This window comes from Apodemus sylvaticus, chromosome 17 (genome assembly GCF_947179515.1).
Source record: "Apodemus sylvaticus chromosome 17, mApoSyl1.1, whole genome shotgun sequence".
NCBI classification, from domain to species: Eukaryota; Metazoa; Chordata; class Mammalia; order Rodentia; family Muridae; genus Apodemus; species Apodemus sylvaticus.
In genome coordinates, this window is record NC_067488.1 from 46,823,037 (window position 1) to 46,966,738 (window position 143,702).

Consider the following 143,702-nt stretch of genomic DNA (forward strand, 5'->3'; position numbering starts at 1 on the left):
GGTTTTTTAAAAGTATTATTTTATTATTTTTTTATTTTTAAACTCTCCCTGCAGTTAAAACAAAAACAAAAAAAATGAAAACAAAAACAAAGGCAACATAAAACCCTAATAAATACTCTCTTGCTTTCCTCATTTTTTTGTTATTTTTTGTTATTTTTTTTTTGTTTTTTGTTTTTTTGCTTTACATTATCTTGGTTCCCTTTTATTTTTTCATTTAAATTGGTTTTTATTAAATGTTAAAATAATGGTACATGGGAAATCATGCATTTTCTTTTAGATTTATTTTCTATTTTAATTTTATCCCTCTTGCTTTGTTTAAAGTTTGTCTTCCCTCGGTTATATTTTCCCCCGCATAGCCTGTGGTTTTGATTTTGTTCTTGTAGTTTGTTCTTTTTTTTTTTTAATTTACTTGCTATGTTTTTCTCTTTTTTTTGTTTTTTGTTTTGTTTGTTTGTTGTTTGTTCGTTCGTTTGCTTGTTTGTTTTGTTTTTTTGCGTATGGAAGGTCTCCCCGTGGCTGCTGTGGTCCCTCCCCCGCCCGCGGGCCAAACCTCCCGGGGGTCCCCCGTCCCACGGTCTTCATACGGGCGTGGTCCGGCGGTTGGCTGTGTTGGCGTGGAGAGAGTCCTTGCTGTCCTTCTGGATACAGTTGTGGACCTGGAGAAAGCTGTTATCCCTGTCCGAGTTGTAGGTGGCGGTGGGCGTGGTGGCAGCCTTCAGGGGGTCCCTACTGAGGGTGTACATGGAGATCTCCGTGGACGGCAGGGTGTTGAAGCCCTTCACGCCCACGGGCGAGGCGTCCCTGGAGTGAGAGGGCTCGGTGGAGCGCGAGCTGGAGCGGCTGCGGCGCTGGTAGCGGTAGCGGTAGCTGGGGATGCGGGTGATGGCGGAGGCCTGGAGGTAGTCGGTGGCGCGGGCCGTGGCCCGCAGCTGTTTGTGGCGGTCTATAAACATGTGCACGGCCAGCACCCCGACCATCTCGGCGATGATGAAGGACAGGGCCCCGAAGTAGAAGGACCAGCCGTAGGAGTAGCTGTTCTTTTTGGAGTCACTCTTGGAGGGGTCTCCGGCATTGGCTGATATATACACGATAATCCCGATGATATTACTTAGACCTGGAGAGGAAGAGGGAGTCAGAGAGAGGACCCTGGGATGCTAAGGGGAGGAGAGGCGTGGGGTGGTGCTTGATCTTGGGTTTCCTTGAATAGATGGACCTGGAGCGCGGGGTTGGGGGTGGAGGGTGGGGGTTGGGGGTGGGGGCTGGGGGGTGGGGGTGGGGGATCCTGAAGCCTCCTGTTACTATCTTAAGCCTTAACTTTCTCTCTCTCTCTCTTTCTCTCCCTCTCTCCTTCCTTCTTTCTTTCCCTCCCTCCCTCCCTCCTTCCCTCCTTCCCTTCCTTCCTTCCTTCTTTCCTTCCTTCCTTCCTTTGGGTACAAGTGAGCTATGGATGTGGTTGGTTGGTGCCCGTCGGTGGTAGGCAGGCTTATTAAACAGCTCATGATACAGTTCCTGTCACTCCCTGGGCATCTGCAGCCCTTGTGATAGGTCTTGTAACAGCACAGTTACCGGGCTGTGGGCCTGCCTGTCTGTTCTCCTGGCTAGGGCAATCATGCCAGCCTTCCATGGCTTCCAGGGTGCAGCTGGGTACCACGTGGGGCAGACTGGGGAAGACTGGGTCTCTTGGACTCTCTCTCTCTCTCTCTCTCTCTCTCTCTCTCTCTCTCTCTCTCTCTTTCTCCCTCTTCCTCTCAGTTTGCTTGTTCTGGGAGAGCAGAGGCCAAGTGGGGTGTGTGAGGTATGTGGGCTCTGCGCCCTGAAAATTGCAGGGGTACCAGCCCTTTCCTCAGAGGTAGGAGGAAGACAGGGCATTGGGCATGGGAGCAGGGGTCTATGCACTGGGTCCTCAGTTCAGCCTCTCCCCTGGGCACAGTCTGCAGCTGGAACAGGAGAGGCCCCACCCCATCCTCTCATTGCGCGCCCCTGCCTCACCTGCAGACACGAAGAAGATGCCCGCGCTCAGGATGATGTTGTGGCGTGTCTTGTAAAACTCGCTTGCCGCGATGCAGAGGCCACCCATGAAGAGCAAGATCACACTCAGGATTGGGAAGATACTCGAGGCCCTCACGGCCCCTGTGGGACACAGAGCACACACAGAGGCTCAGTGAGACGCAGAAGGGCTGCACGGTAGAAAGTTACAGGGAAGCCGTGTGGGTGCGGCGGACAGTGCACAGGGGCCAGAGCCTCACGGATACAGCCCTGGCGTCCCCGTGGTTTAGCAGTGTAAGGGGAGGAAGGATATGGAAAGGGACATGGGGCAGAGGGATGGCTCTGCCCCCACCCCTTCTCCAAGGAAATGGCTCTCCCTGCCCACAGCATGCCTGTGTTCATCAGAGGAGACTGGCCTGACGCAAGGGGTTTCAGGATAGCCCGGGCTAGGCAACCAGCTCTGCTGCTTCTGCTGTGAGGATTCCTGCGTGTGCCTTTTAGGGCCTCTTGAAAGCTCATGCTGCCCCCGGAAGCCAAGGCCTTGGTGGGCGGATTTTGCTTGCTGCTTGTACCTGGGCCCTTCTGGTAGGCAGGACACGTTGCACTGAGACAGGGATGTTTGTCTGAGACAGAGGAGTCTTTGCTGGAGTGCCTGGTTGGAAACCCACCCCTATACGAGTTCTGGGGTGTATGAAAACAAGTTTTGCTCCATCTTTACCAAATTGTGTTCTGATGAAGGAGATACACGGCATCAAATGGTAACAGAGCCCCTGTCTAAAAGAACTGCAGGGACAAATATGGAGAAGAGCCCGAGGGAATGGAGGTCCATTGACAGGCCCAACTTGGGACCCAGCTCAAGGGGAGGCTCCAAGGCCTGACACTATTACTGATGCTATGGTGTGCTTGCAGACCGGAGCCTAGCATGGCTGTCCTCTGAGAGATCCAACAAGTAGCTGAAAGAGTCAGATGCAGATACTTACACTCAACCAATGGACAGAAACCAGGGACCCCTGTGGTCAAATTAGGGAAAGGCTGGAAGAAATTGAGGAGGAGGGTGACCCCATAGGAAGACCAGCAGTCTCAGCTAACCTGGACCCCTGAGATCTCTCAGACACTGAGCCACCAACCAGACAGCATACACCAGCTGATATGACCCCCCCCACCATATACAGCAGAGACTACCCTCTCTGACCTCAGTGAGAGAAGATGCACCTAACCCTCAAGAGACTTAAGGCCCCAGGGAGGGGGGAATTCTGGTGGGGTAGGGGGGCAATGGGGACATCCTCTTGGAGACAGTGGAGGAGGAATGGGATGAGGAACTGTCAGAGGGTGGATGGGGGGATAGCGAGACTGGACTGTGAAAAATGATTAGAGAATTAATAATTAATAATAATAATAATAATAATGAAAAATGGTAACAGAGCCACTATGAAGTATTCCAGTAGAAACACACCAATGAGGCACCATGGTGTGTGTGCATGAATGAGTCATGCCCTGAAGACTGAGTGTGTGGCAGACACAGCTTTAGGCCTTCTCTGTCTCCTCAGCCAATGGAGAACACTTTACCTCTATTATACAGAGACTGAAACTGAGGCCTAGAGAAGTTTGGTCATCTGTCCAAGTGTTGTGATCTCAGGCCTGTCCCTCTGACCATGGCGTTCCCTAGGCTCAGCTCTGTGAATTTTCTGAGCTGGATCAGGGTGGGCTCCCCTGAGAGAGTGATATGGGGGTCAGTCGGAGCAGCTCTCAAGCAGAGTGGAGGCAGCTGCTAGGAGTGTTTGTGGGACAGAGACAGCACCAAGTGGTACGTGGACAAGCGGCTTATTTAGTGACTGACAGGGCCAGGCTTGCAGGCACTCACGGAGGGACTTGAGGACCCATGAGAGAGGAAGCTGAGAAGGCCAAGGCCTGGTCCAGAGCCAGGTGGAGCCTCCTGGGTGACTAGGGGCCTTGTGGGTCAAGGTTAAGAGTGTGCCTCTGTCTTCAGAGCAGAGGAATTCGCTGGGCCCTTAGACCTGGGAGGGCTGAAGAGGGTCTGATTTGCATCCCAAGAAGCAAAGTCAAGAATGACTGCAGGCCTAGGGGAAGCTGCTGACCACAGCAGTGGGGCCCGCTCCAGTGTGGATGTGCTCTGGAGCTCGGGCAGAGGGGAGTTAGTCTGAGAGACTCTTGGGTGTCTCAAGTGGCTAAGTGGGGGAGAGAAGATAACTTTTTTTCCCCTGTGGTTTTAGCCTTACAGGATGGCTGAAAAAACTGCATGAAGACAAGGAGAGTACAAATTTAGGAGGTTGAGGCCAGACCAGGCCAGAAGGATGAGGAGAGGAGGAGGGGAGGACCAGAGGAGGGGGAAGGAGGGGGAAAGGAGGAGGGGGAGGAGAATCTCCACGTTTAGACATTCCTAGTTCGAAGTCTTCCTGGGTTATATCCGTGTATTGTGGAGCAGGCAGCTGGGGCTCAGAAAGGTCACGTGTGTTTGGCCTTTATGTGGATTCTGTAGACAGAGGTGAGGAGTTCCTGTCCTTAGCCCTAATACCTGAGGCTTGGGGATTCCCAGTGTGTGGCTGCTGCCCACAGATGTAAATCCTAATGAGTTCTCTCATAAGCTGCAGTGCGCAGCAGACGTGAGGGTGCTTGTGTAAGCTAAGTGTTTGTGTCTTCCGGCCCTTTCTGGTTCTCTTTCTTTACCTCCTCCCTTCCCCTTTTGACAGGGTCTTTGTAGCTCAGAGTGGCTAGAACTAGTTGTGTAGCCTCAAACTGGCCAACTCGCCTCAGCCTTCTGAGTGCTGAGATTTACAGGCATGCCAGAGGTAACTTCATGTTTTCTGTGTTGGTGGCAGAAGTGACTAATGTCCTGCCGGATGGGGGAGGACCATGCTTAGGAAGTAGGGGTACGTGGGTGACTGGGATTAGGGACTCTGGGTCAGCATTCTGTTAGTCCTCTTTGCCTGGTCCTCTTGGCAAATTATGGTTATGATCCTGGGCCTCAAGAGAACCAACTCTTAGGACCATCCCACTGTGGTGCTCACGGGGGTTGGCACAGCTGGTGGATAGTGGCTCTCAGAGGCCACACTGTTCTTTTTCTCCATCTGGCAGAGTGGGTGGGTGACACTCAGTACATAGGGGTGTAGGAAATCTGGCCTGCTGCTGGTTCTTCTGTTTTTTCCTCTTTTATGGCACTGCACTAGGGGACACCTGAGGACCCCAGCATTGCGATCATCCTTGGGATCCTTCCTCCAGGTCACATCGTCATCTTCTCCTGCCTTGTATGCCAATAGTCACAGTGGTTAGCATGCTGAGGGTAACTCCTTAGTTTCTGCAGTGTTGAAATCTATGAGTGTTGGCCTACTGGGACTTTACCCATTTTAATGGGCTCATATGGCAGCTATGCTAGGGTGGGAGGAACGTTCTAGTCTCTTGTATCCTGTCTTTACCTTCTTCTTGTTCCAATTGGTAGGTGTGGCCAATGACCATGAAAGTGGATAGGTAATGGAAGGTGTGTATGTATGTATGTATATGTGTGTATGTGTGTATATGTGTGTATGTGTGTATATGTGTATATGTGTGTATATGTGTGTATGTGTGTATATGTGTGTATGTGTGTATATGTGTGTATGTGTGTATATGTGTGTATGTGTGTATATGTGTGTATGTGTGTATGCATGTATGTGTATGTATGTGGTGTGTGTGTGTGAGTGTTCATGTGTATATGTTATGTGTGTGTAAGTGTGTCCTGGAAAGGAAAAGAGGTAGAGAGACTGGTAGAGAGAGAGAAAGGAGAGCGAGAGCGAGCAAGAGAGAGAGAGAGAGAGAGAGAGAGAGAGAGCAGGCTGCCTCATTGGCTGTGTGGTGTGTGCCTGGCTTTCAATCTGTGCGAAAGGGAAAGAACCAGAGCAGCCTCAGGGTGACCGTGAAGGTGAATCAGGCTGCTGTCAGGCTGGGGACATAGTCAAGTGTTCAGCACCCATTTGTGCTCTGTGATGCCTCATGGAAGACATGTTGGGGACACAGAAGGCTACTTGGGGAGCACTGACAGTGTTGGGGAGCACTGTGCCAGGCACTTTCCCATATTCTGCTGTGTGTGGAGACCGAGCCCATCACTCAGGTTCAGAAGACAGCTGTCTGAGCATCGCTGGTCACCATGCTGCCTGGGACTCTGCCTCAGTTTCCCCAGCTCTCTATGTAGAGATCAGGAAGGAGTACAGCCAGCTTCTCAGCTGCTGTGGGAGGAGCCTGGGCAACAAGTGCAGTTCATGTTCCCAAGGGGTCGGGAGATGCTGCTGGTATCACACCAGAGTAGGTGTGGCTGTTTCTCCTCTCTCTTCTCTCTCTCTCTCTCTCTCTCTCTCTCTCTCACACACACACACATCTACGTATTCATTTGCTTTTTACAGTATGTGTGGTGGTGGTGAGGAAGGGGGAGAGCCTGTTTGTGCTGCTGTGATTTATAAGCAGAGGTCAAAGAACAACCCGTGGGAAACTCCTTCTACCCTGTGAGTCCCAGGCATTGAACTCAGGCTGTCAGGCTGCTAGCCCTCTCTTGGGATGTAGGGGTCCTGAGGTGGGTGCTTGCTAGTGAAGTCTGCAACTCAGCGGCCACAAAACCAAGGAGCACTGAAATAAGAGGCAGGATGGAGTGGACCCTGCCTGCGTCAGGGCAGCAAGGGTGGCTGCTAGCTGGGCCTGGAAGCACAAATTGACTGCTCGCTGGGGCTGGGAGACACTTCCTTGCTGTGTGATAAGACAAGTAGATTCCCTGGTTGCTGTGACTTTAGACCCTGTTGAAGGGTTGTGTGGCTGGGGAATGTGCCTGGGCCCTATTCCCAGAACATGCCCTGCACAGAGCAAGGCATTACATTTTCTGGACCCCAGTCTCCCCCTTGTCTGTAAAGTGGAGATACAGGGCCGAGTGGTTCTCCTGGTGTCTACAAGGCCTGTGTTCAAGTGGTTTGGTGTTCTGTTTTGTTTCGAGACAGGGTTTCTCGATATAGCCCTGGCTGTCCTGGAACTCACTCTGTAGACCAGGCTGGCCTCGAACTCAGAAATCTGCCTGCCTCTGCCTCCCAGAGTGCTGGGATTACAGGCATGCACCACCACTGCCTGGCTGGAAGTCACTCCTTGAACTCAGAAATCCACCTGCCTCTGCCTCCCAAGTGCTGGGATTAAAGGCATGTGCCGCCATGTGTTCAAGAGTTTTGATGATGTTCTTTTACTTCCAAAACCACATTGGGCAAACTTCGCCTCAGGGACTTCCCTCATGATGTTCCTACCTCACGGAGGCTGGGCAGGGCTAACAAAGCCCGATCCATGGAGGCTCAGAGAGATTGAGTGACTTGCCCAAGACCACTGAGCACAGCCTTTGGAACGTAAGTGCTTTTGTTCCAAGCCCACAACTTAGGCCTTGACTGCTCATCTCTCTGTGTCTCTCCAAGCCCAGCACTGTGGGGACAGAAGGAAAAGTAGGGAGGGGACGTCCTCCAAGGTGGGAGAGTGGCCTTGTATCAGCTGAAAACCTAGTTCCAGCTCTTTTCTCATGGCAGGAAGAAGTACTGTGAGCCTGCTAGGCAGACTTAGGAAACAAAGTATCTCATTCACAAGGCAAACAGTCCCTGAGATGCACGGGGTACCTGAGGACACCGTGCAGCTCCCTGTCTTGGGGTCCTTGAGCTTTGCACGTTCCAGTGAGGAAAAGAAAGAAAAAAAATTTTTTTTGAGATAGTGTTTCTTTGTGTATTTCTGGATCTCCTCAAATTCTGAACTTATAAAGATCCAGATGTTTCTGCCTTCCCAGTGCTGGGATTCAAGATGTGTGCCCCCCACCACCCCTCAAGGAGACGCATCTTAACAGATACCAAGAGACCAGGGTTGAGGCTGTGACTCACAGGTGGAGGGCTTGCCAAGCACCCACAAGGCCCTGGGTTTGATTCCCAGCATCACAGAACAAAACAGAAAACAGAAAAAGAAGCAGACCCAACCGGAAGTGGCCTGATCCGGCTGTAGAGAAGGCTAGGGAAATTTGCCTCTCATCCCATTTGGGATGTCACATCCTTCTCTACCCTCCAGGCCACACCCCCTCCTTACCATGACCCTTCCCACCCACCCACTGCTGCACCTCCTGGCCCTTAAGGCCCGAGGCCTCTCCTTTCCTGACTGAGGCCAGCACACGGAAGAGCCAGGCTTTGAGTCCAAGCATCTGACCATCTTCTCCGTTCTTATCCCTCCGCACATGAGGTGGGCAGGGTACCACCTCAGGGCTAAGCTGATGTCTCTGTCTGCAGGAGTCAGAGATGCCAGATGTGCCTTGGTTGCTCTTGGCCAGAGGCAACCCCTGCCCCTCCTGGGGGTGGGGAGGGAAAATGTCTGCAGTGTTTACAGCTTCCTATAGCTCCTGCTTCCCAGTCTCTGTCCAAAGGCTACTTTTGGCTCGGGGAGCCACCTGGTAAGGGAAGCTCTCTCATCAGCTCCATTCCCATCCCAGCTTCCTCGTCTTTGCTTTCTGCCTCACAGTTATCACACACAACGCCACACTAAGCAACCACAATGGCTAATGTCATCTGAGTGCTTACTGCGCTCCCGGCTGCTCAGAAGCGATATCCTAAGCCAGCTCCCTTCACCCTCATTCCAACCTCAGGAGGCAGCATTGAAAACAAAGCCAGGGAGGCAGCCTAGAGCAGGCTGCTGGCGCTGAAATCTCTGCATTGAAACCCGTGTGGCTCTTCTGTTCTCCTGCCTCTTGGTGGTCTATCTCAGGGTATTCATCCCCAGGTTAACCCCTCATGGCTGCCTGGTGCTTACTTTTTCCTTCCTGTCAGGACGATGTCCTTCCTTAAAGGTGGTATGACTGTTTTTGAGGAGGGGCTGTTGCTCCAGTCTCTGGCGAGTGGCTCTCTCTCCCTCAGCTGTGACTTTGTATGCTGAGGGGGGATGGTAGGTGGTTGTGTCTGGAGTCCCCAGTTCCTTCTCTCTCAGTTCTTTTTAGTGCCATGTGTGTAATGAGCACACTGAACCTGGTACCCAGCTCTTCTGAGTATGTGGGTAGTGTGCATGTATGCATGTGTGTGTGTGTGTGTGCATGCATGTGTGTGTATCTAAGATCCAATGGTATTAGTTCTTTACCCCCCAAGTTCTAACTCCAGAGTTAGAGTAGGAGACCTGAGCCCACCCTTTTGTCTTTCAAAATGAAAGTCTGTATAATGTAGATTTGTGTGCCTGGCATACAGCAGGTGCTTACTATGTGACTGTGGTATTGAACCAATCGCCCTAATTCTTTTTCCCTCACTCCAAGCCACACAAGGAAATCTAAGAAACACAAATTTCCATCTTGTAGACATAGCAGGGATACCCCTAGTACCCAAAGACCTGCTTCTAACACAGAAAGGGACATGTGTGGATACATACATATGAACATACATGTACACATACACTTACATGCATGGGCACACAGGTACCAGCCACAGAACACAGCACAGATGCAGACCCTAGCACAGAGATTATGTTGGCATTCGAAACATGACGATGGTCACCAGATTTTACCTCTTTCTCCTCACTTAGACTGAGGAAGAGGCAGAGGCCACCATGACAGGCACATCCTATGGCCTACAGTGCTCAGTGGGACCATGCTAGTGGGGACAGTGGTAAGTGAGCCAAGGCCCACAGCATCACACCTAGCAAAAGGGGATGGGAGCCAGGAGGAGGGTGAGGGGACCCAAAGCTATTCTCCCATTACTAGGAGACCTGGGCTGTGACGCAGGGTAGACGCTGGGTCAGGGAGGAAGACCGTGCAGGCATGCATGCACCATGCAGGCATCCATGTGTCCCCTCAGGGACACCCTCCCTTGTACCAGGCCCTCAGAAAGCCTGGCGAGCTTGTGAGCAGGCACACCCTGTTTCCTTCGCTAACCAGGAGCTGAGCTCTAGACTCCTGTCTAGTCGCAGCCTTCTAGAACTCTCTGTACTCCTCTCCTGTCCCACGTCACCCTGAGTGAACAAGGAGGTCAGAGGTGGCACACTGGCCCCTTTGGCTTTGCTCACTCTGTTGCATCCTTCAGATTATTGCTCAAACTCCCCTGTGAGGGCTGAGAGACCCTCCTCGACTCTGACAGTAGGACCCCCCTTCTTTCCTGGCAGTAAGACCCCCCTTCTTTCTTGGCAGTAGAGCCCCATTCTTTCCTGCTTGACTTTCTCAGTATCGCAGCACAGCAGAGTCTCCCGTGCTGTGCTTTATGATGAACTTGCTAATTTTGTTGATTGCAAATCTCAAGTGCCTGAGGCCAGGCCTCCTCTGCAGTCAGTTTCCACATCCTCAGCACCTGGAGGAGGGTCTGGTGTACAGGAAGGAGGCTGCGCCTCCAGGAGGGCTGGGAACCTGTGAGTCTGTCGTTCACACTTGAAAGGGTAGGAGGAAGATACTCTTGTCTCTAGGGTGGCAGCATCAGGAAGCTTCAGGCCCCCGGGGAAGCACAGGTTTGGCAGGGCTCAGCTCCCCCTAGCTGCTCTGTGTGGTTCATTTGACAGTGGTCTTGGGTTGGGAAGAGCCTAAAAACCAGTGACAAAAGGTACAGACATAACCACCCCCATCCCTACCTCTGCTCACAGCTCTGCTTTTCTTGGAGCAAGTTTTGAAGAACAAGAAGAATGGGCTCATCCGTCAGCAGTTCCCTCTGTAGACAGGATAGAACTGCTGGGGGCGGGGTTGGGGGTTGAGGGGGGACGCGACACCGGGTGGGGGCTGCTTTGCTGGCTCTGTCCCTTTCCTTGCACCTCTATCCATTTAGTTAAACTTGAACAGCCTGTGCATGCAACCTGGTGTCTGTTGGAGGCAAAGGGTGTCACACCACCCTGAATGCCAGCTTCTCTGAAGTGGCCTTCCCAGGTCACACTGTATGAAAACAGCCATCAGCCTCAGCCTCTGGCTCCAGCTCCATGGCACTGGAGTCCCATGGGCGTGGGGAGTTGGGGTTGGCACAGATCTGATCTTGCCCTGAGTGGAGCAGGGTCAGGTGGCATCATGCTTAGTGTTAATTGTCAGCCTGAGGGAGATGAGCCTTTAGATGGTGCCTGTCTGCTCATCCTGATTTCACTGAGGTCTGAAGAGCTGCCCACTGTGGGTGGCGCTATTCCCTGGCTTGGATCCCGGAGAAAAGATGCTGAACGCAGCATTTGTTTAGCGACCTCTGTCTCCTGGCTGTGGATGGGACCTGCTGCTTCCAGCTCCTCTTGCCTTGACACTCCTGCATGTTGGGCTGTATCCTTGAACTATGAGCCGGCATAAATCCTTTCTTCTTTGAGGTACTCTTGCTAGAGTATTTTATCATAGCAACAGGAAGAGTAAGTAAGGCAAGCTTGTGATTCTGTAACCACTGGGGTACACACTACCTTCCTGGAGCCCACCCTGCATAGCTACTGTCCTTTTAAATCTAGAGGTCCAAAGGCAGAGCTGCCTTAAAGGGGCAGGCTCTGGTGTCTCTTTCGGCTGAGCCCTTCCCACTACCTTGAGTATCTGTCTTCCCTCCCTGCCTTATACCCTGTCCTGTTCAGAGTTCTCTACTTTGGACTCGATGTTGAGCCTTCTACCAGCTGTCCTGCCTTCAGCTAGGACAGTCTCTGGCTGTCCCAACTCTGTCAGGTTCCTCTTGCTTTACCTCCCTGTGGCCTGCACTGTGTCTGTCCCTTAAAGCCAGAACTGGCCTCCGTGTGTCCATTACTCCCTTTAGTCTCCTGCCTGTGATAGCTAGCTGCCATTTCCAGATCAGATTCCACCTCACTCAGAAGTGAATCTCTCCAGACCTCACTCTGCCCAGACGCGCCAGGCTGGGACCCTTCTATGTCTCTTCTCTCTTGGTTGCAGGCTGGACTCCGGCTAGGCTGGCCTTGTTTGTGTTGCCTGAAGATGGGGTACTGTTCTTGTTTCAAAGCCTTTGCCTGGTGGTTCCCTCTGCTAGGTCATCTCTTCCTAAGAAATCTTCTAACTGTCTCCCCCTGACCTCATCCAGAAAGGCTGTCTTGGTCCCTTGTCTAGGTGACAGCCCTTCCTCTGCCTTTCCCCACTCCATTCTCTGAGGCCATCTCAGGCAGGAGCATGGGCTCTTGCTCATTGCATCTTGTTTCCATTAGGACACTGCTTTCCAAAGGGCCTAGCTGTCTCTGGTTCACCAGAGATCCCTAGTACTAACAAGAGGACCTAGCGAAGGCTACCATGGAGTGGTATAGCTATTACTTAGTGAGTGTGTCACTGTGAATGAATGAATGAATGAATGATCTTTTTAGAACCAAAGTTTACACTTTGGTAACTCTTTAGGAAATGCCTCTATGGGAAGTGTGACAGGGGAAGCAGGCTCCCTGAGTACCCCAGGCTGCCTTCTAATTCTGCAGCAACATAAGGACCTATAGTAGTTTGCATAGGTTTGACCTATTGGGAAATGGTAATATTGGCAGGGGCGACCTTGTTGGAATAGGTGTGGCCTTCTTAGAGGAAGTGTGTCACTGTAGGGGTGGGCTTTGAGGCGCCTGTGCTCAGGCTCCACCCAGTGTGGAATGAGAACCTCCTTCTGTCTGCTCCCTGGATCAAGACATAGAACTCTTTGCTCTTCCAGCACCATGTCTGCCTGCAAGTTGCCATGTTTCTCATTTTGATGATATTGGACTGAATCTCTGAAACTGTAAGCCAGCCCCAATGAGATGTTTTTCTATATAAGAGTTGCCTTGATCATGGTGTCTCTTCATAGCAATGAAACCCTAACTAAGACAGGTCCCTAGTCTTTCCCCAGATAGGTAGCCCTCTGGCAAATTCTGTCCCTCTCCCAGCCTATCAAGTACCAGGTGAGCTAAGGTGGTGGGTTTGACTGTCCTGGGCTCTGGGCTGATTCAGGCTCCACCCACCGCCAGGTGAGACCCACCCACCTTGCTGGTTCTCATCCACTCAAGGTTTTGCTGCTTGCTTTGTCTCTGGTAATATTTCACCATGACCTACTCCACACTCATTTTCCTGTCCAGTAACTTCCTTGGTCTGTCAGTGAAGCACATTACTGAATCCTGTCTCCCCATCAGGCCCTGAGCTGGATGCTGGGGTGAAAAAATGCATGGGTCAGAGGCTAAGACTCACATCTAGCCAGGATGCTGGGTGGGGTGGGTGATTGCAGTGTGTGGTGATAAGGCAGGCATGGGATGGAGATACAGACGGGGTGAGAGGAGCCTATCAGGGGCTTTTGAACCAGAAAGAAATGTAGAAGGTCAGGGATTGTTCTAGAGAAATTAGCCCTGCCTCCGAGCTCCCTGGCTGCATAGATTGACAGGAGCGATGGCTTTGACTTTTCCAGAGCTACGCTGTCTGGCTCAGACGACCACACTATGTAGCTCAGGGCCAGCACACCCACACCATCCTAGGCTGCTGCATGGTTTTGTGAATGAATTCTCATGGGAAGTAAGACTAGAAGTCCAATTTCTATTTTTCCTTAACAAGTGACATCTAATAAAATCTAGGCATAGCCACTCATGCCTGTAATACCAGCACTGGGGAAGCAGAGGCAGCTAGATCTCTGTAAGTTTGAGGCTAGCTGGTCTACAGAATGAGTTCCAGGACAGCCAGGGCTACGAAATAAAAACAAACAGAGGGAATTGGAATTTTAAGGTTGTGGTGGTGTGAATATGCTTGGCCCCTGGGAAGGGCACTATTAGCAGGTGTGGCATTATTGGAAGAGGCGTGCCTTGTTAGAGGAAGTGTGTTACTGAGGGGGTGGATTTTAAGGTCTCTATGCTCAGAGCCTCTTCCTGGCTGTCTTCGGAACACGATGTAGAACTTTGACTCTTCCAGCACCATGTCTGCCTGCAAGCTGCCATCCTGTTAACGATGATAATGGACTGAACCTCTGAGCCAGCCCCAATTAAATGTTTGCCTTTGTAAGAGTTGTCTTGATCATGGTGTCTCTTCACAGCAATGACACCCTAACTAAGACAGAAGCTGGTTGAGTCTATAGTAACTTAAAGGCCAGCCCGGGCTGTATGAGAAAGGGGTATTTATTCAATGGCTTTCACTGTCTGGCTGGGCTGAAGTCAGTGAGGCTTAAACAGCTGAAAACATTTCTTGTCTCCACTGGCCGTGGAGGCGCATGCCTTTAATCCCATCACTCGGGATGCAGAAGCAGATGGATCTCTGTGAGTTTGAGGCCAGCCTAGTCTACAGAGGGAGTTCCAGGACAGCCTCAACTGTTTCACAGAGTCCATGTCTCAAAACAAAACAAAACAAACAACAACATAAAACCCCAAACCAATAAATAATTAATTAAGTTAATAAACAATCTATAAATGGCATCCTGCTCTCTTTCTGCACCTTTCTGGCTGCCTCGCCAGCTCCACTTTCCACAGACTTTTCAGGGAAACCGGATCCCAGGCTGACCTGCAGGCGCCACCTCCAGTGTGAGTAGTTATTATTGAAAGAGATGGGAGAAATTCTGGTAAGAAAATGCCTCCTACGTTTTTTTTTTTTTTCATTAGCAGGATCGGGGTGATGCTAATTGGGATGCTGTTGTCAGGGGGAAGAGGAGAGGAACCCAGGTACAGAGGCGGGGGCAGCCATTCCTGGAACTCTGTAAGCAAACCCCTCCGTGGAAGAAAGCCACCTGACAGCCTTCAGTGTGGTTGTCCCAGGCCTCAAGGATCCTCAGCTCCTCTCTGGGAAATCCCTTCTGATGACTAACAAGGTCTGTGTTGGTTTCTGGAGATGCTTGAGAAATTTCCTTGGAGCTTCAAAAATACTTTCTCTTGATAATATATCTCAGGGGGACTTAAAGATCACCGTGGTTACACCAGGATTTGACTTTGATTTGACTTGTGGGGGAAGGAAAAATTCTCCCCCCTCTCTCTGTCTCTTTAGTACAAGCTAGTTTCATTATTATTTGAGAGCAATATTTTCTGAGTTCTCATCCTGGGCCATGCCCTGTGCTGGAAGAGAGCGTCCCTTATCTGCAGAACTGGGGGATGCTACCCAGCAGACAAGAACACGTTCCCCCACCCCCATCCTCAGCATGATGAAGGGCTGTGCCTGGGAACCCCTGAGAGAGAAGCGGCATCCTGGAGGAGGTGAGGTTTCAGGAGAGTCTTGGGGGATGAGTAGGAGTTGTCCAGTTAAGAGGGAGCAGCAGTTTTCTGCCCTCTGCTGTGACCAGGGTGCCGAGTAGACCTGACCTTTGATCCTCAGAAGGAACAAACTGAGGGACCCTTCAGCTGAAGGGAGATTAAAAGACCGTGTGTGACTCACGGAGGAAATACTCTGCGGTGTCAGCTTCGTAGTCTGCGTCTTCCGGAAAGTGGTCGATTTGCTTGCACAGACCTTTGAAGTTCCCTGCAAGATAATGCAGAAGGGGTGGAGTGAATGCTTGGGTTGCATGGCTCAGGACCCACCTGCCCTTTCACGACTCCATGATCTTCCCAGGCACGTTTGCCCTGGATCACAGCACACCCTAAGGTCCTGAGCACAGAGCCAAGGCGGAAGCAGAATCAGCCCCTGCCTTCTGTCCCCACCTCCCTCCCTCGCTGCCTTCTGAGGAGTCCAGGTTTGATTCTGAGTTGGGGACTATGCTGAGGGGGGTGGGGATGGGCTCAGCAGGTAAGGTATTGCAACTTGGCAGGGAGTCATCCAAATCTTTGGAAGCTACAGATTCTGTCCCAAGAAGGCAGACCCCAGACAGACATGACAGACAACCCCTTAGAAGGAGATGTACCCCTCTGCACTGGTAGGGAATTCACCTCCCAGACACACTACCCCAGCAGTTCTGAGCTGGGAGCTGGCCCTCTACCATGTTCCTCTTTGGATTCTACACTTCTTGTGTAGTCCAGGCTAGCCACACCTTCATCACAATCCTCCTGTCTTAACCTTCCAAGTTTAGGGTCACAGGCCCGAGCCACCATGCTAGTTTTTAGTTTGTGAACTACAGCTCACCACAGCAATGAGACCCCCATGTGGGAAGTGTTATCAGCCCATTTTGCAGATGAAAGAACTGAATTTCAAGCACCTGGGGACTAGGGACAGATTAGCAGGATGGACAGGAGCACAACAAGGACTCAAATGTTGGCTTTTGTCTCTAGGGTTTTGCTTGTTGAGAACTGATCCTCGGTAAGTGCCAGGACAGGGCCTGGAAGCCTGTCAGCAGCATTCACACAGAGAGGCAAGGAGCGTGGGGGAGGGGGCCTGCGGGGAAGCTGACAGCTGAGAGTTAGCGTTGGCTCTGGTCTGCTCTGTCATTACCCAGCACTGCCCCCAGCAGCAGTAGAGCAAGGCGGCTTCCAGTGCAGTTCCAGTTCCAGCAGGAAGGGACTGCCCAGAACGCCTTGTCCAGCTCAGCTTTCTTCACTTGACTCAGTTTCTCTACTGGAATGTGTGTGCACGAGCACACACAAACACGTACACACACACACTCACACAAAACACGCACACACACACACAAACACGTACACACACTCACACACACACACTCACACATACTCACACACACACACACACTCACACACTCACACACACACACACACACACACACACACACACACACATGAACACACGCACGCTCTAAACAGCTGGTGGAGTATTTAGTGTGGTGGCTGATGGGGGAGCAACAAGCTACCAGCCACTGTGTTTTTCTTTGTCAGTTGCTAAAATCATCTGATAAACACAGTCCCCAGTAACTCAGCAATTTAAAAAACTTAAAATTATTATTTTTTTTTTCAGTTTTTTGAGTCAGGGTTTCTCTGTGTAGCCCTGGCTGTCCTGGAACTCACTCTGTAGACCAGGCTGGCCTCAAACTCAGAAATCCACCTGCCTCTGCCTCCCAAGTGCTGGGATTACAGGCGTGCGCCACCACTGACTGGCTTAAATTTATTTTCTATGTTTTATTTATTTACTTTTAAGACAAGGCCTCACTCTGAAGCCCAGGGTGGCTTGGAAGTCACTATTTAGTCTAGGTTAACCTCTAACTCATGACAATTCTCCTCCCTCTGTCTCTCTGCTGCTGAGCTAACAGACATGAACCACCATGCCCAACTTAGCAAATTTTTTTCTTATAGAGTCTGAAGTTCACACACACATAGGCACATATAACACATGCACACATGCATATGCATACATGTATATGCATACATGTACAGACATGTATACAAATGTGCACAGGCATATGCACACATTCTTATGTACACATATGCATACTCATACAGACATGTTTACACAGACATTTGAACACACATATGCACACATATGTATAGACATGGGTATACACACGTACATACATACATACCTGTGCACACATACACATATACCTGTGTATACATACATACATACACACATATGCACACACATGAAGAACACACTGGGCTTTATGGTTACTTAACCTAGCTCTGAAAGGCCAAAATCAATCCATAATCGCTAATCTATGGAACTCTAGAAATGATCCCTGAAAGTATTTTCTTTGGATCAGTAATTTCTCTAAGGATTTTGGTCTTCCTTTCTCCATCCTCGTTCTGTTTCTCCTCTCCACTCTCCTGCACTTAAGGGTGCTGACAGGAGGCCTGTACCATCTTGGTATTTTATTCCCAGCATCCAGGCTTGTGCCCCCTCTCTCTTCTCCACTAGGGAGGCCCGTGCAACAGCTGCTTAACCTCTCCCTCCTAGTCAGTTCCTAACCCGAGTCCTTCTGAAGCACTTTTCAAAGCACTTTCATTTTCTTTTCATTTGATCTGACAAATGTTTCATCAGTACAACTCCGTGACAGCCGACCGTATGAGGAATATGCACAGGAGACGCAGAGAGCTTCTGAGACCAAGGTCCTAAGAGCACGGGGACCGTTTAGTGTGGAGCCCAGGGCTGGAGGCAGGACCTCCTGGTGTCCGACTCCAGGGTCCACACTTCCTCCTGAGCCTTATCCATGCATACTTCCTGCTGGGTGCTTCTTCCTGTGCCTCACCTCTGCTTGACCTGGTGGCTCCTAGCATAGGGTCAGGCATGAGAGAAATGTCCAAAGGACAAGAGTGGGAGGCCGTGAAGTGTGGCGCGCCTGCCTTCCCTTTCAAGGCCCATGTCTGCATGGCCGACTCCCGCCCATGTCCTGGCACTGTTACACAGAGCTGTGAGCTCAGTGCTGTGCACACACTCACTCCTGTCATCCTGGAGCTCTAGAAGCAGCAGTGAGAATACTGAAAGTCTCTCCTTGGCTCCCTCTTCCCCAGGAAAACATGGTCATCGTCCCGAGTGGTCCTTGCCACCCATGTTGGTGCCTTAGTGCCTTTCACCCCTGTCTACAAACTCAGAGCGCCAGGCAAGCCTGCACAGGACACCCCAGTCACCCACTTTTACATTTTGTGCCTTCTCCTTCCCAAGGTTTGAAAATGCAAGTGACGTCCTACCCCTCCAATCTGTGCACCTTCCCAGACTCACAAGGAAAAGCCCGCATCTTTAATAGGCCATCCTCTGCCCTTTATCTCTGGCCTCGCCTCCCACCTACCTTCCCCTTCTCAGTGCATCTCTGTGGTGTTTCCTTCTATCTGCTTGCTTGTCTTGCTGCCTGAGCCCTCACCAGACCCTCCCAACATTCTCCTGCAGTGTGCTAGCAGTGGTTCTCAATCGGTGGGTCGGGACCCCATCATGTACCCTGACTATTAGATATTTACATTATGATTCATAACAGTAGCAATGTTACAGTTATGAAGTAGCCAAGAAATAACTTTATGGTTGGTGATCACGAGGAACTGTATTAAAGGGTCACAGTATTAGGAAGGTTGAGAGGCACTGTGCTAGAGGGACTGCTTCTGGCTGGTTACACTGCTCTGTGTGTTTGTGTGTGTATGTGTGTGTGTGTGTGTATTAAGCCTTGTGTGGGTTATCTGGAATACTTCAGGAGTGAAAGAAGACATGAAGGAGCACTGGAATAGGGAAAGGACACAAACGTAAGGTGGTGTGTGTGTGTGTGTGTGTGTTGATGTGCATGTGTGTTGATGGTACACTGGGACGGACAGCAGCACTGATGGTGTTGGAATTCCCCTCTTTTGGTTGCATCTAATTTCCTTATGTGGTGGAAAGCAGGATCCACTGGAGAGGAGGAGGGAAAAAGCTTGGTAATTCTTTTGTTTAGTGTACTGACTGACACAGGCTGGCGTTATCCCAGAGAAAGGAGCTTCAGTTGGGGAAGGGCCTCTATGAGATCCAGCTGTGGGGCATTTTCTCAATTAGGGAATCAAGTGGGGAGGGCCCCTTGTGGGTGGTGCCATCCCTGGGCTGGTGGTCTTAGGGGAAGCAAGCCAGTAAGAAACACCCCTCCATGGCCTCTGCATCAGCTCCTGCTTCCTGACCTGCTTGAGTTGCAGTCCTGACTTCCTTTAGTGATGAACAGCAATGTGGAAGTGTAAGCTCAATAAACCCTTTCCTCCCCAACTTGCTCCTTGGTCGTGATGTTTGTGCAGGAATAGAAACCCTGACTAAGACACCTAGGAGCTGAGAGAGGGATGGACCAGGCTGCCAGGAATGTGTGCGACCTGGCCTATGATCTCTGGGTGAAGGTTGCTTTTGAGGTTCTTTGATCTTCTCTGGCACCATCAAGGGTGCAGATAGGATACAGCTAGGAGAGCTGCTTTGACTAGGGGTGGTTTGTGGTTTTTTTTTTTTTTTTAACATACTTTGTGTGTGTGTGTGTATGTGTGTGTGTGTGTGCAGATGAAGCTGAGGATACTGGGTAGCTGAAGCCTTGGGTAGAAGGGAGTTGGGTAAGGTGCTTTTCGGGGTGAGGGGACATGCTAGTCAGAGGGTGGGATGTGACCGGTGGAATGTTGAGGACTGGGGTGACTATTCATGCCAAGGCCAAGGTGTCTCAGGGGGAGAAGGGGGTGCCATTGAAAGTCCATGGTAACAGGGAAGATTGTACAAATGAGTCCTTGAGACAAGACAAATGCCTCCTCTTTAGTTTCCCCATACGCCAAGTGTGTTAGGAAACTGTCTACCCAGCGAAAAGGCGATGCACAGATGATACATCAAATTATGCTAATGGGCCCCAAATCATCGGGTGGTTTTTAGAAATTATTGGTGTGATCTTTAGTTGATGAGGCTTCTGCGGACTCAATGATGGCCCTGTCTGGTCACGCTTTGACACAGGGAGCCTCAGCAGATGCTTCCCAGCCTCCTGGCTGGAAGAAGAGTGCTTGGCCACAGTCAGTGTGGTTTTCTTCTGTGCCTGCGGCTCTGTGGCACTGGCCCCCAGGGGCCACACAGCACCAGGAGGTCTGGCTTCAGAATGGATGATGGCATCAGGGCCAAGGGGAGCAGGTGTGTGTGTGTGTGTGTGTGTGTGTGTGTGTGTGTTGGACAGCTTGGAAGAAACATCCTCACCAGTGGAAGGGAACACAGCCAGGAGCTACGTACCACGCCCACTACCTCTTGGGGTCACAGGGACTGGAGGGGCTTCAGAGCCTGCAGAACTGAAGGCTTGTGAATAGTGTGTCGTCCTTGGCCTGTCTTTAGGAGGAGGAGTGGAAAGATGGTGTCACCCAGCCCTTCCTTCCTTCCTCTCTGACTGTACTATGTTGGAGGCCCCTCTGCCAGCCACCTCCTTTCAGTTGTTGGGAATGATTAGTACAGAAACCCAGCAGGATATTCAGCCACTAGGAAAACAAATACCCTTATACACCGGGTTCAGGTTCTTGGAAGTGAGGGAGCAGCCAATGGATTTAGACTCTTCTAGAACAATTTTAAGATTCCTCCAGGAGTAGGAGGAAGCAGGCTAGAGCTGTGTTCTTAAGAGGGTGAGGGAGAGAAGGGAGCTAGAGAGAGGAGGGGAGTCGAATGAGCAAATGAGTGAGTCTCAGAGGCTGGGGAGTTTGGGAGGAGGCTGAGGCTCAGCCTGCAGATGGTGAGCATTGGCCTTAGGGACACAGAGACAGGATGAGAGTCTGGGGACTTTTGTCCTCACTGGGACACACATTGCAGAGGGCACCAGGGCAAGGACTGTGGCAGCTGGGGAGTTGGGGCTGGGTCAGTCTAGGGTATGGAGGGATGCAGGGGACAGGCAAGTGAGGGGTGAGCAGACACACGGAGGTGGCACACCTGGTGGTCCTGAGTCAGATGAGGAGGCTGTGAGGGCCAAGGAACAGAGCCTGGGGCGTCCGGGAGTCCTAGCTTCTGATCCAATGCTGGCACAGAGGCTCATCAGGAGTGGGAACTAGAAACACTCTGTCTATGTGGATGTCTCTCACACAGGAAATTCAAATGGACTCACATTGTGATGGGGAGTAGTGTGGCCTGGATTTCCTGAGGCTAGCCTCTGGCGCACCACATCTCCTCCTGTTTGATAGTCATCAGGCTCGTGGGTGGAACGGATCAGGTACTCAGAGAACCTATTGTCTTACCCCATCTTTGACCTCTAAGTTGGTTTCATCCTGGGGAGCCATGGTGGAGACCTGGGGCTGGCCTACTACTTGGTGCTGGGGTGACTGAGGTAGACTTCACCTGATCTCCGTGAGGTCCCAGTGCACAGACAAGAAAGCCCCAAAGCAGAAGATACAGAGTGTAGAGGGTAGTGCCTCATGTATTCCGTTAGAGGGGGGATGCAAGGCCTGTTGGGAACATAACTCTTCCTTCCGCTAACATTTATGCAGCACCAACTGTGTACTATACTTTGTAACTTGCCAGGGAAAAAAGAAAGGTACTTTTGTTCTCAGGAACTTGAAGGCTATGGTGTGAGACAGAAAGCTTGTGGTGGAAGAGCACTGCTGGGCTGTTGTAGGGGGAGGGGCGGGGGCAGCAGTACCGGAGAAGAGCCCGAAGGTAGAAGTGTGTCACAATCCATTTGCTCAGGCTCAAGGGGCCACTTGCTAGTTTGTATCTCTGCCTAGGTCTCAAGAGTTTAGTGCCCATCTTGATGAAGGAGTTTATACCAAGAATCTCCAAATGCTACTGTCTCATTCCCCCTCTGAGCTACCCATCCCCCAGGACCTAAAGTTAAGCCTTTTGCAAACACAGGACAAATGGGTGTGATAGTGAAAAGCTGTACAAAGATGGGTGACTGTTACAGGACTGGCAGAGTGTAATGAGGACAGGAGGTGACTGGACAGGGGACGGAGGCCAGCTCCCACCCAGACCAGTCTGACCCAGGAAGGAGATGCCTCACCTCTGTTCCCCACCGCACCCATGGCTTTGCACGGAGGTGGGGGTGGGGGGTGGGGGTGGGAAGGTGTGGGGAGGGACTCCCACTCGAAACTGTGAAGGCTTATTCAGCCACAGGCTCAGCAGCCAAGAATCTCCACAGGGAAAACCTCCCTGACCCTAAAGCTGTGCTTTCAGGACAAGCGGAGGCTGGAGCCAGGGACTGCCAGGAACTTGGTGGGTCCCCTGGAATTCAGGCTTGCTGGTATTAAGTGGTTTAAATGGTGGTTTTAGCAGCCTCGTAAAAACACCATCGGCTGCCTTTTTTCTGGAGGTACAATGAGCTTCTGGTAAACCTGGTCATTAGGGGCGGCGGGTGCTGGTTTATTTTCACACATGCATGAGTTGTCTAAAAAAGCAGAGCGGGGAGGGGCGGGAAGCCCAGGAGGAGCCAGGGGGAGGCTGTCCAAGTAATTTTTTAAGTGAAGTAAATGAAGGGTTTGGTGGGAGCTGCTTGCTCTCTGATTTCAACCTCTTCTGCTCCTGGCTGTTTGCTTTTTGTTTTTCGTTTTTTTTTTAAAGTGCCCTCCCTGGAAGTGGGATTTTGAGAGACCTCAGGAAAGGGCGGCCATGCAGGACTGGCACTTCTTTAGCTCTCAGGATAGCCTGGGTACCAGCTGGTGTGGGATGATTTTCATCTCAGGTGGTAGTATGTGAGTTTGCTCATTTGGTTGTTCATTCATTCATTCATTCATTCATTCACCCATTCGCTCAGGGGGTAGCTCTCAATTCTGGCAGCCGCCAAGTACTGCGCAGTTTCTTTCTCATTTCCTCGTTTGCTCTTTTCTGTCTGTCTGTCTGTCTGTCCGTCCTGCTCTCTACAGCTCGCAGCACTGACCACATCAGGGGACACTGGCTCACACACTGCCCTGTTGCATCTGGTCCTGATATTTTTATGGCCATAAAGAACTTCTTCAGTTCTTTACATGGAATGCATGTGGCGAGGCTGGAGCCCTGGACTCAGAATGATCCGGCCTCTAACGCCTGGTGCTGCCAGTGATTGGCTGTGTGAGCCTGAACAGGTGGTGTGACCACTCTCTGCCTCGGTTTCCTCTGTGTAAGCAAGGGGCATTAATCCTTGTGGAGATCTTGAGGTCATCTCTTAGGACTTGGTGAGGTAACAGAAGTGAGGGGCCCTAGTTCCCAAGCACCCAATAAATGCTGCACTCTCTCCTCCTCTTCTTCCTCCTCTTTTCTCTCTCCTCCTCTTCATTCTTTTCTCCTTATCTTTCTTGAGGCACAGTCAATATGTAGCCCAGGCTAGTCCTGAGCTCAGAAAACTTCCCCAGCCTTCTGAGTGCTGACAGGATAGGTGTGTGTCTCCATGCCTGGGTCTATGCTTTCTCTGAATGACCATTTTTATTGTCCTTAGATGAAGAGATCATTTTCTTCTCTGTGCTCCTGTGCAGTTCTCAGTGGGCTTAGGAATTTCCCAGAGTCATCTAAGATGGACAAGGAGGGGCCAGAGCACAGTGGTTCTTATAAGTCCCCAGGGGATACCCACACTGCAGGGATCCCAGTGGACAGACTTGGGCCTGGGGGAGGAGGAATGTTTTGCACATACTTTAATCCTGTTCTGTCTTGGTATTATATGAACACGGCACCAGAGCTGTGATTTCAAGGGCAGACTGTCTCGGAGATTTCTCTGAGGATACCCTCTATTCCTTGACTCTAGGATACTCATATGTACATTTCACTACTGTTGGGTTCATTTAATGCAGCACACGACTCTCAGCTTTTCTCCTGACTACGTTGTCTCTGTGGCTGGATGACTGCCGACGAGTTGTGGCTGCTCTCGTAGAGAACCTGGGTTTAGTTCCCAGCACCCACATGGTGACTCACAACCATCTGTAACTCTAGTACCAGGCTATCTGACACGCTCTTCTGACCTCTGAGGGCAACAGGCATCCACAGGGTGCACATACATACATGCAGACAAAACACACATAGCAAATACAAATAAATAAATCTAATTTTTTTCTCCTGGGAAAAGTTTGGCAGACACACAAAGAAATCCATGAGTGTGCATACATGACTAAGTGGGAAAGCAGTACAGGACACGAGGACACGTTTCTATTCTTCTAAACAAATGAGAGTCATGTCAGACATTAGATCTCTGGGGGGTGAGGAGCTCATGTACTTCCATTATTAAAATTATATTCGGCATAACTGAAATGTGTGTGCAAGTCAGACCCAGCAATTCCTTCAGAAGCGAGGCTTGAGGACCCTGTGTGAAGGGACAGGAAGACCCCGGAAGGGTGACTCTAACAGCCCTGTTTGTTGCTGAAGCAACCAGCAACCAAGCACCTTTTCCATCACCTCGTAGTTCAGGAAATGGGATGCTAGGCAGCAATGAAAGTGGATGGGCTCTGGGGGGTCCCACAAGCAGCAGAATTGACACCCACAAACCAGGCTGTGTGCACACCCCACACTTCTCTATCTGTATCTGAGCCACTCATAATAACCAAGCTGTGGATTCAGCCCAGATGTCCGTCCATCGGCGGATGACGGACAAGCGTGGTGTGAAATGCGTGGTGTAATGCATGTGCACGAGGGACTCTAAACTTGGGCATAAAATAGAAGGAACCAATGTGGCTTTCAGGGAGATGGGTGGGCCTGGAGAGCATCAGGTTGACTGAAATAAGACGGATGCAGAGCGGCTGATATTGTGTATTTTATCTCATGTGTGGAATCTAACTTAAAAAACAAAGGCATGAGATAGGTGGCCCTGGATGGGAAGAGGGAGGAGACAAGAGAAGAGACTGGGACGTAGATGTGAGCACAGTCCCTGGTGTGTGTGCAAACACCATAACCAACACTTTGCTTTGGTACCATTGGTACATACCAGTAACAAACAAGCAATCAGACCAACAAACTAAAACTAACCCATCGGGGGCTCCGTTGGTAAAGCGCCTGTCGTGTAAGTGTGAGGTTTGAGCTTGGATCCCTGGGATGGATCCATATAAAATCCAGGTATAGGGATAGACACAGGCGCTTCCCTGGAGTTTTCTAGTTGCTAGTTGAACCAGTTGGTGACCTCTGAGCTCGGAAGACCATCTCAAAAGCTAAGGTGGGAGAATGAGGCATGGTGGGGCACACCTTTAATCCCAGCATTGGGAGGCAGAGGCATGCAGATCTCTGTGAGTTAGAGGCTAGCCTGGTCTACAGAACCAGTTCCAGAACAGCTAGGGCTACAAGTGAGACATGGTATTAAAAAAAATAAACAATACAAAACAAACTGCTGACTACTACACAACACAAATATTTAAAAAAAAACTTAAATAGAATTTAATCATAAAATCAAACTATAAAACAATCTATAATGGTTGCATTTTATTTTTTATTTTTTCTCTTTTTTCTTCCTTCCTTCCTTCCTTCCTTCCTTCCTTCCTTCCTTCCTTCCTTCCTTCCTTCCTTCCTCTCTTTCTTCCTTCCTTCCTTCCTCTCTTTCTTTCTTTCTTTCTTTCTTTCTTTCTTTCTTTCTTTCTTTCTTTCTTTCTTTCTTTCTTTCTTTCTTTCTTTCTTTCTTTCTTTTTTTTGAGACAGGGTTTCTCTGTGTAGCCCTGGCTGTCCTGGAACTCACTCTGTAAACCAGGCTGGCCTCGAACTAAGAAATCCGCCTGCCTCTGCCTTCCAAGTGCTGGGATTAAAGATGTGCGCCACCACCACCTGAATGGTTGCATTTTCTAAAAACAAAAACATGTATGACTTTATATACTGTCTAGAAGTATAGGTTGTCCCTGGGTTCACACAGGTGCCCGGTTCCAGGACCTCCCATGAGTAACCAACTCCGGAGAGTGCCAAGTCCCTTCTAATGCTGAATCTAGAGAGAGAGAGGCAGGGGAATGGTAGCCACTGAACTCAAGATGTGCTTGTGCGAGTCGGGGGGACGGTTCTCAGCAACTTCAGGGGGTCATGGCTGCTCCATCGTTTGACCCGTGACTAGCATGTCAGCCTCTTTGTCTCTATCCTTGCCGCGGCAGACATGGATGGCTATTTGTCAACACCTTGTTATCTCCATCTTTCTAAGACTTGCCTTGACATGTGGCTTCCCCAAGGGGTGGCCAAGTGACTTGATTCTGTCCAGTGAGATCATAAGTGGAGATAACTTCAGGGTAAGGATGGGCCCTTGTCAGCCCTTTTCTCTGGGCCTGTGAACTATAGTGCCCTGGCTGCCATCTTGGACCTCCTCAAGCTGACTTGAGAATGGATTGTGGTGTCATGGTAGGATGAGATAGTTTATCTGGGCCTCACTATCATGAGGTATCCACCTAGCTCTGGAAAGCTAGCATTCAGAATTGTTCAGTGGGAGAGAAATAAGCTCTCTTCCAGTTAAAAGAAACACTTTATAGCCAAACATGATCTTAGAGATTATGCAAGAGGCTCCTAGAGATGGTGGTGGTCAGAGCACATGCTGCAGGCGAGGCAGGGGTAGGGCTTGTGTGTGTACACAGGGAGAGAGGTTGCAAGACTGAGATCTTGGAGGGTTCAGGATTCTGTATCTCAGATACAGCCTAGGGGTGGAGTTGACTCTGAACTTGCCCCCAAGGAACAGGAATGAGTTCACATTGTGGGTAGCTGAACCCCAGACAACCTCAGACCCCACTCTGAGGAGGTGAAGGGGATTCACACAGTGTAGGAGACAGATGAAAACACATCATCGAGGCCACCCACTAAAGCTAAACCTGGCATTGTTACAGGCATGAAGGAGCATCGGGCCACTTCTCTCCACAGGAGGTTCCATTCAGGTCAGCGTCTACCACTGGAGGGCAGCGATCCCTGCTGTTTACTGTTCAGGCTGCTGCCCCAGTCTGTGCTCCAGCTATAATGTGGTACTTCGCTGGGCCTCAGTCTCCTAGACCTTGAGACTGGCAGACCTACCTGATGGGATTGTATGAACTGCATGGAACCTTACATTGCAAGGGCTCCGCACAGAGCCTGTCACCTAGCAGATGCTCCGCAGTGGTGGGATGGGCACCTGGAGTTCCCCCACCAGCTCACGGTGGGCAGGTGGAGGCTAGTAATCACACTACACACTGACATCCTATGAACAGGCCTGTTCAGATGACTCTGTCAGTTGCAGAGTCCCGAGACTAGGCCATTCATAGAATAATGCTGTCCTGTATCAACGGCCTGAGATCCATCATGGGAGGCTGTGGGTTTGGCAGCTGTGGCCTTGCAAGAGAGATAGAGTCTGCCAGCCCCCGTCCTTCTTCCCTTTCCCCCCATTTTTAACAAATTTTCCTCCTCTGAGCATGAAGCTATATCTCAGAGCACTTCAGTGACAAGTGATTTGGTCTACTAAGGAAGCCAGGCCAGACAGCTAAACACTTCAGATCCCAGAGTTAACAACAGGCTACATTATGTCTTAAGAAAAATGTTCTACCAACTTGTTGAAACACCTCCTGTCTTTTTAGAACTAAAAATACTCTTGGACAGGCCATCCATCTTTCAATTCAATATTTCAGCTAGTCCTCAAAAAGAAATTATTTTTTGAGACCGAGTATTACTATATAGCTCAGGTTGGCCTTAAACTCACCAGCTACCTGCCTCAGGCTGATGAGTGCTGGGGTTCCAGGTGGGTGCCACCATGCCTGACTAAGTCTCTCTCCCTCTCCCTCTCTCCCCCCCTCTCTCCCTCTCCCTCTCTCTCCTCTCTCTCCCTCTCTCTCCCTCTCTCTCCCCTCCCCTGTGTGTGTGCATGTGCACATGTGTGTACTAACTATGAGGGAACAGCAGAGGTAGGATCATTTAGGACCTAATGAGTTACTCAGTATAAACTTTGGCCTGATGAATGACCCTCTGAGTTAATGTGTTCTGAGCTGAGACTCAGGATGGTAGCCTGATGCTTGAATGGGTAACAAGACTTGGAACCACAAGCTGGATTTCTCCACAGATAGAGAAGATGCTAGAGGCTTCCCCTGCTTAATCCTTCCTAAACTTTAGACCACAGACTCTCTTCTTCATTTCCATAGCACTGTATTCACGAGAGCTAGGCCACAATCAGACACCACCCATGCCACTGGTCTTTATGGGGAAACAGCTTTTACAGTGAGGACCCAAAGCTGCTGATGCCCATTTGGCCACACTCTCTCTTCTTTAGGAGTTCCCTCAGAGATAAAAGTTCCATTCTAGGTGTAGGCTGTTGTAAAGGGAGGCAAACCATCCCATCTTGCAGAAAAGCTCCTTAAACTTAAGAAGCAAACAACCCAAAGGCTTCAAGAAGTCCTCAAAAATGGCCAGATTCAGTGTACCACCTTCCCCAAGCATATAGAAGCAGCAAGGATTGCAGTGAGACACTCTCAGACAGGCGGAACCGTGAGGAAGCAGCAGAGACCAGCCCAGCTGCCTACAAGAGCCTCGAACACTCTCCAGCCTGATGCACTGCCTGCAGGCTGAGCAGGGTGCTTTGGCTTCCGCTTTTCACGAACCGCCACGCATGCTGGGGTGGGATTTAGTGATGCAGCTGCCTTTGAGTCATTTCTGCTCCTATAAGTAGCCCCTCACTGGCATTCTGGTAACCACAATAAAACTCATTGGCCCACCATGCTGGACTCGGGTGGAATTCATACTTTAGTCTGTTGTTGGTATCCTATTGGGGGAAGTAGACATCTGTTCTTCCCAGGAATAGTGTCACATAACATTCTCAAGCCAAGGACACCCACCTGTCCACAAACCTCCAGGGTTTGCATGGCCCTCCTGCACAGGGCTCACTCACCAGGGCTGAGGGATTCCATCTCCCTCAACTTGATACCCATTCCCTCTGACTTGATACCCATCTCTCTTGCCTTCTTTTCCAGATAAGGGATGGCTCTTGCCTGTTCTCTACCTAAAACCTTTGTTTCCTTCTGGAGGACAAAGCTAGGAGCCTCAGGTGGCGTGCACAGGCAGAGCTGGGACTAGGTGAGGTACCTGGGGTGCAGACTTTAAGAAGTGAAGGGAGCATCTATTTTGCCCCCTGTCAGCTCCCTTAGCATGGCTATGTGGCAAGGAGAAGTCAGGTCAGTATGTGGGTAGATGTTAGGGTATTGAGCTGCCCACCACGAGGCAGCAGTTCTAGCAGAAGATGGTTGCCTACCTCTAAGAGGTGTGGAAGAGAAGGTTTCCACAGTGGCTGGGAATCTGTGTTTCTATCCATCCGTGAGCCTGATTTGGGAAGCCCTCCCCAACCCTCATAGCCTGGAGCTGCATCTCCTTCCTTTCGTGTCTGCTTTTACCTTCAAGATTACTGATCTAGTGATTAATCCTAGGCAGCCTGGGGACAGCTTTTGGATTCCTGTCTTGTCTTGTTATTTCAAAGTTCACGTGTCATTTCCTTAATACAACCACATCAAGGACGGAGATTGGACTCCACACTCTGTTCCTTCTCAGTGGGTTTGAGAGATTCTCTAATGCTTATTAAAACCCCCTCTGGGCTAATACTTCATATAGAATCTGACTTGATACACATCAGCCCCTCAGATTATGAATAAGTCTAGTCTCCAGGTGAGGGATGGTGGGCTTGGAGAGGCTGACAGTGTTAGCTACTGTTTTTAATAGAATCAGGGCCCACACTACAGGAGACACACAAGGCACTTAGCCCCTTAAGAGCCTTGGCTTTCTTACTGTAAAGTGGAATATTAATGTTTGTTGTGAGGGCTAATGTGGGGAGTATACATGCAAACTGATCTCTGAAGGGACCCAATCATACTTTTTATATCAAGAATGGTGGGCCTTGCTGAATCTAGAAAAAAAATGAAAGGAATGTAAGTCACAGGGTCTCCATGTGATTAAAAAAATCCACACTAGTCAGCTAGGGGATCATTGTGAGTTCAAGGTCAGCCTGGTTTACAAATCAAATTCTAGGACATTCAAGACTACATGGAGAAATTCTGTCCTGAAAACCAAACCAAACCAAACCAAACCAAACCAAACCAAACCAAACCAAACCAAACCAAACCAACCAATCAACCAGCCAATCAACCAGCCAATCAACCAGCCAACTGACCAACCAACCTTCTAGACTGACCATTTTGGTGGAGGAAAGGCTGCCTCCCCCAAAGAGCTTGTGGTGTCTTCAGGGTTGTCCTCCTCCTCTGTTCCCATAGCCATCTATACCATAAAAGTAGGTCGTTTGTAAGTATCACTGGTAAGAACTAGTCTCCAGGAGCTCGTGATCCTTGGGGCAAGTGAGACTCTAGAGACAGAGGGTAAGGCTAGCTCTTTTTTGATTCATGATCTGGTTAAATGTATATTGGCCTCCCTCTCCAAACCAGGCACCAGGCTAGGGATAGAGAGCTAAGACAACAAATGAAGACTTCACTCTGCAGGCTTCACTGTGGGATGAGGAGGATTCAGAGGATTTGGAGAACTTTGGTTTCAAAACTAGCACTGTACAGACAGGAGGAGGGTAGACCTCACAGAAGAAAGGGTTTCCTGAGGCCCATGATATATTGCTGAGGAAGTATGCTGCTGATTCAGAGAGCCCAGGGAGGCTGAGCTGGTTGTGTTGGTCATTGTAAGTGTGTGGGAAAGATGGAGACAGGTTCTCAGGGCAGCACCACCCCCAGCCTCTGCCACCTTTGCTCAGGAAGCCTGGTCTCTGGGAAGGGGTGCCCTGCCAGTGCCTCTGGTCTGTGCGCTTTGCTGGTGGTAAAGACTGTTTACATTTCTGTCACTTAAAACAATGTGGTGTTGTGACACTCTGGAATCTGAAGATAAACGTTTAATAAAAAGGATTTAATTTGATATGATGGTGGAACTTAATTAGATCCACAATGCACAGAGCGCTTGGCGAGCCCTTCAATTAGGAGCAACTTAAGGGTCTTGTGTGTGGGGATCTGCAATGCTGTCGAGAGGCTGTGGGGGCTGGGATGATGGCTCTCAGCCAGAGGCCTGCCCTCGGCTGATTCTAGATCAAGGGCACTGCTTTTTGGTCATCCTGTCCATAGGTGTGTGTGTGGGGGGGTGGTCCTGGCTTATTGTTTGCTTGCAAATTTGCAGCTCTAGCTTTGGGCTGCCGCATGTAACCTCAGAACAATGCCCATGAACTTGACCTACTTGAGACTCAAGGCCATGACCCCAGGTCAGGTGAAGACTCCTCAGAGGCCAACTTTGAATGGAAGAACTGCCTTTAAGTCCACTTGGCCCTGAGCCCAGGGACACTGCAGGGCAAAGCTGCTGGAAACAGGTTAACAGATACATTTGTGACTCTGGCTAGGACTGACATTCCGCTGATATGTACTGATACCACACCGAGTGATGGGCACGGCTCGACGAAAGACGTGATGTTGCCCAGCCATCCCAAGATTCCCGTGTTCCCTCTGAGTCAGCTTGGTTTACGGCTTCAGGGATCTTTTTGACCTCCCCATCAACAGAAGACGTGGAATGGATTTTTTCAGCACCTTGGTCAGTGCTCATATATTCCTGAGATGGGGTATAGAGCACCAATTTATCCAGGATGGGACAACTGTAAAATCTGTCAACTTTACCCCAATTTCAGCCTAATTTTGCACCAATTGACATCAGCCCAGGTGGCAAGAAAGTACACATCTGGGAGGATGAACTTGGGGTGAGAGATCCCCTGGAATCAGGCACCGGAGAGCAGCTTACTAAAAGCTGTATCGATGATCCTCTGTACCTATGTCAAAGTGCTGTAAAAGTCACAGTAACACGTATAAGGTGGGAGACTCCAGAGTAGCAACAGGGGCATTTCAGGTCCAGACTGCAGCAATCCAAGCTCGAGCAGAGGGGGATGTTTTAAATGGTCTGAGAATGAAGCATCTAAAACAGTAGTAGCTGGGGGAACCAGACTGTCTGGGGCCAGACCTGAACCCTGCTGCTTGCTTGCTGTGGCCTTGTGCAAGAAATGCCATCCCCACCCCCCAGGTCCTTGCTTTTCTTATCTTGGGAATGAGATGGTTGACTAAGGCAGACGGGATTTTAATCTACTTCACCCTGCCTCCCGAATTTAGGGCTTACAGACACGCATCAGCACGCCTGGCATGGGGTTTGCGTCTTAAATATGTTTCAAACACCATCTGTTGAAGGCTTGGTCATTGCCTGAAGTGACTGGAACTTTAGGAGATGGGGGCTAGTAGGAGCAAGTAAGGTCACTGGGTGGGGCTGGCCCTTAAAGGAGCCACTTAAGACTGTCTTAAATCTGTGTCTTTGCCAAGGAGACATTAAGCCCCAATTCTTCCTTTCTTTCTCTTCGCTTCTTGGTCACCACGAAGTGGTCACTTCTATCCACACAATGCTACGAATGATGCTTTGCCTCACCAAATAATAATAATAATAATAATAATAATAATAATAATAATAATAAATAATGTGCCCAAGCAACCATGGAACAACGACTTTAAAACAGTGAACTAATCCTTTGTCTCTTTGTTTCTTTCTTCCTTTCCTTCTTCCTTTCTTTCCCTCAAACAGTCCATTTTTAACCTAGTTGTGGAAATCAGACTAACATCAGTATCTCCTGGGCTGTTAGAAGGCTACATGAGCCAGTACTTTGCAAGTATGAGCAACTTAGAAAAGTGTCTTATATGTAGTAGGAGCTCATGTTATGGATAACTATACCACTGTTATGAAAAGAGACTGGCACATAGTAGGTGCTTAATAATTGGTGGGAATCACAACCACATTGAAATGGACTTCCACTGCTTGCAGGAAGAACCCTCACCCTCATGGGTTTCTTACTACAGTTCTTGACCCTTATCACCTGATATTCACATATTGCTGAGAATCCCTGAGTCTCCCCATTTTTAGAGGGTAGAGAGGTGACTCATAGTGATCTTTTGTTCCTGATCCCCCACCCCCAAGAGGCCAGCACCTGGCTGATTACTGCAGTAACCGGATTCTTCATCACAAGGATACTTGTGTAAAGAATGTCTCCCTGTCCTTTCTCAACTTTTTTTTCCTCCCAAACAAATCACCTTTGCCACCTGACTGGCAGTGCTGCTACACAGTAGGTATCTCATAGAGTTTAAATCAATGAACAAACAAGAGAACACAGGCCAAAGTAGTTTCTTGTCTCAAGGCTAACACAGAAGTGCAGGCAGAGCACGTCTGCAAAGGCTCATTCCATTAATGATACTTTGTGTGTGTGCGTGAGCATGCACAGATGCCTATAGGTGTGTAGATGAGCGTGAGAGAGTATGTGCACATGCACTTGTGTGTGTGAGTATGTATGTGTGTTTTCCATCTCACGATGCTCCTTTCCTTGAATTATCCATTGATAAACACCGCACAAAACGTGCCTTGGGTTTTACACCTGTACCTTTGCCCAGGGCAGAGGGCACTGAAACGGAGGGTTCTTAGGTTTGCAACACCTGCTTTTTCCTTAGCCATCAGTGCCAGAGGCACTGCTTGTTATGTGTGCCCCTACTTCCGGCCTCTGCTTGTCTCTGCTGTCAGTTGGCCCGTAGGACTAACTGGTGCGGCACCTCCTCCTGCCTTCTGCACTGAGCGCCTGGGACCCGACGTTGCCTGGTTTCTCTGCTCATTCTTGCCCTTCTACACGCTCCTCATCCTCTGATGCCCACAGCTTTCTCTCTCACTCATCCTTCCAGTTTCTAATCTTACCCATGTATGGAGGACCCAGCCATCAGAATATCCAACGTAGACTGTCTCCCTTAGCACCCTCAGATGTGCCAGTTTCTCTGTGGGTCTGCACCCTATTGGCTCTCTGAACAAACCCCGCCTCTGTCTGACCTGTTTCCCAGTCCGCAGACCTTGGTTTCCACCTCTTGGCCCTGCTTCCTCTGCTCCCAGGTCTTCAGCACACCCTGCACTCACCACACCATGGTCCAGACCATGTGAGGTTTCTTTACACTGCTGTAGCAGCTTTGTGCCCCCAGCCAACTTTCCCCATGCCCAACAGCAGTCATGAATCACAGAAGGGGACTCTGAGCTACTGACTCCCAAAGATGCCACCCCGATTCCTCCAGGACAGTTTGCTAAACCCCTCAGCATCCATAACCATCTGAACATCACTTTGCTCTTCAGAGTTAGAGCGCTAACCATTATACAGTGGGCCCCTGGTTTGTTCTTCAGCAGCCACAAGCTGCTCTGAGCCCCAGAGTGCACCCCTTTCTCTCCTGCCTCTGGCATTTCCTCTGTACTTCCCTCTCGATGTCCAGACTGGTGCTTTCCTGTTCATCTGATACAAGCTTTCCTCTGGGGAGGATCCCTCAAAGATCCCACTTCCATCATCCCTGAGACTGTTGCCGCACTGTCTGCCACAGCTGCTCACAGTTAAACCCTCTCCCACTGACTGCAATGTCCTGTGGCCCCATTGCCTTGCCCAACCCCTCCTCTGGGGCTTCAGCCCCTGGCGAGCTGCTGTCAGTCATTAGGTAGGAGGCAGCCAGCCTACTCTCTCCTGATCACACCTCAGTTGCTGCCAGCCCATTTGCAGAGCTAAGAGAGGGTCCAGGAAGCAGCAAGTGGTGGTGACGTCTGGATTGATGGAGCCAGTGAAAAGCTGGCGGGCAGAGGCTATCACCCCTATTGGCTGAAATGCTCTCGGGGCTTCTGTGTCTTGCAGAGACCCATTTGTCTGTGGCCTGCTGTGAGCTGGAACCAGCTGCACTGAGCCCCAGTCTGAGCTGCAGGGAAGAAGGCACTGGAATCTGGAGGCAGAGCCACTTTCTTCTCCAGCCTCCCTTGTCCTGCCCCACCTCTCCATTAGTGCTAGGTGAATAAGGGCGTGGCACCCAGCAAGTTGACTCGGTTTACCTCCTGCCTTCCTCTAGGTCTAGAGGAATGCCTGTCTTTGGATTGGGGGCCACATGAGTTCTGTTCACAGTGCAGCCCCATCACCCGTCCAGGTGCTTTGTAGCTACCTGAGGAATGAGTCAATCGGATGGATTCATCCTAAAGCTAGGCTCACCGCAGCCTGTAAGGCTCTATATGATTGGTCAGGAGAAGAATATGCATGAGGTTTTCAGAGGTTGGCAAGACTCATACAGAGATGTGTGAACTAAGTCATGAACTGGTGCCTGGTATAGACAGTTTGAGTCTATAACAGCACTGTGTCTGCAGAGATGTATTTATTTCAGTCTGCAATGGCTGACACACTCCGTCCCCAACTCCCATGCCATCTGTCTCATCCACAGTGGCTTTGCCCTTAATTTACCAAATAGGCTTCAACCACAGGGCGCTGGTTGGCACTGGGTCTCCTTTGTCCTGAACCACACAGCTGTCTCCACATCTTCACTCAGATCTCAAATCAAACATTATGTGGTTGGGCTGGCGAGACGGCTCGGTCGGCAAAGTTACCTGTTGCAAAGCCTGCTGCTCTGGGCTTGATCGCCTGGAGCCACTGGTGGAAGCAGAGAACAGACTCCTACACGTGTTCTCTGGCCTCCACATGCACACTCATGTCTGAGCATGCACACAGACTGACAGACACACATGCACATACATGCACACACACATTAAACAAACAAATAAATGTAAAAAATATGGCCGTCCATAGGATTATATCCACTGTTGGTATTTTTATTTAAATTAGTTGATTGGATAAAGGTTAGCACTCTGAAAAATATCACCTGACCATCTTTCTCTGTTCTATCAGCTGGGTTTACCATCCTCCTTCTCTTTCTCCTGTTCCTCCTCCTCCTGATCCTCCTCCTCCTCCTGATCCTCCTCCTCTTCCTGATCCTCCTCCTCCTGGTCCTCTTCCTCCACATCCTTATTGTTCCTCCTTCCGTCTCTTCTTCTTTCTATATTTGAGACAAGGTATCAATCTGTAGCCCAGGCTGGTCTGGAACTCACTCTTTAGCATAGGCTGACCTTGAATTTCTTGAAATCCTCCTGCCTCAGCTTCCTGAGCACTGGAGTTAGAAGCTCATTTTCTCCTGGCCACTCATTACTTACTGAGCCCCAGTTATGTATTTGCTGACGTGTTTGCTATTATCCACACACCCCTCAGACTGGAGACACTCAGGGCAGGGACAATCACAGCCTCTATGTCCACACAATGCTGGACTCACAGCAGACCCAGGACATACTTGTGGAACTTGTGAGTTAATCTGTAGAATTAACTCTGGCCTAGCTTCATGTGTTTCAAATGGGGAAAAAAATGTCAAGGTCACATTATTTAAAAAAAGGAGCCCCCTGAGGTGTTGCAGGGCTGAAATTTAAGGTATGAAAGCCTTTATATTCATTCCCTTGTTTGCTCCTCCCAACTTCATATCCTGTAGGTGGAGCCCCCCACACCCATTCTTTCAGATGTAAGGACTGGAAGAATTAAAGATCTTCAAGTTTGGTTTCCCCGGAATGATGTAAACTCTGGCTACCTTGAGTTTCTCAGAAAAAATAAGGAGGTAGGAAGGGGATTGTTCTCTATGATAGAGTGAGGGTCAGGGGAGATGAGCAGATACACTTAAAAAGCGTGGAGCCCCCGGGAGAGCTGCATCCACGCTCTTGGGCCTGTTCAGTGTGGAGTGTCAGTGGAGATCCTCTTCCCTGAAGACTCCACCCTTGTCTTTCGTGTGCCTTTCCCAGGCAGCTGGGCTTTAGACAGGACTAGGTGAAATATCTGTCTTTCTCAGTCGAGATTATCCCAGGAAGCCTACAGTGCATACTCTGGGGCTGGCAATTTACTGGATTCTACCATCTTAATTTGGCGAATATTTGAGAACATTCTCTCCGTGAGAATGTAAACCTCAGGGGACCAGAGTGAGTCTGGCCAGCAGGGGTCCGAATAAATGTTTGCTGTTTGTCCTTTCTTGTTGACATCTGTGATCCATCCAAGTTGACTTTTTCCATCCAGTGTGAGGCAGGGGTTGAGATTTACTGTGTTTCCGTGGAGATGACCCAGCTGCCCCTTCTCCACCCTGCTCTCTTGTTTGGTACATTGGCTTCGCCTGGCCCAACTGTCCTGGCACATCGCATCGACTCACAGACTTCCCATCTCTTTGAGGCATCCCCCAACTAATTCATTATTCATTTATTCTACACATTCACTTTCAGGTGTGAGAACCAGCATCCAGGATGGGGTGAGGGAGGCAGAATCACCAACCCTGGAAACAGACTCTGGAGACCAGCATCGAGGTGCAGATCCACTGCGTTGCGTAGCAGCAAGTGTTTTTATACATCCTTTAGGCCAATGAGGAATCAACAGGAGTTCTGGAGTGGCCAACCATCCCACTGTCACTATGGGGAGGTGCCCAGATGCCAGCACCCGAGGGGACTTCTGTAAAGATGGGAGAGGCAGCCACTGCCCTGTTCTGGGCTTCCGCTAGTTGGCAAGAATCCTCTGCTTTGTGTCATGTGGTATGCCAGAGGACGTGGGCACTGTTAGAGTGGCATGGAAGCTTCCTTCACCATGCACTGGGCCCCGACTAGGGGCTGTAGCACCCGGATCAAGTATTGTGTTTGGCACTGGGCTTGTCGGGTGCTGAGGAGAGAGTGGAGAGGGAGTCAGAGGCCACTCCTGTCCTCAACAGGGGGGAAGCAGAGTCATGGAAGAAGAAAGGGGACCTTGCCAGTAATGTGTAAATAGGCTGTCACCAACAGATCCTTTCTGAAGAGCAGATGTTGCACTGGGAACCTCAGGGGTACCTAGGGACTTGATAAACAGAGGACCCAGAGCCAGGAAGCTTGCCATTTCTCCATATCCCCACTTGCAGAACACTGATATATTTGGTACACTATATTTGGTCTCCCTAGATGGTTGGGCGTTCCTTAGGAAGTTGGACAGATGCTGGCTTTCAAAAACCCCACTTCAGAGCTAAGCACAGGGCTGGAAGCTGGGTAGGTACTCCATGCCTGCTAGCCTATGGTGAAAGGGTGACGGCAGTCGGTTTTCTAGTCATTCCAGAGATGTTAGAACCTGGCTATCTGCTCAGGGGCGGAGCACACACCCAGTTCTGGAGGCCCTCAGACTTGGTGCCATCTTAGCTCTGTCCCGTGACAGCTAGCTCCCAGGAAGCCTGCTTCCAAAATTTCTTGAGTTTTAGCTCCCTCATCTGAAAAGGATGTGTCAACCTACTGACCTCATGATTTTGCTTAGAAGGTAAAAGGAAGAAATCACAGAAAATCCCTGTTCCCTGCAGCCAATAAGTGTTCAGCAAGACCTTGGTTTCCCACTTGCCCACTGGGACTTGGAAAGGCAGCCTCGCATAACGGAATAGCCAGCCGTGGGTGACGTACCATAGGGACTGAACACAAACACTGTCACCTGTGCTTTGATTCTCCGAGGCTGTGTGTTTGTCTGTGGAGTGGGGTAATTGCTCCTACTTTTGAGGAATTTGGGGAAGGAAGATTCATTGAGAACATTTATGTCAAGTGCCTGCCATGTTCTAGGAGCCAGTAATGGCCGCTATCAATCTCACCCTGAAAAGCTGCTTGCTGAGTGAGAACTAGGGTTGGGCGAGGTCCGCCTGGCCATAGTAGCTAATCAATAAGCAGGCAGTGAATGACTATCTGATGTTGTGTGGCCACATGTCATCTGAGGCAGAGGTGGATGGGGATGGGGCTGGAAGGGACAGCAAGTGAGTCGTGAGTGGTGTGCCGGTGCTACCAGTGACTCTAGGATAGGTTCCAGGACTCTGGGTCCCAGACACTGCCAGCCTCTCCCCTGTAACTTTGCCCCCTGAGTCATGATGGAACTGACCTCCCCTTTCTTCCCAACTAGGAGCATCTACCATATGGCCATGTCTTCAGCTGGACCGGAACTGGGTGAAGCCCAGAGGCAAGTGGCCAAGTGTGCCTGTGGGGGCCCTCGGAGACAGCTGCTCCTGTGTCACAGCCTGGCTGCAGTGGCTGCCCCAACCGGCTGCCAGGACATCCTGCTGCCTTCTTACCAGAGACTGGCTCCTCCCTTCCCAGAGACAGGTGGCCGCTGAAGGAACCGAGGGGCCCTCCAACTCTTCCTTTTCTGCTGGCAACACACACGCAGGCTTGTCAACCCCAGGCCCAACAGACCAGAGAGAAAACTAGACTGAGGGAAGAGTTCCTGAGGTACAATGAGGCCTGTGCCCTGCCCTTGAGAGGAGGGAGGGTGCACGGGGGCGTGCGGCGTGATGACACAAGAGAAAGGGCTGAGAATGGGTCTTCAGTGATGCCCAGCCCCATCGTGTTCCTTTTCAGAAAATCCTTTTTTTTTTTTTTTTTTTTTTTTTTTTTTTTTTTTTTTTTTTGAGAGTGTTTCTCTGCAGCCTTGGCTGTCCTGGAACTTGCTCTGTAGACCAGACTAGCCTCAGACTCACAGAGATCTGCTTGCCTCTGACTCCAGAGTACTAGGATTAAAGGCATGAACAACAGCCCAGCAAAAAAATTATACTTGTTTTTGTTGTATGTATATGAGCATGTTGCCTGCATGTATGTCTGTGCACCATGTGAACGCAGTGTCTGTCGAGGCCAGAAGAGGGTGTCAGATTCCCTGGAACCACTGCAGAGAGTTGCGAGCCACCATCTGGGTGCTGGGAATCGAATTTGTGTCTTAACCACTGAGTCCTCTCTCCACTCCCTAAAAGACCTTCTCAAGTCCACACAGTCAATGTGTGAGGCCAGGTTGTCTCTCCCATCCAGATGAGGGAAACAAGGTCCAGCATGGAGAAGGGATGACCTAGGACCACAAAGCATGTAGGTACCAGAGGTGGAGCATACACTCCACCGGGCTGGGTGACCAATTTCATAGTCATTCCTTTGCATTAAATTCTCAATGTGGAGCCGTGTGTGTGTGTGTGTGTGTGTGTGTATGTGTGTGTATACATGTGTGTGCATGTGGTATATGTGTATGCATGTGTGTATGTGTGTACATGTGTGTATGCATGTGGTGTGTATGCATGTGTGTATCTGTGTGTGTATGTATGTGAGTACATATATGTGCATGTGGTGTGTGTGTATGTGTGTGTTGTGTATGTGTGTATGTGTGTGCATGTGTGTACACACATGTGTATATATGTGTGTGTGTTAAGTGGAGACAAATCCTTATGGTTCTGAAGGCTGATACTTTCCAATGCTTAAAATGCAGAGCTAAGGCTAGGTTGGAATTCCTCAGACTCAGGTTTCCAGCTCTTATACAATCGTAACATATATAAATATAAACAAAATTCCACAGAGATTCTGGGTCACAACCCTACCAGAATTCAAATGTTAGCCACTGATAGGCTCAGTGGAGGAGGATGCTGACCTGGAGTGGCGTTGGAATTTGCTAGGTCTAGGCTCACGTGGATTCCCTGCTGGTCCTGTTTCTGGACCTGTGTTTTCATTGAAGACCCTCACAGAGTCATGTGCCCTTCACAGATGGTGGCCTGTCGGGTCCTTAATTAGACTCATGAACTGGTAAAAAGCAAGGAAGTGCACTCCCCTCCCCATAACACTTCTGTGACTGCAAACCAAAGCCTGGGTTTGTGAGATTAGAGAAAATGCTGTATTTCAAGTCTGACTTTACTAAGAAGAAGGGTTGCTTTGTTTTTTTAAAATTATATGTACGTATCTATGTGTGTGCCTGTCTGTGGGCCTGTGCATATGAGGGCCGCATTCTTGGGGGCCAGAACAGGGGATCCCCTGAGCTGGAGTCATAGGTGATTGTGAGCATCCTGTGGGTGCTGGGAACCACACTTGCGACCTCTGCAGGAAGTGCACACGCTTTCCTACTGAGTCATCTTTGAACCTGATTTTTCATTAACACAGACTGCAAGAGAGAAGTTTGCTCTCTCTCTCTCTCTCTCCCTCTCTCTCTCTCTCTCTCTCTCTCTCTCTCTCTCTCTCTCATGTATGTATGTATGTATGTATGTATACATGTGATTGTGTATGTAAGGATGTACATGCACATATGTGCACCCATGTGCAGAAGCCAGAGAATAACATGGGAACAACACCCTCTACCTTGTTTTTTGAGACAGGATCTCTCATTTTTCAGCAAGCAGGCTAATCAGGTTTTTTATTATTATTCATGTATTATACATGTATTATACGGCCCAGGGACCTGGCCCCCTACCCAGTACTGAGATTTTAACCCTTCTCCATGACGCCCCAGTTTTTATGAGGGTTCTGGAGCCTGAGCTCTGGTTTGTGCTTGGCCTGGAGGCACATTACCTAAGAGCCCCCTCTCTGATTCTAACTTTAGTTTTCCTAAGGAGACTTCAATCCGAGTGAGGATTGTCTGCCCGAAAGTTGGGTGTACACGCCGCTCGCCTGGTAGCCAGGCACACTTAATTAAATGTTGTCATTGGTGTCGGTGGTTTGTGTGAACACACAGATATACATTAGCACCGAAGTGGCTTGCTTGTGTGGGATCGGATGGCCCTTTGCAGTTTTTGCCTATGTGGATTTCTAAGAGATTATCTTTACATAGAAACATCAGGGTATGCTCAGTCACAGTGCCCAGGCTGCAGGATCAGAGGACAACGAACGGACAGTCCTGCCTTTGTGACTTCCCTGGGATTTAGGCTGAGCTGGCCAGCAGAGCCTGTAATTGCACGTTCAACATCGCTCTTTCCAATCTGCAGCAGGGGGCTCTGCAAAGCATCCCTTGACTGCCACAAGGTCTTAGGACAGCATGTCCTCTGGGGTGCAACGGAATGACTCTCACCTAAGGGACAGCAAAGCCATACTCTAGAGTAGATCTTGCAGGGGGGGGACAGGATCCTTTTACCTGATGCATTTTGAGAAAAAAAGAGGCTTCTTTCTTTTTCTTTCAAATAAAGTTGCCATGCAGAAAGGCATTTCTGCTTCTGTCAGTCAGGTCACTTGTCCTATTATAGAGTGACATATTTGGGAATACGATTGTTGGAGTAAGGCTCTGCAGATTGCAATTCCAGCAATAGTGCTCATTGGCCGTGTGGCCTTGGAGGAATTACTTAACCTCTCTGTACCTCTCTTTTTAAAAAGTGGTTTTTTATTATTATTCATGTATTATACATATACATATACATACACACATATACATACACACATATATACATACACACATACACACACATATATAATATATAATATATAATATATAATATATAATATATAATATATAATATATAATATATAATATATAATATATAATATATAACATAGAATATAGAATATAGAATATAGAATATAGAATATAGAATATAGAATATAGAATATAGAATATATAGTATATATAATATAATATATAATATATATATATATATATATATATATATATATATATATATATATATATATTACCCCAACCCTTCTCTTGTCCCCTCTTACTCATGTTTATCCTTTCCTAGTCCCCAACTGGATCCTCTTCTGTTTTCACATCTTTTATCCTTCTCCCCCTTCCCTTCTCCTTCCTCCCTCCTCCCTTCTCCCTCCTCCCTCTCTGCCATCAGTATGTCCAACATAGACGGGTATTCTCTCTGATGTCATGGTTCTCTGATTGTCTCCCATGCTTTCCTCTGGGGAGGATCCCTCAAAGATCCCACTTCCATCATCACTAGGACTGTCAGCTGCTCTGTCTCCCACAGCTGCCCACAGTTAATCCCTCTTCCTCTGACTGCAATCTCCTGTCGCCCCATTGCCTTGTTGTCAATACTGCTGATGTCAATTTTACAGGCTGATACTGGGGTGAAAGTTGACAGATCCTGGGCACAGTTGTCACATCCTGGGCAAATGTGTCATTGTACCCTTTTGGCCAATATGGAGCCTTCCCAAGAGCACTTTGCTGATACCAGCAGCATCCCACAGGTAGCTACAAAGCACCTGGATGGGTGATGGGGCTGTACTGTGAACAGAACTCATGTGCCCCCCCCCCCCCCAATCCAAAGACAGGCATTCCTCTAGACCTAGAGGAAGGCAGCAGGTAAACCGAGTCAACATGCCGGGTGCCACGCCCTTATTCACCTAGCACTAATGGAGAGGTGGGGCAGGACAAGGGAGGCTGGAGAAGAAAGTGGCTCTGCCTCCAGATTCCAGTGCCTTCTTCCCTGCAGCCCCGGCTGAGGCTCAGTGCAGCTGGTTCCAGCTCACAGCAGGCCACAGACAAATGGGTCTCTGCAAGACACAGAAGCCCCGAGAGCATTTCAGCCAATAGGGGTGATAGCCTCTGTCTGCCAGCTTTTCACTGGCTCCATAACTATGATGCGAACTCCCCCCTTTCTCTGTCTCTCTGCCCCTCCCCTACCAATCATCAATTGCATATAGAACTTCAGGGAGAAAAGGGCCTCGTAAGCTTCTACTTCTTCCGTAATGGAGGCTGAGGGAGCCAGTCACACACATCTCCTTTCTCCTTTGCTCATCCGTGAGGTCCTCTAGTGGGAATATGTGTCCACACACTGGAGAAAGTTAGTGAACACATGCCTGCCAGCAGGGCTGGGCTGTGTCTGCATAGCTCAAGGGTCTCCCTTCCATGGCCTGAGACCATCGGGCTCAGAAAGCCTGGCAGATCCATCTTTAGAGCCCTTCCCTGCATCTAGACAGCTGCAATGGCCGGGACCTTCCTCTAGGCAGGCTTTCTCCAGCTGTTGGCTCTAAAATCCATCCATACCTCTCCATTCGGGTCTGTATTTTGTTTTTATGACTCTTACACCTTGGATCTTTAATTATTGAGTGAAACACATCAAAAAGTCAAGAGAACAGAGTGACTTTCTATTCAGACATCTGTCTGGGCTCTGTAATACAGCCCAAAGTTCGTGTATGTGTGTGTGTGTGTGTGTGTGTGTGTATGTATGTAAGCAAGTGTCCCCAGAGCAGCACCTTCCTGTGTGCCATACAAAGGCTGTAGGACACAGGCCTTCCTCAGCCTTTACCCTACAAGTCAGCTGCATGTGTCCCCTGGCAGAGTGTTCGATTTATCTGGGTGTCACAGAACCAAGCAGCGCTGGACAACAGTAGATGCTCAGGAAGGGATTTTTGACTGGACTCGAGTTTGACAGCCACCTGGAGCCACAGCCATGTCAGACACTGCTTAAGGAGGATTTGACTGTCAGTCGTGTCAAGCACACATGGTGGCTTGTGTATTTGCCAGCTGCAACAACAATTAGACAGCAGGTGACATCCACTGAGCGCTCTGTCTGGCGCTCGATCTGTTCAACACTATAGGCCTGCGCTCGGGTATCACCCTCCAAAGCACAACTGCAAAGTCCACAGGGTTCCTGTTTCCCTTGGCAGAGGAAGAATCTGAGGCACAGAGAGGTTAAGTGCCCTGTCCCAGGTTGCTCAGCTCATCAGTGGTGGAGTAGGATTCCAACGCAGTTAGTTTGTCCAGGTGACATTTTCTGTGTCCTAGTATGCCCTGGGCATGTTCTAGGTGTGGGACAACCCATGGAATGGGAAAGTCTCTGTGTGAGTTCACAGAGGACTTGAGAAATTGAGTTGCTGGGCCAACCTTGGTGTTTCTGACTCAGAAGGTAAAGGCTGGATCTTGTCTAAAAAGTTTCCAACAGTTGATGAAAAGCTGCCGTGTTTAGTGGGTCTATGAGGACGGCTCAGCCATGTTTGCCAACACACATGTACACAGGTGGACGCAGGAGAGACAACACATCTAGTCACAGGGTCGGTTTGACTCTGGAATTCCCTGCTCGGACACTGAGCCCAATGCCATCTGCCTTGTCCAGTCTGAGAGGAGCGGGCCAGCTGGTGATGGTCCCCAAAAGTCATAGTTGCTACTAGAAATGTTAGTGGGCCAGTCACTGTGCAAACACCTCATGGATCCTCTCAGTGAACCCCAGTAGAGCTCTCTGTCAGGCAAGGGGACAGAGCCCCTGCCTGGTGACGCCCAGGAAATCTGTGTAAGCTTCTTGACTTCCATGGGCTTCCGAGGTGGGGCTGGTCTCAGCGTCCTCTGAGGGTCTTCCCACTCATAGATTTGGATTTTCTCTTTTTTTGAGATTGGGTGGTCCCAACCTGGAAGCTTCTCAGCCTCTAGGTTTGGGGGTCAAGGGTCAGCACTGGAAATCCACTGGGTTAATGGATCTAAGAACAAGAAAAGCTCCGCCATATGTGAGCACCTGCCATTGACAGGTGGTCACGAGAGGCAGGATGTATCCAGGGACGGTGTATAACGAACACAACTAGAACCTGAAAGTCTAGACAATTCAGGAGTCATCTCGAATGGCACAGCCGCTGTGCATGTTGTGAGTCTGTGAAAGAGGTGAAGCCAGGAGGCATACCAAGGGTTATGGGCCTTCTTAAACTTCAAGGTCCCCCACTGTGACACCTGGTAGTGCGTTCGTGATGGTGCCCCTGTGTTTCAGGGACACTCATTCATTCGTGAAACTTTCAGGCCCCTAGCAAACCCAGGGGAAGGATGAGGAACAACCCTCCTTTCTACAGGTAAGGCCAGCTTCTGGCCATCCACCATACTGCTGGAAGCTAAGAGAAGGACCTGTAGGGAAGGCCACTAGAAACTGCCTCTCCTCACCTCTCCTTTGGTTCTCAGTCATCTCTTCATCTGCTCCAAACCTGCTGCAGGCTTTGGAAACAGTCTACTAGCTACCTTAAAGATGGCTGAGAAGTCATTCAGAAGCCCCATCGCAGAGACCATGGTACTAGGGAGGCAGCACTGGGTTGACAAGGCCATAGGTCCTCTGCTAGGGCCCGAGGATGCACTACACGGACTCTCATAGTGCCACTAGCCTTGGCACCTTCTCAGGAACAGGTCAGTGGTGGATTTCAAAACTCAAGCTCATGTCTGCTCTTGTGTATACACATGTGTGTTCATGTGTGTACAGATGTGTGTGTGTGGGGGGTGTCAAAGGACAGCCTTGTGCATCATTTCTCAGGCATTACCACCGTTTTTCTTTGAGACAGAGTCTTTTGCTGGCTGGAACTCACCAAGTAGACTAGACTACCCAGCTCTTGAGCCTCACCTCCCCAGTGCTGGGACTGTAAGTGTGAGCCACCATCTGTGAGTGCTGGGAAGTGTAAGCCCTCTTAACTGCTGCACCATCTTCCCAGACCCTCGAATGCATTCCAGATACAGAGCAAAGATCTCTGGCTAGGGACTCTAAGCACTCATCCCAGCTCTCCCACTCACTTGCTGTGTGACTTTGAGGAAGCTCCAGCGCATTCTGGACCCCATTTTAAATGAGGATGAGAACACGCACCCTTTGTGGGCTCTGTCATAGGCGCACCTATTCTGTATTGAGGCTGCTCTTGTGCCTGCCCCTCTGGGAGGCAGGGTGCTTTGGGGCCGGGCACTGACTCCTTCCCTCTGTCAGTGTCTAGGGTCTAGACAGATTTTACACACTCTGGTGCAGAGAGCATTGTCCTGAATGAAGGAGCTCCCGCCAGTGCCGTGGGCGGCTCAGCTCTGCACAGGGTAACACGTCAGATGCTCACCGGTGCTAGATGCTCGTTGGAATCTTTAAAAAGGAACAGGGCTAGGTTTTGTCTGATTTGATGAGAGAGCTCAGATTCAGAGAAACCATGTTTATCTTTAACTGCAGCTAATTTTTTTTTTTTTTAAAGTAAAACCTTCCGACAGTAATTTGACTGTATGGGTTTTCTATCTCTAGTCATTTTCTTGGAAAAAAAAAGAATGAAAGAGAAAAATGAGAACAAGGGCTCACAGCAGCAGGGGATGCTGCTTGGGAATTTAAAGGAGCAGGCATGGGAACAGCAACCTAGCTGGCTAGCCAGAGCTGTGCACAGCAATCTGAGGCTTAGTAGCAGCCCCAGGCTAACAGGGCTGGGGGCGGAGCGCTCCAACCCCAGCCCTGTTGCTGATGCTGGTCTGCAGCAGTCTCAAAAGAGATGCTTCTGCTGAACCCAAGAGCTGCAGCTCTGGCCAAGCAGGACACCAGTGACCTAATTCGTTGCTGACTAACTCACTTGTCCTTTCTTTCTTTCTTTCTTTCTTTCTTTCTTTCTTTCTTTCTTTCTTTCTTTCTTTCTTTCTTTCTTTCTTTTCTTTCATTCCTTCTTTCTCTCTGTCTCTCCCTTCCTTCCTCTTTTGTTCTTTCTGACTCCTCCCTCTATCCCTCCAACCAACCTCTCCTCCCCCTCTTTCTTCTTCCTTTCTTCTATCTTCTCTTTTCCTTCCTTTCCTCTCTCCATCCCTTTCTCTTTTCCTCTCTCCTTCCTTCCCCACCCCTTCTCTTCCCCCCTTCCCCCCTCTCCCCAACCCTCCCTTCCCCTTTCTCTCCTCCCTCCATCCTCCCATAGACTCCTAAGCACCTGTGCCCTCTCCTGTCTTTTCTCTTTCACCCTGCTGAGGAATTCACTGGCTGGAATGTGGGTTCAGGATGGAACTCTTGGGTCTTATTGGTGCTTTACACTCCGTCTCAGTGAAGACACTATTTATGGAAGGTCTTTGTGCTTTGCAGAGGCAAGCCAGGGGAGCACGTTCACAGGAGCTGAGTCATGTTTGCTTCTAGTCTGTTCAATGGTTTGCTTTCAAAATCTGGCTTACCAGTTCTTTCCACCAAAGACTGGCTCCAGCGTTAAAAGACACCACTTTCTCCAAGCAGTAAAATCACTTAATGAAGAGTCTGTGGGTACAGAGAAGGAGGACTCAGCCTTGATCTTGGCCAGAGGAAGGAGAGATGGCTGTAGAGTAAACTAAAAGCTCCTAAGTGATTAATGAATTCATGGTGATCTGTGTGTGCCCATCGACACAGTGTTACCCCACAAGCAGGCTCGCTATCCTCTTCTTTGTTCTACAGACAAGGAAACTGAGGCTTGGAGAGCTTACAGAACATGGCCAGGGCCACGCAGTGAGAAAACAACACAGCTGACATCACACGCCTGTGTGTTGCCACCTAAGTGCACCTCTATTCTGCTGAGCAATGCTTGAATGCAGTAGGCTGGAGACCAGTGAGACTAGAGTTGGACCGAAAGACGCAGGGACCAAGGGAAGCCCCTCCCCCCACGGTGTCTCTGGGCATGGGAAATGGGCTCACTTGGGAACTCGTGTCTTCATGTGCGTGTGTACTCAAGGAATGGGGGAGAGCACCAGGGTAATATGTAATTAAAGCTTATTTTAGATTTTAAGAGCAGGGCACGCTCATGGCAATGCCGACAGTGGGTACAGAAACAACTGGCAGAGGAAGGGACGTGCTCTTCCCACACTCAATGGGAAGGAGAGCCAGCTGCGCTGGGAGTTCCCCTCCTCAGTTCACCTGCTCTTGTCTACGGGCAAGTTGTCATGGAGACAACCAGAACGCAGTACATGGTGAGTCTAGGTGCTTGGGGTAGCTGGGCTGTTGGCATCTGATAACATCTTTGACTCTTTTTGTCTTTATGATGGATTTTATGGCTACCAACATAGGATTAAATCTTTGGGCTACCTTTTCCCAGATTTAGGGCTTGGAAAAAATTTGACATGATAGTGAGAAAAAAGCAGATATAAAATCACGCATTCAACATGATCTGATTCTTTAGATGTGAGCCTGCATCTGCCAAAAAATAAATAATAATAAAAAAATAAAAATGGCACCGAGCCGTCCACTGTTTTCCTGTTCTCACTGAACTTCTAGGCGAGAGTGTTGTGAGCTATTTTAACCATCTTCTTGGTGCTTTTCTGTATTTCTTATAGCTGGTTGTTATTATTTTTTTAGCGCAGTGGCATGTGTTGTGTGTACGATTGGAGAAGAAAGCACACTATTTATGAAGGTGAATAGACATTTGAGGACAAGATGCTTTTGAGAGGGGCAGAGTGACGAGTGTGCACAAAGACAAAATGAAGCAGCAGTTTGCTGTTGACCCGAGTCAGCACTCTGCTTTTCGTGGCTGTCGAGGGTTGGAGAGCCATGGAAGATGCCTGCTTGTGTTTCTGCAATCTTTACCTAATGATGCCTCCGCTCAGTGTCAACCTTTTTGATAGAACACCAGCTGTTCAAAGGGCAAGTCCTCTCCACAGGAACCCCTGAAGTCGCTGTGTGTGTGTGTGTAACACATATGTGTTGGTATTTGTGTGCCACCTACCTTTCTTCCTAGACAGGGTTTCTCACTGGCTAAGATAGGCTGGCTGGCCAGGGAGTCCTTGGAATGCCCCTGCCTCTGTCTTTCTAGCCCTGGGATTACATGTGTGCATCACAACACTTGGCTTTTTTTTTTTAAAAACATAGGTTATGGGGCTCTCATTTCATTAAGTGAACTATATCCTAAGCCCTCAAAGTGCTGTCTTATTTCTGTTTTGCTTTCCTAGTGAAAGTTTTGTGGTTTTCCCATAGGCATCTGCAGAAATCAAACAGAAGAGGCAGGTAGGGGAAATGACCTGCAGTTTAAGCTGTACAAACTAAACGTCCTCAGCTTGACATGTACTTGAGGAATGTAACTGTCAGGAGGGCCACTGAAAACTGCCGTGGACTAGGTAGGTTAGGAGAAGATTATGGGTCTTGGGACCTCCCTGAGACTGTGGGTGTAGGAAACAGTGGATAGGGCAGCCCAAGGTCAGGATGGCTTTTCTGCTGGCCTGTGACAGAGCTGGACACAAACTCAAAACCACAGGAGCTCTGGATGGCTTTTCAGAATCCAGGCGAGGCTGTCAGTGCCTATCTTTTTAGACATGAGCTCTCACTGTGGACATTTGGGTAGGGGTGGCAGGAAGAGTGATGGATAAAGTGGGGCAGGGTGGTGAGAACCTCAGGAAGGTGGGTGTGGAGGTGGGCAGGTGCCTGAGCTGCTTCCCAGCTGGGAGGTGCAGGATGCTGGGTTGGCACACAAGAGTTGGCACTGTTCTACTTACTCCTGGGTAGGGTTTGCACTTCCTGCAGAGCAATGTGAGGCAGGACAGAGCATGGCAAAGCCCAGCCCAAAGTGTCTGTGTAGGAGTACTAGATAGGACATGTCAGGGTAGCCCTCTCCCTCACAGGGAAGGTGACCCATTGGACTCCACACACTCTTCCTGACTAGGTAGCTAGCAGAATCTTGGCCAATAGTAGGGCTGGTCTCATGATCAAAATGTCTAGAAAAGCAGCCTCCTCGCTAGAGTCTAGAGTGGCTCTTTCTGGTCACATGGATATTGTCCTTGTGACTGTTCAGTCCCCAAACTTTGTACCTGTCCCTCTACCAGTCTTGAGGACAATGAGAAAAACAGACCAACAGGCTACAGCTGGCCTGTTCTCTGAGTGACCCACTTCTTTACAGGGAACCCAGCTGGTGGAGTGTTTCTCTACTTCTAGCTCCATCCATTTTAGGAGAGACAAGGAACAGTGGGAACTTCAATGTGGACACGACAGCGGCTGTACCAGCTTCTGTCCAGGGTCTGAGATAGAAAAGAGCCGTGGCTCAGATGCTCCCAGGAGTCAGTATCAATTGGATCCATTTCCCATATGTCTTCTTCCTTTTTTAAATGAGGAAGCAGAGTAGCGGAAGGCAGCTCTGTCTTGCAGAGCGCGATGCACTGTGTAGTCGTGTGCAGAGGTGGGCTTTGGAGCTTCTGCAATTAGAAACCCACGGGAGAGACGCTCGTTGCTAGAATGATTCAGACGCTGTTCCGACAGAAGCAGAATGACCTATTTTCTGAGATTCTTTTAAAAGTGGAAATTCATTTTGTGTCAATTGCCCTAAGTGACCTCTAAGAGACACAGAGTAGCCCAGAGGTGACAACTGGGGCCTTTGGGGACTGGCACCTATGGTGAAGCTCAGTTCTCATGTCATGACTGGTTGGGGTCCCAGGGCTCACCTGTCCACTAGCCTTCAATAAGCCTGAGGATGAAAGAGGTAAAACACTCCTCTCTCTTCCTATCCCTGTCCGTCTCTCCCAAGCTTTCTATCCTCAGTCTTTCATCTCGATATTCATGGCTCATGTTGCGAATACTCCAGACTTCTGCTTGTCACCTGTGTTGGCCAGCACCCTGTCCTTTTCTTGGTGACATCACATGAGCTACCAACTCCCTCTGGCATCACTGTCCTCATCTTTCCCATCCCCTTGACACCCTTCCCACCTCACTGGCTTACCTTTCTCAGCCTCTCTGTGCTCTTCCTCATATGCTCCAGATCTGCAGAGACCAACTGACTTCCTCTCTCACCAAGCTTTACTCACTCTTCAAGGCTCCTGAGAAGCCATCGGTGAGATGGTTCAGCAGAGAAAATGCTTGTTGCCAAGACTGATGACCTAAGTTTAATTCCTGGGACTCACATAGTGGAAAAACAACTGACAGCTATGAGTTATCCTTACCCTGGGCTTGGAGGCCCTAATCCAGTCAGTCCCAGGGCCAGCCTCGTCTGACTCCCTTAGTCTTAGTTGCTGTTCTGGAAACCACAAAACACATTCCTGGTTCAAATCTCTCCTGGAAGCCTTCCCTCTATCCCCAGTGCATTTTCCCCATCTTCTAGTCTTTTGTTTATACCCACAGTAACTGTCCCTGACCTCCAGTAACCCAGCATGTCACCGCTTTACCTTTCTGCATCCTCAAGCCTTCCTTCTCTGTCTTCATAACACACCTGGTCACTGGATACATTGTATTCACCCCACAACCAGTCACTGGATACATTGTATCCATAGCACACCGGGTCACTGGATACATTGTGTTCATCCCTGAATACATTGTATATCTATCTGTACATTCATTATCCCAGTGAAACAGCTGCCTTGTGAGGTTGGGAGAACTTTAGGGGTACATGTACATCTTCAGCTTCCACACAGGGTGACTGCCACCAGGATTATCAAAGTCATTATTTTTCCCAGCTGTAAGATCTCAGGGTTGAAGCCGGTGAGATGGTTCAGCAGAGAAAAGGCTTGTTGCCAAGACTGATGACCTAAGTTTAATTCCTGGGACTCACATAGTGGAAAAACAACTGACAGCTATGAGTTATCCCCTGGTCTTCACACTGCCACCTACCTCAGATTGCACAGAAAATAAATAAAATGTACTAATTTGCCCCTACCACCCAGGGTCTGTGCTTACAAAGAAATAGGAAGTGACAATGACTTCTCAAGATCTCTTTGGAGTCTCCAGGTACCCAATCAGTAGCATAGGGAAGGGATGTCAAAAGTTTATAAGGGAATAGATCCAAACAGGGTGACTGATGTTGACAGGCCTCAGATCAGTACACATCCCAAACTTCCTGAAATGCCGTTCTGAGTGATACGGCAGACGGCCGTTTAGACACATCTGTTTCAGAGGCAGTTTGACCTATGGTGAGAATGTCAAATGAATTGAAAACATTCTGACATTTTAAGAGCTTTAATTTACTCCAGATAGAAGCCACAGCATCAGAATATGTCAAGTTCATAAGGCTTGGGCATACCAACAGGAACACGTGCCTACATGGTGCAAGGGTATGCCAGTGAGCCAATGGACTCACGGAAGGAGAACACCCCAGAAACGGAGGGCATGTCTGCAAACCACAGCTGAGGCTCAGAGTCGGGGAATACCTGACATGTTCACTGCAGTCTGAAGATGAGTTAAACATGGAGTTAAACAACAGCCGTGGAGATTTAGGTCAGGACAGGACTGACGCTAGTCACTCGTCAGTTGTGTGTATACAGCAGGCAAAACACTGACTTTGGCTTAGATGAGTGGGGCTGAGCCTCAGCCCTGCAGCACACAGGCTAAGCACCAGCAGGCTTCTCACCTACAGCTGATTTTTGGCTCCTGCCTCTGAGAAGGACAGGGAGACTGAATCACTCAAACCTATTCCCCTTCCTGTGGGTCACCCAAAGCCGCTTCTCTTACATTCTCATGTTCAGACTGGTCATCTCATGCATTCCCTTACAGCGATGCATACGGAACTGAATCCTGGCCAGTGGGCTGTGGAAACTGTGTGCCACCTCCAGACCTGGCCCTTAAGGGCCACTCCAGTGTGACCAGCTTTCTCTTTCCCTTCTGGCTTGAGGAAGCGAGTTGTGGCAACATCAGAAGCTGTGTGACAAAGACAGCGGAGCCTTAAGACTGAAAGATATGTGTCTCTGAATTTAGGCTCGAAGAGTTCCCTGTTTGGACGTAAAGCAAGAATCAAATGTGTCTGTACTGAGCGCCGTGGTCTAGGAACTTGGTTGTAAAGGATGCCCTCACCTATGAAAAACAATGCACAAAACCCTTCACACTTGGTGCTCCCGGGCAGACCTAGGTTTACAGCAGGGGCCCCAGAAGACCAGTGCTTCCAAGCCTCTTGCTTAACTAGTCACTGGAGTCAGTACACATAAACTTGTGTAGTGTTTTGCTGATCTCTGAAAGGGACTCCAGAAACACAGGGAAGGGGCCCGGGGAGATGGCTTGGTTGGTAAGTGCTTGCCTTGATTGCACAGGGATCTGAGTTACATCCCCAGAAGCTACATTAAAAGTCACGGAGCTGGGAAGAAGGATCAATGGTTAAGAGCGCTGGCTGCTCTTCCAAAGGACCTAGATTTAATTCCCAGCACCCACAAGGTGGCTCACAGATGTCTAACTTCAGTTCTAGGCGATCCAGCTTCCACAAGTACCAGGTAAACACATAAAAAATACCAATCAAAACAAAAACAAACAAACAAACAAACAAAAAACAAAGCCAGCTGGTAGGCTGGGAAGATGACTTAAGCGCCTGCCTCTTAAACTTGAGGGCCAGGGCTCAAATCCCCAAAGCCCATGTGAAATGCTAGTAGGTGTGGCAGCCTGCCTGTAATTCTAGCTTTGAAAGAAGGTGACCACCTGGCTATCAAGGCTAAGCATATTAGCAAGCTCTGGGTTTGATTGACAGACTCTGCTTCAGTGAATAAGATGGAGGAGCAACTGATTGTGACATTGACTTTGGGCCTTCGCATGCATCCAAACACACATGTGTTCACACGCATGAAAAACATGTATACACACATGTACAACACACACACACACACACACACACATAGACAAAACCAAAGCTGGGTATGTAGCATGCTCTTGTAGTCCCAGGACTGCGAAGACAATGACAAATGGCCCCTTGGGATTGTTGGTCTTCTAGTCTACCCTGTGTGCTGAGTTCCAGGCCAAGGAGAGACTGCTTCTTAAAAGTAAGAGGGCCATTCTTGAGGAATGATTGTTCTCTGGCTTCCACATTCACGCGCGCACACACACACACACACACACACACACGTACTTGTATGCACACAAACATGCTCACATGTGGGAAACACAAAGCAGGCCCCTGGTTTTCTTGTTCCCTGTCCTTTTTATGACAAGGCGATTGTTGTGTATGTGTCTCTCTCTCTGTGTGTGTGTGTGTATGTGTGTGTGTGTGTAGTGTGTGTGTGTGTGTGTGTAGTGTGTGTGTGTATGTGTGTGTGTGTGTAGTGTGTGTGTGTGTGTGTGTGTGTGTATGTGTGTGTGTATCCTAAGACACGAGGCTTCTGCAGGACAAGGTCAGAATGAGTGTCTCCAGCAATAACCATTATAATTCAGAGGAAGGAGGTTCCTGTGGTCAGTTAGGAAAGACTTCATAAATCAGCCAGACAGCAGAAGACAGCAGCTACATGGGCCACCACAGATAATGGGCAATCTAGAAAGAATTTCTATTACATTTTCAGAAGAATGAGCATGATGTATTCATCCTCCTAGCAGATATTCATTGCTAACCACGTTAGCGATGTAGGCTCCTTAGAAAATTAACCTGGAATACAGAAAAGGCTATAAACGGGACAAGGATGCTTATTATTGAGCTATTTTATAATGTCAAAAGACAGCAACAACTCGGATGGCCAATGGGAAAGGGTGCATAAGTGGATTGTGGTTTGTCTCTGTGATGTGCCATGTCCCTAACAAACCTCACTGAGTGGAAGCAGATCCCTGTCTTAGTTATGGCCACACCAATGACCAACTCTCATGTCATAGCCACAGACCTGATTTCTCCAAGTCTACTCTATAGGTCTTTGTCCCTTAGGGTGTGTGGTGGTTTGAATATGCTTGATCCAGGGAGTGGCACCATTAGGAAGTGTGGCCTTTTTGGAGTAGGTGTGGCTTTGTTGGAGGAAGTGTGTCACTGTGGGGGTGGACTTTGAGACCCTCCTCCTAGTTGCCTGTCTTCTCCTGGCTGCCTTTGGACCAAGGTGTAGAACTCTCAGCTCCTTCTCCAGCACCATGTCTGCCTGGATGCTGCCATGCTTCCTGCCTTGATGACAATACTGAACCTCTGAACCTGTAAGCCAGACCCAATTAAATGTTCTCCTTTATAAGGGTTGCCGTGGTCATGGCGTCTCTTCACTGTAATAGAAACCCAAACTAAGACGGGGTGTCTGCTTATATGTTGCAGAGAGGCCTCACAAACATCCTAAAAGTGGCCTGGCATTCATATTGCTTGACCATGTTCCCTTCTGCATCCCTAGGATTTTCTTTTCTTTTCTGGAGATACAGTCTCACTGTGCAGCCCTGGCTGTCTTGAAACTTGCTGTTATAGACCAGGCTGGTCTCTAGCTCACAGAGATCTGCTTGCCACTGCCTCCCGAGTACTGTTAAAGACTCTGGTTTGTATCCATTACTTCTCTCTCTGCTGTGGCTACATACTCTGACCAAAGCAACCTAAGGAAGGGTGAGTTTATTTTGACTCACGGTCTGAGGGCACAGTCCATAACGGCGGGGAAGCTGGTCACTGCATGTGCTGGCAGGAAGCAGAGGGGTGAATGTGAATCAGCTTTCTTCTTACTGAGCCCAGCTCACAGAAGGACACACCCACAATCAAGGCGAGTCTTCCCACCCCAGTTAACCCAATCAAGTCAGTCCCTCACAGACTTCCCCAGAGGTTTGTCTTGTAGGTGATTCTAGATCCTGACAAGATGATCATATCAACTGTCATACTCTTGCCCCATCCCACAAAATCCTCTCCTGAGGTTGCCAGCATTCTCATCCCAGTGTAAACCAGGATTGGGGGAATTTTCCTGGATGCCCATTTTGCTTCCTCTCCATGTCCAATCCGTCATACTTTGCATGCCTTTTAAATCCCCGTTCACCTCCGTTGACATGGTCCTACATTGACACAGTGGTGGCTAAACTTTCCAGCTGGGATCCTCCTACCCACAGGATCCTCTCTAGCACAGTCAAGATCAAATCGGATTCCCTCACTACCAGTGCTTCTTGCCTCTCAGTCCCCAGATGGCCTTTCATGACTCTTAGACAAAAAGACCTACACTTACAAGCCTGAGCCTCGACCTGCTTTCAGCCATTTCATTCTTCAACATTCCTTCCTCACAGCCCACACAATGGAGAACTGCTGCCCCCAGGTTGCCTCCTCTGAGCCCTTTCTTCCATAGGCACCTACGCCAGGTTCTCACCCCCACGTCCTTCCTTTCTCTATCAACTCAGCCATCCTAGGAAAGCCCTCTCCCATCTGCAGGTCAGCCAGGCTGCTTGAGGACCCAGCTTAGCCAGTCCGAACAGGGGAGGAAACGCGGCTTGAGGGGTTTGGTAAAGGGAGGAGGCAGTCATCAGCAAACCTCTGCCCCCTGACGTGCAGACTGGGTATCCTACCTCTAGACGTGAGGTGCCAGATCACAGCTGTGGTGCTGAGTTTGAGTAGAAACTAGTCATTTGCGGCTGTGCTGTCTCCTGGTCTCTTGTGGAGCTTGGTTCCTATTTAACGAGCTCCCAAGCTACAAGTGCATTTGTATTCAATTGGCTCCCGTGGATGTGTTTTAGTTCCTTGAGTAAGACATTTCATTTTCTGGGTCTCAGTTGTAACAGCAAGCCTTAGTGATACAGACAGGCATTCCCAATGCCAAAAGACTGGGGAACCTCAGGTCTTGAACAGGTGTGGAGAGAAGTACGGCCTGGAATTCAAGACCCTTCCTCAACCCCTCCAGAGGACCTTTATCATTAACAGCAGAGAGCACAGGCAGTCCCTGCTGGCTGGCAAGGACCCAGGGATTAACCTCCAAGGTGCTAATGTCCTGATCTGGCCAGTGCTGAAGGTGACAACATCTGCTGTGTGAGGCTCTGGTGCCAGGGCTCATGTGGCACCTTCTGGCTTTTGGAGCATCTGTCTTGGGAGGCAGCCTGGGCGGCCTTAAGGCTCAGCTCACCACAGGCTCAGTGGCTGCTGTCAAGTGATAAAAAGCTCTTATTAGGGCCAGTGATTGACTTGCGCCATCAGTGTCTCAAGAAAACAATAGGGACCCATCTGATTTGGCTCTGTTCCCGAAGGTGCCCAGGGACTGGCAATTGAGTTACTGCTAAGTGGCTCGAGGCTGTGGTCACCAGTGTAAGGTATTTGTGGCACAAGACTGGCAGGTGGTGTGGGCTGTGTGCACTGTTCCCTTGGCCCGCAGGATGTGGGAGGAGTTTATTTTGTGTGTGCATGTACATGTTTGTGTGAGTGTATGGCACACACATGGGTGTGCAACTCTGCATGCATGGCTGTGCACAAGGATGTGGAGGCAAAGGTCCATGTTGAATGCCTTCTGTATTGTTCCTCAACTTATTTTTTAAGGCACTGTCTCCTTCTGACCTAGAGTCACTGATTCAACTTTACTGGCTGGCCAGCAAACTCTAGGGCATCCTTCTTGTCTCTACCTCTCCAGCATTGTGCCTCTGTGTGTGTGTGTGTGTATGTGTGTGTGCATGTGTATGTGCATGTATGTGTACATATGTGTGTGTGTGTAGGTGTGTATGTGTGTGTGTTCATGTGTGTATGTGTGTGTGCATGTGCATGTGTATGTGTGTGTGCATGTGTGTGTATGCATGTGCGTGTATGTGTGTGTGTGTGTGTGTGTGTGTGTGTAGGTGCTGGGGCTCGAACTCAGATTCTTACCCTTGTGTGACCAGCACTTTACCATCATCTCTCCAGCCAAGTTTATTTCCCTTGAAGTTTTCCTTGCTGGTATAGAGGTCAGAAGTCAGGAGTCAGAGGGAGGCCAGACTGCTTGTATCTGGCGGTGGCTTGCTTGGGGGGTGTCTCAAAAAGCCACCAGTTCAGTGACTTGTCTGTTTGATAACCACCCCTCTGAGAGGGCACTTCTGTATTCACATTCCTGATGAGGGTGAATGACCTGCCTCGAATCACACTGTCAGTAAAGGTGGAGAGGGGTATGTGTGTGTGTGTGAAGATCACACCCATTGCCTCCTCCACACAGCCTTTCCTCTCTGGGAGAGCGATGCTACTGTCATTGCTGTGTTCAATAGCCCGCTAGCAGCAGAGGTCTCAGGTCTGCCTCTCTCTCATCACTGCTTGAGCCCAGAGGCGTCCTCCGGGAGAGCACAAGGAGCCCACAAGCAGGAGCTGGGTCTCCCCTGCTTCTGCCATGTCTTCTCACTGACAATCAGTGTGGCTCACCTCCTGGTCTCCTATTTTCCATGGCTTCCCACGGAGTGAGGCTAGACCCCCAAACACTTACAGCGTCCTAGATGCTCTGCATTGTTGGGCCCTTCCCCTCCTTTCCAACCCCCGCCCCCAACTGCTCATTCTTGCTCTGACCACAGTGTATTTCTGGTAGCTGTTTGAAGGGCCAAGATGTTGCTTTGTCCTAAGGCCTCAACAGATGGCATTCCTTCTGACCGCACACTTTCCCCCAATTTCTGCCTCAGTGACCTCTCCTCAACTCAAGACTTTTTTTTTTTTTAACTTGAAAAATGTCTCTGAGGACCAGTGAGATGGCTTGACATGGTCGAAGTCTCTTGTCTCCTAACCTGATGACCTGAGTTTGATTCCTGGAACCCATGTGAAGGTGGAAGGAGCTGCCCACAGAGTTGACCTTTGACTTCCACGCACATGCTATGGTAAATGCTTGAGCATGTGTGTGTGTGTGTGTGTGTGTGTGTGTGTGTGTGCGTGCACACACACACACACACAGAAGCACCTATATCCATGGACCTCATTGTCCAATCACACTCTGTCCCTCAAAGCCTGAATTCTGTATTCATCTCCTGTTCCTGTTTTCTTTCCTGTGTCTTTACTTCCTTTGACTTCACCTTTTTTCTCCGGCTGCTCCTGTGGTTCCTCCATTCCACCTTCCAATTCATCATCTTTCTCCCCCACTCCTCTCCCCCTCCTCTCCCTCCTCCTTTCCCTCCTCCTCTGGTGCTGGGAGTGGACTCCAGGCCTTGCACGTGCAGAGCATGCACTGAGCCTCTGGCCTCTGCTCCCAGCCCCTGTCACTCACTTTTCCTTGTTTCCTACTGTCTTTCTTTGCGGCCTCACCACCGCTGTTTGCTCTGGGTCTTCTCTAGAGCCCCTCAAGGTTCAGGGTTAGCTTGGCACTGTTCCCCACGTGGTACCTCCTGCTTGGAACCCCCTGTTTGGCACGCAGCAGACTTTCAATAAGCATTTGAAAAGTTTGTTGAATGAATGCTTGGTTCCTTGGGATTGTCAGCGGCAGCCCTGGCAATGTGGTGCCCACGAGTGTATTTATAGACTCCAGTTCCTTCTAATGCAGTTTCCCATTTATTCACCCCTGAGTCATTTCCATCAATATTTACTAAGCACCAACTGGGTGTTGAAAATGTAAAAGTGGCTGAGAGAAAACGTGCTGGCCCACCAGCAGCTCAGCATGGAGACAGCAGATAGGGAGACACGGACGGTCAAGAGCCCGAGTTTCCATCTGCCGCTCAGGTCTTCCAGGTTTGGCCCACGGACCTTGCAATGGCGCTGTGTGTCCATGGGCCAGTCACTTCACTTCTCTGGTCATCCCATGCATAGCATGAGAAAATGGTGATATCTGAAGAGACGCCATGACTAAGGCAGCTTATAGAGAAAAGCATTTAATTGGGGGGACGTGCTAACAGTTTCAGAGGGTGAGTTCATGACATTAATGGTGGAAACATGCCAACAGGAAGGCATAGTGCTGGAGCAGTTGTTGAGAGCTTAGGTCTTATGCAAAAGTTGGAGGCAGAGAGAGAAAGAGAGAGAGACAGAGACAGAGACAAACAGACAGACAGACACACACACACAGAGACAGAGAAAGACACAGAAAGACAGAGAAAGATACAGAGACACAGAGAGACAGACAGAGAGAGACACACACACACACAGACAGAGACAGAGACAGAGACAGATTGGGCCTTTGAAACCTAAAGCCCGCCCGCCCCTAGTAACACACTTCTTTCAAAGAGGCAACACCTCTTAATCCTTCCCCACACCACACCACCAACTAGGATCCAACTATGGGGCCATTCTCATCCAAATACCTCAGTTTCCATCCAGCATGGCCAATCTGTTGTTTGCTGAGAGGGAAAGCACCTACAGGCAGAGAGCACCTTAGGGAAGGGGGTGCAGGAGTTAGTGCTCAGGCGGATGCGGGTCTACTGAGCCAAGGAGGGTCACCGGCTCCTATAACTGAGTAGGTACTACTGAGAGGCGGTCTACGAGGGTCAGAAGAAGGGCAAAGAGGGACCTTCGGTGGTCCTGAACCTGTTGCACCTGTGTGTAGCCTTCTATTCCTCCTCTTCCTTGAGGGTCACGATGTCTTTTTCTTCTATTTATGCCTGAGTGACCACACCCTCCTCTGTCTGCTCCTCTTTCCTACCCTCCACCCCTGCTTCCATCCTTGCCACGTCTACATAAGTTTTCAGGGACCCTCTCCCCACCCAGACCAGGACTAATAATGGCGGGCCAGGGGCACCTCTCATCCATCCAGTGGGGGAGGAGCTGGTGGGTTTTTTTTTTTTTTAAATTGCTACCTGCTCGGCGTCTCCTCACTCCCAGCATAGGTGTACAAAGCTGAGACTTACTGTGGGGATTGGTCTTTAAGAAGAGATGGGCATCCTAAGACCACCCCAGCTGCCACCCACCTTTCTAGGAAGCTCCTTACAGCACTCTTGAGAGAAATGTAGTCCTGCATGGACTCTCTGCAGTGGTCCTGAGTTTCTGTGCATAGGTGGTTTAAATAGGCACCAACCATGGTGACTATCTTGACTCAGTTCCACTCAGTCTCTCGGGTAAACAGATGGAAGAAGTCCAAGTAGAAGGAGGAACTCAAATACTGGGGGCCTCGACCCAGGCCCACACTGGGACCTGACCACGTAGCTGCACCTGATGTGTAGGACAGGATAGCAGCAGCAGCATCCTCACCGGCTGCTCTGAGAGCAGGCACAGGCTGCGTGGGAGAAGAGAGAACACCACAGCACCCTTGCAAGAGCTACAGAGGGCGGGCTCTTCTTATTCCTTCTTGGAGCATTTCCAGGGGAAGGACTGAGAGATCTCCACCTCCAGAAACCCTCCTTCTGGCTATTCCCTTGATGAAGAGCAGGCCCTTTCATCACGTGGAGAGACACAAGCTTGTGACAGTTAAGACAGCCGCACTCTGCAGCAGGCAGCCTGTGGGGCTCAGTTGCCCTTGGTAACTGTGTCTCCTTTCTGTGCCTCAGTTTCCCCATCTTCAGGGCAGAGACATATACGCACCCCAGAGAGCGATGCTTAAGCATTTAGCTGCACCTGTATCTGAATGCCAAGTAGAGAGTTGAACGAAGCTTGCTTGCTTGAGCCGCCGACAGCTCATCCAGTGTTTAGTGTTATTGCCAGACTCCCTACTCAGCTCACAAACCTCCCCGTTCTGCCTTGTCCTCCGCTCCGTTTCTCTCCCCCATCTTTCCACTCCCCCCTCTCCCTGGTCACCTCAGAATACTCTGAGTGTTCCCAGGACCCTCCTGCTTGCTGCAATTATGCTACCTTGGAATGTCATCCTCACGGCCATTTCCCAAAGCTTATTTACTGATTCCCAAGTGCACAGATTACAGGTGTGTACCCCAGGATGGGAAATAAAAGCTTTTGTATGAATGCATAATTGTATAATGTGCACTTAAGACTGACTACATTTGTGAAGAGGTGCCTGGTTCGTGGTAAATACTGGACATATGTTTTCATGTGTGCATGTCACTGTTCTTGGGGATGTATATGCATGTGTATGTGTGCATGATTGTAGAAGCCGGGGGTCAGTCTTGGGTTTTGTCCCTCAGGAATGTTGTCCATCTCTTACTGGCTAAGCTAAACTGGCTGGCTAGCGTATCTGCAGTATCCATCCACTTGTCTGTAGGTTCCTAGACTTGTGATTATAAGCACACACTGTCATGCCCAAATTTTTAATGTGGGGGTCCTAGGGATCGAACTTGATCCTCATGCTTGTGTGGAAAATAACTTATTGATGGCACCATTCTTACCAGCTCTGCATGTGAGGTTTTAATTCCTTCAAAATCAAACTAAGGAGAAGGCTTAAGAAGCCTGATCCCTTGGGCAGAGGAGCCTGCTGAGCTAAATCCACACCAGAGGCTGGAGAGACCAGAGGCTGGGCCGCAGGCTGGTTAAGACTCCCTACTGCTTTTGTGGAGGACCCAAGTTCAAATTCCAGCATCCATATTGAGTAGTTCACAACAACTGTCTATGGTTCCAACAATGAGGGATCTGGTGCCCCTGGCTTCCAAAGGTCCCTGCACTCACATGCACACAGCAACGTACAGATACAAACACAAACAGATACACGTAATCTAAAAAAAAAAAAAAAAAGTTAAATTCACACCAAATTCCTGGCAAAGAGACCTAGTGGGTGTCCAAACAACACAAGTCAGGAGTCCTGTAGACCGACTTCACTTGCTAAGCAATCTTGCCTCTGGCCAGCTCTGTTTGTGTCTCTCTGTGTGCTGATTCTTCAGGCAATTGAATTACATTACCCTTTTCATTCTTATAATACGAGCAGAATTCAGATGCGGTATTTGATGATGTCTTGTCTATCGCCCGGCTTTGGGAGTGCCTGGCTCACTGCGGCAAATTACTGTCAACCAGAGGGCCGCTGCGCCTCTGCCACCGTGCCAGCATTTCCACGGAAAACCCTGGCCATTTAGTTTATGTCTCAGAAATGAATTTTTATTTCATTGGCTTAATCTTTAGAGGCACTCGGAAAACGTCTGCTTAGTCCCAGGGAGGTTTCCGAGGCAAGATTCTTATAACAAGACCGGAGCTGGAAAAGCTCCTGAAGAGGGAGAAATACAAGTGCTCCCTGCCTGGCTGCGATTGCTGTTTGTACCACACCTGCTGAGACAAAGAAGAGCCCAGACTGGATTCCCTCCAGAAACCGGAAGGGAAGCTCAGTCCAAGTTGGGAAGGTGTTAAAATCTTGAGTCCAAGGCTGACAGACCTGGGGAGGCAGGGGAGATGGGGGAGCGTGTCTTCTAAAATCTGAAGCCTGGGAATTGGAGGGCTGAGATGCTTAGTGGACTTAGCTGGTGAGGGTTTGGAAATTTGCTGCTATGCCAGGGATGGGAATTCGAACCCATCTCCTCCTTCCTGACTCAGCACATTCGTATTGTCCAATAACTTGTCACAATTGACTTGCAGCCTTGGAGCCTTTGCTATGGCCCAGGGAAGGACCCAGCCCTCTCAGGGAACTTCCCATCAGGATGAGGCACGGCTCTGCTGTCAGGCTAGGTCCCGGAGCTAGGGTGGCTAATTTTACTACTGTTGTTTCCTCTGCTGCCTGCCTGCTCTTTGGGGCTCCGACCTAAGGTGGCCATCTTGATAACGAGGACCTGTCCTATCCAGCTGTCCCCACTGCTTCAGCTTCTGTTCTCAGACAGAAGGGGAAAGGCAGTGCGTACTCTGAGGAGGATGGTCCCCAAGATTTCCTCAGCCTGGCTGCTTAGCAAGGGCTCCTGGGATTCTGGGTGATTAGCAGTGTGCTGGCAGCTATAACTGTGTCACCAGAGTAAAGCTGCAGGGTAGGTGAGTGCAGTCCACTCCACGCAGCCCCTCTGAGTCTCAGCAAGGGACAGATGTGACAGTGAGAACAGATGTCTAAGGCTGTGCAAGCCACCTGGGACTTTCTCCGCCTGTCTTCTCCCCCTCCCTTCTTTCCTTTCTTCCTATCCTCCCTTGTCCTTCTATTCTTTCCTCCCTCCCCTCATTCTGCACGCACCCATCCTTTCTGCCTTCTCTCTCCCTTCTGTGATCATTCTTTCTTTTCTTTCTCCAATCTTCTTTCATTCCATTCTCTCTTCTCCCCTCCCCCTTTCTTCCTCTACCTGTTTATCATCCACGCATCCTTTATCTTTCTGTCACCCATCACTCACCTGTCTGTCTGCCTACTAATCTTATTACAATAACTATTTCATGAGCCCTGGGCTCACACCTTTTGCTGTCTGAGTCTTTCAGGGCCACCGCAACAAACAAAATAGACAAAGCCTGCCCAGCTTGGCTTCTTAGACTCTAATGATCTATAGCTCTCCATCCATCTCACACAGTGATCTTTTGTGACATAGACAATAAAAGTCACAGGGAGTCAGGATCGAAGAATGTCAATCAGGAGGGAAGGTCAGGACCACAGGAGAAGCAAACACCAGCAGGAGGCCAGTGGCCTGCAAGGCTGCCTGAGCTATGTGAGAACTGGGCGGGAGGCAGCCAAGGCAGTGTGTACACGTGTGTGTGTGTGTGTGTGTGTGTGTGTGTGCACGCGCACACGCGTGCGCACGTGCGCACACGCATGCACGATGTATGCACGAGTGTGTATGCATGAGTGTGTGTGTGTGTGTGTGTGTGTACCCAGTACAGAGTATTACTACTCATAACGGGAAATTCTGCATCCTATTTTTCCTCTTACTAAAACATGCTCTCTAATCATAAGGCCGTATTTAAGCCTCAGGATAATCTCACCATTCAGTTACTGTCACTAGCTCCATTGCACAGATTTTAAAAACCGGGTATTAAAAAACTTAAGAACATTGCCCAAGATCAAACCTTGAGAGAACTCCTCAGGTACTTCAGACTCAGAGCCCAGCTCTTCCTTACACTACCCCTCTTGCAGGGCAATCAGAAAAGGCACATAGTGTCCCCCTTTGGCAAAGCATGATTTTCGTGGGAAAGTGATCCTGAGAAAAGGGCATGCCCACAGGCAATGGAGAAATTGAAGTCAACTTTGAAATCCATTAGCTTTGAGGTCTGAGACCTCTGAAACTCCCGAGAACGGGAAAGACAAAAGTGGCCAGTCTCGGCTGGAGCTGGCTGCTTCCCTTGGCCCAAAAGCATGACAGCTAGTTCTTGCTCACAAAAACGCATTCCTAGTAGAAGATGGGGGGGGGGGGGAGGGGGAGGGTGGCCCTGCCTGCTCCTGAGCGCAGCCAGCAGAGATGGAGAGCCCGCCTTGCCAGGGGAGCTCTCCAACGTGCTGAAGCCGGCCACCGTGCTTCTCCCAGCAGCGCATGGTTTCTGGGAAACAGATGGGCAGCTGAGTGACTTTGGGCCCATTTCTCTTCATTGTTTCTTCCTGTTTTTGAGGCAGGATCTCACCATGCAACCTTAACTGACCTAGAACTCACTCTGTAGACCAGGCTGGCTTTGAACTCAGAGGTCTGCCTGCCTCTGCTTCTTGAGTGCTGGGATTAAAGGACTGAGCTACTATGCGTATCCTGGACACATTTCTTAGATTTTGAATACCTCCCTCTCCTCACCTGTAAAATGATGATGATGATGATGATGATGATGATGATGATGATGATGATGATGATGGTGGTGGTGGTGGTGGTGGAACAATTATAATAATAGTTCAGGTTTCCAAAAGAGTTGCTGCAATGATAAACTGAGTTGCTACCTCCCATGAACTTAGCAGTGTCTGAAAAGCGTCTCTCTCTCTCTCTCTCTCTGTGTGTGTGTGTGTGTGTGTGTGTGTGTGTGAGAGAGAGAGAGAGAGAGAGAGAGAGAGAGAGAAGAGAAATGAGGGGGAGGGAGGGAGAGGGGGAGAGAGTGAAACTTGGTTACATTCCTTAAGGCAAAGTTCTTGGTAATGGGGTCATCTCTAGGATGACAAGCCTGGCAGAACTATGCCATGCCATGGATAGATTGAACCTCAGGGGAGCAGCTATGACTGATGACATAGGAAACAACCCAACTCTCTTCCCTCCCTATCACACCCACATGTCAAGACAGAGGCCTGCTTTGGTTGCATCTTAGAATCCTCAGTGATTTCTCTGCAGTTTAAGGTCCCAGGTTTCTGTGTGTTGTATGGTTTTTAAACATCTGGGCAGGGACCCAGAAGTGAACATGAACAAGTGTCCCCAAATCTCTTGGCCCCTTTTGGGGATGTTAAGCAGTCTAAAAACGGCTGAGAATCTTTTAGTGAAAGTTACTGTAGAAATGTGAGCCGTGGACCATTATTACAAGCACTTATGTTTGTTTTCAAAGTATATGTACTGGCAAGGAGAAGAGGGGGCGCTGTTTTCTCCCTTGGTGGTAGTGATGGGGGGAGATGCCTTGATGTGAGAATGGGTATTTGTGAGTGCTAAGCCATCCCATGGAACACCAAGTTCCTAGGAAAAGAAGGGTGAGCATTACACTGTGACCCCACCTAAAAGACCCAACACGCATTTCAATACGGAATGCCCTGCAGAGAGCCAGTTCTTCTGGATATAGCTCTTTTCTCAGTGTTTGCTAATATTTTAGAAACCTTAGGCTAAAAATCAAAGTTTGAGACAGAAATGAAGGAAGATGGGTGTCTTGATTACTTTGATCAAAGCAACTTAGGGAAGAAAGGGTTTATTTGGCTTACACTTTGATATCACTGTTCATCATCAAAGACAGGACAGAGCAGGCAAGCCGGGCAGGAACCTGACGGCAGGAGCTGAAGCAGAGGTCACGGAGGAGTGCTGCTTACTGCCTTGCTCAGTCTGCTTTCTTATAGAACCCAGGACCACCGATCCAGAGGGTGGCCCCACCCTCAATGGATTGAACCCCCCTATCAATCACTCACTAAGAAAATACCCCATTGGCCTGCCTATAGCCCCATCTTATTGGAGGCATTTCCTCAACTGAGGCTCCCTCCTCTTCAGTGACATAAAAGTAGCCAACAAAAGTGGCTATGATGTAAACCCCAGTGACTACAGTTACATTTTGGGTTGATACATCTATAAGCCAACTCCTGCACCTAAGAGACCTCTGCAGGAGAGGGAGCAGAAGATTGGAAGAGTCAGAAGAGCAGGAAGTTTGTTGTGGGACTGTGTCTTCGAGTAGTGCCACGCCCATGGGGTCTCACCAACATGACTGTCATTTAAACATGAGCTGGACAAGGACAGCAACAGATGTGGATGGGACAAAGTTCCCGAGGCCCAGCCTTAGACAAAGGACTGCAGCAAGAAAGGAATGCTGAGGGGGGAGAGAGAGTCTCCCCCCAGGGAGAGCACCCTAACTGGTTACCCAATACCTGATGGTCAGCCCTGAAAACATACATAGAAGAGACATTATGCAGACCAAGAGGGTTGTGTTTATGTGTGTACATAAACGATCAAAGACAAAGAGGCCATGAGTTTGAAAGAGAGCAGGGAGTTCCACGTGCGTGCTTGGAGGGGAGAACGAGAAAGTAGAAATGATACAATTCCAGTATAATCTCATTCTATTATTTGATTTTTAAAAGTTACACGTTGGGCCTCCTATTTTAAAAAAGAAAAGCTCCCTAAAGCTGGGCACAGAGAGATGCTTGTGACCCAGGTATCCAGGAGGCAAAGAGGCAGGATGATCACACACTTGAAGCTAGCCTGAGCTTCATAGTGAAACTCTGTCTCGAAAAGAAAATCTTCTCTTGGCTTGATTTATAGTGTAATGAATGTCTCGCAGCCGAGAGAGGTTCTGCTATGGTCACATAGTCACCTTCTTCCTCAGTGTCTGTGGTCTTCATTTGTGTGTGTGGTGGATGTCTGATTATAGGGTGTGTGTGTGTGTGAGTGTGTGTGATGGGTATCTGATTATGGTATGTGTGTGTGTGTGTGTATGTGTGTGTGTGATGGGTATCTGATTATGGTATGTGTGTGTGTGTGTGTGTGCATGGAGATAAATGAGTTGTGTGTGTGCACACATGTGTGTAAACTAGAGGATGCCACCAGCCACCTTCCTTCCTTCCTTCCTCTCTATTCTGCTGTTTGCTGAGCCAGACCTCTCTGAGCCCAAAGTTCTCCAACCCAGCTAGACTGGCCAGCAAGCTGCAGGGATTCTCCTGTGTCCACACCACAATGCTGAGGGCACAGGCACAAACACCATGATGCCCAGCTAGAGATGCAAACCCAGGCTTTAGGCCTGCACAGCAAGCACCACACCCACAGAGCCATCTCTTCCTGGTCTCGGCTTTCTCCGCTTTTGTAGAGAATCTCTCTGAAACAAATCCGTTTGACGGCAGCTAGTGAAAATATCTCTCCTGGCAAGAGTGTCTCCTAACTCAAATCTGGACATTGACCTCAGCAGAACAACAAGGTGCGTTGGAATTACATTTCCCGGGGACACGGAGGACGACGTCAGGCAGGCCTGTGACTGAGTGGAGTCTGAATGATGTAAGAACACCATCCTTTGCTATCTGTAGTGCTTCAGCCATGTTTTAGCAATCAACTACACACAAATGGATTGGCAATCAGGTGTGTGTGTGTGTGTGTGTGTGTGTGTGTGTGTGTCCCATGTTCCCACTAAATCAAAGAAGTCTATTACAATCTGGAAAATTAGGTAGATATTTGCTGGTTTTCTGTGAAAACCTGGAACATAGCCATTTTTTTTTTTATCTCCAACAGGCGCCTGGAGGCTCAGTCACTCCACACAGCCGCAAACGACACGCTTCACACTACTATTCAGTGTGGGGTCCACTCTGCACCCCCGGAGTGTCCTGGCATGTCCAGCATTGTGCTCTCACATGATGATGAGCAAAGGGAGAGACGCCGGGGTGGGCTCGAGTCTTGCTTTCTGAGGGAGAGGCTGATGGATTTAGATTCTCTCCCAGGCTTGCCTCACTGGTCCGATGCCAAGGGCAGCCAGTAGTTCTCTTGAATTCCCATCAGGTTTGAACAGACTCTGAGCACCCGTGGAAGGCCTCCCTTCCTAGTGCATGAGCCTTGTTTGCAGTGGTGAGTCAGGGTTCTGATTCTGTTGTGTCCTCATGGTCAGCTTACTGCCTGTGTTCAGAAGTAGTCACCAAACTTTCGGAGCCTCTGCCTCCCTCCTTATCACCATCCTCACCTGACCCACCTTTATCTCCCATCTGCACACTGGTAGTGCCTTCCTCAAAGACCCACTTCAATCCCCCTTGCTTCTTTTAATCTCATTATTGGTACGAAAGCCAAAAGACACACACACACACACACACACACACACACACTGCAGACCTCATGGATCTATTCCAGGCTTCTTTCCAGTCACTTTCCCCCCTTGGTACTTAATGATCTCTGTTTACTCTCCTGCCTCAGGACCTTTGCACCTGGGCCATTCTTTCCTCCCTCATCTGTGGCTTACTTACCATTCCTCTTCTTCTGGGATGGCTAACCTATCAGCTGCGCCTCTTCCCAGTTCTCTCTGTGCTTCATTCAAATTGGTCAGTGTGTGGGGTACTTGTGTGTGTGTGTACACGTGTGTGTACATACATCTGTGTGTATACTTGCAGGTGTGTGTGTGTAAGACCATGTGTGTGCACGTGTGTGTGTGCATCTGGGTATGTGTATGCATATCTGTGCCTGTGTGTGCTTGCATGTGTGTTTATATATGACCATGTGAGCATCTGTGTGTACGCATGCATATGTGTATATGTACATCTATGTGTGTGCATGTGTGTAATCTGTGTGTATGCACATGTACCCTCGAATGTGTGTAAGTACATCTGTGTGTGTGTGTGTGTGTGTACATATGTGTGCATGTGCAGGTATGCACTAAACACAGTAACTGGATCCACTACCATTTCCCATTCTGCCCCCCAGAACTGAGACACGCTAGTCACACAGTGGAGGTTTAAGAACTATTGCTAAGAGAGCAAAAGACTCTGGGGTAAAAGTTAGATCTTTGTTGGATGAGGTAAGAGCTGGGAGAGCGATCTTTGTCTTTGCCTGCCACCCCTTTTGGCCACACAGAAGGTGTATGTCAGCTGCATAGCATGAGAGCTTTACCCAGCTCTGCTATGAGCACATCCCTGGTCTTACCCTGAGAAATTACACAAGGTTCCCCCCACTCCCTGCACCCCGGCAGAAGTCCAGACCTTTATAAAACACTCCCATATATTTGTGGCAAGTGTCCAGCAAGCCTATCACAAAATGAAAAAAAAAAAACCCATTTAAAAGACCATTCAATTTCCAAGTCAAGGAACTGAAAAAGTCAGACTGTGCCGGCCATCTTTCATGGTGATAGTGGTCACCCAGAGTTGAGCGGTCTGGCTGGTCCTACATAACTGCTGCTCTCACAACATCATATGATCCCAATGGAGAAGCTGGTCTGTCCTGAGACCCAGCAGTCAGAGATCGCACCTCCTTCTTTAGAGCAGCCGGCGTGCACACACTGGCTATGTGTGCTTTCCTGCCTTGAGGCACAGGCTGCTTCCCACCCATTTCCCTTGTCACCCTCCTTTCCAGGTCTCCGGGTGCACAGTCTTAACTCCGCCCTTGCTGGACCTCACAGCATGGCTTTCCCGAGTGAAAAAATACTTCTTCTTTTGACCTGTCAATCAACAGCATTGCTGAAGCGCCCCCTCTACCCTGCCACCCTGAGTCCTCAGGATAGAAATGGAAGGGTGTGGTTTCCTTTCCTCTCAGATCCATAGTATCTCACCTAACAAGTTTTGTTGCAAAGCTGTCCCTTTCCTCCAACTCCCCCACAATAATCTTAACAATTTTCCCCATTGCGTGTCTGTGACTTCCTCTTTGCCTTCAGAGGTCCAGGTAACTGGGAGGTTCCTCTTATTTCTCCTTTCACCAAGAAAATAAATAATTTAAGGGGCCAGAGCGATGACTTAGCGGGTGAAGATATCTACCATCAAACCGGGTGACCTGAGTTTGATCCTTGGGGCCCACATGTTGGAAGGAGAGAACCAACTTCTACACTTGTGCTATTACATATCACACATGCCTGCAGATACACACACACACACACACACACACACACAAGATAATAAAGAAATATAATTTTTAAAATTAAAAAAAGAGAAAAGCCCTTCAAATTTCCTTCCAGTCCCACACAATCCCTAAGACTCACACCTCCCGCATCAGTGATGCTGTGGGGGCCTCCCCTCCCTCCCAACCTGACCTCCCCTGCCCAAAGGGTAGGGCATTGCAGATGGCCACCCTACCCCCACACCCTGCTCCCTAGAAAACACATACATTTTGCTGGTCAGATTGAAAGACTTGGATCCCTGTTTCCCTTCCCGGTTCACACACAGCTTCCCAGTAGTCAGAACAGCCACCCGCCTGCCCCTCCAGAAGGTCCCCTGGCCACTAGCTCTATCATAGCTGCCCATTGAGTCCTGTATGGATGGTGGCAGCAGCCTGACTTGTCTCCCTTCCTAAATTTGTTCCCTCCCCCACTGTGACTCCCCTCCCACACCCTTTCTTCATGAAACATGAAGTTCAGTTCTTCATGAAACATGTGGAAGAGGGAGGCTAAAATCTGAGTCAGGCCAGCCACCTTTCCACAAGTCCCTGTAAGCAGGGGTGTCCAGCGTTTTGGCACTGTGACACATCATTGCCGTCTACGAAGTTCGCGCTTCAGAATGGTGTGACTGAACTACAGAAAGAAAAATCTCGTAATGTTTTGAGCAAGTTCACAGTTTCCCATTCTGCGGCTTTCATAGCTGTCCTTAGCAGCCATCAGCCTGCGAGGGGTAGGCTGAATACACCTGCCAGTGACTGCCACCTCCTGTGGAGTTAATGCCAACCTCCTCATGTGACTGGGTTTTTTTTTTGTGTGACATCACTCTAGACAAAGTGGCCTCCATCCACACTACTCTGAAATACTACCTCAGGACCTTGGTGCCTGCTAGGTCCTCTGGCCATCTTTCCTTACTATTTATCATTGATTTGCGGTTTCCTAGATGCTATTTGTTCCTTCAGATGTATTTATTCAGTGTTACTAAAATCTTCCCTGTTTAACTTATATAACTAATTTCCTTTCCCTGGAAAAGAAAGTCCATTAAAAAAAAAGCTTTGTTAATTTTAAGTGTGTGTGTGTGTGTGTGTGTGTGTGTGTGTGTGTACATGAATGCACTTGCCCTAGAATGCCTGCAGAAGCCAGAGAAGGGCATCAGATCCTGGAGCAGGAGTTATAGGTAGAGGGGAATCTCTGTATATGGGTGCTGGGAACTGAACCCGGGTCCTCTGGAAGAGTAACAAGAACTCTTAACTACTGAATCATCTCCCTAGACCTAGACACCTCATATTCTGCACTCATTTTCCTCCTATGTATTTGTCTCTATGTGGCTTAGATGGCTGGCCTCAAGCAGCTTGTGAGCTGGGCTGGTACGTGGCCCTTGTGCCTAGAACCCTGTGCTTGGTTAGTTCTGTCTTGAAACTCTTTCTATGTATATAAACACACATGCAATCGAACAATACACACACAACTTCATTGACTGGGACTGTGTCCATGGCTCCTGGCTATGAGCACTTAGGTGTACTTACTTTATTCCTCTGATGCTCCCTCTCCCACTAGATTGTAAGTGAGCTCTTCCCTCCCGAAGCCCAAGGCTGCTAGCTGCTCAGGTCAGACTTGTTGAAGGAAGGAGTCTCCCAGCCCAGCTAGGGGGAATCAGGGAGTCATGGATACCGTAAGAAAGACTCTCCCATGCTGGGGGACTGATAGCAAAGTTTCTCTCTCTTCAAAGCAGCTGATCAAGCTCTCCCTGTCAAACTCTCCCTGGGACCTTCTGTGCTCTCGCTTTCATGCCAAGACAGCTGGCACACTTTGGCCCACAAATAGCCTTTTGTTCTTGAAGTTTTCAAACCCTGCTTGTGAGACTCTACAATGTTGCCCCTTGCTGTGAGGAGCCCTGGGGGATTCTAGGGGAAAGACTTAGACTTTGAGGGATCAGAAGTCCAAAGTCAGATGGGACAGTCAAGGATCAAACGCTGAGGGAACCTCAGGCTGGTACAAGCATTCCACCCAGGGCAGCCCCAAGATGACGCTGGTGATCTCTATCGATAAGAATCCTCGAGGATCAGCTAGGATGCCAGCGTATTGATTTCTCCCCAAGATGGACAACTTCATTACAGGCTGGAAGGGGACTTGGCGTTTTGTGTCACTTGTGGCAGGACCGAGCTGGCTGCACTTTGTCCAGGATGAGTTCTCGTCACACTGGTGTGTGTAGATTCAGGAAAGGCCTTGAGGGGAGCAGAAGACTGACTGGAAAGGTCCTTATGGGTGTGGTGTTTGTGGTGAGGGATGATGGGATGGGGCTGGGATGCTGGGCTGGGCTGGGCTGGGCAATTGATGCTTTTGATGGAGGAGACTCTGGAAATGGGAACATTTCAGGGTTAAATTTTTAAATAAGAAATTGCCTCTAGTTACTCTCTGGCTTTCTTCTCCTCCCTGTGTTTTGTCTTATGTAGCCCAGGCTGGCCCTGAGCTCACCGTGTATTGGATTATACCCCTGAATGTGAATGCTGAGATATCAGGTGAGCGTCAGCTGAGTTCAGACAGCTACATGTATGTCAGCTAAGCTGAGCCACTCAGGGGACTGCAATGTGTCTGTGCCACACAAGCTCTGCTGGCTTGTGACACCAGTGCCTCAGGTTCTGGAACTACCACTTCCTGCAGAGGTCTTGGTGGGTTATGGGAGGCCCAGGTCAAGAATAATGTCTCTTTTCTGAAGGAAGAGAGAAGGAGTGGATCTGGGGAAGAGAAGAGATAGGAGAGGAACAAGGAGGAGTGCAGGAATAATATATAATATTATATAATATTATTAATTATATAATTAATAATAATAATTATTATTATTAATACCTCTTCACTAAAGCTTCCCTGGACTCCTGAAGCAATGAGCCAGTTCCTGGGGGTCCCCACCAGTTCCCACACTTGTGCTTGTGCTGTCACATAGTAGGAAGCTAGTCACACAGTAGGTTTTAACTCTATAGATTCAGCCCAGAGCTCAGCCCTCAGTGGTTAGCAAATGCAAACCCTCCGGAGGAGTTGGTAAGTGAGCTTTGTTTTGGCTGCCGTTCCCTGAAGACTCTCAAACCTTTTAAACTAGGAACTTGGGAGTTAGGCTGTAAACTCCCCAGAAGGGATGCAAGGCAGTTCGTGAAGGGGAGACTTGAGGCCTGGGCCACGTTTGCAGGTGTTCTGAACGAAGCTGATCCCCAGACTTGAACTCACACCGGACTTCTCTTCTCTCCCAGTAACCCACATCCGAGCCATAAGCAGAATCCAGTCTCTCCATCTCCAAGCCCCAGCCTCAAGCCTGCTGCATCTCCCTCCTGCTCCCAATCTACAACCCAGCTCTCGTGCCTGGGATGAGATGACAGCCGCTCACTGGCTTCCCTGTTTCCACTGTCGTCCATCATCTGCTCTCCACCCACCAGCCAATCACAAGCGCCTTAACCATGACATCCCTCAGGGTTCCCATTATGCTCAAAAACAAAGCCAATGTCTCAGCCTGTCCCCAACCTGTCCCCTGTGCACCTTGCCACTAGCGACCCTATGTCCTTGGACTTCTTCCAGCAAACCACACTCATCCCCCATGGCTTATCCTCTGGACATGGGAGGGCTCTTTCCCTCTCTTCTTTTGGGGTTCTTCTCACTAAAGTACCTGGGGCCTGCCCTGTTGGACCTGATGTCCCAACCCCATCTGGTTTAATTCTTTCTAGTGCTTCTCTCCCATTGGCTTCTGTTCTGCTCTGTAGCTTGGTTGGCTATTTCCTCTCTCCAGGAGAGTGAGGACCGTCATGAGAGCCTGGGCTTCCTTTGCTCTGTTTACTCCTGTATCCTGATGTTGGGGATACCAACGAGACCCTCGAGATTACAGGAATCAGTGTCGGAACTCTGCCAGCGGCGAGCAGCGTCCTTCGTGGGCCACGTGACTTGGTTGATGTCCTGTGTTGTGGTGGTTTTGAGCAAAACGTCATTGGCTTCATGGCTGGGGACCAGTGCTGACTCTCTGCTTTTTTGTTTAGTTGTGGGGTTGGAGGTCAACGGGAATGGAAGGTCAGTGGGACAAAATAGAGGAACCTGGCTTTGGTCAACAGTAGAAAGCAAATGAAGGGGCCTCAAAATTAAAAAGCACACTAGCAAGAAGGGTGCATGCCACCTGTGGGTTCAGGAGGGAGGAACGGGCTCCCAGCTCTGGAAGGCTCTGCTTGGAAGAAGGACTGTGAGGGTTGTGCCAGAAGCCGGGGGTGGGGTGGGGTGGGGTGGGGTGGGATGGGGTGGGGGTTGTAGGGTCTGGAGTTGTTTCTATTGGGATGTGTCTCATGGCTCCAGCGTTATCCCAAGATTTCATTTAGGAGTCACTTATACTCCGTGACTGTAATTTTTTTTTACTTAAATAGAAATTTTAATTTTATTAAAAAGTGAAGAACAGTAAGTTTGACAGGTGAATGGAGGACAGGTGCATGATGGGAAGGGACAATCCTGACGCTTGTGCTTCCTTCTTCATGAGCAGCAGGTGGAAGCTTCTGGTTCTGGAATAGCAAGTGGGTTCCTAGGAACCCAGAAGAGAATGCAAGGCTTCAGTTTCACTGCACTCAGAACCTGCGATGCTGGCGTCACAGTTTTACTGACGCCTTGGGCTCTCTGCACTCTCTCACTACTCCAAGTGCCTGGTGATCTGATGGAACATAAAATGCACAAGAACTTTCGGACTGCCAGCTACAGGCCTAGAGACTTGTGATATGCAAGCATCTGGCTATGAATTGTTTCTTTAAAGTATCATGGGGGGAACATTCCATGACTCAGCTCCAGCACTCTGCTGACTCATCAGAAGCAGAGCTCTCTCGCTCTCTCTCTATCTCTGCCTCACCCCTGCATGGGAAGCAGAGCTCCCTCCTGGATGTCTCACCCCTGCATGGGAAACAGAGCTCTCTCATAGCTGCCTTACCCCTGCATGAGAAGCAGAACTCCCATCTGTCTGCCTCACCCCTCCATGGGAAGCAGAGCTCCCTCCTGGATGCCTCACCCCTCCATGGGAAGCAGAGCTCCCTCCTGGATCCTTCACTCCTGCATGGGAAGTCCCTGGGCAGGCCACACCTGCACCACTGGCACAAGGTTTTATATAGTACTGTGGAGGGATTTGTGAGAATCTCTAGGACATCACTCTGTTAATGGCTATAAACAAGACCTTGAAAGGCTTCAGGGGTAAACAAAAAATTGGCCAGTGAACTTGAGCATGCGGGTGGAAATGTAAAACTTTATGTGGAGGAAGGTGGGACCTGAAATCCTAGGTCAGGGCAGATGGTAATAGTGTGAACTGGGAGGACCAGGGAATGCTGTGCACAGCAGGGTGGACTATGGGGCCTCAAAGATGGAGGACTTAGAGAAGCATCTATAGCAGCCTTACCAGGATCCTAAAATAGTCACCAAGTGGCTGCTTTTGCTCCCAATTTCCAGGAGAGGAAAATCAAGGTCAGAAGTTGTACAGTGCACAGATCAGCTTCTGGTATCTGGGCTTTGTGCTAGGACTCAGATGCCAGTCTACCTGATGCATGGGTCTTTTTCCTTCCTTCCTTCCTTCCTTCCTTCCTTCCTTCCTTCCTTCCTTCCTTCCTTCCTTCCTTCCTTCCTTCCTTCCTTCCTTCCTTCCTTCCTCCCTCCCTCCCTCCCTCCCTCCCTCTCTCCCTCCCTCCCTCCCTCCCTCCCTTCCTTCCTTATGTTCCTTTCCAGATCTTGCTCAAATGATCAAAGCAAGACTCTTTCTTTTCTCTGGGAGTTTGCAGTGGTGTGTGTGTGTGTGTGTGTGTGTGTGTGTAGAGTGAACCATAGCCTGTTCCCATTGAAACGCCATGTTGGGGAGGGGGCAGGGAACAGCAGGGATAGGAGAGAAGGGTTCTGCAGGTTGATGCAGGCAAGCTGAGCTCTAACTTGGTGGAGTTAGTGAGGCCATTCAGTGTCCCTTTCACCCCAGCAGGTATCTGAGTCCCCAGAGGATGTATATCCCACTCTGCACAGAGGCATGGAGCTCAGGCCCTGGGAATCTAAAGTATGCTGTGGGCATACTATTGTGCCCTGGTGGGCACAGGCATGGGCCTGTCCACAGACCTCCAGGGCAACATTAAGGCAACCAGGCAGGAGCTCTCGACCACTGCAGATTCAATAAAGCATCCAGGGTGGACTGGGTGGGTCTGGTCTTTGAGCCACCCTCATGCCAAGGAGAGGCTGGTGTGCTGAGAAGGACTTTGCTTTGGGTGTAAGAAAGATCTGGGCTCAAACGCCAGCTGATACCACCTTCCAGGGCTCAGGAGCAGATGGGATACCCTGTCTGTCCATGTACCTCCCCAGCTGTCCCCCAGAGGAGGCCCCTAGGTCAGCTCATCTTGACAAAGACTGCCTGAGTAAGCAGCCCCCAGAGGAGCCTGACTCACTCACCTTGGCTCCCTGCCAGTGAAACTGCAGGAGGACAGTGGCCCAGTGGCCTGGTACCTCCCTGTTAGGTCTGAATGCCCAGCCTCCTCTGGGAACAGGCAGGGACACTCCCATCATGCCTCTGCTCTCGATCCCCTCACAGACTCCAGGCTCCCAGGTTAACCTCTCCTCCCTCTGGACCCAGATGCATGCTTTCTTGCATGGATTTGCATGTTTCTGGACCCAGATGCAGCTAGCTTTCTTGCATGGAGTTGCATGTTTCTGTGTCATTGTCCCTCACTAAGCTGTGAGCTCCTGCAGGTCAGGGATCTCCCGAGTCATCTCCTATTCCCAGGGCTCATGGTAGGGATTGGCACGATGCAGGGGATACTTGGTAAATACTTGGTAAAGTCCCTTCCAAATCAAACAGGAAGTCCCTGCATCCTTGCCTGAGGGCCATCTCTGCTGGTGCCCCGTGACCAGGCTTCTACGAGCAGCACATCTGAGAGAGGTGCGGCACGCAGTGACATCTGTCACACTTCCGTGCTATGCTTCCCATTGCTGGGTTTCTTCCAGCCCCATTCTCACTTTCCGTCTTGGAAAATCACAAGGAAACTCCACGCTGCTCCTGGAACTCTTGCCGGTGTGATTCAGGCGGAACTGAGCGCATGGAGCCGCGTCCCTACACGGGCAGGGACGTTGCTACTTTCAGCTCGGTGGCCTCCTTTCTCTGCCAGCCTGGGTCCCTCTTTGGCTAGGTGAAAGAGCACAACGTGTGCGTGTGTGTGTGTGTCTGTGTGTGTGTGTATGCATGTGTGTGAATGTGTGTGTGAGAGAGCAGGTAGATACAGAGTCCAGAAGAGGGCCCTGGATCTTCCCGATCTGGAGACACAGATGGTTATGAACCACTCAGTACAGATGCTGAGAATTGGGCTTGGGGACTCTTAATTGCTGTTAAGTCCAATATCTTAGGAACTTGAGTTAAGTGACTCGCTTTCTCTAGCCTCAGTTTCCCCATCTGGGAAACAAAAGCAATATGAACACAGATTCATCAGGGGAATTGGGTGGGATGGACTCGAACTCGTGTCTGGCACAGAGCATAGTGCTCGGTGAGACTTTGATAAACAAACACGGTGGCCGCTGGCTTTGATGCTTGGGGGAGATGTGTGCTCGTGCTTGGATGCGTGCTCCAGGCCCATGGGCTGTCCATTCCTATACTGCTGCCCTCGTTACCGTGTGGTCAGCTCCCTGATGCGTGAAAGAGGGAAGTCATGTTTTCCCTGTGCCTCCATCAGGGCCAGGAAATGGCATGGGCCAGGGATGTTCTTGTGGTTCTGGAGGCTTTATTGATGTAGCTCTCCTATTCCTTCTTCAGGCTAACACTGGGTTCTGGGGGCGTATTTGAGATGGAGGCCTATTAGCCATCCTTTCGGCAAAGAGGGGGAGGGGTGGAACTGTCTGCCCAGCTCTGCCACATCTGAACAGAGAGCTTGGGAACACACCAGTCATCCTCAGGTCTGCTGTCCTGCCTGTGAATGGAGCTGATCACTGAGCCGTCTTCAAAGGTTTTAGGAGGAGGAGGCACCGTGGGCTTCCAGGGGCTGTGATATATGGTTCTATCCCTGTGAACAAGCACTGTGGAGGGAACCTCTCTTCCTCTCTTATCGTAGGCATGCTTTGTCATGGACCATGGCTTCCCAGGTAGAAGGCAGAGATTTGTAGTTGGCTCTACTGCCTGACATCACATGAAAGAGACACTTGAAGATAACAGTCCCATGGCTGTAAGGGGACCTGGCCCTGCGACATGATTAAAAACCCCTGAGGCTGACAGTCTGGTGGCCTGACGAGCCTGGGAACACACTGAATGGACACAAGCCACATTTCCACCCGCATCCTTTGTGATCTTAGCAAGATCCCTAACCTGTCTAAGCCTCAGTTTCTTCACCTGGAGAATGGGGATAATGGAGTTATTTGTGAGACTGGGGCCTCGATCATATATATATATATATATATATATATATATATATATATATATATATATATATATATATATATATATATGTATTCTCGCATCAGTCACACCCTGTCCTCAACTCCTGCTTTCTTCCCTGGTTCATACCTCACACGCTCAAATCATTCTCTAAATGGCTAGGTTGGCTGTCTCCTCCTCCTTCAGGATGCCTTCTCTCTTGGGTACCAGAAGTGGGTACCCTCTGGCCTGAAACCCTGGCATTTACCCCAGTCAGCAGCATGTAGAAAATGACTGTGTGTCTGTGTCCTGGGCACTGGGATGAGTCCTTTGCAGACAATTCCCACACCTAGAGAGCTTGAATTCAAACCCAGATAAGTCCTAAGCGTCCCGTTCTGCCGAGGGCATCCGTTATGCCTTTCTGTTTTACTGGACCTTGATGTACTTAGCTCTGTGTCCCCAGGGCGCTGTGATGTCTAGGGAGGAGAAGGAGAGTGGCGGAGCTGATCCCAAGCCCTCCCGTGTATTGCATTGCTAGAAACAATTACCAATGAAAGGGAAAAAAGGAAAAGCCAGGACACTCAAAGACCGCAGGTTCCTGTCTCCAGGATTTATACCCCCTGCTTTGCTGGGAGCAAAGCCCTGTGAGAGGGGAGTGCTGTCCATCATGTCAGGACCACAGACAGCATGCCCACAGTGGACACAGTGCAGATGGGCAGGCGCCTTTCCCTGACCAACCTGACAATTAGACCACACTGCGCTGGGAACCAAGATGACTCCAGGTCTCCTAAGCTGAATGGCCTTTGGTATATGCCAAGGGTACTTCGAGGAAAAGAACCACCTCTGCCTCCCCAGACTCTGGGAGGCAACTGCTGTGCAGGAGCTCGGAATGAGCTGATAAGACGACATGGAAGTGACAACCCTCCGAAGGCTGTCTTCTCCAGGCACCTGAAGCTTTTCCTTTCTAGAGCAAACTCTGTAATATTAATAAAACGGCAGAGAGAAGGAGAGAAAAGCGACTCTTTCCCTTTGACATGGAGAAGATCACAGGGACGAGAGAGACCTTTAATCTTTATTAATGTGTCTCGAGGGGGCCTCTCCCGCAAGCTGTGGGAAGCAGACATCCAAAGAACTCGCATGGCTCCTGGCTCTCAGCATCCCTGGGCGCCTCAGATGAGTGCCTGGCACTGTTCAGAGTTGAGCAGGGCCGCGTCATGGGGACCTGCTGTGTCCTGGGCAAGAACAAGGCAGTCCTAAGCCGGCTCCCATCTGTAGGGGGCTGGAAGATGGGGGAATTCAGGACACGGGGCTCGGTCACATGGCCCTGCTTCTAACCAAGGGCACCAATGTCCTGAAGAGGTTCAGAAGGAATGAGGCTGTTAGTGGCAGGGACAAGCAGACATGCTGCCTATAGGGCCACATCTGAGTTCATTAAGGAATGGTAGCTTCCTCACTCATTTGTTAGCAAGTATTTCAGCTCTCTTCTACCCCACCTGGCTAAAAGCTTCTTAAACCTGCCCATCCTTGTGCTGAACTTTGCTTGATAGCGGCTGAAAAAAATAATCTGGAAATTCATGTTATTCCAAGGGCCTCACACACCATTGTTGGCAGGGTGAGCCGGGGAGAGTAAGGCGGGGGGGGGAGGGGGGGGGACAAAAGGGTCAGTGTCACACACACCTAAGAAGCCAAGAGATAGAAATGTGTGCATTCATTCATCCACCAATGCATTCATTGATCCATCCACACATTCATTAATTCATTACTTTGTTCATTCATTCACTCATTCATTCATCTAGGCAGTCACTCATTGGAAAGTGTTTACTGATCTCCTACTTGGTGTCTCTCTGGGTGCCAGGCCCTGGACAGGGTTCATGTCACTAAAGCCACATCAGAATGCAGTGTTAATCCTGGTGATGTAGATATTGCCTGCCCTCTCCCTCCCTGGCTCACATCACACAGCTTCAGAGAGATCAGCCCATCCAGGTCTCCCACTGGGTTGTGGACTGACCAGGATTTAACTTCTGTTCCAGGCTGACTCTCTGTGAAGCCTCCTGACAGACCTGAGCTGGGCGGGCTGGCAGAGGAGGAAAGAGGAGGCAGCTGGAGTGGACTCACCAAAGGCCTCGCTTAATTCGATTATGTTTGCTAGACTGGAGTAGAATAAAGGGGCTGTTTCTTATCGGCACCCGCTCCTAATGTTTACAGAGCAAGAAAGGAAAATGTCAAGAGAGAAATTTCAGTGTTGGGGGGCACACGTTTTAAAGCCTAAGTGTAGAAAGAATAGATCTGGAAACAGAGTTTCTGATCACCACGTAGCTCTGATGAGAGAGGCAGGAGCCCTGGGAGTCAGGACCTTCAGAAGGTCAGGTGGGCACCCGGGAGCTGGTAGGGGAGAAGGTCCTTGCAGGAGGATGTCAATACATGGAGAGGCTCATGGGAAAGCCTCCTTAAAGGAAGGAAGGTGGGTCTGGCAGGTGGTAGGGGCGTGTGGATGGTCACTTGGATTTACTTCCTGTACCTTCTGCCTTCTTCCCAAGTCCCCTGCTCCCCTACCCCAATAACTACCCTTCCATGAAGCCAAAAAGAAGTTTCTAGTGCAGCAGAGTCTGGTGATTAGGGTTTGGACTCTGCCTAGGTTTGAAGTGTGCTCAGCCCACTTCTGTGCTGTGCGTTCCGCGTAAGTTGCTTAACTGTACTACACGCCCATGTCCTCATCTCTGAGTAAGGAGCGAAGCCACAGGAGACTCGCAGGTTGTTACTGAGGAGCCAGTGCACACGGAGTTTACAGGGTAGCTGGTATGTTCAACACATGAGAGCTGCTGTCCTTATTGCGTGTGTTTCCTAGTGCTGAGGACTGAACCAGAGCCTTGAGTCTCTTAGGCACATACTCCCCCGCTGTCACATGCTTGTTGTCATCACTGTATGTCTTCCCATGCTATGTCCTTTTTAAATTCTACTAGTAAGCACACACATGTGCACACACATATGCCTGTACATGTACATACATATCCACATACACAATACATGCACCTATACTCATCTCTACACCTGCACACCTGCACACCTGCACATGTGCATACATATATACTCACATGTGCCTGAACACACATATGCATCCATATGTATGTGGTTCTACTACACATGTGAATGCATGTATATGTATCCATATGTGTGTGCATTCACATAAATGTGTGCATATGAGAATGTATATATGTGTGTGTGCATGTAAGTATGTATATGTGCATGTATATGTGTATACACATGTGTATATGTGTATATACAAGTACATACATGAATTCACATATGTGTACACATATACATGCATATATACACACTTACATGCACACACAAACATATATATATACATTCTCACATGCACACATATATGTGAATGCACACACATAGTTACACATGTAAATATAAGCACACTCATGTACACACAAACATGCATATGCATATGTGTATATACATACCACATACACATGCATGCACATATACACATGTGCATGCATATACATATATACATGCATGTATGCATTCATACATAGTTTATACATAAACACATGAACATACACACACACACACACACACTTCAAAATTCAGAGATGAGCAAGAGACTAAAAACATCCCAGAAGAAACTGCCACACATACAAAGGGAGATGCTGGGTATATCTAACCCAAGGGATGCAAGTCTAACTCACAGTGAGAAGACACCATCAGTGTGGCTGCTTTTAAGAAACCTGAGTAAATTCTGGTGGCAGGAGGTGGAGAAATGGAAACCCTCCATGCTGTGAATAAGATATTAAATGGTGTCATCAATGTGGAGGTGGTATAGGTGTCACTCCAAAAGTTAAGAATAGAATAACATACAACTCACAATCACACTTCTGGGCACATAATTGAAAGAATGGAAGGGGCAAAAACTATTTGTATATCTTTGCTTATAGTTAAAGACCCAAATCAGCCCATACATCCCTTGGTAGTTATATGTGGTGTATCTATTCCATGAAATATTATTCATCCTGAAAACAGGAAATTCTTTTGCCGATACCACCATGAGGTAATGGAATGACACCAAGTTTCAGAAACTGCAGCGTAAATGAGCATAATTCAAAAAGATAGTTTGTGGTTCTGTTTATATGCACTCCCTAGAAAAGTCAAAACTTCAGAGAGAGAGACTAGAATGGATGCAGCCATTCGCTGGAGAAGACAGTGATGTAGAATTAGTGTTGGATGGGCACTGAGTTTCAGTTTTACAAGACGGTAATCACTCCAGAGGTGGATGGCAGAGATGGTTGCACATAACCATGTCTGATAGGATCAATCATATCTCACACCACTGACCATATCTCACGCCACTGACCATATCTCACACCACTGACCATATCTCATGCCACTGAATAAATCTCAAAAACACTGGCCATTTCCAAAACTCAAAAAAAATGCTTGGGATGACAAATTCTATGTCATATGTGTTCCATCACAATAAAATGCTGGGACCCCATTTGTGTGTGTGTGTGTGGAGGCTCTTCCTTGCCCTCAGAGGCAACCACACTTGTAGCCTGGCTCTCAAGGCCATTGTTAGAGCTCTCCCTTTCTCTCTCCTGGCTCCCCGTTACTCTCTGTGCTTCCGATGGGCCCAGTGTCCACAGTCCTTGCCATTCTGAGTGTGGCTAGCTTCTTCCCCTGTAACCGCCCTCCCATCCTAGTCCCAGATCCAACATGGATTCACACTCAAGACTCAGTTTCTTCTGGAGAGACCCTTCCAGTCTTTGTAGGCTGGCGAGCTCCCCCACTCCTCGCTTCATGCCACCATACAGCCCCTTGCTAGCATGTGGTCCTATCTACTCATTACTTGTCACTTTGAACATCTTCCCTTACTGACCTGACCATGTTTGATGGTGACGGTTCGTGCCCAAGCCTTTGTAACCACATCCCCAGGCCAACTTGATGATTAGCATGGAGTCTCAGTCCATGGCTGCCCATTGGATTTGGACTCAGAGAAGGAGTGCATTTGCTGGGCAGGGTGGTGCACGCTTACTGTCTCAGCTACTTGGGAGACTTAGGTAGGAAGACGGTGAATGAGGCTGGGGGTTTGAAGGAAGCCTGGGCATCTAGAAATATCCTGCTTCTTAAATAAAAATGAAGGCAAACAAGAACAGCTTGGCCTGAGGGGTTCTCATGTTTCCCAAGTTGTCATAAGAATGTCCCCAGCCCAATCCTTTAGGTTGTTCTCTCCTGGGCAGAGGCCCTCAGATGACCGATGGAGGGCCACTCTGGTCTGCCTTCTCTCTGTTCCGGGAGCAGGAGGGATAGAGCAAGAGTTTGTGTTTCTCCTCTGAGAAATCAGGTCACTGGGTGTCGCTGAGTGTGCCTCTCAGAGCTATGCTAATCAGTTCTCTTCTGGCCTAAATATCTGGTAATTATCTTGGTTTTTTTGCTCTGTTAGACTTGGCTTCCTGAAACAGTTCATCCGCTCTGGTACGCCTCAGCTCAAGCTCCTCCAGGATATTAACCACCATCAAACAGCAGCACAGCCTTGTCCTCGCCTCCTGCGCATGTTGTTTCTGAGCCTTTAACCTACATGGGCTCCTTAGATTTTCCCAGAGTTCTGAGGTGGATAGGATCATGCTATTGTTCCAGATCAGAGAGGATGGCACCAGGCCCACTGCTTCTGTGGCTACAGACCCCTCTCCCTGCCCCCTGCTTGGTCCCTCTTGTTCCCACTTGCTGCCTGGTCTTGGGCATGTGCAGTGGGTGGGTTCCCGGGACAACCCAAAGCTTCCAGGTGGTGCAAGGTTCTGGCCTCTTCCTGCATCCTGGCTCAGTTGTGAAACAGAGTCAAGGATGGAGAGAAGGCAGGAGGAGGAGAGAAAGGGAGAGGAAAGGGAGGGAGAGAGAGAAAGCAGGGGTGGGAGGGAAGAAAAAAGAAGAGAAGGAGGGAGAGGAAGAGAGGACAGAAGAGTGAGGGAGGAGAAGAGAGGGGCAGGGGAGGGAGAGAGGGAGCAGAGAGGAATTGGGTGGGTTGAAAAATCTCCATCTATCTATTTGCATGGGGACAGTTGGCATGGCGGAACGGGAAATGTCAGGAGTACAGCTGGGTCTGAGCTTAACAGAGGGCTAGTGGCATAAGCCTTGTTCTGAGTCCAAAGACCCAAGCAACAGCAGCTCCTATGTCCAAGGAAGAGAGAGGAACCCGTTGGTTAGCTCTAACTGTCAGCCTAACACAGCTCAGAGTCATCTTAGCGGAGCCTGAGTTAAGGAACTGCCAAGGTCAGACCTTCTGTGGGACAGTGTCTTGATTGCTCATTGCTATAGGAGTGTCCAGCTCACTGCGGCATGTGCCACCCTGGGCAGGTGATTCTGGGCTGTTTAAGAAGGATAACTAAGGGCTGGAGAAGAGAGCTCAGTGGATAAAGCATTTAGTTTTTGCCGAGGATCCAGGTCCAGTTCCCAGCGCCCACGTGGAGGCTGACAACCATCTGTAACTCCAGTTCCAGAAGTCTTTTCTGGCTTCTGTGGGTGCCAGGCACACATGTAATGCACAGATTCATACAGGAAGACAGGCACCTAGATACATGATATATAAATCCTAGGATAAATCTTTAAAGTAGGAGAAAGCTGGCTAAACATGAGATCTTCCAGTGAGCACGGGAGCCCGCAGCCTCCCTGCACATTCCCTGACTTCTCTCAGTGATTGACTGGGGTCTGGAAGTCTAAGACAAATGAATCCTCCCTTCCTTTTAGTTGCTTTTGGTCAAGGTTTTTGTTTCAACAACACAGTGAAACCAGGACAGTGGGTGTGCCCACTCTACCCAGGAGTGCAAGGGAACAGGCCCCAGTCTTTTCTTCCTATTTGGTCCATCTGTAGGTTGGTAAATGGTGCCCACCCATTACTGATAAACCTGAGCTCAGTTATTCAAGTGCTAATCTCATATCTCTTCTAGAAACACACACACACACACACACACAAACACACACACTCGCAGTTGTATCAGTGATGTGGGTAGCCTTTTTCTCAGTGAAGTTAGCACACAAAATTAGACATGATCCTCTCCTCTCTCTCCCCTAGATAGCCTCAGGTCTGTTCCTGGAAGATGTGCTAAGGTCTAGACTGTGCCAGAAAATTCTCTTTTAATTTGTACTCAAGAGCCTTAACCCATGTTTGGCTTTCCAGTGGTTGTGTGCTCAGGAATGTTCACACATGGGTGTGTACATGCATGCGTGTGTGTGTGTGTGTGTGTGTGTGTGTGCGTGCGTGCTTGAGATTGCATTTTGCTTTTCTTCTCATGTTTAGACTACAATTTGGAGTAGGGATCAAGGGTCCCTTCTCTCTCCCTGGCTGAGCAGCTACAGAATGTTTATCTAACTGTAAGCATCTCTTTACAGTCTTCAGTCACCGAAACCACTCACAGCAAGACTTTATTAACCGTTCATTAGGCGTCAGGTCCTATGACTAGACAGCATCTATGGAAAGAGAATTCAGGAAAATGTAGGGATACCCACTTCACTGATACAACTGTGTGTGTGTGTGTGTGTGCATGTGTGTGTGTGTGTGTGTGTGTCCCAGATAGACCAAGTACAGCCTCCATTTTTATATGTGGGACTATGATGGGGATAGCAGCCAGGCCCTTAGCCTGGGATAATAGATAGTATCCAATTACTGCCCTATATCTCAGCCAAGTCTGTCTTTGGGGGGACTACAGGAGTGTAGTTGGGATTAAACTTTGGGCTGCCTATATACTAAACACCCTATCACTGAGCCTATGTGTGTGTGTGTGTGTGTGTGTGTGTATGTGTGTTGTGATTCAGGTATGCACACATGTGTAGAGGAGCCTGTGTGTGTCTGTGTGTGTCTCTCTGTGTGTATTTCAGGTATGAACACGTGTGGAGGAGGAGCCTATGTGTGTGTGTGTGTGTTTCAGGTATGTACACATGTATGGATGAGTCTTGTGTGTGTGTTTGTCTGTGTGTGTGTGTTTCGAGTATGCACACATGTGTGGAGGAGCCTATGTTTGTGTGTGTGTGTGTTTCAGGTATGCACACACATGTGGCGGAGTCTCTGTGTGTATGTGTGTGTTTTGGATATGCACACATGTGTGGAGGAGCCTGTGTGTATGTGTGTGTGTTTCAGGTATGCACACATGTGGAGGAGCCTATGTGCGTGTGTGTTTCAGGTATGTACACATGTATGGAGGAGTCTGTGCGTGTGTTTGTCTGTGTGTGTGTATGTGTGTGTTTCGGGTATGCACACATGTGGAGGAGCCTGTGTGCACATTTCAGGTATGCACACATGTGTGGAGGCCAGATGGACACATTGGAAGTCTCCCTCTATTGTTCTTTGCCTTAAGCCCTTGAGACAGGCTCTCACTGAACCCGGAACTCAGCAACTTCCCACTAGGCTGGAAGTCAGAAAGCCCATGAGCCTTCCCACCTCTAGTGCCACAGTGCCGGGACTGCTGGGACATGCCCAGCTGGGCCTGGCTTTTTACAAAGAGTCTGGGATTACAAACTCAGGTCATCACACATGTATGTGCCCAAACACTCATATTTAGTGAGCCATTTTCAAAGCCACACAGCCATCTTGTGCCTTAAAAAACCAAGCCAAGCCAAACCAAACCAAACCCTACTTTTTATTCTGAGGCAGGGCCTCCCTAAACTGCCCAAGCAGACCTTGAGTTTGTGATCTTCCTGCTTCAGTCTCCCAAATAGCTGGGATTACAGGCTTGTACCGCCAGGCCAGCCTGATCCATCTTTCAAAACCTAAAGCTCTGCAGTCCTACCTCATTAAACAAACAACATTGTCAGCTGCTAACATGGGAGAATATAAGGATCAACATCACTGTAGCATATTCCGCGGAGCTGACCATTTTGGGGAGCTTTTTAAAAGCTATTATCTTTGTAGAATGGCAGTCTCACCGGGCTGTTAGGAAAATGATTTCCAAACTGGGTTTGGTGGTGCACTCCTGGCATCCCAGCAGTCAGAGACAGAGGCAGGAGGATTATTGTAAGTTTGAGGCCAGCTTTGGCTACATAGTTAAATTTAGGCTGGCCTGGGCTATATAATGAGACCCTGGAGATAGAAATAGAGAGAGATGGGGGGGGAGGAAGTGTGTGTGTGTGTGTGTGTGTGTGTTTGTGTGGGGAGATGGGAAGGAGGGAGAGGGAGAGACATGTGTGGAGAAAATAACGGCGGCTTTGGGAACAGGATGGTGAGGTTTTCCCAGGCTTTGCCTGGGCTTTGCTGCATGAAGAGCTACACAGAGCAGTTCCCCACGCCTGCTGCTCCAAGGGGACCCTGATAAACTCTTCACTCTAGCGCTTAAGCTGTCTGCCTGCAGGGCACGCGGGGCAGCCAGAATTCCAGGCCCGGCTGCTGTCTAGGTCTTTACTCAACGAGCTCTGCCTCTCTATTCCTCAAGTTCTAAAATTATATATGGAGAGAAATGTTTTGACCTTGTGGTAATACGTTTTCTGTAAGGTCAGAAATAAATAAGTAAAAATTAATCTGACAATCTCTAAGAAGGCTGAAAAACGTTGCCCTGCGTTCCCCTTGGATTTGACCCCAGCACTGGTCCCCTCATTGACAGCTGATTGGTTTAAATAATTCATAGCCTTTTTCAGGGCCTGTGGCTTCCAAGTGGCACCTGCTCGATGAAGGTTGTGACTGACGGGTGATTACAGCCTTAGACTTCACTACGAATCAGAGTGAGGCTCAATCCTACCTCCCCAAGAGTTCTCTCTCTCTCTCTCTCTCTCTCTCTCTCTCTCTCTCACACACACACACACACACACACACACACACACACACACACACACACATACACACATATCTGTGGGGTTAGGGTGGTGCAGGGGCAGGGGTGGAGGAAACATTAGAGATCTCTGTCTATTGTTCTTCACTTAATTTCTTTTTAAATTTAAAATCTTTTAAAATCTGAGAGAGAGGGAGGGAGAGAGACAGACAGACAGAAAGACAGACTGAGAGACAGAGAGAGATCACAGTGTGCCTGGACTTTGCATGTTGCAGTATGCCTGGACTTTCAGGAGTCTGCTTTCCCCTTACGTCATGTTGGTACTGGAGATCGAAACCTGGCTGCTAGGCTTGGCTGTGAACACCTTTACCCCCGAGCTGTCTCACTGGCCCCATCTATCTTAGCCTGTGCCACCACCGAAGCTGGACTCACAGGGACATCCTCTGTCCCTTTTACATGGGCTTTTACATGGCTTTTACATGGGCTGTGAAGGGAAATGCCTTCATGTTTGCACAGCATGCACCTGACCCGCTGAGCCATCTCACCAGCCCTGACTGTGGTCTTCCCCAGAGCATTGCCTCACCAACAGTCAGTCTGAGAGGCGTTCAAACCTTCCTGTTGTCCAAAGGTCAGGGTTGGCTGTGCTTTCTGGGAGACATGAAGGCACATGAGTTCTAAGTTGCACACCTGGCCCTAGAGTCTGCAGGGAGCCTGACCCTCTCTGTCTCTAAGATAGGAGTCCATCATTTTCATACTCCTATCAAGGACCCAGATTTTCAGCTATCAAAGGGGGGCCCTGGTTTCTTCCAGGCCTTCAGATACTGAGAAAAGTGACATGCCCCTTTGAAGAGAGGGGAGTAACAGTGTACCTCTGAGGCTGCGAGGTAAGGGATGGGACTGAAGGGAGACAGGGACATGTCAGTGACAACTTCAACAAAAGGCGTCAAAGAGGGGAAATGAAAGGCAGTCACAAGTGACAGGTGACAGAAGTGTGACACATTCTTAGACCCAGGGCAAGAGAGGGCAGGTGAGCTCAGGCTTGTGGTACCTGGCTGTCATGGTGAAGCAGGTTGACAGAGCTGGGTAAAGGTGGCAGGTGTGTTACCTTTCGAATGGGATGGAAATGAGGAAAAGCTTCAGACAACAGGGATTCCTTTGCCTCAGAGGTTCTGGAGCTTTTGCAGGGAGCTTAGATGAAGCCCCTGCAAGATGGGGTGAATCTTGGGGACAGGTGACTTCAGGCCTCAACTCCCATTCCTAGTCCCAGGGTCCCACTGTATAGCCTCACCTGGTCTGAAGTCACTATGTAGATCAGCTTCCCTTGAACTCACAGAGATCCACCTGGCTTTACTTCCTGAGTGCTGAGATTAAAGGCATGCACTACCATGTCTGGCAAGAACTTTCTTCTAGGTTAGGATGTTCCCCACAGTGATGCCTTACTTACACTTGGTGAACCCCGGTCTTCCACTGGATCCTGACTGATGTATGCACGTTGAGGATTAGGAAGCAAATCTAAAGCCTGGAAGTTTCACTTCACAGGCTCAGGGTAATGTCTAGTGTTTAGCTTTAATTCCTAGGCACCGGGCTTCACCTGCAGTGGAATATTCAAAATGTGTATGGAGGTAAACTATGAAATTTCCCCCTCCGGGCAGTGGTGACACATGCCTATAATCCCAGCGCTTAAGAGGTAAGATTTCCGAGTTCGAGGCCAGCCTAGTCTACAGAGTGAGTTCTAGAACAGCCAGGAATACACAGAGAAACCCTGTCTGGGGGAAAAAGAAAAAGAAAAAAAAAAGAAATCTTCCAGCAACAGAAGCAACAGTGTGTTTGTGTGTGTGTGTGTTCCAACAAAAGAGCAAGAGGTGATTGATACATTGGAGGGGTGATTGATACATTTGAGAGGTGATTGATACATTTAAAAGGTGATTGATACAGTTAAGCAGTGATTGATACATTTGATAGGTGATTGATACATTTAAGAGGTGATTGATACATTCGAGAGGTGATTGATTCATTTGAGAGGTGATTGATAGTAGGCATCTAGAGGGTTAGGAGAGGGTGGAAAAGGCTGGAGATAGAACCTTCTGAACTTTAAAAACGTCACAACTGTCCTTGAAATCTTTACGTGGACAGTAGCCTGCCTACAAAGAGAGCAGCTCAGAGACTACATACATTGATCTCATTCCCAAACTACTCAATGCTACAGAATGGGTGTGTCCAATGAGGGATCACTCTGGTGGAAGGGTAGATGGGAGGTAGGTAGAGAGGAGACAAGAGTCGGGCCACTTGCATCATGGGAAGTTGGCCTCAAGAGCAAAGGAGAGCAGCCACCTTCGGCACTGCAGCAGGAGCCAGAGGAAACTGGGCACTCTCTGTGTGTGTGTGTGTGTGTGTGTGTGTGTGCGTGTGCACTTGCTTGCTTGCTTCAGTCTCTTTCTCCGCATGTTCCAGCCTCCATATTAATTCCTCTCCTGAGCAGAGCACTCTACAGTTTACAGAGCAAACCACTTGTCATGTCTGGAAGTCAAAGTACCTAGGCCTGTTGGAGGGTTGACATCCAGGACTAGGAAAACATCCTTGTGTGAGGAAGGACGGGGCCACCATCTTACTGTTGTGTATGATTATGGATGGGCACAGAATATATTCTCTGACCTGGGAATGAGCATGCTTGGTCCTAGAGCCTGTACTGTAACCTCCCCTTGAGGGATGACCTTGGTCCTGGCTGATGGTACCATGAGGTGACCTCATATTCACGCTGGCTTCTGAGCAGAGGGGGCAGTGACCATCTGGGAGGGGTGACCATAGGAATTAAATGACTGAGCCTCTCCCAGCTCCCACTTCATAGTTCAGACTGTGGCTGAACCCACTGAACCCTAAAACCATGCCCACGATGAGGCTTGCTTTAAAGTCTCATTTTCCAGATGAGGAAACTGAGACCTAATGCATAGTCCACCCCAAGAGCTGGGCTGGGCACAGACAGTGTGCTTCCTGAGACAGAATTCCTGGCTTCTGTACTACACTGCAGGGAAGAGGGAAACAGAGGCCAGGGTGGGGGATAAGCTACACCTCAGGCCCTGCTTTCTGATACTTGGCTGTGTGGCCTTGGCCAGGTGAATTGAACTCTCTGAGCCTCAGTTCCTTCACTGTAAAATCAATTTTGAGACAGTAACTGCTTCCCAGGGCTGCTTTGAAGGTCAAAGTGACATGACTCAAATTAGTCCCTTACAACAGTGTATGACTCCCAAGCACAGCGTGGGGCCTTTTCTTCTCAGGGTTGGAAAGAGGATGGTCAGGTGGCTTCTGAGGTGGCCAATCAATCAAAAAGATAGCAATCCAATTTTCATTTTCCACTACCTCAAAACAGAGGCTATGATCAGCTTTTAGGGTCCAGAGCGGGGTGAATTCCATCCTTGGCTCTCCTGTGTTAATGGATGCTAACTGCTTCCAGGATGACATGTCTCACTGTACAGAGGACGGACCCAGGAGTTACCTCTCATCAGATGCTGTGCGGCCTGCTGGGCTGCACTGACTGCCAGTTAAAACCTGGTCCTGCCTGAGCCCTGTGTGGGCTCCGAAGGGCTCAGCTCTCAGCTCCCAATGCTGTGACTCACTCCTGTCTCCTGGCCCTGACTGTTTCAGATATTTGGGAATGAGAAGGAGAGAGAAAAGAAAGGCTGCACTGACTGCTCTTCCTACCCCTAAGGGCAGGGCGGATGGACCGCCTGCTCTTCCTAGTGAGAGCAAAAGCTCCGCACATCAGGGGAAGAATGGCCCTGACACTCACTGTCACAGGGACAGAGGGCAAGGGCTGTGTCTCAAAGTTGGTGGTCTCCTGGCTCAGGACACACCAGAGGCCATGGTGGAGTTCTCACTTCAACCTTCAAAGAGCAAGCTCCTATATACTCTCTCTTAAGAAATGCAAATCAAAACAACCCTAAGATTTCATCTTACACCAGTCAGAATGGCTAAGATTAAAAATTCAGGAGACAGCAGGTGTTGGAGAGGATGTGGAGAAAGAGGAACACTCCTCCACTGCTGGTGGGGTTGCAAATTGGTACAACCACTCTGGAAATCAGTCTGGCGGTTCCTCCGAAAACTGGGCACCTCACTTCCAGAAGATCCTGCTATACCACTCCTGGGCATATATCCAGAGGATTCCCCACCATGTAATAAGGATACATGCTCTACTATGTTCATAGCAGCCCTATTTATAATTGCCAGATGCTGGAAAGAACCCAGGTATCCCTCAACAGAAGAGTGGATGCAAAAAATGTGGTATATCTACACAATGGAGTACTATTCAGCCATTAGAAACAATGAATTCATGAAATTCTTAGGCAAATGGATGGAGCTAGAGAACATCATACTAAGTGAGGTAACCCAGACTCAAAAGGTGAATCATGGTATGCACTCACTAATAAGTGAATATTAACCTAGAAATCTGGAATACCCAAAACATAATCCACACATCAAATGAGATACAAGAAGAAAGGAGGAGTGGCCCCTGGTTCTGGAAAGACTCAGTGAAGCAGTATTCAGCAAAACCAGAACGGGGAAGTGGGAAGGGGTGGGAGGGAGGACAGGGGAAGAGAAGGGGGCTTACGGGACTTTCGGGGAGTGGGGGGGCTAGAAAAGGGGAAATCATTTGAAATGTAAATAAATTATATCGAATAAAAAAAAAAGAAGGCTGCCTATGTGCTATGTGCTGTACTGACGTGAAGTGTGTGTGTGTGTGTGTGTGTGTGTGTATGCGCACATGCACATGCACCCGCACGCCAAAGGACAATTTCAGGTGTTATTCCTCAGACACTATGCAGTTTTTAAAATTCTGAGACAGGATCTCTTATCAGCTTAGAGCTTTCTAAGTACGCAGGCGGCTGGCTAGGGAGCCTCAGAGATGAGCCTCTCTCTGCCTTCCCCACTGCTGGGATCACTGTGTGCCACCATCCTTGGTTCTGAGGTTCTGGGGACCAAGCTTAGGTTCCCATACTTGTGAGGCAAGCACTTAATGGAGAGATCTCCCTAGTCCCTGATGGGAGTTTTCAGGGACACACGGTCTTGTCATTCCTAGAATTAGGACCACACACTTTCTACCCTTCCTTGTTTCGGTCTGTGATCCACCTGGGCTGGACTTAGTGGTGGCAGAAGAGACTGCTCTGGTTGGGACTAAGGGCCCCTCTTTAAGAAAGTAGTGGCATCTGCCACCTGTTAAATAAAAACTGGTACCTGGTTAGCCATCCTAGGCAGATATCACCCCAGAATCACCTGGAAGCTCTCATTGAAATGGTAATAGCACATTCATTTTTGCAAATGAGTGACATTTAGGTGCTGAGAGCTAAGCCACTCTTTTAAGGCCGCAGCAGACCCCAATTCTAGCCCTGCATTGCTAGGACCACCCTGAGAAGCACAGGTCTGGGTGTAAGTAGGTGCCTTCCACCTGGGACTGCGAGGGGGTGTGGCCTGCACTGGCTGGCAAGATGGGCTTTGTAAACTGTAGCTAGCTAGGGAGACAGGCATTATCTACCTCTTCTCTCTTACAGAAGATGAAAGGGAGTCTGAGAGGGTAAGAGCCTTAGCCAAGGTCACAATGCTCAGAAGTGGAAGACTCAGAAAGCTTCTAGCCCAGATTCTCTGCCTTCAAATCCGGTACTATTTCCTGTACCCTAGCTCACTGCCTGGGAGCATCTGCTGGACAAATCGGAGTGAATGTCCTAAGGGCAGGGACCTCATTTCCCTCGTGTGGCTTGATGGGACTATCTTTGTAGCCGCTAATATGAATGTGTGTGCGCAAGTGTGTCTCTGTGTGTTATGCATGTGCACAGCATGTGTGAGCTGTGTGTTTGGATGACTGTAACCATTGTGTGTGTGTGTGAAATCACAAAGAGGTTGCCTCCTTTCCTTCCTTTGGTGCTAATGTCTCACTGTATCAAACGGCCTTTGCTTCAGAGGAAAAACCATAATGAACAAATGACTCAAAATAACTCCGCAGAAGAAAACACAGGTTTGATTTGAATCACAGAGGAAACCATTCCTTTTAAGTCACCCCCCCCCCTTTCTCTCTGTACAAACTCTGGAGGTTTGCAGAATCAACGAGATCCTTCTAAGACAGGAACAGTCAGAGGCAAATGATCAGTCTGAATGCCCATTTAGCCAGCATCCATCCCCGTAATCCCGGAACATCACCAAACACGATCTAGAGGAGAGAACACACTGTATTTCCAGCATCCTGTTTTCTGAGGTCCACATGAAAAGGTACACTTTTTCTATCCTTGTTCTGTCTTGGTGAGCATCTTTCTAGGGGGTAGGACAGACAGACAGGTCTGCATAACCACAAACCTATTACAACTTAATCTCGCTCATCACCAAGATTTATATCAATCAAGACAGTTTTAATCAATGCAGATTTAGTCAATGTGCCTTGATCCGATTAGATTTAGTACAGCTCCATACGTGGATCCCCAAGGAAACCAAGGGCTGTGAGGGTGTGCTTCGTTAGAAACTTTCTTGACCCAAATGCGCTACAAGTGAAGCTGACATCGCCAGAAAAAAAAAAGAAAAAAATGCAGGCACGGGCCTCACCACTGCTTCCTTTCTCTTGTAACGCAGGTCTGTGTTCTCCACAATGCCTCTGTGGAGTGCCACAGCCAAGTTATGAATTGAACGTTCTCCTTGTGCTTGGAGAATAGTTCAATTCAACCAAGCAGCCAATAGGAGTTGAGCTGATTAATAAAAGCCCGTTTCTTTTAAGCGTCATTTTAAGTATTATGGTCTGACTGTTCTGTGACTGCGCGGATTTGAACAAAGCCAGTTTGGAAGCCGCTAAAATCAAGGCGTTACGCAGTTTTATTGACACAATGAGTTCGCGGCTGCGAGTCAGGTACTGATGCCAGCAGCTGGAGGGAGGAGAGTGAGTCGTGGACCGGTGATAGGCTCGGGGCTGAGGGTAAAGTGACTGCATCCAGACTAGGCAAAATAAGGCCACGGAAAGTTCCGGAAGTCTTACTTCCCCAAATCTAAATGTGGGTTGGCTTGAGACGTGCTGAAGACTGAGGCGTGCTCTGCTGTGACTGACCATGATTTGACTTTTGGGTAAGAGTGAGCAAGGCTACTTTAAGTCTAATGATCCAGGGGGCTGGATGTGGGGGTGGGGGTGAGCACATCAATGGAGTCAGGAGGAAGTGGCCGGGAATCTCATAGTTCATCCTTTATCCGGGCTGCCGATCCAAGCCCCGCCCCCTTCGCCGTCTGATTGGAGGGAGCCGATGCACTTTCAATATCACCTTCTCCTACCCTCCTTCCACGCACATTCACATTTGACCCACTTCCCCCTTCTATCCAAAGACTCGGCCCAATTCTCAAGCCTTCTCCCCCACAGTTCTGACCCAATTCTCTCGCCATTTCCACAAAGACATGACCCAATTTGCCTTCATCCTTCCTCATGCACATGCCGTCACCCCCCACCCTCAGCTCTCACGCCTCAGCCCCAACCTCGCTTCCACCCTCGGGCTCCGCGTCACACCTGTTCCTCCGTGTTTCCGCACACGGGCTGGAGCCCGACCAGCACCCTTCTCCCCGAGGCCACATCACCCCCTTCTTCCAGCACAGGGAAGGCCCAGCTTCACTTTGGCACAGCCTCCTTTGTCCCAGGTGTGTTCCCAGGGATCTGACCCAATTCCCTCACTCCTCAAATCCTGCTCCCGCCCTGGACCTCACCACACAGCCTCTTCCCAAGGACGTGCCTGGCAGGTCACCACCGAAATGTCAAGGCCACTCGCGATGCCAGCGTTCCCAATTACAGTTCGCAGCCCGGCCCTGCGCAGGCAATTACCGCAGCACCTGCTATGGCCAGAGGACACCAGGCAGCTGCCTCTGCCTTCGACTGAGATTCTGTTATTAGGTTATTTTTAAAGAAATCATTTTGTCGGCTGTCTATCTGTCAGCACTTGCATTCTTTTTCTTAAATAAAAACGATCTGTGATTAGTTAAGGTGAATCGTGACAGTGCAGGGGCTCAGGTCTCGCATGTAGAGCAGCTTCTTGTGTCCTCCTAGTAGGACCCTTTTTAAGAGGTGACTGAAGACAGCTCTCCACGGCCTTCTCATTAAGTAAGTATTTCAATCATCACAAAAATTTTAAAAAAATTTAATTTACCCACAGTTGGAAAAAGCTACCGGATGGTTTTTTTGGCATTGCCACTTCGGGGACTGACTTAAGCAGGTAAGTGGTGGAGACTGGAGGAGGGCCTTGTGGTGTTCCTCTCCTCTTGCTCCCTGTTTGCTCCCTCTGTGAGAGTCTGTGTGGGTGATGGAGACAGAGAGGAGGCCAGGTGACTGACGCACGGGGTGGGATTAGGGTAAGATAGAGCCACTGTTTAGGAGAACTCAAGAGTTTTTCTCCTAAAATGAAGTGATGGCAGATGAGAGGTTTAGGATATGGTGAAGATTTACTCTGAGTGTCCATTGTTATGATGACAGTAGTTCTAGTAGTAGTTGTAGAAGCCATCACTAACTTCTTCACCTTGGCCTTCATCCCAGTCATCATTCCTGTTGTCACTAATCATCGCACTCAGAGCTACCACCTTCCTCACCAGCATCACACTCAGAGCTACCACATCCATCACAACTACCACAGAGTCACTCTCATTGTCACCTCTCCTGGTCACCGACACCACCCCCTTTATTTATGAATGAATTCTTCGAAAAGATTAAGGATGGAAACCAGATAAAGCATCCCCTATTATTTTTGAGACTTTAAAGTATCATGGGTCCCAGGATAGACTCAAACATAACACCTAGTTGAGGAAGACCCTGAACTTCTGATCCTCCTGCTTCCATTGCTGAAGTGCTGGGATTACAGATCTGTGTGGACCAGCATGCCCGGTTCCTAGGTGGACCTGGGGATTGAACCCAGGGCTTTGTGCTTGTCAGGCAAGCTCATTACCAAGTGAGCCACAGCCCAGCTCCCTTGGTTTTACTTTTGAAGTTCTTATCTGTCTCTGTTGTGACTACGCTAGCAGTGTGCGCCTTAGCTCTCTCCTTTCCTTCACTGTCCTGCCCTCCTGCTCTTCCCTTGATTCTTCTCATCCCTCCACGTCTCCCGAGGCCGTCCTGACCCATGGCCTCTGAGGATGTGCAGCACAAAGACCCCCACAAGACATGCCGACCCTGGTTAGAAACCACATGGAGGAGGGCAGCCAAAGCCGGGAGCATTTCTCTGTCCTCACAATCAAGTGTGTCCATCCAAGGGGACGGTGAACCGAAACCGACACATGGCCTGTCACAGACAGCCGCACAGCGCCCACCCCTTTGGTGCCGTCTACATTAGTGCTGGCCCTCAGCTTTCAAGCAGTGGAGGAATCAAAGCCCACGGACTCTGAGCTTTCTCTTCAGGACACATCCCTGGCCTCACACGCTGCTTCCGTTTGCTTTTGATCAAACTCTGACACCGGTGGATGTTTTTGTGCTGGGAATCCATCTGTGGGCCAGAGTTTAATTCCTCATCAGACAATAGAAGAACCACTGTGCTAACTAACATCATAGCTTGTGTGGGTCTTGCCGTTCTCATGCAACCAGTGGGAATTCCACCACACAGCGTGGGTGAGAATCCAGTGGAATATGGTTCCTCGGAGTGAGTTAGCTCCTCGGAGTCCAGCCCGGGTTAGGTGACTGCCCACTGGGTGCCTGCTTCTCTCAGCATGTCATCCCAAATGAGCACCTGGAGCCAGGGCACTTGGATTCACCAGTTCCCTGAAAGGGCAAGGTATTCCCAGGAGGTGTCTCACACCCCCTTGTTGGCCACTCACTGCTGCTCACACAAGGGACTCGGATTTATTCCCAGGGCTCACACTAAACATCCTTGGGGGGGGGTAAAGTTTAATGCCCCAAGTCCCGATCTTTCTTTATGATTGGCAGAGGAGGGGCTACCTACAAATCTAAGTGATCCGGTTGGCAAGAAGGGTGGGAAGGGTTGATGGAAATTATGTGCCTCTCTGGCTCTGGTCATCTTCAGACTTGTGGACAATGTTATTTTATACCCTATCTCCCTACAGGTTCCATCTGTTCTTCAGGGGACAGATGCCACAGCTGCCCATTCCTGGGACCCACCCTTCTCTACTCTCTACTACTGATGGTTCTTGTCATCTTTACCACGGTCGACCATGGAAGATAGTTGACAGTTGTGGTCAGGAGCAGTGACACAGGCAGGAAAAGAGGCAGAATTCCCATGCGATTGGATGACGTTTAAACGTTTCAAAAATTCCCTAAGACAATTCAAGTTCTCGTGCTTGGGGCCAGTTCCTACAGTTTGGCTCATGCCTGGGGAAGATGTGGGGCCCAGAGTCTATGCTGGAGCTGAGGAAGTGGACAGAGGATATCCCAAACCCTGTGCCACCTCTACTTGTGAGCTTTGCAAAGGGTTTCCCAGCCACAAGGTTCCACATCTGCAAAATGAGGTTTTTAAAGCCAGGTTCACATAGTTGTAGTGAGGATATAATAAGAGAAATTTTAATAGATTTCCCCCCACTGTTCTTTCCCTCTGAAACCTTCCTTTTCTTTGTCTTTCCCCCTTCTTCCCAGGTTTCTTGATCTAGATTTTTAGAAATGCTGCCATCTGAGAGGGGGGATACTGGAACTCAGGCAGGAAAGAACCCTACATAAATTGAATTGCATACATAAGGACAGCAACGTAATTTCATTATTAAATAGAAAAACAAAAGATACCAAAATAGCGGCAATTATACGGGAAGCCAGTGGGCATCTCTAACCTCTGATTTGTCTGTGACTACTGCCCTAGTTTATAATTGATGCTAAATCATGCAGTTATTAAGAAGAAGACATCCGACTTGACAACGCTGGTGATGGCGATGCCTCTTCCCAGCATGGGAGGTGGCTCTCACTTGCTTTAATTGAAGAAAAGCTGTGTAAGTATTCTCTCTCTTATTCTCTCTCTCTCTCTCTCTCTCTCTCTCTCTCTCTCTCTCTCCAGTTCTTCCATTGGTCCCCCTCCCCCTCAGGCCATCTGTCCAACTATTAAAATCTCATCAGCCTCATTGTGAGAATACTTACTTTCTCCAGACTGCCATCCCAAAGGGGGCGCCTGGAGTCACTGAGCCCATAGCACTTGGGTCCCTCTGAAGGGCAGGCATCTACTCTGGGCTCTTGTTGGAAGATACCTCATCTTCTCTTCCTGGCTTCTCAGTGCTAAATCGACAAGAGACTCTGTGATTTATTTCCCGGCCCTGAATTAATGCCCAGTAATTAGTTTATAGCCTTACTAATGTGTGGACACGTTCTGTGGTGGAAAAAAATCATGATGGTTCTTGTCAGCGGGTTAGGGTCTAACGAGACAGTGCTTAATCTATGGAAGAAGCACTCTTGGGGTGAAGATCAACTCTCCAAGTCCAATATCTTCTTTTCGGATGACATAGGAAGGGACGCTCATGTATCTAAGTGGTTCAGCCAGGATGAATAATAGGAGGGGGACCTGTGTTCTCTTAGACACAGAAAGCATCTGCATTGCTACCATGCTAGAAATGTCAACTTGAGAATCTACAACTGCCTGGAAGATGGGTCTCTGGGAATGCGAGGGGTTCTCCTCTGTCAACTGATGACATGATCCATGAAGAAAAGGTTATGGCAAGCGAGTTTTCTGGAGATGGCCCATGTTTTGCATGGCTGCGAGGGCACTCTCTGCGAAGCATGGGCCCCAACGACTTCATCCCAGGGTTGCTTCTTGAAGCTGATATGCTTTTCCTGCCACTATTACAGAGCCTAATGAATCAGTTCACACTATTGGGAACGTTTCCTGCAGATCAATATAAAGATGTACTTTCATATAATAACGCTGTTTAGATGTATTGATGACTTAATAGAATTCCTGATTTGATTCAAATAATCTTTGGGAAGAAAGTTTACAGAGCTGGTTTTAGTTGTTTTGCCAGGAAGATGTAATGAAGTTAGAATCAAGAAGAGAATGTGCTCCCCCCTCCTCATAGAATAGTAAGTAAAGGCTGCATAATAAGGAATGCAATGAGCTTTCATAAACTACACCAAGAAGGAAAATAGGCTTAGGACAGATTTGTGATCAAGGAAAAACATTCATTCTGGGTCAGATCCAAGGGTGAAACCACAGGTGTGCACTATGATAAAGCCAGGCCACGTGAAACTGTGGCTTTGAACTTATAATGAGCTTACAGAATGGAACACTGCCTTGAGCTTACTATAACTTACTTACTGTAACTCCTTTTTGTGTAACATTTTATCTGTGAAGTAATTTCATGAAGAACTTTTATCTAAGAAGCTAGAAAAAGTCTGAGAGGGAAAAAAATGTGTGGCTGTTAGGGCTCTGTTCCATTCACAAAATGCATATGTATAAATGTTTGTCTGTCTATATGTCTATATGTCTGTTTATATGTATATACATCCATATATAAGTGGGTATATCTGTGTATATATAAGTATACATGCGCACTTGTGAAGTTGATGAAAGAGGTGGTCAGGCCCGGCTGAGTAAGTGCGCATAGTATGACTTCCTCTTTATCCTTTCCCTTTTTCTCTGGCTCACAAAGGGTTAATGAGCTCCTAGCCTCTCTCTGGCCAGTGAGAGCCCCCTGAGTTAAAGAGTAAAGAACCCAAGTAATTAAGTTTCTTTTCCTAATCCCCTGCTGCTATCCGCAGGAGTCAGTCCTCAGAAGCCTTCAGTAGGAGAAAGTTAGCAGCAGAAGTCAGCTGCATCTGGCCTGCCTGTCTGTGCCCCACCTAAGTGCCTGACTGTCCTGGTAGACCCCTGATAAGATGATGTGGGAAGAACCATCTTGCGGGCCGGAGTGTGCTCTGGGCTGGGTGAGGAAGGAAGCTGAGCAGCTCCATGCACACATCTCTTCCTCTCTGTTTCTTGATCCTGGGTGTGATATAACCAGCCGCTTCTAGCTCCTGCCTGGCTTCCCTGTCATGATGGGCTATACCCTGAGATGTGAGCCAGGGCAAACCATTTGTCTCTCAAGTTACATTTGTTGAGGTACTTCTTACCACAGCAGCAAGGAAAGAAACCCCAAGAGGGCCGTATGGCACATTATAGGACAGTGGATGGCGCGTTATTCCAAGCCCCGTTTTCCCAGAATTCTCTGCCACTATGTGTTAAATGAGGCTGTCACCTCTGAGACACAGTTTCCCCCTTTTCCGCACCCACCAGGAACAGTCTTCTGAGACACCTGGACTCCTCCAGGAGCAAGCCAGACAGTCAGTCTTCTGGCTTTGTGGATTGTGCATCCATTGGTTAATATGGTATAAAAACCTGCCCTTACGGTGAGCTCATTTGGACACTCCCCTTGTCCTTACTTCCTATATGACATCCTAATGACTTTTACATTTGAGTTGTGCTCGGTGACATGAGTCATCTAGAGAGGGTTTAAGCACACTAGGGGAATGCATGTTGAATATTTGTCAATCCTGTGTTCTTCCTCCTCCCCCTCCTCCTCCCCCTCTTCTTCTCCCTCCTCCCCTCTTCCTTTCCCTCCTCCTCCCCTTCCCTCTCATTTTCTTCCTCCTCCTCCTCTTCCTGCCCCCTCCTTTGTTTCCTTGAGATCTTAAGCCTCTTTGGGTTTTGTACGGATGAGGGGATGGGGAGGGTTCTGGATACATTCCCACATGGATGCAGAAGTGTGACTACACTTCAAGGTAGGCAGTTAATTTTTAGGTTTGATAGACTAAGGCAGGGAGAGTAATCCCTTCACCACAGATGTAGAGGAAGGCATTAATCTCTCTCTCTCTGGTGGGGAATCAGGGAACAGCCTCTCCTGAAGACCCACAGGGAATTATGGAAAATCCTCAGAACTCATCCGGAAGGCCATCCCATCTTGCCCCAGACTGCTGTCTATACCATGGTCTATTCCCCTGAAAGATTATTAAGATCCAGAGACTTCCATGAGTTGATGTTTATCCTTTCTGCTTTCGTTCCTCCTGTTCCTTGGCAGAAAGTTGGGATATGCTTGGGGATGGAGGACAACCTATCCACTTCTTTCAAACACAGTGATGGTCTATCATCACACTCTCTCTCCTTCTCCCTACGTGTGTGTGTGTGTGTGTGTGTGTGTGTGTATGTATGTGTGTGTGAGTGTGTGTGTGTGTGGTTCCTCAGGCACTATTCATCTTGCATTTGGAAATGGAGTCTGTCATTGGCCAGGAGCTTTCCAGGTACATTGACACACCTGGTCCATGAGCCCCAATGATTCTCCCATCTCTTCCCAACACTGAAATTACAAGCAAGTGTCATCATGCCTGGAGTTTTATGTCCGTTCTGGGTCTCAGACTGAGTTTGCAAGGCGAGCACTTTGCCCACTGAGCTATCTCTCTAGCCCTAAGCTGGATATTTCAAACAGTTGTTAAAAATATAATGAGAGCCTTAAATCTGGGCTTCTGTAGACACTGCTGAGGATGAAGCTGTAGCATGAGCATCACTTACAGATAAGTGTCTGGATAATGCGCATGGCCTCTAAATGATGGCTGCCTGAGAACTTCAGAGCTGATGTGTAAACCCTGAACTTTCGAGTGTGGGCCTTCTTGCGGGCTGCTGGTTGAGTATCATCTGTGCTTTTGCTAGCACATGAAAGGGTGGTTTAGAGAGGCTGGTCTGAGGCCTTAAAGCCAGTTACGATCCATAGTCAGGTCCATCCACTGCCCAGAGCCACCTTTTCCCAGGGACAGAGCTACTGGATTGTCAGGGTGTGGAAAAATATAGGGCAGGAGGCCCTTAGGGCTGAGGGGGAAATCTATAGGATGCTGTGTGTATGGTCCTGTTCCAGGCCCCAGGTATCATTTCAGCTGGGGCCCTGGGGCCACAGGCTTTCTGGATCTTCCTTACTATTCCATTAACAGTGGTGTTTCAGAGAGCTGTCCCAGAACAGACTATCTGGAGGAGCAGAGGTCTCTCCCTGCATGGGAGAGACATCATATTTTCTTCTGTTCCCAACCCTCCATTATTCCATCTGATCCCAGTGGGGATGCCCCATGCTTAGGGGGGCTTATGCTGATCCCTGGGCTCTCACCTCTTCACCAACATCTGCCACCATGCACTGTTGTATGGTGTTTCTGTCTCCCACCAGCCTGGGTCTCACCCCTGGCTCCTATTCTCAGGTGGCAGATATAGGGCAAGAGCTGGTCTCTGTGCCCCTGCCTTGTGCCACTCACCAGCCATCTTAACCTGCTCTGCCTCTGCCTGTGAGCTTGGTGCCAGGGCACAGTGTTCCTGAGCTGGAGAGAAATCCTTTGAAGCAGGTAGCATTCTCTGAAGGTGTCCACGGGAGGGGCTCTGCTATTCCAGGGCCCAGGCTGCAGGACCACTAGCTGTCTGCTTTCAGCTTCTCTGGCTTCATTGGGAAGCCAGACTGAAGTCAGTTCATTCCTCTGTCTTTCCTCCATGCCCAGATCCCCTTTCTTACATTCTAATTTTCTTTTGGGAGAATGATGTGTACCAGGCCCTCTTTTACTTTACCAGAGTCATTGACCCATCCCTCACTCACTGACCAGATAAAACCACTAAGACCCTGTCCCCAGCTTTCCATCCTCACCGTGCCAGCTTTACCTCCTGGTTAGAAGAGTGACTACTTAAAAAACAGAAGCACAAGAAAATATACGGATCTTTGACTGTGCCCGAACTTGTGGGCCGAGGATGCCAGAGGGCGCCCCCTCAGCTCACCAGAGAGGGGCAAGTGCCACCCACTTCTGGATCCACCCAGGTCTATCTACAATCTGCATCACCATGTCTGCTGCAGAATCCCCAGACCATGGGAGCCTTCTCCAAAGGTGAAGCCTGCCTCAAAGTCCCATCTTCAAAGAGAGGCCCTGCCAACCAACAAACCAGGAAGGAGGAAGCCCTGCATCTCTCTCTGAGGCCCCCCCTCTGGCCACGCCCACCGTGCTGCTCTGTTGGAGGCAGACACGTCTTCGGAAGTGATGGCTTCAGGGAGCACTGCATGAACTTGGAGTTCACAAGGGAGAGCGAAAGAAAGAGATGCAAGGCAGGGTGGCAGCCAGGGGACTCAGAAGGGCAAGTGGTTGAATCTCCTGAAGGGGGAACCCAGCGTAGTACACGGACCGGAAGACCAAGGGCATGAAGGAATGGCAGAGCCCCTGCCGCCTCACAGGTGCCATTAGCAGTCTGTAGTAACTTCTCGCCGCCACTGCTTGCCACTGGCTCTCTAGTCCTGCGGAGTCCTTTTCCTCTCTTGGCCTCAAGGCCTTGAAGGAGAAGGGGGACACACGTAGGGTACTCTGGAGACACTGCTAGCTCCTTCCCTTTCTTCTCTTCCAGGAACCACAGAACCTCTAGTGATTTACTGGCCACATGGCTGTCTGGAACAGAGGATGAGCTAATATTTCTTGTGCCTTATGCATGGTCAGGAGAAAGAGTTTTAGGGCCTCTGGGGCTAACGTGAAACCGTGTCATAATTTCTAGGAAACAGGCTGAGGAGTCCTTTGCCCTTGCCCTTTCCTACCACTTCACACCTTGCTGTGTGAAACGCAAAGGCAGTGTGGCTGGGACTCTGGCAGCTATGCTGGGCTCTTGAGACTAGAAGTCACACAGTGATGGTGATAGAATGGAGATTCAGGGACAATCTGCACTGTCAAACGTTGTTTGGAGCCTCTAGATGGCTGTACTTCCTGCTCAAGATCCATGTGCTTGGACAAGAAGAAACCTTTTCATCTTATCTGATCCCTTGTTAATTTTGTTTTGTTTTGTGTTTTCTGTTATGTACAATGCACAATGTAATCCTTTTTGTTAAAAACTCTAAAATTCCCTCCAGGGAACTGGTCTGGAGCAGTGACATTAGATCTGTTTGTTTGTTTATTGGGTTTTCAAGACAGGGTTTCTCTGTGTAGCGCTGACTGTCCTAGGGCTTGCTCTGTAGATCAGAGATCCACCTGCCTCTGATTCCAAAGCGCTGGGATTAAAGGCATACGCCCTGGCTGACTTTAGGATTCTTTAAGTATTCATTCCCCACAGGAAGCAAAATGACAATTTCCCAAAATGTCCACACCCCCTTGTTCTGCAACCTGTGCCTCTGTTTATGATGTGACACAGTGTAGTGGGATGAGGCTTCTGTGGAGGTAAGGCCTGCAGGTGGGCTGTCTGGGTGGGCCCCACATAGACACAAGGGCCTCTGAGAACACAGGAGCAAGGGAAGCATCCCGAGAAAGACTGCCTCAGGTCTGGGTCTGGGAAGGAAGAGCACGGGGAAAGGACTGAGGCTGCGTCTGGAAACAGCAGACACCCAAGCGCCTCATAAGGAGCCCAGTTCTGTTGGATACTCGGCCTTAGCCTGCAGAAGGCCCCCAGACTTCCAGCCTGTGGAACCGTGGGAGAATAAGCATGTTGTTTGAAGACCCTGTGCTTGCAGTCTTCTGTTATAGCTGCAGCAGGAAAGGAACACATAGCCTGCTTCCTGTGGGACCCCCTAAGTCACAGAATACTAGGCCATTCATGGAGGGTGGCCTGTATGGTCCTAAGAACTAGACCTGGTACCCAGTCACCAGCGCTCTCCCAGGGAAAGTCCCCCCATCTTGTGACCCTTTCAGAGAGCCTAGTGGCTGGGCTCTGAGCCTTGATTCTGAGAGTGTGGTCCCACAGACAAGCAGCACCTGCAGGCTGGAAACACAGCATGTCTACATCCACCTGATCCTGGGGTCAGCATCACCATAGCAGCAGGATCCCCCTGAGGATTGTGGGAATATTGATGTAAGAGAGGCGCTTCCCTAGACCTCACTGTGCTCTCTCTCCCTGGCCTCACCCTTCTGACATCAGCCATCGGTGATTTTATTTTCTTCCTCTGCACTGGGTCTTTCCCTCACATAGAACTGCTGTCTTCTCTGTCCCTTGTGTGTGCTGGGCTCATGCCAATGCCTTCCCACATCTTCTTCTAGGCTCTGATCTCCTTGAGAGATGAGACAAATCTGCCACCACAGACATTTACCGAACTCCTAGAACATACTGCCTTAGACTACCCAGGCATGGTGGCCCTTCTATTCTCAGGGGCAACTGCATTGAGTGACAGAAGAGGACCTGACAAGGATAGAAGTAATGTGTGTTATGCAAATATATGCAGAATGTACTAGAAAACAACGCAAGAAGGAAAGCAGGCCAAGAGCAGGGAACAGGAGGCCTTCTCTTCCCCCACCCCAGCCCCTGGGTCTTGGCTGGACTTGGTGACCCAACATGAAGTCTGACATAATTGTGATCATTCAAGATGACTTAAATTGGATCAAGTCAGGCTGTTCTCCCCGCTCAAATGACATGTCTTTAAAGTTTTTTATTGATTTCTTTTTGATTGATTGGTTTTATGCATATGTATGGTGTGTGTGTGTGCATGTGGTGTGTGCATGTGTGTATGTGGTGTGTGCGCATGTGTGTGAATGCATTCCCTTGTGCATGTGTGTATACGGGGAGGCTAGGGGTCCATGCCAAGTGGTTTTTTCCCCCATTCTTTATGTTTTCCACACAGAGATTTCCTTGAACCTGTCTGGACTCACTATTTTTGGATAGACAGACTGGCCAGCAAGATCCCCAGAATCTGCCGTTTCCATTCTCCCCCAACCCAAGAGCTAGAGTCTTACACAGGCCCTGTCACACCTGGCTTTCACACAGGAGCTGGGGATCTGAACTCACATCCTATGACTGCACAGCAAGCACTTGACCTGATGAGTCGTCTACACGGCTGATAAGGGCATAAGGAGGGATTTGAACCCAGGCTATTGGAAGCCAGAGTTGATGGGAAGAACACCAGGCCTAGCTGGAACAGGATTCAGGCTTTGATGTCAATGGGAAAATCTGAGCTGAAATGTACATTGTCTTCCTTGCAAAATATGACCTGGTGCTGTTCTTTTCATTTTTAAACACATTTCTTGTTGTGGCTAGCCCTGGGTTTGTATTTTGATGCTAATTCCACTCCTCAGAGGGGCTGCAGATGAGGAGTTGCCTTGTGAAACTTCTCCCCATCTTAACTCTTCAAAGAAAGGCTTGAGTCAATGATTGGCAGGAGGAAGGGGGAGGAGCTGAGAGTTTGGGGGAAGAGAAAAGGACCTCCTCCCCTCCCTCCCCCCCCCCCGCCCCAGGAAGGGGGAGGAGCTACGAGGGATGACTGAGAGGCTGCAGAGAGAGAAGCTGTGGCCTGGAGAAACCGCAAGTTATATGGGATAATATAAATGGGAAAGAGTAGTGTAGTGGGAGATCTGCCCAATCTAGGCTTGTAGCTTGTATTGTTACTGATTGAGTTTAGATTTCTTTTACTGGGTAATTGGGTTGGAAACAAAGTAGCAACAATTTCTTTGTTCTTTCATGCCTCTAGGTGTATCCCTAACAAGGACTAACATAGCATACCCCATGGGGTGGGGTCTCTGTCTGAGCCCAACCCTCTCAGTCACTTCTCCCACCCTACCCTCCTACATCCAGCCTTGTAACAATTGTCTAAACCCTGGCGGCCCCTTCATGCCCCCAATCACTCACACCTTATCCTGGGGCACACTGATAACTTAGAAAGTCCTTTCATCAATGGGTGAGAAGCCCGTGGTCTGGAGATGGAGACGAAAAGGTACTAGCAAGGTGGAGGACAGCAGGTATGGCTGGTCTAGGGTGTATGCTCATGGCCCTGATTAGTGCTGACTGTCAGTTTGACAGGATCACAAGGGAGACCAGCCTCTGACCATGCCCTTGAGGGATTATCTAGATTATGATGAGGTTAGAAGACCACCGTAAATGGCATCGTTCCATACTTGATAGAATGAGAAGGAGAAGTTGAGTGCCAGTATTTGCTTCTCTCTGCTTCCTGACGGCAGACAGTCTGAACAACTGCCCGAGTCTCCTCCCTCCACTCCTTCCCCACCATGACGAACTGTACCCTCAAACTGTGAGCCAGAATGAATCCCTACTTCCTTACATTGTGTTTATCTGGTATTTCTTTCTTTTAGTTTCTATTTTCGATCAAATAAAAAATGTGTATTTGCATATGCATGTTTGGGGAGGTGCACGTGAGTGCAGGTGCCAGGGAACGCCAGAAGAAGGCACCAGATTCCATGGAACTGCTGTTAGAGGCAGCATGAGCTGCCTGGCATGGGTGCTTTGAACCAGATCAGAGCCCTTTGCAACAGCAGTAAGTGCTCTTAACCACTGAGTCATCCCATTAGCCCTGTGTCTCAGGTAGCAACAAATAACTAATGGGCCAACCCATCACGCAGGAGGTGGTGTTGTGAAGACCAGGATCCAGTTTCAGCTACACAGAGAATTTGAGGCTGTCTCTGGTTCCTTGAGACTCTGTTTCAGAAAACAAATAAAATATACTGAAAATGAAACTGTGGATGGTGGGTATTGTGCCGGGGAACACATGGGAAGGGAAGGTGGAGGCACAGAGCTCAGCTGGCCAGGGCAGGAGGTGATACAGAAGGTGAAGGAACTAGAAACTTCTGTGAGTCCTGGAGGTAAAGAGTGGGGCTGGGAAGTAGCCTTTGTCAGAAGACAAGGGACAAGGAATTATAACCCTGCCCCTAATCATAGGAAGATGGCCTCGCTTGGAGTAGCATCCTCTGTTTAGAGAAATTCTGATGAGTGAGTGGTTCCTCCAGCTTCCCAGCGCGGCCCTGGGTAAGGGGCATTAATCTAAGCTAAGCCTCAGGTCGCTAAATATGTCATCACATGTGAAAGCGCAGGCATCAGAGTCCCAAACATCTCAGATGTCTGTGCTTAGACTTAGGGAGTGGGGTTCAGGGAAAACTCTGAACCCAATGATGTGTTGGGGTCAGACAGGCATGGGTTGGAACCCCAGTTCTAGCACTCTGTGACCTCAGCAAGTCCCTATCCTTCCAGAGTCTCAAATGGGGGTGATGGGGATTGTGGCTCCTCCCTTCAGCTCTGGGAGGCTAACATCTGGGAAACATCAGCCGCAATTCTTAGCAGAAGAGAGGCACTCAAGGAATGTTAATGGTTGGGGGTAGGAAGAAGGTTCCAGTAAAAAGCTCACTGTGCAATCATGAGGACCTGAGTTTGGGTCTCGGAACACACATTAATGACCTGACTGTGTGCTGCGTGTTTGGTAATCCCTAGGAAGTGCTGGGGATGCAGAGGAGGTCCCTGGGCTTCTCTAGCCAGCTAGCCCAGTCTAGGCATCAGGCCAGTGTCACAAAAAACGGGAGGATGGTACTCAAGGAACAACTCGCCTACCCCCACACAATGATTGTTGTCCTGTAATAGTGGCATCAGTATGTGCAAGAACACACACTCACACACAATGGCTGCCATCATCAATCATCACCAGCATCATCTCACTATGCTCAGTACTGCTGGGATGTAGCAAAGGAGAAGGTCTGTCCTTTATCTGACATAAAGATGAGACCAAACTTGGGGAAGGGCAGTGGCAGAAAGAACATGTGACTAAGCAGAGAAAATAAACTAACGTGCACACTGGAGCAGAACTTGGGCTAAAAAGGAAGGTCTGAGGTGGCCACTGCCCCACCCTCAACCTCAGGCATTGATGGGGTAGGGGCAAGGCCAGGGAGAAGCACTGAAGGTGTAGGGGGCACCAACTGAAGGGTTGGCTCTTAGAGGAATGAGGCCAACCTGCTCCTGGGGACTCGCTCCGGAGCCTGAGCACCTTGTTAGCAGCTGGAAGCCTGCCCGAGGGCAGGCAGGTTCAGGGAGGACGCTAGGGTGTGGATGAGCGAAGGGACAGAGGCTCTTTGGAGGTAAGTGCAAATCCCTCTGCTGGGCAGGAAACAGCCAGGATTTGCACCCCAAGCCAAGGCATCCAGTACCCAAGGCTGACTTATCACCTCTGAGCTATACGGAAAAGACGCAGCTGGAAGACGCCCCAAGGGGCCTCCAACATGGGGGTGAAGGGAAACAGAGCTTCCATCCATGTGCTTCCTGAGAACTGAGAATGTGCTTTTCTGAAGCTTGAAAGGAAAGACTGGCTGAGAGGTTGGTTTGAAAACCTAGCAGGAAAAGAGGGAAGCCCTTGCATCGTTTCTGTGCTCCCAGAATTCCCCATGCGCATATATTCCTTGCCATGTTGCCGACATTGGTCACTGGAGGGTCTTCTTTTTTTGTGTGCTGAAGTCCTTCAGGAGTAGTCGAGACTTTTATACACTCAGGATGGGCTCGCCATTAGGCCACGGGCCCAGCTCTGGGGAGCAGCAGTTCCTGTCTGTGTTTACCATTTGTGGTGGGCTGGGAGGAAAATGTCCCCCACAGACTTACGTACTTGAACACTTGGTCCATAGTTGGTGTCACTGTTTGGGGTGGTTATGGGAACCTTTGGGGGGTGGCCCCTTGCTGGAAGAAGTACATCATCATTGGGGGTCAACGTTGAGTGTCTATAGCCCTGCCTCACTTCCTGCTCTCTCCCTGCTTCCTGTGTGTGGATACCATGTGATCAGCCAGCTTCCTGATTTGCTGGCGTGCCACATTCATCCCCCCTGGAGCCCAAAGCAACCCACTTCTTCCCTAACAGCTTCAAGAAGAAGCAACTTTATGTCCTAAATGAAAAAGTGAGAAGTGGGGATCTGGATGGAAATATCCCTACTGTGCGCTGCATTTCACCTCTCCCCTTCACCCCTTAATGCCAGTCACTCAGTTACTACAACCTCCTCATCTCCAGGCCTTGTGTCTCCCAGTAAACCCCAAGGTGGTGTGGACTCCTCTTACCACCCATTAGTCTCGCACGCTTCAGGGACCAGAGCAGGTGGGAGGCCTGCGCGACCCTCCTGAGCCTAACAAGCTCTTCTGTTCCCACCGTCTTGCATGTCCGTGCTCCCAGCTTTGTCCCTCCCTGACTTCCAGTCACAGCAGATAATCAGCATTTCCTTTCGGGTTCCTGTGTTTCTGTGCACACCGTCTCTCCTTCTCTCTAGCTCAGTCCTCCCCGGGAGCCCCCTACCCCATCTCCGTGCTCCCAGAATCTCCATGTGTGTAGAGTTCGCACCATCATTCATCATCTGTTCACAGGTGGGTCTCAGGGGTACCTGGCTGAGGTAGCATGGAGGACAGTCACTGAGCGAGTACCCCACCCCATCTTTCTTGCCAGGGAACTCGTGGGTCAGACCACATTCCTTGGCCTTGTGTTGCTTTCAGTCAGGGTCTGGATACTAGCTAATGGCTACAGAGTCCCGTGAGGGTCACAGCACGCTGCCTACCATTCTTTTAACAATTGAGGCTGTTCTCTTCCTCTGATTCCATGGCACACATTTCAAGTGCCTGTGTCGCAGAAATTAGAGTGGCTCTCTCTCCATCTCTAAGTATACTTGTATGTATGGGTGTTTTCTTGTATGTGGATGCCAGGGGTCAAGTTTGGGTGTTGTTCTTTCGGTGCCATCCTACTAACTTTTTGAGGTAGGGCCTCTCATTGGCCTAGAGGTTGTAAAGTGGCTAGACTGGCCAGTGAACTCCCAGGAGACACCCATTTCTACACCTTTTTTACTGGGATTCTAAACACTAACCATCATGCCTGACTCTGCACACACACACACACACACACACACACACACACACATGTAAGAGTGTGACACTGCCATGTGCATGCTGTGGTGTAGGTTTGGAAGTTGGAGGATATCCTTAATGACAGTTTTTGCCTTCTATCTCTTTTCAGACCGAATCTCTCATTGTTTAGTGCAATCTAACTGGCCTAGGAGCTCCTGGGATTCTTCTGTCTCCACCTTCTCCCCCTCACTGTAGGATCCTTGGCTACTACATCCAGCTTTGCCTGGGCTCTGGGGATTTGAACTCAGGTCTTCATGCTTGTATGGTAACTACTTTACCAACTGAGCCACCTTTCTAGTCCACACCCAGTTTTTTTTCTTTTCTTTTCTTTTCTTTTCTTTTCTTTTTCTTTTCTTTTCTTTTCTTTTCTTTTTCCTCTTTCTTTCTTTCTTTCTTTCTTTCTTTCTTTCTTTCTTTCTTTCTTTCTTTCTTTCTTTCTTTCTTTTTTGAGACAGGGTTTCTCTGTGTAGCCCTGGCTGTCCTGGAACTCACTCTGTAGACCAGGCTGGCCTCAAACTCAGAAATCCACCTGCACACACACACACACACACACACACACTCACACGTAAGAGTGTGACACTGCCATGTGCATGCTCTGCCTCCCAAGTGCTGGGATTACAGGCGTGCGCCACCACTGCCTGACACACACCCAGTTTTAAAATAAGTAGAGCCAGAGTTCCAAGTCTCTTAAACTCAGCCCTGTTTGCTGCCCCTTAGTGGCACTAATTCAGGCTTCACACACACACACACACACACACACACACACACACACACACACACACACCAGAGTTGTTGAATCAGGCTCTAAGGACCCTGATATTAGTGACCTTGAATGGCACGGTTTCCCACAAGGTCCCTAGCCTTGCACTTGAGCCTTCACAGAACTCATCAAAAGTTGAGTCAATACAGGGATTGCCCCAAGTGTGGCCGTGGAACACTAGCCTGGACACTTAAAACGTGGACTTCATTTGAATATGGGGTTTGACTAAAAGAGTAAAAAGAGTCACTGACATTTAAAAAAATTTTTAGAGACAGGGTCTCACACTGTGATTGAGGTCATCCTGGAACTCGATATGTAGCTCAGGCCTGCCTCTAATTTGTGACAACCCTCCTGCCTCAGCCTCCTGACATCTCAGCTCATCATTGTGAACCACCACACCATGACCCAATATTCTGAAGAAACTGAAAACTTCTTAGCAGCCTGGGTAGACATTCCCTCCCTCTCCCCGACATAGCAGCTCTCTTAAGATGCCCCTCAACATCCTCTATAGACGTGGAGAAGGGGAAATTGGGGCCAGCATCTTTCCTGAGGGTGCCGCTCTCCCTCCGCAGGCCCTTGTTTCTTCCCAAGTTCCACTTCTATCACTGCTCTTTGTCACTCACTCTCCTTTCATGGAGGCCCCCTGTCTTCTGTCTGTCTGTCTGTCTGTCTGTCTGTCTGTCTGTCTGTCTCCCTCTCCTTCATCCACTCCCCTGTCTTACACTCATTGTTTATTTTGGAGTGTCACGAACAATGTTTTGCTTTCCCTGCTCATACAGAGACCCAACCCTGTGTGACATGAAGGGGCAGCTAGGTCTCAGCTGCCCTCCCCGTGGTGGTGATTACTTATTCATTCCCAGCATAGGTTGACATTCTGCACTGTCATGTCGCTGTTGCTGGGGGCACAGTGGTGAGCTGAAAAGAAGTACCTCTGCCCTCATGGAACTGATGAGGAGAGAGATAGGATTACAACAGCAGCAACAGCGACAACAACAACAACAACAACATCAACCAATACAAGGAGCTAGACAACAGCAAGTACTTAGTTAAAAAAAACACAAATAAATGAGTATGGGAAGGGGTTGGGGAAAGAATAGAGATTGTTGATTGAAATTTCAACACTGCTGAGGACAGGCAAACAGCTGCCCTCCAGGTGGACCACTCTTCCTTCCCTTACCCCTTGGGGTCGATTAAGCTCTGACCCCAGGGCACTCTTGCAGTGGGGTTAGGATACTTCCTGCTTTTATCAGAAAGGAAAGCCAGGCTTAGAGGGGCTTAATGGCCCCCAAACGTCTCAGCTCATTAGGTTAAGGTGAAACCACAAAGTGAACCCAGTTGCAAAGGGTTACAAATGCTTCCCTTTCCAACATCAAGCTTTCTATGAAAACTCCCATGATGCACAGGGGGTGTGGAGTGGGTAAGCTTGTCATAAACCCATGGGATGATCATGCCAAGGACGCCTCTAAAGTGAAGGGTCACAAAGAAAGAGGTGCACAAAAAAAGGGTCACAAAGAAAGCGGGTCAGGCCTAGAGCCCTCTGTTGGGACTTGGTCACTACAATCCCATAGCCTCATTCTGGCCAAGGAAGAGGGGTGGACTGCAGTCATGTCCTCCTGAGAGGGTCAGGGTGGCACACTGGCAGGTTTGAGTGGTCAAGAGCTCAGCCCTCCTGACTCATGCTGGCTTGATGGGTCTCCATTGGATGCAAACAAAACAGAACCTGTTACCTGCAGGGACCATGACTATAGCCACGGTATCAGGCCCAGGGCTTTCACTGGTCTCCAGCGCACACAGAGCATAGGAGATGGTGCTCCTGGTGCCACAGGGACCTGAGTGCAAGTCCTGGCTCAGCCACTTTCTGCCATGTGACCCTGGATGTGCTCCCCTCTTCCCTCTCCTTGCAAGCAAAAACAAAGCAAAGAGTGGGGAGTGGGGGCAGCTGTGAGGCACAAGAGCAGAGTCAGGCTTTGCTAGTAGGTGAGAGATGCTAAGACACTGGGCCTGTCTCTGGCAAACTGTTATCAAAACCTAGGTTCTGAGCAGGAAGGGCTGGACTGAGGGTGTTCCAGGGTCTTTAGATGAATTAGATGGGAATTTTCCTAAAGAAAAAAAGTTCTATAGGTGCTGACTAGGGCGGTTCGTTATAATGCCCATGGTCTGCCTGAGGCTCTGCTCATGAGAGGGCCAGGAGACACTTGAATTATGGTGGCAGAGGCAAAGACAAGCCCTGCTCCCCTCCCCTCCCCCGTAGAGACGTTGCAGACTATCTTCCCCTTCCCTTGAATAATCTGTCCTCGCTTTGGCCACTTAGGAACTGCACAGCCCAGTGGCAGAGTCCTTTGGCTTCTCGTATTTTATAATAGACTCATGACTCATTATTATTTTTTAAAAAAGAATTCCAGGAAGAAAAAACAAATTATTCTGATCGCTCTTGCTCTCCCCCTCACCCCCCGCTCCATTCTAATAATGTTTGCATTCATTTCAATCATATTAAGAATCTCCGAATCAAGATGTTGATAAATATTTCTTGTGCACCTACTATGGGCAAAGTTCCTAGATTCTAGGGCCTAGAAACTGTCAGGTTATCTCAGAAATATTATTATAATATTAGGGAGCCATGTCCCTACACCGAGAAGGCTCAGTTGAAGGCAGGAGTGTCCAGAAAGGCAGGTGGCCTCCCTTAGGGCAAAAACCCTATCTTTTCTGTCTGTAGAAACAAGAGAGCATGCTGAGAGGCCTGGAACATTCTGCCACCTTGAAGGCCAGGCGAGGACTGCAGTTCTGAACTTAGAAAATACCAGGGACAGTGGAGGTGTCGTTCAAAGGCAGTGGAGGTGCAGGGTGACCATCAGAGCTGTCATGCACAAGCAGACGGAGACACCCCTGATGCTACAAGAGCTGGAAAGTTCGTCAGGGGGAAGGCACCAATCCGGGCAGAAAGTAATTTTTTTTTGTTGTTCCTTATACATTGAGGTAAGGTGCACAAAAAGACAGAATGGGTGGGGTGGCTTGTGTACTATCCTCTCTGGGGGAGAGTGGAGCAGGGACAGAAGGAAGGCAGGAGCTGGTGAGCACCACAGGGTGGACCGCTAGTCCCTGGACATGATGCTTCCTCTGAGGTTACAGTAGAGGCTCATTCTCCAAGTGCCAAGCCATGATGGTCTTGTGCCCTCTTGGAGATTTAACTAAGTTTGTTTTCTGAAAGAGCCAGTTCAGCTTCCAGTCCCAGGACCCCTAAGGCAGTTTCTGAACAATTCAAGGCTTCACCCAACATTCCGTTCATGCCAGGGTCACCTCTCCCGCCACAGGCTTGAGTCCCAGAAAAGACACCCACCTGCCAGAGAGCTCAAGAGTTCACGCAGAGAGGCCTTTCAGTTATCTGCAGAGGGAAATATTTCCTTTATCTCTCTCCTTCCCCAGAGTGTGGCCTTAACAGGTGGCCGTGGCCCTTTTTTAATCCCTCCACAGACTCATTAATTTCAAAAGCAGCCACAGAGACAAGGGACTATTTCCCAGTTCTTCTTTTCATGAGGAGGTAAAAGAAAAATAACCATTTCATGGGACCACACACAAAAATCCTAATAAAAACTAGTGAGCAAAAGAGAGGAGAGGGGATCAGGCCTGGTTTTCAGCTGCAGTTACCAGCAGACTCGAGGAGAAAACTGGAGACCTGTTCTCCAGGTCTTCGGTGTGGGCACAGAGTGCCGTCCAAAGTGGGATCGGGGAGGGAATCTTTCTGGAAAATCTACTTTCTCAGATTGACTGAGACCTGACTTGAAGAAACGCCAATAACCTGGCCCTTGTTGAAACTGACTCTGGTCTGAACACTCAGAGATGCTAACTCGTCAATACCACAAGAGGCACGCATGCCAATTCACGGGAATCCCCAAACTCCGGTTTAAGGAAGTGTATGCAGTTTGAAAACCAGCACCAGCCACAGCCTAAGTTCCTGGTTCCTAAGGTAAGGTGGTCCCAGGTTTATGGAACCCAACCCTAGGACAGAAGCTGTAAGAAATGGGACCTCTGGTCAGACAGAGCCCTAAAACTCACTAGCTCTTTCAGCCTGAGCCTAGTAGGAAAGGGACTATTAACCCAGCCCTCCCCTCACAGCCTGGAGGCAAGTGCCTGGGTTGGGCACCCGGGGAGGCTGTTGGGGACAGTGCCAAACCCACAGCTCCTGTGATCATCACACAATCCTGGTGTGTGTGTGTGTGTGTGTGTGTGTGTGTGTGTTGCAACTCAAACACTTTATAGTTGATCGAGGGGGAAGAGAGTGAGGCTCAGAGAGAAAGTTAGAGGAGGTGGGTAGCTTCAGACTTGGACAGATGGGCGTCTAATGAAAATACTTAAGCCTTTTGATGCACAAGTGACCCAGAGCCATCACAGACTACTGCGAATTACAAGATGTTTAGAAGATCAAAACACTAAGGACCCATCAAAACCCCCGATTTAGAAAGCCAAGTCACCGATATCTGATCACATTTGCCCTAAAATAAAGACACCTTTTTTTCCTCTAATTTTTCTTGGCTGCAGATCTCTCTCACCAAAATCCAAGGAATGCAAGCAGCTGCCAGGATCATGTCCCCAAAGCCACCCTCGTTCCCTTTGCTTTCTTTCTCTTTCGGCATCAAAGCTTGCCATAAATGTTTAATTACATGGAAGCTGCCGTTTCACTGCAAATGACTGGCGCTATGAAAGGCTTTTCATTTTTTAAGAGAGGCGGAATGCGTGTGTGTAAAACGGTCCCTATTAATTTCCTGATATTGACTCTCTGGCTGGGGAGGAGCACGGAGTGTTCAGCAGAGAGCACCCCTGCAGAATGTTAAAGACGGCGCTTGGACTGAGAAAGGGTATCAGATGCAGTATGCGTCAAACAGACCATCGCTCAATGAAGTCACTTAGCTATTCAAAACATGTTCAGCCATCACTCAACCGTTTGCACCAAGAACACCGGGAGGGGGCATGCGATGTGAGTTCTTTTCCCAGACTAGTGTCTGGCTTAGTATAGGTTAGGCGCTCCCCCCTCTCAGGATCACGTCAGTTTTGTCCTCTTCCCCATCAGCTGGCCCCAACTCCCTGCATCACCATCCCTTGTTGAGCTTAACAAACAGTTCTGCAGTGCTCACTTCCCAACGCCACCTCAAAGGGCCTCCAGGCTTGGTTCGCATCAGGGGAACACAGACGAGCCTCTCTCCACACAGGGGCATATGTGTCTCTCTGCCTGTCTTCCTATAGGTGGCTTTTGCACACAGACAGATATAGCTATGCAAATTCACTCCTTCATATTAAAGTCTGTGGCTAAATGCAGCTTGTGTGACCTGCAGGGTTCCCCCCCTCTTGTGTTTATTAACGTGTCCCAAAAGCACATGTCTTCCTCATGTCCTAGCCTCCTGGCCTTGACATCGTGGGAGCCCCTGGGCCCACGGCACATGTAGCATACATGCCCCAATGACTCTGCAAGATCGAGACCCACAGCGGACACCCCCACCCCATGTTTTCCCATTCCCCCTCAACCTCCCCATGCCCTCGCCTCCTGCCTGCACAGTGCTGACTCGACTTGCTTCTGGGTGACAGACATGTCACTCTGCGTGGAAGCAAATCAGCGCTCAGCCTCACCCGCAAGTGACCGCTGTTTATTAGAACTTGGGCTTGTTTCCTGGGAGAGGACACATGCATTTTAGACTTCGTAAACGTTAGAACACACACATACACACAGCCAGCCACCTGGAATGGTACACGGGGCTTGCAGACATTACGAAATGCTCTTGAACTAGGCGTGAGCTCCTGGAATAATCTACCAAATAAGGATTCTTAGAAACAACAGATTTTTTTTTTTTAAAAAAAAGGGAGACTTGCAGATGGTGCTGGGCCTGTAACTTTTGAGGAGTGAGGAAAAGAGGAAGAACATTTCTGAATCCTTCATTGCAAAGGGCTGAGCAGCACGTAGGGGAGCAATTATTTTCCCTCCTCATAGGTGGCAAAGCTAGACCCAAAGGCAAACCCTGAGGACTCCAAAGCATCCAGAGCACATCTCACTCTACAGACAATTTCCTGTTTCCACCGGACCACACAGATCATTCCAATGAGGAGATTTGGGAGGACGGGGTGGAAGCCAAAGAGTAGAGAGTATAGGTTCTGCTTATTGATTTTCTTTCCTCTGAAACTAACCCAGCCAACCTTGATCTGCAGCAGTGGCGGCGGAGGGAGTGAAGTGGGAAAATGGTGGAATGTGGAGGGGACTTATTTGGAGGCGGTGGGGGGGGAGAGTGTGGAGGGGAGGGGCGGCGTGGGAAGGGGGAGGAGGTAGGAAATCAAATACCTTCGAGGCAGCAGGTTCTCCATAATCCGGAATGGGTCATAACTTCCTCGTTCTTTTTGCTGGTTTCATTCTCACTGACACTTTTGGTCTTGCAAACCCCTCTGGAGTACAGCCAATAGTCGGTTCCCACAGCGATGGTCATCAAGCTGAAGGCAGCGAAAGCACCAACGGTGGTTAAAAGCATTTGAACACCTCGATCAAACAGCCCCATAATTCTTCATTATATAAACACCCAACCGACTTCTGGTTCTCAGGAGCGTGTGTGTGAGGGTGCGATTGGTAATTCCACTACTAATATAATGGATATATGTGTGAATAGAGAATATGGAGAGATATAAAAAAAGGGAGATAAGAAAGCTCACGGAAAAGTGTGTAAATTATAAAGATCACACGGGAAGAGAGGCTTGCCTTTTGAGATCAAAAAACTGTTCCAGTTGCAGCGATTTTTTTTTTTAAAAAAAGGGAAAATAAATAAAAAGACACCCCCCCACCCCCCCAAGTGAGATGCCTTAATCTCTTTTCCTAAAATTCTGGTCTCCAGTTTCCATATGTGATCGCTAATTTGGAGATGGCTTCCACAGCGCGCCAGGGTACAGCCGAATTCTCAACACCATCTCTCATGGTCCGGACCTAGACAGTTAGAGACTGGAAGAGCTGGGAAGCAACCTTCGGTCTTCGTTCGCGGCTCTGCGGCCTGCGCCATGAAAATCCGTGGCTTCGCCAGTTCTCTTCCTTGGGGAGGGAGGGGGTCCTCGGGGCGCCTCCGTTTCAGAGGAGACTGCCCAGTCTTCTGCAAGCCCTCGAGCTCAGCTGCACCGGTGAGGGGGTCTCGCCTCCCATGGTTGTGCCCCGGCGGCGGCGGCGGCAGCAGCGGCGGCGGCGGCGGTGGCGGCAGCAGGGTTGGCGGGCGCGGTGGCGGCAGGACGAGCAGCCGCGGTTATTGTTGTTGGCGGCGGGGGTAGTGTCGGCGAAGTGGGGGAGGGAGGGGGTTTCTCCCGGAGAATCGAGGCGGGGTTCCCTCCCCCGATCCGCAAAGCTCCTTGGAAGCCAGAGAGCGAGCGAGCGATGGGGCGCGCTAGCCGGCGTCTTGCAGCAGGCAGGCCCGCCCGCCTCCCCCGCTCACGGCCGCGCAGCCCCGGGCCAGGCGCTCCTAGCTACAGCATCGCCGTGGTGCTGAAACGGACAGCTCACCCCGGTCGGGCTCTTCCACTTACTGCATCGCTGTGGTGCTGAACTGGATAGCTCCCCGCGACTGGGCGCTCGCACCTACAGCATCGCCGCGGTGCTGGACTGGACAGCTCTCGGAGCAGGAGCGCCCACCTACTGCGTCGCCGTGGTGCTGAACTGGACAGCTCCCCCACTCTGTGCGCTCACTGCGCTCTGTAGCCCTCTAGGAGTGGGGCCAGGCCACGGGGCCTCTGTTGTCCGCGGACGGGCCAGGCCAGGGCCAAGCACAGGGCTGCCTGGCCTCCCCGACTCCTGTTCCACAGTTCCGGAATGAACACTGGCCAGGGCCTCCTGGAGCTGGGAGATAGGCGTAGCTGGCGATCTCTCTCTCTCTCTCTCTCTCTCTCTCTCTCCTCTCTTCCCTCCCCCCTTGGTGTTTCTTCCAGATCAGCCTCCTTCTCATTCCATCTCTACGTGCCCAGAGCTTCAATACAGCCCTCCCATCACAGTCAGATTCCCACAAAACTTCAATCAGCTGCTTCTTCTCCTCCTGGAAGAGAACCTGGATGGGTAATTACAAACATAGTTTCTATGTGCTTTTCTCCCTCCCCTAATCATGGGCTCCACACTTTTTGGGGGAGGGAAGGTTGTTTTTATTTTACTGCCTGGATAGATACATATCCTTCCTCATTTCCTCTTGATCCTTCTCTCTTTCTGACTAACAGGGGTGTGTGTATGGCTGTATCTGTGACTCTCTGTAGTTTTTCTGTGAAATTCTACATCTTGCTTCCACAAGTAGACATTTTGGAAGGATTACTCTTGCGGAAGCGTGAGAAGAGGGTGGCTGGAAACTGGGGTTCAGGCCATGATGCTCATCTCAAAGATAAAAATGGTTTCGGGAGAAGTAGGTGAACTGAGGATCTTTCCAAGTTTCCCTTGCCATTCATAAATGGGATTGATTTTTAAAAACCTCTCTGCTGTGAGCAGGGAAAGGCAGGAGCCCTCTCTAGCTGAGCAGAACCGCGAGCCTGGGTTGTTTCCTGCGTCACCTCTCCAGACTGTGTGTGCAACTTTTCCTTAATGTGACCCTGGAAACTGAAGCACTTAGATGGCGTTCACTGTTGTGGATGACATGTTTTCTCTTATCAGTTCCGTGACTAAGTAAAAGGAGACCCTATGAGGCTTTGGGGTACGTTTTTTCCTTTGGGGGAGGGGCTAGAGAAAGCTGTGAATCCATTGGGTCAGTGGAAGGGTGTAGAGAGATGGTTTGATTTCATCCCTCACTTTGCCTTGAGATGATCTGCCTGATAATTTCTCAGCGATACAGAGATTAGGGGTGCACACGGAAGATGCCTGAAGTAGAAATAGTTCCTCGGGTGTAAATCCCAGAGCCCAACTTCATCCTCTCATCTGTCCAGTCACAGGTAGAAACTACCTGTTTCTCTTTCCTGCATAAAACTTCCCTTTCTCCCAATCCGCTCCCTCCTCATACTGGAAGGACCCTTCTGAGGATTGATGGCTGTCTTTCTGGTTCGGGAAGAGAGTCCTGGCATCTAGAGAAGGGGGCCCAGAGCTCTGCAATCCTTGCCAAGGGATTTTAGTGGAGGCTGAGGTTGGCTTTAATGGAAAGGGTTCTTGGGTCTTAGATTCCTGTTGTGTGAGGAAAGTGGAGTGGAGAAGAGGTGCTCATCCCAAGTGCAGTTTGGTAGTGGCTTGGGTGGGTGTTTCTGTTGGGCTGCTATCCTTAAGAAAGATCTGAGGGGTAGGTATCAAGGCTTCTAAGATCACCCAGGTCTTTTGAGCAGGGCAGATGGGAGAGACACTTGGGTGTCTTATATGTGCCTGAGAGGTCTCCCTTTACTGATGCCCGTCACCTTGGCTGTCTTTGACCTTCCCATGCATAGTGGGAGCACAGCACTTCTTCCCATCCCTTCCCTCTTCACATCAAGCCCTGAGCCTTCTGCTCAAAAGGCCCCCACCCATACCAGAATCTCAGAAGCCTCTGTTTGTCCTCAGACTCTGCTAACCTCGGAACTGCTGACAGCGGCTGTAGCGTTCACCGCTTTTGATTCATCTTCTGGCCACATCGTCACCGGGAAAACAACAGTGGGGGGGGGAGGGGAAGCGGTCTCCACAGCCAGCATAGAGACAGCAGAAACTACTGCAGAGAGAACAGGCCTGGGGACTCAGCTTCACGTGGGACTCAGACAATTCCCATACTCTATCCAAGTTGGCTTCCTGAAGACTCAGTTTCAGTGTCTGAGAAATGGGTCCCTGAGCCAGTGGACTGTGCCCACTCCTTTTAGAGCTTCCCAGCTAGCCCCTGCTCTTCATTGCTGGCCACACTGCTATGAATTCAGTCACCACATTGGTCACACACTTAATTGTGCCATGTCCCGCCCCCCTCCCCCCGCCGTTGCCTCATAACCCCTTGAGAGCAAGATCTGAATCGAGTTCACTGTTATGACATTGGGACCCAAGGATGTTCCAGATTGTAGCAGACTCTTGGTAGATAATGCCTGAGCAGTTTGTGGGCTTCATATGGCTGAAGAAAGGCCAGGAGCCTGACATGTAGCGAGGGGCTGACTCTCATTCGTCACCCAATTTGACCCCCAGAATGCCCTCTGTCTTCATCTTTTGGACACTTCCTGTCTCTGCAGGCCAGAAAGGCCACCTGGGAGGGCTGGCCCTGCTCAGGCCCTATTCGCAGCACCTGTGCTTAGTGGCTGCTGAATGGATGTCTGGGGAACGGCTTTGTGTGACTACAGTTTGTTACTTGGGAAGGGCTTAGAGGAAATTAGCCGAAATGCCACAGGCCTATTTTGAGCTGCCTCTTTGATGGAGTGGAAATAGCATGGGATTTGGGCGCAGCAGACCTGGCCTTGAAGTACGAGGCTGCCATTTCCACGTTGTTTGACCTTGGACAGTTACTTAACCTCTCTGGAAACTTGTCTTTTCATTGATCAAGAACTGGGGGTGTGAGTCTATGCTGTGGTCACCAGTGTTGTGCCTTAATAGCCACTTGCACTAGTTGACATTTATTGGGTGCTGGCCCATGCTGACCCCCACAATCCTCCTATAAAGGGGTCTCATTTTACTCCCATGTACAGGTGAGGAGGAAGAGCTACCTATAAGATGCTAGTATCTGGCATCGTTTTTCACACTTAGGGAGTGACAGACCCTGGAGTTTAATCCATCACCCTGGCTGAACCCGACCTCTGGGAGGTCCGAGGAAAAGCCTTGCATTGAGACTCTCAGCTCCTCAGCCAGTTCACAGAGAAAGTCCTGGGTGCAGGTGTGTTCACACCGACACCACACTCAGGTCAAGTAATCCTCAATTATGTGCTAAAAACTTTTCCTTTAGATGGTCAAGAGCCCAGAGAGGTTACAGCCCAAGGTCATAGGTCAAGTAAGTGGGTCAGCAGAGATTTGAACACTTTGCTGCCACTCACAAGTACAAAGTCGATTCATTCAGTTGTGTGGTTTTTTTTTTTTTTTTTTTAAATCCAAACTCAAGTATCTACTGTATGTCAGGTACTGGGCTAACTCCTGATGAGAGGAATGGTCTCAGCCAAAGTGAGGGGAAGCCTGTGATCCCAGCACCTGGGAGGTAGAGGCAGGAGGATCACTATGAATTTCTATTCCAACTAGTGTTAGTGAACACACACACACACACACACACACAAACACAAACACACAAACACACACACACACACACACACACACACACATAGAGGAGAGAGAGGGGGGCAGGGCACATTTTCTGTGGGAGAAGTAGTTAGGCCAAGATAGGGGTGGGGGAAATCTGAGAATAGAGAGAATATTCCAGGCTGGGGAAACAGTCTGTGAAAGGTTGAGGTGTGTGAGAAGACATGACTAATCGATTAGCAGGAAGCAGGACAACCCAGTATGGCAGATGCTAACACAATGGTGGGAAGTGTCCGGCAGTCTTGGAGAAGGTGCTGGGACAGAGGAAACATGCTGGAGGGAAGGAGTCAACAAGTTCTGGGACAGGTGACAGCCAGGCTGATGTGACTGGTTTCTGAGCCAGTGATGGAGTCACTTAGGGGATCTCGGGAAGGAAAGTGGGGGTCAGGAGCATGTGAGGAGAGCTGGGGAGGCACAGGTACCCACACTGAGGTGGTGTGCATGAGGAAGGAGCAGGTATGTCTGCTGGTGTGGGGAGTGGGGAGCTGAGGCCTCTGGCTCTGTCACGGTGCTGGCTGCCATGTTCTGAGACCTCTCTGCACCACACCCTTTCTCTCTCTGCTCTGCATGCTAATTAATTAATTAGGGATGCAAATCATTCATTTGATTCCATTCTATTCCCAGCAGAATGCAAATCTCAGGAAGGCAGAGGTTTTACCCACCGTGTTCACACTGTATTTCCAACCCGTGGAACACAGTCTAGCACATAGTAGGTACGCAATGAACAGGAATTGCTTTGTCGATGTAAAAAAATCCAAATTGGCCCAGACAATGTGCTGAGGGACTAGGGACACCGATGAGATTAAATGTTCAAATCAAAGAGCTTGACAAGTGACCGAGTAATCTGGGACTCCATGAGTCGCCTGGAGAGCCGTGGGGATCTGACACTGAAGGCTGTTTTTCTCCTCAGCACGTGCTCATGTGGCACTTCATCTTGTATTTGGTATTTCAGCCTGATGTCCAAGGTTCCTGGCACATACTAGGTCTGCAATATAGGTTTGCCTAATGGACAAAAAAAGAAAAAAAAAAAAAGACATTCATGCCCAAGGTAGCCAGCATATAGACCCATCCTAGAGGGGCTCAGAAGGCTTTTTGGTGACCAGAAGACCCCCCCCCCCACAGGCCAGAAGAAAAGGTCAAAGTAATCAAGAGGGGGGAGGGGGATTCTAAGCAAGGCAACATGAGCAGCTACAGCAGAAGACAAAGCAGTAGGAGAGTGAGATGCCCTTGGTTACAGGTACCCACTGGCTGTATTGTTCTCAACCAGGAGGAAGCTGGAAGGAGGGAAAGAAGAGGCGTGGAGTCAGCTGCATCTGGCCTGGATTCCAGTTCTGCTGCCTATTTGCTGTGTGGCCCCATGCAGGGATTTGACCTCTCTGGGCTCAGCCTCCTCTGTAAGTGTAGGAATGGTGCCGGCTCTGAGTCCCTGTATGTGCCATTATTTTCCAAGTGTATTGTTCAGGTCTTGGCATTGGTTTCTCTCACCTCCATGAAGGTGTAATCTCTTACTTACATAAGTGACCACAGATACTGAGGCCTGTTTTGTCTCCACTGTGCTGATTTTTGCAGACTGACACACTCTCACTCACAATCTGAAGTATCTCCTGCCTGATTTTCTTCTTGGATGTCAAATCCTGTCTCTTGTCTCTCCTGGAAGGCCTGGCACCTAGAAGTTTCCAGAGCATGGAGTTTCCGGGTGACTGCTTTCAGGATGCCTGAGGTGTTCTGTGGTCACTGACACTGGGCAGGGTGTCCAAGGCATTCGGAAGTCAAGAGATCCAGGGTCACTGGGGTGTGATGAGGTGTCATTCATGGGGCTTCTGAGACAAGAAGGCCCAGGCAGGGCAGTTTTCTTAGGGATGGGAAAAGGAGATGCTTAGAGACAAGAAGTCCTCCTTAGCCAGCCTTGGGGAGATGGGGCCTGGGCCACCCAGCTTATAAACTGGGTGCGATTTGTTCTGAGCTCAAGGACCGCAGGAAGCTGAGTTCTGCTATGGGGTGTCCATGACAGGAATCCCTGCAGAGAGGTTGCTTCTCTCCTGGGGACTGCCACCCCTAGCCAGAGCCATGAATCATAGCCTGAGGGAGGGTGTGGGATTCCCCAGGAGCTGAGCCGCCCATGGAAATCATGAAAGAAAATTAATAACATAGTTACAGAGGATGGCAGGGAGAGCAAAGGGCAGCCTGGGCTGGAGCACAAGGGATAAGGAGGGGGAGGAGGGGAAGGAAGAGAAAGAGAAGGAACAGAAGGAGGAGGAAGAGGGGAGGAAGAGGAGGAGGAGGAGCAAGAGGAGGAGGAAGAGGAGGAGGAAGAAGAGGTGGAGCAGGAGGAGGAAGAGGAAGAGGAAGAAGAGGTGGAGTAGGAGGAGGAAGAGGAAGAGGAAGGGGAGGAGGAAGAAGAGGAGGAAGAGGAGAAGGAAGAAGAGGTGGAGCAGGAGGAGGAAGAGGAAGAGGAAGGGGAGGAGGAAGAGGAGAAGGAAGAGGAGGTGGAGCAGGAGGAGCAAGAGGAGAAGGAAGAGGAGGTGGAGCAGGAGGAGCAAGAGGAGGAGGAAGGGGAGGAGCAAGAGGAGGAGGAAGAAGAGGAGGAAGAAGAGGTGGAGCAGGAGGAGGAGGAAGAAGAAGAAGGGGAGGAGGAAGAGGAGGAGGAAGAGGAGGTGGAGCAGGAGGAGCAAGAGGAGGAGGAAGAGGAGGTGGAGCAGGAGGAGGAAGAGGAGGAGGAAGGGGAGGAGCAAGAGGAAGAGGAAGAAGAGGAGGAAGAAGAGGTGGAGCAGGAGGAGGAAGAGGAAGAGGAAGAGGAAGAAGAGGAGCAAGAGGAGGAGGAAGAGGAGGAGGAAGAAGAGGAGGAAAAGGAGGAAGAATGGGTGGGGCAGGAGGAGGAAGAGGAAGGGGAGGAGGAAGAAGAGGAGGAAGAGGAGGTGGAATAGGAGGAGGAAGAGGAGGAGGAAGGGGAGGAGCAAGAGGAGGAGGAAGAAGAGGAGGAAGAAGAGGTGGAGCAGGAGGAGGAAGAGGAAGGGGAGGAGAAAGAGGAGGAGGAAGAGGAGGTGGAGCAGGAGGAGCAAGAGGAGGAGGAAGAGGAGGAGGAAGAAGAGGAGGAAAAGGAGGAGGAAGAATAGGTGGGGCAGGAGGAGGAAGAGGAAGGGGAGGAGGAAGAAGAGGAGGTGGAATAGGAGGAGGAAGAGGAGGAGGAAGGGGAGGAGCAAGAGGAGGAGGAAGAAGAGGAGGAAGAAGAGGTGGAGCAGGAGGAGGAAGAGGAAGGGGAGGAGGAAGAGGAGGAGGAAGAGGAGGTGGAGCAGGAAGAGCAAGAGGAGGAGGAAGGGGAGGAGCAAGAGGAAGAGGAAGAAGAGGAGCAAGAGGAGGAGGAAGAGGAGGAGGAAGAAGAGGAGGAGGAAGAGGAGGTGGAGTAGGAGGAGGAAGAGGAGGAGGAAGGGGAGGAGCAAGAGGAGGAGGAAGAGGAGGAGGAAGAGGAGGTGGAGCAAGAGGAGGAAGAGAAAGAGGAAGGGGAGGAGGAAGAGGAGGAGGAAAAGGAGGTGGAGCAGGAGGAGGAAGAGGAGGAGGAAGAAGAAGAGGAGGAAGAGGAGGAGGAAGAGATAGAGGAGGAGGAAGAGGAGGAGGAGGAAGAAGAGGAGGAGGAAGAGGAGGAGGAAGAAATAGAAGAGGAGGAAGAGGAGGAGGAGGAAGAGATAGAGGAGGAGGAAGAGGAGGAAGAAGAGGAAGATGATGCCACTGTGTGCAGAGAAGACGAGACACAGAAGTATTGACAGTGTCTAGAGGCAGCTGCTGCCTTGCCTGACTACCTGAGTTTGGTCCCCAGAGCCCACACAATAGGAGAGAAGAGGCTCCCACAGGTGAAGTATCTGGGGGAGGACAGGGATGGTCCTGAGTGGTCTACTGACCAGCCACCTACCGTACGGGTCCTCTTCTTCCTCTGCCCTTTCTTCTGGGTATCTCTGAATTCCATGTTCCATACCAACCTCAGGGCCTTTGACCAGCATCATTTGCCAGGGGGTTCATCTTTAGGAACTAGCTTATTTCCTAGTTCCTACAAGTATCTGTTCAGAAAACAACCATCCAGTAAAGGCTGCCCAACGGGCTCGTGCCCACTCGACTTCAGCACTCCACAGCCCCCCACCCACTTCAGCACTCCACAGGCCCCCACCCACTTCCCATAACCTTTTGTTTCCTTAACTATGATGTTAGGTCCCGGGCTGGACTGTGTGACTGTTATGATCTCTGCCTGTGGTAAAGTGTCTGGCACACAGTAGGTGTTCAATCCTCACACAGACCCAATGGTAAAGCCCTGGGTCTGCAGGGAGGGAAGTGGAGGCTGAACATCATAGGAGAGGGAAATGATGAAGGCTTGTGGGGAGACTCCCCAGGACAGGGGCAGGGGCGGATGGTCTGCCCGAGGAACGTGTCTCAGAGAGGACCAGGGAGTCTTCGGAGCTATCCGGCAGGGTGGGGCTTATCTAGGGGCAAGAAAGTAAGAGCAGAGGTGACCTTGCCAATGATCTCAGACCGTGCAGGTGGTTACTGCTGGGGTGGCAGGGATGGGTGTCACACGGACTGGGGGGTGTGGCCCCTGCAGATCAGACTGCAGTCTTAATGCCTCCTAACAGTGAGACCCCAGGAAGGCGACAACTTCCCACCCTGTCTGAAAAGTGGTGCAGCGCAGCGTCTGCCTCGAGGTACTTGTTCTGATAATTAAATAAAATAACGTGAAACGCGCTTGCCGTCCTCCCTCGGTAAGCCCTGAATAAATATTAGCTGCATGTTAAGTTCCCATCGGTAGCATGCGCTCTGAATAAAACACAAAAGTGGGAGAGATGTGGTCCCTGCTCAGGAGTCACATAGCCCACGTGCTGTGGGAGACAGGATGTGAGCAAAGGAAAGAAGGAGAAGAAAGGCGTGGCCCTCCATCCCCTCAGAGGGTGAGACGCTCCACTCGGGGCTTCATAAAGGGGCCTGAGGAACTAGTAGCCGCAAGCCAGATGATGGCGTAGGAAAGCGGAGGGGAGCCTGGAAAGAGGCAGAAGACCTCGAGGTGAAATGACATGGGACAGAAAACTGAGGTCGGTGGAGTGCATCAGGACAGGAGGCAGTGGGTGTCTGCCTCCCGGACAGACCTTCCCAGAGGCAAATGCTAAGCAATCGACCACACAGCCAGCAGCGTGGAGAGTGGGCAGAAACTACAGATCATTCCCCAAAGTGCCAGGAGGGCCTGGGGTTAGGGGGAGGGGCATAGGCAAGCGAGGCCACGGATGCAGCCCTGTGTCTACTGCCTGCCGAGCTGAAGGCAAGACTAAGGGTTGAGGTCCACGGGACAAGATGGGTGGCAGTGCACAGTGGGGAAGGCTTCCTGGAGAAGGTGTCCTTTACTTCCATCGGAAAGGAAAAGGCACGGCCTGGTCCTGCCTCTTGGAAGCCAGCTCTCTCTCCTCTGCAGGCTTAAAGAGAACAGATCACATGATAGCCGATGGGCCTTAGGGGGTTCTGAGTCAGGCAGAGATCACCTTCCTTGGACACTAGGGAAGGAGGTACTGATGTCCTAAGTTATAGACCCAAAGGCCCAAGAGAGCGGTAGGCTGCTCAGCTCTCCAGATGTCGCCATGGGAAGGCTTGAGAAATCCTGGCTCCCTTCTCCTTCCGCAGTCATCCGAGGCTGGGACAGGGGGCTCTGTGATCGTCTGTCTCCACTGTCAGCCAGATTTAGAATCAGTGAGGAGGTCGAGGCACCCCTGCGAAAGTCTCCCAAAGAGGACCAGCTGAGAGGGAGGGACCCGCTATGAACGCGGCATGGGCATCGGCAGGCCTTGTGCTCTGAGGGCCTGGACAGAATAAGAGAGAAGTGAGGAAAGCCCGCAGAGCAGCGGCCTCCCTTCCGATGGGATGGATGGCCGCGGTGGAGAGGTCCCTCTGTCACACCCTTTCTCCTGAAGGATTGAAACCCTGTGCAAACCTTTCTCTCCTTCAGCTGTTTCCGCCAGGTAATTTGGACCCCTCGGTGAGAGAGCTACGACTGCAGACCGGGCATTCACGGCCTCTCCCCGCTGTGCACTAGCCCATTCTGAGGACTAATCCCGAGTATGCAGCTGACCCAGCTTTTCAGACACGTGACCAAGGTTTTGGAGTACCTGGGAGGCTTGTGGGATCTACCGGGTTCGATAAGAAATAAATCGAGGTGGGTGGACAGGGAGTCAGACTGCTACTTTCTCCAAACAGCGCCCCCTGCTGTGACCTCAGACCAGGGAGCTGGGCTCCCTCCACCACTTTCCTCCTCGCTGTAGGTGACCCGTCCCAGGCTCCTACAGGCCGAGCCCTTGATTCTGGTATCAGAATATGCTTTTTCTTTTTTTAAAAAACAGCATCTCATGTAGTCTAGGCTGGCCTCAAAATTGCTGTGCAGTCACATAGCATCTCTCTCTCTCTCTCTCTCTCTCTCTCTCTCTCTCTCTCTCTTTCTCTCTCTCTCTCTCTCTGACTTACTTTTTATTTTATGTGCTTTGCCTGTGTGTACGTCTGTGGGCCACATGTGTGTAAAGTCCAGAAGAGGACTTGTATTTCTTGGAACCCGAGTTACAGACAGTTGTGAGCTGTCACATGGGTGCTGGGCCACACCCCGGTTCTCTGGTGCTCCTAATTACTGAGCTGTCTTCTCCAGCCCCTGGACCTTGAATTTCCTATTCTCCTGCCTTCATCTCCTGAGGGCTGGGATTACAGATATGCACCACCAAACCCAGTTTTGGAAGATACTGGGGGCATGAAACCCAGAGCTTCGAGCACACCAGGCAAGCACTCTGCCTGAGATGCACCCCCCCTCTCAGGATTTGAACAGGGCAAAGCTCTATAGATCCAGCATTGATTTGAAAAGGGTGGGGCAGAGGAGGAGCCGAGAAGAGACCACAGGAAAGTGGAAGCAGCTTGCTGTGCACGGGCTGGACTCCAGGTACCTTTTACTTCATGTAAATATCTCTAAAATTCACCACAAACCCTTGGTGGAAGTTCTGTCAGATGTATTGCTCACTTTACACAAGTACAGAGAGGTTAAGCAGTGTGCACAAGGTCACACAGCTAGGATGTAATAGAGTTGTGATTCTCGCTCTGAGCTTCTCCCACTGTAGGAGTTTGTATTCAGGAATCACTGGGTATGTTCTTCTCTCCTGCTCTAGAAACCTTGGTAGCAATCAGGACTTGGGGAGGTAACCATGCCAAGTCAAACAGCCTGCAAATGTGATAGCCGTAGTCTGCACGCTGCTCTCTGCCTGTCTGAAAGTGTTGGCTGGTATACAATCAGAGCTCCAGAGTATGGAGAGCCTGTGCGAGCCACCTGCCCTTCCTCTTCTGCCCTGTGCAGAGCTGAGTGATGCAGTGTGTGAACTGAGCCAGTACCTTCCTGCCTGAGCTTGGCTCTTGTGCTTAGCCCAGGCTAGCCCTGCTCTAAGAGGATTCTGCAAACGCTGGGAGGCCATGGTGGGAGGGTGGTGGACAGAGCACGCGGTCTGAGCCCCAGGGGCTTGTGGGAAGGTGCTTCTCATTCCCAGGGCTCCATTTTCTTCACTGGGGCAACTCTTAGGCTCGGTAAGGGTTAATTATAGCAAGCCTCAGGACTGTGAGACTGAGAGGGTGCTCCAGGGAGGACAGCAGCGTTTCTCCACGCCGCACTTGAGATGTAGCTGTGGATTCTGACCCATGCTATCACCTCCAGCCTACACTTCTTAACAGCCAGCTCTCAGTGGAGGGCAGGCACACCCTTCTTCCTCTCTGACATGCTTGCTGGATTTCTGCACCATATACAGCCTCCTTAGTCCTTACGTGTGACACACAGGCAGGCAGCTAGTGGGCAGCCACCCACTGGCTGGAGCCCGCAGGTGTGTACCTTTCCACTCTGTGTCCTCTTGCTTCTGCTTCCCGCTGTCTCTCTGCAGACACACCTCTCTCGTGTCTCTTTCATGTCCTTGTTGACAGCCTTGTGTTTCCACATGTGCATTCCACAGCCATTGAGCCAACCTCACAGACCCACACATGTATCTGCGGGAATCTCAGGACACACTGGCATTTCATCTCTCTTTCCCCATTCAAACAACCACACTAGTGAGACTCTCCTCAGGGCTGTAACATCCTTGGACCCAGACTTTTTGTTTGTTTGTTTGTTTGTTTGTTTGTTTGTTTGTTCTTGTTTTTTTTTTTGAAACAGGATTTCTTTGTGTAGCTCCTGCTGTCCTAGATCTCATTCTGTAGAACAGGCTGGCCTTGAACTCAGAGATCCATCTGCCTCTGTCTCTGCCTCTGCCTCTGCCTCTGCCTCAGCCTCTGCCTCTGCCTCTCTGCCTCTGCCTCAGCCTCTGCCTCTGCCTCTCTGCCTCTCTGCCTCTGCCTCAGCCTCTGCCTCTGCCTCTCTGCCTCTCTGCCTCTGCCTCTGCCTCTGCCTCTGCCTCTGCCTCTGCCTCTGCCTCTGCCTCTGCCTCTGCCTCTGCCTCTGCCTCTGCCTCTGCCTCTGCCCCTGCCTCTGCTTCTGCCTCTGCAGTGCTGGGATTAAAGGTTGTACCACCACAGCCTGGCTCAGGTCCAGTCTTAAGATGGCAGAACCTCATTTTTCACAGTGACGAGTGCTCTGATTTCTCTGACGAATCTTTTCTCACCAACATGCACTCCCTTTATTTCCCGTTCTTATTCTCTGTTCTAAGCAATGCTATAATAACGTTCATGGACCCAGGCTCTCCAGCCTGAGCTCTCATCTCCACCAAATGGATTCCAGTCCTGGGCTTACCCTATGGAAGGACACATGTATTTTTTACGTTAGACAATGTTGCCAGATTGCTCACCAGAAAACCTTTGTAACACTTCACACTCTCCTCAGCAACTCAAGAGGCAGCCCTTCCCCTTCAGCCACCCCAGAAGCAAGTGCTAGCACCGCTTAGCATTTTCCCATGGGTGATGGAGGCAGCATGAAACCTCATAGTCCCTACAATTTCTACTTCTGGTAAACTTTCTTCATCTTTAATATGTGTGTTGACCACTCAGCCGTGTGCCATGCCTCACCTAGAATCATCTTTGCCCAACTCCAATGCTCCTGGTTCATTACAAGTTGGCAGCTGGTCTTGACTTCGTGTGAGCACTTACTTTTTGTGGGACAGCTGTGTGGAAAATAGTTTTCTACTCAAATTGCTACTTTTTGTGTTGACTTTATAAATCTATTGTCATAAAAGTAATGCTTGTGTGATGAAATGTCTTTTTAAATTTTGTTTTTAAATAATTTATTGTGGGGTGGTGACAGGGGTTGTGTGTGTGTGTGTGTGTGTGTGTGTGTGTATCCATGGGGGCCAGAAAAGGGAGTAGGGAGGCCTGCCCCATTACGCCCCATCTTACTGACTTGAGACAGGGTTTCCTTTGAACCAGAGGCTGTAGCTTTCTGGAGGGTGAGCAGTCGTACAGCTCTAGGGACCCTCCTGTCTCTGCCTCTCACCTCTGGGATTAGGAACATGTGAGACTTGTCTTTACACGGATGCTGGTAATTCAGCCGAGGCCCTTGAGCCTGCATGCTAAGCACTCTGATCCCCAAGTCAGCTTCCCATCTCTGTGTATTTCTTTTAAAACATTACTTTTTTTGATACCTGAGACTATTTTTTTTTTTTGCCATCTCCAACATTTTCTTTCAAGATATCTATTGCTTTAAAAAATGTTTTTGGCTGTTAGCTCTCCAGTCCTCCCGGGGTTTACGTGTATAATGTAACATGAGATTTTAACTTGCTTCCAAAGGATAGCGGCTCGCACAGACATCATTAATAAACAATGTCTCCTTTTCCCATTGGATTGGAACAGCAGCTCTGGAGTGTGGCTGAGGCTCCTGGAGGCTCGGCTCTAATTCTGAGCTGTCTGATCCTGCGCTGTGGGCCACTTCCTCATCAACACCTTCCAGGCTGTACTTTTAGTTTCCATGTGGTCCAGCCGTCCCTCGTTCTTTCTTCTTCGACACCAACCTAGACAGGTCATATTAAGTTGGGTCTGAGTTCTCATGGTGTCCTGGTATCTAAGATGGATCGAGCTTTCTGTCAGGGAGCGAATATGCCTGGATGTTCTTTCTGCTCTCTCTCTCCTCAGAATCACTCATCCTCCACCATGAGAGCTGCAGCTATTGAGCCAGTGCTGCCCTCCATCCCAGTGTACCATCAACACACACACACATACACACACACACACACACACACATTCACACACACATATACTCACACACACACACAAACACACACACACACATTCACACACACATATACTCACACACACACAAACACACACACACACACATTCACACACACATATACTCACACATACACACTCGCACTCACATTCACACACACACATATACTCACACATACACACACATACTCGCACACACATTCACATTCACACACACACATTCACACACACATATACTCACACATACACACACATACTCGCACACACATTCACATTAACACACACACTCACACACACATTTACACACACATACTCACACACACTCACACACATATTCACACACATTTACACACACATACTCACACACTCACACACACATTCACACACAAACACTCACACACACATATATTCACACACACTCACACATTCACACACACACACACACACACAAGCACATAGTGTAACCAGGCAGGAGTAGACCTTCTAGCACAGTGATTCTCAACCTCATGATGTTGTGACCTTTTAATATAGTTCCTCATGTTGTGGTGCCCCCCAACCATAAAATTATTTTGTTGCTACCTCATAACTGTAATTTTGCTACTGTTATAAATTGTAATGCAGATGTCTGATATGCAGGCTATCTGATATGTGAGCCCCAAAAGGATCTTAACTCATAAGTTGAGAACCGCTTTATTGAACAGTAACACAAAGTAGCCTCTGCATAGATGGTCACAGATCAGAGCAGCCTACAAAACAGAGATGCTTTTGAGGTACCGAGAGCTGGAAGCCTGTCACACTGGAGCTTCACCCCCCAACACCCCAGCAGTTAACCCTTCTCTGAGGTGTTTAGATATAGAGATGGCTAAGTCAGATATAGGTCAGTTTCAGGTTGCAACAATGATACTATGTATTATTATTTTTTGGTGTGAAAAACAATATTGTGCTTATGTTTTTAAAAGGGACCCAGTGCTGGGCAGTGGTGGTGCACACCTTTAATCCCAGCACTTGGGAGGCAGAGGCAGGCAGATTTCTGAGTTCGAGGCCAGCCTGGTCTACAGAGTGAGTTCCAGGACAGTCAGGGCTACACAGAGAAACCCTGTCTCAAAAAACAAACAAACAAAAAAACCCAAAAAACAAAAGAACTCATTTGTGATCTCAGTGATCTCAGTAGTCAGGCGGTTGGGGCAGGAGGATATCATGTTCCAGCCTACTCTGGGCTAAATAATGAGATTCCCTCAACCCCCACCCCCACCCCTGCAAAAAAAAAAAAAAGCAAACTAAACCAAGAGACAAAATCTTTCCCTTTATTTTGGAGGAACTTGCCGATTGTCTAAAGATAAGGCGACATTTAGAATCTGTTTCTAGATAACCAAGGTGGGGCACCTGGGAAGTGCAGACAAAGGCAGACAGGCAGTGGTTTGATCGTCTGGGAGCGCGGTGATGAGGTGACAGGGATCTGTAGTATTTTCCCCAATGTATACCTAAGATGGTCCGTATTAAAAACAAAGCTTTAGAGCTGGGGTGTCCCTCACTTGATGGAGGACCTGCTTAATATGCCCAAGGCCACAGGTTCAACTCCCTGCATCGCGTACACAGTGTGCGGTCATCTTAGCTCGTGGGCGATGGAAACAGAAGGGTCGGAAGGTCAAGGTCATCCTTGGCTACATAGGGAGCTTGAGGCCAACTTGGGCTACAGGACACCCTGTCTTAAAAACAAAGAAAGTTTTAAATAAGCACACAGAGGCCTATGAAAGGGCTCCACAGGTGTGAAAATACTTGATGCTAAGCCCGTTGACCTGCGTTCAATCCCTGGAACCCACTAATGGAAGGGAAGAGCTGATTTCTACAAACTGTCTTCTGACCTTCACAAATAGACTGTAGACTGGGCATATGCGTACACACACACACACACACACACACAAACACACACTATTCACGCAGGACTGCTCTATTCTAGGCTTTGTTGGATCTGCCTTTACTTCAGTCATTTATCAGATGCTCAAAATGGACCCCTGAGGGGGCCAATTTCACGGATGAAATGAGCTAGGCCCATAGGGTCTGGTTCCTGCTCCAGGCCATGGAGGATGAGTGACACAGCTCACCCTCTGTCACCTCACCCCCCATCAAGCCTGTAAGGGCAGCACCAAGCCTGTACTAGGTTGTTTCCGATGGTATCGTGTGGTCAGGGCTGGGAGCAGGGTGCTGGAGTGTGAAGAGGCTCCCAGAAGTCCATGCGCTGAAAACAAAGTGCATGATGGGGCCCAGAGGGCTGAATGTTTCTCTCACAGGAGTGGGGAAGCTCTCTTGAGTTTGGACTTTGTTCCCTCTGTCACTCTTGGTCTTTCTGATGCCTGCCATGTGGAATAGTAGACTTCTTAGCCACTGGAACAGAAACAGAAGCTCTCGTCTTGTAAACGATCTCATTTTTATTGTTGTGTTACAGCAACTGACAAGGGAACTGAGGCATGGAAGGAGAGGTGGATAGAGAAAGGACCTCTGAGCAGAGAGGAGACAAGGAAGTTTGTGTGTGTGTAGGGGGGGCAGCTGGGGCTGACATTCAGGTGTGTGTGTATGTGTGTGTGTGTGTGTGTGTGTGTGTGAATGAATCCTGGGGACAGACTTACAAACCGGAAGCAGTTGGTAGACAGAGCAGGGACCAGTGCTGAGGAGCGATTCACATGGCCCTGCCGCTCTGAGAACTGTGGGAAGATGTTACAGGTTAAGAGTGTGAACTAAGACATGTGAGGCAGATCCTGATGATTTACTGGATTTATAAACTCATGATTGTTTAAATACATCCCTCTTCATTTTGCCACGCGAAATTCATCTACAACAGAGGAGTAATTTAATTCTGACGCTAAATTAACTGCTCTTTGCCTCTTCCCAAGGCCGCATGCTTTTGGGTTTTCTTTCTCTCCTTTTTTTTGCATAACTTAATTCAATTTTTCGGCTCTTGCCACAATTTCTTCAGCTCCTACGCACTTTTGAGGGCGGTTATAGCATTATTATCTTATTATTAGTCACTAACTGGGGATAATCCACTTTTCCAATTGATCTATGCTGCATAAAAACGCCCGCCCCACGGGCAGGTTTGCATGTTTGAGAGCTGGAGGAGACACGAATGTGACCAGAGACAATGACCTTCTGGCTGCAGTGACCTGTGGTCAAGCTTCAAAGGAGCACGTGAGGCAAATTGTCAAGGTCGCTGGCAGGGTCAAGTGCTTGCCTCAATCTCGGGTTGTGTGTGCTTAGCAGGTGACACAGTTCCTGCCACTCCCTGTTCTAAGTTTGTTTCTGCCAGTACTGAGTACGAATAGATGGACCAACGGGCTCTCTCTACATACAGTCTGCGATGGACCCTCTCACATGCAGTCTGCAGATGGATCGTCTTACATGCAGTCTACCCTTAGGCCCTCTTACACACCGCCTATGAAAGAACCCTCTCTACCTACAGCCTATGGGTGGCCCCTCTCTATATACAAGCTATGGGTATGCCTCGGAGGAAGGTTGCCTAGAGCCCTCATGAATCTGGAAGGGTGACAGTGTACTTAGCTGGTGCCCAGAGTGTTCACTGTGTGTGGGCAAGGTTTGAGGTGCAAACAGCTGCTGAGCTCACTTAAGGAAGATTCGCCCCTGAATCTGCATGTTGGAACAGAGAAGGATAAGGCCAGAGCAGTCAGTGGACTCAAAGGAGAATCAATGGATAAAGTGTGGTCCAACATCCCCCAGGAAGACCAGGCTGTGTGTGGACGAGCGTCTCCCTCTCCTTCCTGCCGTCAGCTGCGTTTCATTTTCATGCTTGGCAGTGTTGGACAAGCAGAGAAGAAGGAAATGGATGAGAGCTCCTGCTTGGGGCTCAGGAAGACTCTTGGGGTGTTGGGGGGACCCTGGGGATGATATGGGAGGTGGAGAGACAGGTAACTTGCAGGAAGCTTGGGTGCAGATGGCAGGATCCATGGCAACCGTGGATAAGAGGCCTGAGTTGTTTGGGAGCTGTAGGTTGCTGGATTGTGGTTCTTGGGCAATCTCTCCTCCCCTTAGCCCGGGCTACCTGGGTCCTGGCTTTCCAGAGTCACATGAGACAACGGAGTTTCAGGCTGGACACAGTGCTTTAGACAAGCTTTAGCCTGGCTAAATAAAGGCTTAGCGAAAAATCAACAATTTAGAAGAATTTGTCTTGTGCTGGTAATGCAGATCAGCTGATGGAGTACTTGTCTGGTATTCATGAAGCCCCAACGTTGCATGGTGGTACCTGCCAGTAATCTTTGCTCTCAGGAGACTGAGGCAGGCAACAAGAAGTTCAAGCGCATCCTTGATTACAGAGGGACTTAGGGGATAGCCTGAGCTACAGGAGACGATGTCTTTAAAAAGAAAAGAAAATGTGAGGCTTTAAACCCAAGGAGCCGTCCAGGGCAGAAAACATTTCAGTGGGCTCAAATACTGGGGCACACTGGTTCAAAGAACGTGCGACTAAGTCCCTGCTGCTCGTGTCATGGGTACAGGCATTCTTCATGATTGTAAATAAGGCCAGGAGCATACAGGATGGTGGGGGGGGGCGGTCTTTTCTTTTTCGGGCATTTTGGATTGAATCTAGAATCCCATTGATGTGTGTTAAGTAAGTACATATCATTTTACTTTTCATTCTGAGACAAGGTCTCATTAAGTTGCCTAAGCTGGCTTTGAACTTGTGATCCTCCCACTTCAGTCTCCTGAGTATCTGAGATCAGATGCCCAGACATGAGATGAGTCTTAGTGGGAGAATGACCTGCTGTCCTTTGTCATCTGACTTGCCCAGTGATTGGTCCATCCAGACTCCTGTTTCCTCATTGTTCTCAACTTGAACCCTGGGGCCTACAGGTCATTCTCTTCCCTGTCTAAGTGTCTTGTTTAATAGTGCTTGTTCAGGACACTGGAAAGCTGAGTTCCCTTTTCATTCGATAGTTTTCCTGTGGGGTAAGGAACCTGCTAGGAAGCCACCTCCTTGGACTCTAAGTGACATGGAAAATCACTCAGCTATTTCATGTGAAGTGCCATCCCCCTTACCTGACTATTTGATCATCAGGAACATTCAAGGGAGATGTTCAAGGTCACAGAGTTTCCATCTCCTGGGATGGCTGGGTCTGCCAGCCTTTCCTGGAAAGGCAGGAGGAAATCTCTTACTAGCTAAGTCAGGGCAATGGGGCAAGGGGAGTCAGAAGGGGCAAATTGTTGTTGAAATGGCATCTTCTTTGATACCACAGAGGGTTGTGAAGGTGAATGGATTTAACGGTCACGACAAGCAGTGGATGTTAGAGTGGTAACATTAGCAGTACTGACATTAATGTGGGCATTCTATTAGCATATGCACAACCCAGATGCTCTTATCAAAATATACGTTCATACTACAGTGGAAATGTCTGATGACATACCATAACACAGACCTCAAATATTGAACAACAGATGCTTAAACTAAAGAGGCAAATTATCGAGGTTGGAGTTTGAGAAACAGTAAAATGGAATGACTAAGAAAAGAGATTCTGGAGTTAGTTAAATTTGAATCAAAATTCCAGCCCTGCATTTTCTCAAGGAGTGAATGACAGTGGGTCAGATTCTTACCCTGCCGTGACTCTTAGCACCACAGTACACCTTTAAGAAGCAAAGTAAGGGGGAGAAGTGCCTGGCACATAGTAGGTCTACTCAACATGCCTGGTGAACCAGATCTGGAGGGAGATAGCTAGAAGAAGCCTAGGGCCTCTCTAGGGGTCCTGAACCTCACTTGCAGTATCTCTGGCGTCACTCTGTCCATTCTATTAAACCACTGACTACCTACTATGTGCTGGTACTGACAAAGATACCCTCATTCTGCTCAGCCAGACAATACCAGTTTCTGTTCCTTGTGGTGTGGTGTGTTCCTCTGACTGTTAATTGGGTCATGATCATAAAACAATACCCAACACTCTAGGTCCATTGGCTGGGGAATCTTGATCCTTTTAAGATTCAAGGCTACCAAGACAGAGATGGATACAGAGGGCAGGATTCCAGATTTGGTGACCACAGGATGCTCAAGGGTGGATGTTGCTGGGGGTTTGGAAATGGCACCATGACTCATCTGTCCCCAGCAGCTTTGTGTTACAGGCACTGCCTCTTGCCTTGTATTCGTCACAGCTCCTTCCTAGGGTAGAATGAGCACCCCAAACTTGTGTCGCTTAGTTGATCCATACTCTGTGCCCCCATAGCATATAGAGTTTCTTGAGACATCACCCTCCTCTTCCTGTCTCTGTTCCTCCAGGCGACCTCCTTATATGGTGCTCTGAGATGGAGACCTGTCTTGGGCACTCTTGGCCTTGCCACATCTTCTTCTAAACTTCTACCTGTTACTTGTGAGCTTCCTCTCCACACAGTAGGAACCTCTGTAGTGGGCAGAGGGACTGCATCAGCACCGCGATCCTGTTCACATGCTTAGCCAGACCACTGGATTTACAAGATGAGAGTCGCTGTCTTCCTGTGACACAGGAATTACAACAGTGACCCTCACGGTACCACTCTCTCTGCACCTTATAGGGGAGGAGACAGGGCCAGGGAGTGGCTCAGCTCAGAGCCTGCCTGACAGGGAGATGGGAGATGGGTTCACCCTTGACATCTCAGCTTCCTGCTCTGCAAGATGGGATAAGATGCTTCTCCACTGGAGGCTTGGGTTGCCTTCAGCTGTGTGGACCCAGTAGCCCAGGCAAGCACTGAGCAAATGAGCCTTGTACTCAATCCACAGATCTGAGCCTGAGCCTCACCGAGGGCCCCCAAGCCAGAGTGGGCAGAATCCTGGAGACACAGACGAGTCCTCTAAATCAGTCTAGTCCAATGGGACCCAGAGAAGGCCAGGGACCGCCCAAGAGCTCCCAGAGAGGAGGCCCTGGGGCCTGTTAGGTGAAGTTCTAGGTTTTCCAACTCTCCAACTGAACACTTGCAGCTCCTCAGCTAAGTCCGTGGACATCTTGGTTGGCTTGAAAAGCCTGAGGGGACTGTCAAAGTCCACACACAGACATCAAGCCTGGATGCCCCACTGTGCATGATGGCATTAATAAGCTCTGCTTTTCAATTGCCAAATACTTTCTTTGTCAACGAACTATTAGGTGAACATTTTAATTAGTAGGGAAAGGAGTTGAGGGCCAGCAAGATGGCTCAGTGGGTAAAGGGGCTTGCTGCCAAGACTAATGACCTGAGTTTGGTTCCCAGAACTCATATAGTAAAAGGATAAATTCAGACTACCCACTGGCAGGAAGGACTGCAGGCATTTTCTTGATTCGTGAAGGGGCTTACAGGTATAAGTTACAAGGATGACATTTTTTTAAAAATTTTCATTTTAATTGTCAAGTAATTATTTCTATTGCAACACACCAGGTGTCTTGACACCATATTTTGCCTGTGGTTGAAGGTGTGAAGGACACACTGGCTTCTAGTGGCAGGTGTCTGTGCTGCTCACCCTGGCTGACTCTACTGTAGAGACTTGTTGGATCCCTGAGCCTGCTCTATGTGGCTCAGGTGATGAGGGAGAGTGAAGAGAAGTTGAGCTCTCGGGACTGCTCTCCGTGGGCTGCACTCCATGGGTCATGCCACCCACATCCCGGCTAGAGCGTGGAGGGATCTCTCAGAGACTGGGGATGACATACACATACCCCTTAGCTGTGTGGCCTTGGGAGAGTCACCTTGTCCTCTGGGCCTCTGGTGTTCATCTGTCTAGTAGAGAAGACAATTTTGTTTCCATTGAGGAGGAGTGACCGACCAGGACAGGAGCCAATGGGACCACTAGCATCATCACTGTCCCATTTAATAGCAGCCCATAAAATGGGGGTTTCAACAGAACCTACATTCATCCCATAATGCCTCTGACTACCAAGTGAGGAGGCTCAGACCACTCGTTTCTCAGCTGGTGCCCAGTGGCTCAGTTCTACTCTCAAGCCTTCTCTCCGTTCCAAGAACAATGACTTAGGTTTGTTGGTCTTCCCAGAAGAGCTTCCAGCATATGTCGAGACCCTCCTAGAACCCATGTTGTCCAGCTGCACCTGTGTCCCAGGTGTCCTGCCACATCCCTGCCGTGGTTTAGAAACATGGACCCATGGCTTAAAGAGGTTGCACTGGGGTAAAGGGACCCCGCTGGGCCCCAGGCCCTGTCTGGGGGTGGCCATGAGGGAGGTACTAGCCTGAAGGCACTCAGGTGCCCTGGCCCCATCCCCCACCTCCCTGCTGTCCTGCAGAAGAGTGAGATTCCTGAATGGGGTTGGGAGTGTAGCCACCACTCAATGAGCTCATGGTGAAATTGGAGACTCAGGGGGCAGGAGACTCCGTGAATGATGACCACAGAAAATGCTGAGAGCCGTCCTGGAGATGAGCCCAGCCCTGCTGGAGGAGCAGGATGAATGGGAAGAGTGCAGCCCGCCCTGTGGCTTGTGCAGGTGAGGGTTCTCCAGCCTCGGGACAGACCTACGCTCAGATCCCTGCAATGCCCCCTTGCTTGTTGCCACGGGGTGAAGGACTGGTTATCTCAGAGCTCCCTGGAGCAAGGTTGGCAGGGCCTGGGCATGAAGTAGAAGCTCAGAAAACATTTAGTACTTCCTCCAGGGGGCAAAGTGCACCCTTTCCTGTCTTTCAGGGAGAGACCCCAACCCTGAAGCTGTCTATACTGTCCAAATCTGGAAAGGGTTCCAGTTGGCAGCAGGGGATCTAGTCTGGGGAGGTCATGGGATTTCTGACAGTGTTTCCAAGGATGACGGCTCACCTGCCCAGGGTGTTCATGCACAGGACCTTTCTTATTAGGTGTGTCTTCACATAGAGGTAGGGTTGGGACACAGACACACAAAACCTGTTTGCTTTGGGCTCATGGTGTCGGGGATGGAACCCAGGGCCTGGAGTGTGCCTAAGTGAGCTGCCACTGAGCCACACCACCAGATCCACCCTGCTCACTTCAGAAATGTAAATGGCAACCTCACAGGAAGCTGTCCTCCTCATCTTTGGGTCCAGTCTCGGAGTACTGTCTTTTGAGGGGCCAGGCCTTCTCTGAGGTAGTTGGCCTAAACTCAACTTACAAGATTATCTCTCTATCTCGGACCTTGTCTAGAGCAGAAGGGAGGAATTTGCTCCCTAAAAAGAGGAAAGAGAAACAAGACTATCACCCAGCCCTGAAAGACTGGCATCTCTGCCCTATGCTATGCCCTAGCC

The 143,702-nt window shown here is 49.5% G+C and overlaps 1 protein-coding gene across 1 annotated transcript; it reads right to left on the reverse strand.

Moving 5' to 3' along the window:
- Positions 1 to 578: 578 nt before the first annotated feature.
- Positions 579 to 119,658, reverse strand: Cacng2 (calcium voltage-gated channel auxiliary subunit gamma 2). Its single transcript, XM_052161147.1, has 4 exons — positions 119,448 to 119,658; positions 15,236 to 15,319; positions 1,990 to 2,130; positions 579 to 1,114 (listed from the first exon to the last, which is right to left on the reverse strand). The coding sequence occupies exons 1-4, from the start codon at positions 119,656 to 119,658 to the stop codon at positions 579 to 581; spliced, it is 972 nt and encodes a 323-aa protein (XP_052017107.1).
- Between the last annotated feature and the right edge of the window lie 24,044 nt (positions 119,659 to 143,702).

Coding starts and splice junctions, on each gene's coding strand:
- Cacng2 (XM_052161147.1), bottom strand. CDS start 119,658: ATGGGGCTGTTTGATCGAGGTGTTCAAATGCTTTTAACCACCGTTGGT. Junction 2,131..15,235: donor CACCGCAGAGTATTTCCTCC/GTGAGTCACACA, acceptor TGTGTCCCACAG/GGGCCGTGAGGGCCTCGAGT. Junction 1,115..1,989: donor CATCTTCTTCGTGTCTGCAG/GTGAGGCAGGGG, acceptor CTTCCTCTCCAG/GTCTAAGTAATATCATCGGG.